Source organism: Mangifera indica, chromosome 5 (genome assembly GCF_011075055.1).
Source record: "Mangifera indica cultivar Alphonso chromosome 5, CATAS_Mindica_2.1, whole genome shotgun sequence".
NCBI lineage: Eukaryota > Viridiplantae > Streptophyta > Magnoliopsida > Sapindales > Anacardiaceae > Mangifera > Mangifera indica.
This window is the reverse complement of record NC_058141.1, coordinates 18,621,661-18,758,823: the sequence shown is the minus strand read 5'-3', so window position 1 is coordinate 18,758,823 and position 137,163 is coordinate 18,621,661. Positions and strand designations below refer to the sequence as shown.

At 33.9% G+C, this 137,163-nt stretch overlaps 22 protein-coding genes, 1 long non-coding RNA gene and 1 pseudogene across 34 annotated transcripts; 9 read left to right on the top strand and 15 right to left on the bottom strand.

Annotated features, from left to right (window-relative positions):
• The first annotated feature begins 3,038 nt into the window (after window positions 1-3,038).
• LOC123216144 lies at window positions 3,039-7,930 on the top strand (annotated as a pseudogene).
• Window positions 7,931-9,473: 1,543 nt separating this feature from the next.
• On the top strand, window positions 9,474-12,056 carry LOC123217121 (protein trichome birefringence-like 25). Its single transcript, XM_044637905.1, is given in 5 exon segments — window positions 9,474-9,732; window positions 9,735-9,942; window positions 10,308-10,585; window positions 11,165-11,828; window positions 11,831-12,056. Coding segments are annotated over 5 exon segments (1,338 nt in total). The 5' UTR covers window positions 9,474-9,663; the 3' UTR covers window positions 11,950-12,056.
• A 119-nt stretch (window positions 12,057-12,175) lies between these two features.
• Window positions 12,176-12,718, bottom strand: LOC123217122. The gene is made up of 2 exons (XR_006502424.1): window positions 12,433-12,718; window positions 12,176-12,330 (listed from the first exon to the last, which is right to left on the bottom strand). It is a non-coding gene; the product is annotated as an uncharacterized LOC123217122 (long non-coding RNA).
• Window positions 12,719-15,451: 2,733 nt separating this feature from the next.
• On the top strand, window positions 15,452-17,255 carry LOC123217120 (hydroquinone glucosyltransferase-like). The gene has a single exon (XM_044637904.1). The coding sequence runs from the start codon at window positions 15,704-15,706 to the stop codon at window positions 17,132-17,134; it is 1,431 nt and encodes a 476-aa protein (XP_044493839.1). The 5' UTR covers window positions 15,452-15,703; the 3' UTR covers window positions 17,135-17,255.
• Window positions 17,256-21,442: 4,187 nt separating this feature from the next.
• On the bottom strand, window positions 21,443-23,301 carry LOC123215963 (probable WRKY transcription factor 53). The gene is made up of 3 exons (XM_044636289.1): window positions 22,786-23,301; window positions 22,572-22,700; window positions 21,443-22,384 (listed from the first exon to the last, which is right to left on the bottom strand). The coding sequence occupies exons 1-3, from the start codon at window positions 23,106-23,108 to the stop codon at window positions 21,757-21,759; spliced, it is 1,080 nt and encodes a 359-aa protein (XP_044492224.1). The 5' UTR covers window positions 23,109-23,301; the 3' UTR covers window positions 21,443-21,756.
• Window positions 23,302-28,105: 4,804 nt separating this feature from the next.
• Window positions 28,106-29,567, bottom strand: LOC123217447 (transcription factor CPC-like). Its single transcript, XM_044638483.1, has 3 exons — window positions 29,303-29,567; window positions 29,098-29,185; window positions 28,106-28,353 (listed from the first exon to the last, which is right to left on the bottom strand). The coding sequence occupies exons 1-3, from the start codon at window positions 29,355-29,357 to the stop codon at window positions 28,230-28,232; spliced, it is 267 nt and encodes an 88-aa protein (XP_044494418.1). The 5' UTR covers window positions 29,358-29,567; the 3' UTR covers window positions 28,106-28,229.
• A 3,033-nt stretch (window positions 29,568-32,600) lies between these two features.
• LOC123216226 (histone H3-like centromeric protein HTR12) lies at window positions 32,601-36,607 on the bottom strand. The gene is made up of 7 exons (XM_044636623.1): window positions 36,440-36,607; window positions 36,264-36,310; window positions 35,670-35,724; window positions 35,419-35,537; window positions 34,174-34,251; window positions 33,911-33,986; window positions 32,601-33,142 (listed from the first exon to the last, which is right to left on the bottom strand). Exons 1-7 carry the CDS (start codon window positions 36,489-36,491, stop codon window positions 33,087-33,089), a joined length of 483 nt encoding a protein of 160 aa, XP_044492558.1. The 5' UTR covers window positions 36,492-36,607; the 3' UTR covers window positions 32,601-33,086.
• Window positions 36,608-37,741: 1,134 nt separating this feature from the next.
• LOC123216512 (rhodanese-like domain-containing protein 4, chloroplastic) lies at window positions 37,742-40,948 on the bottom strand. 2 transcript variants are annotated; one of them, XM_044636940.1, is made up of 8 exons: window positions 40,183-40,948; window positions 39,427-39,529; window positions 39,251-39,337; window positions 39,005-39,079; window positions 38,815-38,889; window positions 38,485-38,565; window positions 38,129-38,358; window positions 37,742-37,979 (listed from the first exon to the last, which is right to left on the bottom strand). In XM_044636940.1, exons 1-8 carry the CDS (start codon window positions 40,791-40,793, stop codon window positions 37,901-37,903), a joined length of 1,341 nt encoding a protein of 446 aa, XP_044492875.1. In that variant the 5' UTR covers window positions 40,794-40,948; the 3' UTR covers window positions 37,742-37,900. The 2 variants fall into 2 exon arrangements, with proteins under 2 accessions (XP_044492875.1, XP_044492876.1); XM_044636941.1 differs by having other exon boundaries at window positions 38,143-38,358; window positions 40,183-40,945.
• A 281-nt stretch (window positions 40,949-41,229) lies between these two features.
• On the bottom strand, window positions 41,230-44,703 carry LOC123216514 (chitinase domain-containing protein 1-like). Its single transcript, XM_044636942.1, has 8 exons — window positions 44,318-44,703; window positions 44,164-44,237; window positions 43,995-44,075; window positions 43,587-43,671; window positions 43,411-43,508; window positions 42,685-42,772; window positions 42,166-42,520; window positions 41,230-41,661 (listed from the first exon to the last, which is right to left on the bottom strand). Exons 1-8 carry the CDS (start codon window positions 44,579-44,581, stop codon window positions 41,408-41,410), a joined length of 1,299 nt encoding a protein of 432 aa, XP_044492877.1. The 5' UTR covers window positions 44,582-44,703; the 3' UTR covers window positions 41,230-41,407.
• A 114-nt stretch (window positions 44,704-44,817) lies between these two features.
• LOC123216511 (protein WHAT'S THIS FACTOR 1 homolog, chloroplastic-like) lies at window positions 44,818-46,854 on the top strand. The gene has a single exon (XM_044636939.1). It carries the CDS (start codon window positions 44,998-45,000, stop codon window positions 46,573-46,575), a length of 1,578 nt encoding a protein of 525 aa, XP_044492874.1. The 5' UTR covers window positions 44,818-44,997; the 3' UTR covers window positions 46,576-46,854.
• A 1,623-nt stretch (window positions 46,855-48,477) lies between these two features.
• LOC123217266 (pentatricopeptide repeat-containing protein At4g01030, mitochondrial-like) lies at window positions 48,478-51,737 on the top strand. Its single transcript, XM_044638174.1, has one exon. The coding sequence runs from the start codon at window positions 48,543-48,545 to the stop codon at window positions 51,393-51,395; it is 2,853 nt and encodes a 950-aa protein (XP_044494109.1). The 5' UTR covers window positions 48,478-48,542; the 3' UTR covers window positions 51,396-51,737.
• On the bottom strand, window positions 51,599-53,554 carry LOC123217267 (abscisic acid receptor PYL9-like). Its single transcript, XM_044638175.1, has 3 exons — window positions 53,248-53,554; window positions 52,516-52,731; window positions 51,599-52,286 (listed from the first exon to the last, which is right to left on the bottom strand). The coding sequence occupies exons 1-3, from the start codon at window positions 53,371-53,373 to the stop codon at window positions 52,068-52,070; spliced, it is 561 nt and encodes a 186-aa protein (XP_044494110.1). The 5' UTR covers window positions 53,374-53,554; the 3' UTR covers window positions 51,599-52,067.
• A 14,772-nt stretch (window positions 53,555-68,326) lies between these two features.
• LOC123216217 (phospholipase A1 PLIP1, chloroplastic-like) lies at window positions 68,327-71,253 on the top strand. Its single transcript, XM_044636614.1, has 5 exons — window positions 68,327-69,180; window positions 69,393-69,902; window positions 70,029-70,088; window positions 70,169-70,585; window positions 70,672-71,253. The coding sequence occupies exons 1-5, from the start codon at window positions 68,503-68,505 to the stop codon at window positions 71,089-71,091; spliced, it is 2,085 nt and encodes a 694-aa protein (XP_044492549.1). The 5' UTR covers window positions 68,327-68,502; the 3' UTR covers window positions 71,092-71,253.
• Window positions 71,254-71,409: 156 nt separating this feature from the next.
• LOC123215733 (zinc finger CCCH domain-containing protein 1-like) lies at window positions 71,410-74,135 on the bottom strand. The gene is made up of 4 exons (XM_044635943.1): window positions 73,744-74,135; window positions 73,331-73,354; window positions 72,403-73,229; window positions 71,410-71,885 (listed from the first exon to the last, which is right to left on the bottom strand). Exons 1-4 carry the CDS (start codon window positions 73,754-73,756, stop codon window positions 71,778-71,780), a joined length of 972 nt encoding a protein of 323 aa, XP_044491878.1. The 5' UTR covers window positions 73,757-74,135; the 3' UTR covers window positions 71,410-71,777.
• A 256-nt stretch (window positions 74,136-74,391) lies between these two features.
• On the top strand, window positions 74,392-82,486 carry LOC123217016. Of its 3 annotated transcripts, XM_044637744.1 has the most exons (10): window positions 74,392-74,857; window positions 75,037-75,313; window positions 75,538-75,723; window positions 76,428-76,520; window positions 76,615-76,797; window positions 76,879-76,981; window positions 77,095-77,277; window positions 77,855-80,337; window positions 81,057-81,646; window positions 82,033-82,486. In XM_044637744.1, exons 2-9 carry the CDS (start codon window positions 75,080-75,082, stop codon window positions 81,606-81,608), a joined length of 4,017 nt encoding a protein of 1,338 aa, XP_044493679.1. In that variant the 5' UTR covers window positions 74,392-74,857; window positions 75,037-75,079; the 3' UTR covers window positions 81,609-81,646; window positions 82,033-82,486. The 3 variants fall into 3 exon arrangements, with proteins under 3 accessions (XP_044493679.1, XP_044493681.1, XP_044493680.1); XM_044637746.1 differs by lacking the exon at window positions 74,392-74,857 and having other exon boundaries at window positions 74,868-75,313; window positions 81,060-81,646; XM_044637745.1 differs by lacking the exon at window positions 74,392-74,857 and having other exon boundaries at window positions 74,870-75,313; window positions 82,054-82,486.
• Window positions 82,487-82,872: 386 nt separating this feature from the next.
• LOC123215855 (DEAD-box ATP-dependent RNA helicase 31-like) lies at window positions 82,873-88,055 on the bottom strand. 3 transcript variants are annotated; one of them, XM_044636118.1, is made up of 10 exons: window positions 86,986-88,055; window positions 86,675-86,781; window positions 86,028-86,083; window positions 85,314-85,538; window positions 84,740-84,946; window positions 84,574-84,651; window positions 84,398-84,493; window positions 83,938-84,153; window positions 83,536-83,718; window positions 82,873-83,351 (listed from the first exon to the last, which is right to left on the bottom strand). In XM_044636118.1, the coding sequence occupies exons 1-10, from the start codon at window positions 87,930-87,932 to the stop codon at window positions 83,124-83,126; spliced, it is 2,343 nt and encodes a 780-aa protein (XP_044492053.1). In that variant the 5' UTR covers window positions 87,933-88,055; the 3' UTR covers window positions 82,873-83,123. The 3 variants fall into 3 exon arrangements, with proteins under 3 accessions (XP_044492053.1, XP_044492051.1, XP_044492054.1); XM_044636116.1 differs by having other exon boundaries at window positions 84,574-84,660; window positions 86,986-88,054; XM_044636119.1 differs by lacking the exon at window positions 83,938-84,153 and having other exon boundaries at window positions 84,574-84,660.
• Window positions 88,056-88,995: 940 nt separating this feature from the next.
• On the bottom strand, window positions 88,996-91,870 carry LOC123217093 (probable trehalose-phosphate phosphatase 6). Its single transcript, XM_044637862.1, has 10 exons — window positions 91,788-91,870; window positions 90,737-90,856; window positions 90,491-90,631; window positions 90,350-90,421; window positions 90,112-90,237; window positions 89,974-90,030; window positions 89,774-89,875; window positions 89,621-89,698; window positions 89,402-89,542; window positions 88,996-89,306 (listed from the first exon to the last, which is right to left on the bottom strand). Exons 2-10 carry the CDS (start codon window positions 90,842-90,844, stop codon window positions 89,154-89,156), a joined length of 978 nt encoding a protein of 325 aa, XP_044493797.1. The 5' UTR covers window positions 90,845-90,856; window positions 91,788-91,870; the 3' UTR covers window positions 88,996-89,153.
• Window positions 91,871-100,605: 8,735 nt separating this feature from the next.
• On the top strand, window positions 100,606-105,712 carry LOC123217091. Of its 3 annotated transcripts, none has more exons than XM_044637858.1 (11): window positions 100,606-100,757; window positions 100,983-101,013; window positions 101,123-101,185; window positions 101,713-101,863; window positions 102,223-102,378; window positions 102,511-102,616; window positions 103,262-103,444; window positions 104,118-104,283; window positions 104,707-105,032; window positions 105,221-105,310; window positions 105,414-105,712. In XM_044637858.1, exons 4-11 carry the CDS (start codon window positions 101,849-101,851, stop codon window positions 105,479-105,481), a joined length of 1,110 nt encoding a protein of 369 aa, XP_044493793.1. In that variant the 5' UTR covers window positions 100,606-100,757; window positions 100,983-101,013; window positions 101,123-101,185; window positions 101,713-101,848; the 3' UTR covers window positions 105,482-105,712. The 3 variants fall into 3 exon arrangements, with proteins under 3 accessions (XP_044493793.1, XP_044493792.1, XP_044493794.1); XM_044637857.1 differs by having other exon boundaries at window positions 100,889-101,013; XM_044637859.1 differs by lacking the exons at window positions 100,606-100,757; window positions 100,983-101,013; window positions 101,123-101,185 and adding an exon at window positions 101,308-101,330.
• A 1,894-nt stretch (window positions 105,713-107,606) lies between these two features.
• On the bottom strand, window positions 107,607-108,243 carry LOC123217095 (non-specific lipid-transfer protein-like). The gene is made up of 2 exons (XM_044637864.1): window positions 107,862-108,243; window positions 107,607-107,778 (listed from the first exon to the last, which is right to left on the bottom strand). Exons 1-2 carry the CDS (start codon window positions 108,194-108,196, stop codon window positions 107,754-107,756), a joined length of 360 nt encoding a protein of 119 aa, XP_044493799.1. The 5' UTR covers window positions 108,197-108,243; the 3' UTR covers window positions 107,607-107,753.
• A 288-nt stretch (window positions 108,244-108,531) lies between these two features.
• LOC123217089 (beclin-1-like protein) lies at window positions 108,532-113,504 on the bottom strand. 2 transcript variants are annotated; one of them, XM_044637853.1, is made up of 10 exons: window positions 113,229-113,504; window positions 111,972-112,312; window positions 111,673-111,843; window positions 111,197-111,321; window positions 110,946-110,994; window positions 110,389-110,547; window positions 109,991-110,076; window positions 109,488-109,586; window positions 109,001-109,150; window positions 108,532-108,897 (listed from the first exon to the last, which is right to left on the bottom strand). In XM_044637853.1, exons 1-10 carry the CDS (start codon window positions 113,380-113,382, stop codon window positions 108,648-108,650), a joined length of 1,584 nt encoding a protein of 527 aa, XP_044493788.1. In that variant the 5' UTR covers window positions 113,383-113,504; the 3' UTR covers window positions 108,532-108,647. The 2 variants fall into 2 exon arrangements, with proteins under 2 accessions (XP_044493788.1, XP_044493789.1); XM_044637854.1 differs by having other exon boundaries at window positions 109,488-109,556.
• Window positions 113,505-113,613: 109 nt separating this feature from the next.
• LOC123217090 (replication stress response regulator SDE2-like) lies at window positions 113,614-116,167 on the top strand. Its single transcript, XM_044637855.1, has 3 exons — window positions 113,614-114,350; window positions 114,697-115,303; window positions 115,903-116,167. The coding sequence occupies exons 1-3, from the start codon at window positions 113,725-113,727 to the stop codon at window positions 116,047-116,049; spliced, it is 1,380 nt and encodes a 459-aa protein (XP_044493790.1). The 5' UTR covers window positions 113,614-113,724; the 3' UTR covers window positions 116,050-116,167.
• A 12-nt stretch (window positions 116,168-116,179) lies between these two features.
• LOC123217092 (putative RING-H2 finger protein ATL21A) lies at window positions 116,180-118,280 on the bottom strand. The gene is made up of 2 exons (XM_044637860.1): window positions 117,353-118,280; window positions 116,180-116,671 (listed from the first exon to the last, which is right to left on the bottom strand). The coding sequence occupies exons 1-2, from the start codon at window positions 118,011-118,013 to the stop codon at window positions 116,232-116,234; spliced, it is 1,101 nt and encodes a 366-aa protein (XP_044493795.1). The 5' UTR covers window positions 118,014-118,280; the 3' UTR covers window positions 116,180-116,231.
• A 96-nt stretch (window positions 118,281-118,376) lies between these two features.
• Window positions 118,377-122,080, bottom strand: LOC123217094 (probable F-box protein At3g61730). The gene is made up of 8 exons (XM_044637863.1): window positions 121,955-122,080; window positions 120,921-121,120; window positions 120,794-120,838; window positions 119,997-120,161; window positions 119,843-119,890; window positions 119,372-119,542; window positions 118,798-118,905; window positions 118,377-118,662 (listed from the first exon to the last, which is right to left on the bottom strand). Exons 1-8 carry the CDS (start codon window positions 122,044-122,046, stop codon window positions 118,580-118,582), a joined length of 912 nt encoding a protein of 303 aa, XP_044493798.1. The 5' UTR covers window positions 122,047-122,080; the 3' UTR covers window positions 118,377-118,579.
• A 3,542-nt stretch (window positions 122,081-125,622) lies between these two features.
• LOC123217087 (histone-lysine N-methyltransferase ATX3-like) lies at window positions 125,623-134,918 on the bottom strand. 4 transcript variants are annotated; one of them, XM_044637850.1, is made up of 24 exons: window positions 134,772-134,912; window positions 133,630-134,544; window positions 133,461-133,516; window positions 133,184-133,379; window positions 132,393-132,512; window positions 132,193-132,261; window positions 132,037-132,105; window positions 131,843-131,931; window positions 131,608-131,700; window positions 131,061-131,196; window positions 130,471-130,543; window positions 130,235-130,334; window positions 129,977-130,101; window positions 129,092-129,237; window positions 128,674-128,778; window positions 128,420-128,484; window positions 128,054-128,267; window positions 127,731-127,817; window positions 127,423-127,482; window positions 127,255-127,344; window positions 127,078-127,164; window positions 126,677-126,751; window positions 126,041-126,141; window positions 125,623-125,911 (listed from the first exon to the last, which is right to left on the bottom strand). In XM_044637850.1, exons 2-24 carry the CDS (start codon window positions 134,515-134,517, stop codon window positions 125,821-125,823), a joined length of 3,135 nt encoding a protein of 1,044 aa, XP_044493785.1. In that variant the 5' UTR covers window positions 134,518-134,544; window positions 134,772-134,912; the 3' UTR covers window positions 125,623-125,820. The 4 variants fall into 4 exon arrangements, with proteins under 4 accessions (XP_044493785.1, XP_044493786.1, XP_044493784.1 ...); XM_044637851.1 differs by having other exon boundaries at window positions 134,815-134,901; XM_044637849.1 differs by having other exon boundaries at window positions 133,630-134,918.
• Between the last annotated feature and the right edge of the window lie 2,245 nt (window positions 134,919-137,163).

Below are 137,163 nucleotides of genomic sequence, written 5' to 3'. Positions count from 1 at the left end.
GCTAAGCTAACCTCCCTGAACCAGAGAAAATCCATTCGGGGAACTTCAATTAATGGGGGATTAGAATGAAAAGAGTTTTCTCTTAATACAATTTTGCCTTTAAATGCCAAAAAAAACATCAAAATTAATCGAACGAGTATTCAAAACACAAATAATAATGTTTTAGAGGTACAACTAAATGTTAATAAGATACTAATACTGTAAACTAATATTTTAAGAACAGATCTGTCATTTTCTTGGCCAAACTTCGCTGGACAATTATTTGTCCTCTGTCAGTAAGGCAGTGTTCTCCCCTACACTCACATACTATCCTTTGGCCAATCTGGGAATTTCATGTATATACCTTCTGGCAAATCTGTAACTTCGTTGTTAGATGGCCAGCTTATTATTACTTTTAAGAAACATTTAACTTTGCCATGACGAGAATCTGTATAATTGGACATTATAGAAATGTTTGTTGGCCCCGTGAATTGTTAACTTATTAAGCCAATCTTGACAAAGCAACAGAAGAGAAAATTCTGAAAACCCAGATGAAAGAAAACAGAAAAAATATTGAATCTGCAGAGGAAGCATCAGTAGCTATATGGGATTGCGGTAGCCCCCTGTATGATTCATATGAATTGGTCTTGCTAAGTCATGTAATTGAACGACATCTAATGGTATTGCCATCTCTCGATGGATCAAAGAGGCTCACCACGACGCACAATAGAGCTCCCTCTTCTTCTGCAATCAGTTTGTTGAGTAACTGTGAGGGCAGAAAGCTGTTGAAGATGAGGGTTGGAGTTGGAGAACCGATAGATAAGCGCAAGAGGCTGAAAAGACTTGGTGGCATCTATAAAGCATTTGGATTTTGGAAGAAATGGAAATACAACAGGTCATAGTGTGATGGAGGAAATCAATAATGTTGACATTTTTCTTTAGTTTTACATTCTGGCTGTTCACATTCTTCATAATAAGTTGTTATTGATTGATAATATTTCAAACTCAGATATGATATTGCATTCATATGGCGATCTAAATCCTGGAATCAATTAACGTTATCTATTTGTTATTTACCATTTTATTATAACAACTTTCATATCAGTAGATAGCAAATTAGTGGAGTGATAATTGATGATGAACCAGAACTGATTGCAATTCAGATACAAGAATATATTTTTCGGTCTGGAAAATTTGAAACAGATGTGTCAATAGTCAGGCCATGTTAACATGACTGGAAATCACATTGAAAGCAGTGTAGTTTTCAGCTTGATTAGTAATAATATTAATAGACAGCCCTCAAATAGTAGGTAATGTTTGTGCGTCGTGTAAAATTCTTACTTTTAGTGTATTATTAATGTGGAAAACACCAGTCCAAGAAGTGGACTGGAAACCGAATAGGGCTCATTTCAAACCCCTGTTTCACGTTAATCTGATTTTTCCTGCCTGTGTTGTGTGTGGACCTGTGGAGCTCACTAGTCACCATACTAAACTTCAGCTTCAATTGAACAGTAGAAACCTTCTTTCTGGGCATGGGAAGCTCTTGACAATGAAATATTTGTCTTCCGCCAGAATCCAGATCAAATTTTGATGCCCAAAACAGCACAGTAATTACACCTGAGCAGTTAGTTTACATGATTTGAGGCCTTTTCTTCTTTACCATTTAGTTGGGCTATGCCCTAGAAATGCACCATAGACAGTCAACCCAATTACTGGTATCTTCAATCGGACACAGCCTTTTCCAGCTCACGCTTCTGTAATTTACTCTTTTAAGACTGCCAAAGTAGGTTCCAACTACATTTTTAAAAAGCTTGAGAAGGCCAAAGGCCAAGTTTAATGCATTTTCAAAAGTTGATAACAATTTTCCAGTTATCAATATGCCAGCAAACTAGATTCAAATGCTTAAAATTTGAAATTACCCAACTTCTAGTTGTCACCCCTTTGGCCTGTACCTCCAGAATATATGGCCTGTGGAGACCTTTAAATATTTTAATTGTGGACCTTAATTAGTACTGTTGATACTGCAGTTTTTGAAGATGATATGATAAAAAATGTATTTCCATTGAAAAGTATCCACAGGTTACTTTGAAACATCACTAAATGAAAATTTTTTTAATATATATTTTTATTGTTGGAAAAAAATTCTCCTTGAACAAATTTTATCACTTCTTATTATTATTTTAATTTCTGATAATAAAGTTTTTATATTCAACATATTGATAATGGATGAACCATAAAAGTGCTTGAAATCTTTTGACTATAAATGTCTAGTTAATTGGTGTGGGATTAATCATGTGTCCGGTTGTTGGAAAAATAATGAGCAGTTCTCCTAACATGAACATGTTAGTTGTAGAAATCCAGACCTTTTTAAGTAATGTCCAAGAAACAAACATGAAAGCTGAAAAGTGAGTCGCCAATAAACATTGTGAAAATGATGTATCAAATTGTGGCATTTATGATCCCAACGAAGGAATTACAACTTTACTCATTATTACAAAATCATAACACCCAACACAACTAAGGCCCCTTTGCCCTGTTCAAAATGAAAACAAGAAATATTACAATGTCTCAAAATCCACCAACTCATATAGTTGTAATTAATTTTCAATGTGAGGTGGTGAGTTAGATAGGGCATTAAAATACCCAGTTCTGAACAGAAAAATTCTCTGCAACGCCCATATTCAAGACGGAGATGAGTGGGGTTTTGTACTGAAAATGTTTGGTCTTTGATGTGACTGAGAATTGAGTAAATTGGGATGAGGTAAGAGAAAGAGTAGGGGCCACTGGAGAAATTACGAATCAAAAAGATCGAGAGGCTTGTCAGTAAACTGAGAATTGTCAGACAGAGAGCAGTGAGAGAAAGAGAGTCTGAGATTTTCTTTCTGACTTAGCTGCTTCTTTCACTACTTTTCACAACGGCCAAAACAATGTTTTCTCTCACTAGTCGCAAGCAAGAAACCTGTAAAGCATAAACATGGATCCACTAAAGATAAAATAAAAGCAGTTTATTAAAAGAAAAAAAAAAAAAACCGCCTCCTTGCCAAATTTCCACCAAATCTCTTTATTTTCTTACAAAATATGGATTGCTGGCTGGTAGTATTTGTGCATGAACTAAAGTCTCCAAATTCACTTTACCTTTTTTTATTTTCTTCCAGTTCAGACAGTCGTCGATTCCCAACAAGACTTTTACTTTGTATGGCTTTTGTTTGAAACGATTTCTTCTTTCAAACGGTGTCGTTTCCTTGGATTTTCTAAAGACTTTCTCCTGGCAATGTCATTCATATCAAGTACCAGAACATTGGAAAACGGAACTAGCCAACTCAACTGAGTATAAACTCATATTTTCCCAGGGTAAAAACCATTCTCGAATGGAATTTCAGTTCAGTTTTTTAACCAAATTCTAGGTTCTTGTCTTTCTGTTCTGGATTATTCTCTTCTCTTCTCTTCTCTTCATCAGTCAATCTTATTTTCCTCTTTGGTCGGTGAGAAAATGAAGAAAAAAGTTTGACCTTTTTCTTCTACCCTTGCCCATATTTTCTCATTTCCTACCAACCGCATTATTCAGCTACTTTGAAAGGAAAAAAAGACTGAAGCATTGAAATACCACCGAATTGATCTCAGTAACTCGTCATTCTCTTTGAAAGCAGTTTATTTTGCTATTATCTTATTAATTTTAAGTACGAAAGGGACGGGTCTTTTTATTTTCTTGGATTTGTTTGTTAAGGATATATCTGGTTTTGTAGTTGACTGGGTTGTCGCTTACTTTAATGTACTTATTGAATGATAGGACGATGGCCGAGTCAGCCAAAGTTAGGGTGGTTCGGTGTCCAAAGTGTGAAAATCTCCTTCCAGAACTTGAAGACTATCCTGTGTATCAATGTGGTGGCTGTGGTGCTGTTCTTCGAGGTAAGTTTTCTTGTTTTTTTCCGTTATTGCAGCTTCAGCTTGATTCATTTATAAAGTTGTATTAGACGTTGTTGAAAAAGGTTGTTTTATTTTGTGTTCATGAACATGGGAAGAAACCGTGCTAACTAGTTTCTATGTTTAAACTCAAAACCTCAGAAATAATAGATTTAGAAGAACAATAGGTTGAGATTTTTAAATTTACGAGATCAAAATAAATAAGAAGATTAAGGGTTTGGTGCTTTAATTTTGTTTTTTTTATTGTGCTACTTTGTTATAAATGATTCTTCCCCACAGTTTTTGAGAGTAGATGTTTATGTTTATGCATTTTACAGCGAAAGTTAAAAATCCGGAGGCTGACACTTTATCTGTGAAGTCAGAAGAAGAAAAGATTGGAGAAGTTTCCTCAAAATCGCCCAATTCCTCTGAAAAGGGAATAGCGGTCTTGAGTGATGCTTCTGATACAGATAAGTCGAATTCTGGTTCTTTGAGCTGTGATCAAAGGTTGGTCTCAGAGAAGAATGATCTTGAACTTGCTGACAGATGCGCAAATCAATATAAGGTTACTAATGCCAATTGGTGTGTTGAGCGCAGCCTTGATGTGAACACTAGGAAAGATGAAACAGATAATGCAACTGGGATAAGATGTAAGAAGCTGAATTCCCTAAGTGGTTATACATTTGGTTCTCAAGGATCAGGACGGATGTCAGATTGGCAAACTGGAGAGCGAAGTGAGGTGGAAGGATCTCACAGAACCACCAGAACTTATGTTGGAGGTTCAAGGTTTCCAACTTCAAGTTATCCTGATGAGGGCCCATCAAATTGCCATCCAGATTCTTCTTATAGTTACAGGGAGCCATTAAGGAATCGTATTGGTTCTGATGGGGCTAGTAGAGTACTGTACCTTGAACAAGATCGAGCTGAGCTTTTGAGGAAGCTAGATGAGCTTAATAAACAGCTTAGTCGGTCTTGTGATGTGGCAGATAAACCAAAGGAGAAAGTTCCTGTTGATGGGAGGATACTTCCTTCAGATCCTTATGGTGGTTCTGATTCCTGGCTTCCAAATGGTTCTTTGAGATCAGAGAGGTCTTCAATGCCTTTTTTGGGGCCCAATAAACGTGTTGCGGGGCCTTCTTATTTCAATCACACTCATGATCCATTTCCTTCAAACGGCCATGAAATGCCTTTGCATAGTTTACATCCTTCAATTCATAACCCAAATCATGTTCCTGGCTACGGGGATCCTTTTGGATCCCAAATGCTCAGGCGAGCTTCCAACCAGTTGCCCAGTCAATACCAACAGCCACCATCTCATCCATACTTTCCAGGACAATATATTGATACAAATCATGATCCCTTCGATTCATACCAACAAAATGCAATCTTTCACCAGCCTTCCTGCTCTTGTTACCATTGCTATGACAAACATCAGCAGGTTTCAGCTCCAGTTCAACCCACTGCTTTTGGCAACAAACCTAATAATTCTATGTTGTACCATCATGAGATTCCAGGGGCATTTACTCCGCATGTTCATAATTTTAGGGCTGCTGTTCCTTCATCAAATTTTCATGGTCCACAAGCTCACACAAGATGGCCAAGTGACCTTAATTCCAAAGAGGGTGGTTTTGTTCGCTGCTGTCCTCGGAAAGTGGTTTTAGCCAATGGTGGCCACCGTTGCCGTCCAAAAGCTGGTGGTGCCCCTTTTTTAACATGCAATAATTGCTTTGAGCTACTGCAACTGCCCAAGAAAGCAAAGCTTATGGTTAAAAATCAGCAAAAATTGCAGTGTGGAACATGTTCTTCAATAATCAAATTTGAAGTCATCAATAAGAAACTTGTTCTTTCTGCTCAAGCCGAAACAAAACAAACTGCAACAGAGGCTGACAATAACTCTAGTGAGGCAGTGAAAGACTATATTTCACATTCCCGTGGCCATTTGGACCGGAGTAGAGCTACTTTCTCATCTGATGATTATGATAATTTTGGTTATGACTTTGAGGCAATGGATAGAGAGCCCGTTCCACTGTCAACAGGCCAAGTTTTGAACTTAGCCAAGCCTCAGGAGATGCAAAGCTTCCATTCTTCATCTCCTAGTACCTCTGGAGATGAAACTAGTCCAGAGGTTTTAATTGCTCGAGAAGAGGTCATAAACTGTATTCAGCAGCCTGTTAAAGCCACCCTGTCTTCGCCACCTGCTGGTTTGTCACTTCAAGAGCATTTTATTTTTTCTTCTCATAATCATGCTGTTAAACAATTTGGAACGGGAAAAAGAAGTATTCGCACTGGTCAAGAGAAATTGATACCAAACAGGTTACCACTAGACAAAATTCATTAAAAGAGGAATCATTGGCTACTGAGATGGAGGTATCATTAAATGAGTACTCTAATACTGTGATATCTCAAGATTCAGGGGATGCAATCAGAGAAGATGATATGCCCAGAAATAACAAAGAGGGTGAATCATTTTTTGCAAATATATTCAAGAAGAGTTTCAAAACAGAAGAGCGTTGCAAAAGTAATGTTTCGGTGAATGGGCATATCATACCGGGCCGTAAGATTAAGAAGGCTGAAAAGTTGGCTGGACCAATTCATCCTGGACATTATTGGTAAATACGCCCATACATTGACCTGTTCATTTAAATGATCTTCCAACTTGGCATGCTAATATCGGGTTATCTGTGTGATGGACATATATACATCAATCCCACGCACAGAAGTGGGGAAGTGACTAGTTTAATTTCTTTGATATATATATAACATTATAGATTGCTAAATAATTCTTTTAAGTGGAAATTAAACATAAAATTCACTAGTTTGCTAGTGTGCTCAAATATGGAGCAGTATACTACTTCTCATGTATCAGTTCCGCTAACTGGTTTCTTGTTTCTTGTGTCTGAACCAGGTATGACATTCGAGGTGGATTTTGGGGTATCATGGGTGGGCCTTGTCAAGGAATAATTCTTGTAAGATTGATTAATTCTGGCACAAATATTAGTGCATGTTGTTTGGTTATTTTTTCTTACATAATCTGCGACAAAAAAAAAATTGTCATTCTCTTGCAGCCATACATTGAAGAACTCAACTATCCCATGCCAGCAAACTGTGCTGGTGGAAATACTGGAGTTTTTGTCAATGGAAGAGAACTTCACCAAGAAGATTTGGATTTGCTTGCCGTAGAGGACTTCCAACTGACAGGGATAGGTCTTACATCATTGAGATTTCTGGGAGAGTTGTGGATGTGGACACTGGAGAAGAACTTGACAGTCTTGGCAAACTGGCTCCAACGTAAGAATCTTTTATACATTAAATAATAAAATATGGCTCTCAGTTACTTTTTCACAAACCTTCTATATCTATCCACTGTACCATTTTATTATGGCTTCCAGCTCCGATTTTGTGGCAACATAGATTTAGCCTATTGATCTGGGAGCCATATGGAGGAGGATCATTTCTGACTATCATTCTGTTGACCTAAGTGCATGATGAACTTATACATTTTCCTTTATGAATACTTTGTTGTTTAACAATATTTCAAAGCATGTTACTAACGTGACATGTTGAACAGAGTTGAGAATGCACATCATGGATTTGGCATGAAACCTCCTCGAGCTGCTGCACAGTGAAACTTTAAAGATCATAAAGTTGCAATGATGATTCAGAGCTGTTGAAGATATCAAGCCATTTGGTGTAGAGTCTCCCAGAAAATTCATTGAGAGGAGTCACAATGTTTTATAGGGATTCTGGGATGATACATTATTTGCGTGGTTGGTAAACCCTGGTACATAAAAGCTACTTGTTTGAAGTCTCCTGTTTACTTCATTTGAGGTTTTCTGGTGGTTAATGTTGCACTATCAAAAGTGCCCTTTGGCTAAATTTTGCATTTGTATATGTAAACCTTGTTAATTTTCCCACAAATTTTCGTTGTCACTAAATTTTTAAAAGGTTTTTCTATGTTATGTTACCTACCTTTGCTTAAATATTTGTGAGTAATCTCTGGGCAGACGATATTAGAAATAAAAAATGGGATTCGATGGCTGATGCAAACAAACTTGGATTTAGGTCTTGCATCAAATTTATTTTTACTTCATTTTATAATTACCCTTCTCCTTTTCTTACTACACTCTTAGAAGCTCTTTCTAAGATATACTCACTGATAGAAACAAATATTCTGAGAAGCATGTTGTGAAGAACAGAAAGAAACTTATGTATGTGATTGATAAGGAAAGAAATTTTACTTTAGGCCAAAGGAATTATTCCACCCAAAAGTATGTTGTTTTCTCAAGTTTCTCTCTTTTAACTTTGAAAATCTCAAATATCTATCCATGACTAGTTAAAATTAACAGTAATAAAGATAAAATTGTTATTTTATCTGTACTATTAAAAATAAATTAAAATATAATATTTTTTCTTTTCCTAAATTTTAAAATCTAAAAGTTTCCTTTAACCTAAGTTTTAAAAAATGACAATTTTCTCTTAAGGTTTAGTTTCTAGATCTCTAGTGTCATTGCTAGCGGTCTCTCTCTTCTAAAGTTTTCTCTCCCTCTAACAGTCTCTCTCTACCTATTTGGACACTCGATCTGCATCGAATGAGGCTTGGGAGACAATGGGAGACGAAGCTCTTCTTCTTTCCAGACATCTTCTTCTCGTCTTCGTCTAGAAAGACAAAACCCTTCATCTCCGTCGTCTCCCAAGCCTCATTCGACGCCGATTGGACGTCCAAATGGGTAGAGAGAAACTGCCGGAGAGAAATGAAGCTTTGGGAGGAAGAGGCTGTCAAAGATCTGGAAACCCTAGGGGGAAACTGTCATTTTTTAAAACTCGATTGGGGGAAACTTTTAGTTTTTAAAGTTTAGGGGGAAAAAAGAGATAAAATTTTAAGGGATTAGGGTTCCGTTAATTTTAACTGCTCATGGTAAGTATTTGAGACTTTTAAAGTTAAAAGGGTAAACTTGAAAAAACAACAAACTTTAGGTGGGAAATAGTCCTTTGGCATTTACTTTAATGCTTCAGGTTACTTTGGCGGAAATGATCATGTTTGTTTATATGTTCCAATCCAACCAACCAAAGCTTGTTCAAATCATAATAGTATATTCGAAGTTCCTTCTCCTCACGTAATTGAACACAAATGTCTTTGCCTTACTACACTGACATAGACTCTGTAACTCAAAACAAATATATAAACATTAATTGTAAAAAATATTTAAAAAAATTCAAACTTCAAAAGAAGAAATGGCTGATGTGATGCGACAAATATTCAAAGCAAAAACAGGGTTGAGAGATTCCAGAATTGACGCATCTCTGAATTTGATAGTGCCAGTTCTAAGGTCTGAAGATCAACTTCTAAATAACCTTAACTTACATCCAAAGAAGACAATATAACTTGTAATTCTAATCTCTCATTTTCTTTCCAATAATTCATTTTTTTTCCTTTATTTTAATGATCTCTAACCACAAAACCTTTAAGCTGTACTTGGAACTTACAGAGTGATTTGGGGTAGCCAATAATTTTCAGTGGAATAATCTTCTGTAAAAGTAATTTAAGCTCTGTATAAAAACAGGGTTGTTGTACTAAATTTATATATCCCAAAGACAAAACTTTTGTTCCTGATTACGCCAGAAACCCACCACACACACAGTGTGATTAGTGTGCAGACACGACAAGTCCTTTGTGATAAACAGGTTAAGCATTTTTAAGATAATCACAGTTTTCATATCCCTTCACTTCACTTCTTTTCTCTCTTGCTAATTTTGGAGACATTTTCTGTGTCCTGCGTAAACCAAATGGTGAAGGAAATGAGGTTGGATTTGAACCCATTGCCACACTATAGAAACAATCACAATCATGTCATCTAAAGTTTGTCGTCTCGTTTGTGCTATTAGGCCTTGCTTTTCGTTTCCTTGTTTCTGATTCCGTAGGATTTTCATCCGTGGTTGAGACTCAAGGGACTCAGACACCTGTAGAAGAGAGTAACACAGAGTCTCCTGAGACGTCTTTGCCTGCTCAACAACCAGATTCTGCTGATTATCATCCAAATAATGAAACTCAATTATCGAATAATAGTAAGATTATATCGTTATTTTTTCTATTTTCTCTCGCAATTTTGAATGTTGGTGTTGCTATGGATTTATTTGGATGAGTCAAAAGCTTTGCATGGAAAGGGAGTCGATGCTTTCAGAACCAATTGCTGGGTTCACTTGTCTGGTTTAGATTGACATCCAAATCTGCCATCTTCAGTCTTCATTGAATATAGTATAGCATTTGTGTTTGTAGGCACGCTTACAAATTTCGTAACTTGTATTTTAGATCAGACATATATATATATATTTATATTTATATTTATGTGTATGCGACTTCTCAGAACTTTGCATAATATGTAGTACCTCAATTGAAAGATTCTCGTTCTATTTACATAATGTGGTTGCAGCAAAATGTGATCTTTTTATCGGAGACTGGGTACCGGACCCATCTGGTCCATTTTACAGTAACGTCACCTGCCGTGCAATTGAAAGTCATCAGAATTGTATGACGAATGGGAGACCTGATACTGGCTACCTTCACTGGAGGTGGAATCCACGAGATTGTGAATTACCCAAGTTCAATCCTGAGAAATTTCTTGATTTAATGAGGAATAAATCTTGGGCCTTCATTGGTGATTCCATTTCTCGTAACCATGTGCAGTCATTGTTTTGCATTCTTACTCAGGTATGTTTTAAATTTCAAAGAGTAAAATGTGAGCTTTTGTACTATTGTTTACATTTGTTTCCACTGCTGCATTTTCTTCTTCATTGCAAGGAACCACTGTCATTGTTCAGGGTCCATGCATTTTTATTTGACTCTAAATCAGTGAAAACTAAGCCTAACTTAGAAGGAAAGTAAAAGCTGAAGCTCAAGTGTCGTTTCAATGTAATCCACTTCCTTCCTGTGACAGTTGAAATGATGTAGAAAATTACCTTAAAAATTTTATACTTTAAAACGAAGGAATTCCACAATGATGTTATCTGACTGAAATTTTTTTGCGGCTCAAGACTGGTCTCTAGAGCACCAAAGTTCTGTTATTTTTTCTATCATTGCTGAGTTAATTGTTGGTACAAAAGTTAATGGCTTGTCAATAATGAGTTCTATTATTAGAGGTTGTTAACTTTACTCATCAATCAATTTCATTACGGTTACTTAGTCTTTTCTGAGCTGGTTTACCTACCAGCTCTGTGAAGTATTGTTATAGTGGCTTCAATTTCTAACTTTTCTAGAACACTGATGGGTGATCGATACATAGTCCCACAGGTGGAGCAAGCTGACGAGGTTTACCATGATGAGGAATATAAATCTAAAAGATGGTACTTTCCTTCGCACAACTTCACCCTTTCAGTAATTTGGACGCCATTTCTGTTGAGAGCTGATATTTTTGAAGACAGCAATGGAGTTTCCTCGTCGGAAATCCAGCTCCATCTTGATCAACTTGACAAAAAATGGACGGAACAATACAAAAACTTCGATTACATGATGACTTCTGGTGGGAAATGGTTTCTCAAAACTGCTATATACTATGAAAACAACACTGTACAAGGCTGCAATAACTGCCCTGGAAAAAATTTAACGCAGTTAGGATCCAACCATGCATATCGTAAAGCCCTCCAGCTAGTTCTCAGTTTTCTCACAAGATCTGATCACAAGGCGTATGTTTTCTTTAGAACCACAACGCCCGACCATTTTGAGAATGGAGAATGGTTCAGTGGAGGGACTTGTAATAGAACCCTGCCCTTCAAAGAAAGTGAGGTGGATATGAGAGATGTTGACAGTGTAATGCGAAATATTGAGTTGGAGGAAGTTGAGAAAGCTGCAAGCATAGGAGCTGGAAATGGGATGGTTTTTAAGTTATTGGATACAACTCGGCTTTCATTATTAAGACCTGATGGGCACCCGGGGCCATTTAGACAATTTCAGCCATTTGCAAGGATAAGAATGCCAAAGTTCAGAATGACTGTCTGCATTGGTGCTTGCCTGGCCCAATTGACTCTTGGAATGATTTAGTAATGGAGATGATGGTGAATGATGGAATCTACAGATGATCAATGTCAGGCTTATTAGAAGTTTAATTGCAGATGCTTAATTTCATTTACCTCTGTTGGTGACCCACTTTGCTTGATTCTGGATTCCTGGTCAACTTTCATACAAATAAAAATAAGGTGAACAATCCCCGCAGAAAAGGATCTTGGCACCCAGTTCACAATTAAATGATAATTCAAGTAACTAAGTAGCAGAATTTACAGGGTGTATAACTCCAAACAAAAATGCTGTAATGTCAAATCCAGGGAGCGATTGAAAATATATTACTAGAATTTAGACTCGTGATGTATAATACAGAGCAAGTAAACTTCTGTCACTGTTTCAAACATAAATTTATCTTGACAACCATTCTTGAAAGTCTAGTGGAAACATTTCATTGGTTTCTGCACACATCAGGAAAAGGCAAATCAATGCACACACCAAAGGGCTATTTTAAGCAATAAAACCATATGAACCAGTGAATAATAAGGCAGGGAAAAACTCACATTTAACATAGGTCTCCTTAGTTATGTATTGGAGGCATGTAGCTTCTATTATGAGATTCAATATCAATAGCCTTGCACTTTGGAAATTAAAAAATTCAGGTCATTATCTCAGCATTATTAAACTCATACTTCATGTCTAACCAGAAGCTTAAAAAAAATTCATGACAAATAGAGACATAAAAAAAACTTGAACCACATTAAACATCCGACCATTCACTCTCCCTTCATTCTACTCGGTTGATGAGGCCGCATCTGGCTTCTTTTGCTCATGTTTAAGGACAGGGTCCTGCAAATTATAGAAAATATTGGCAATATATTAGACACGCATAAAAACCAAAATAAATGAGCAGCTCTACACATATACTGTATAACAGAAGACCCCATCTTTCCAAAAGCTTCAAATTTATCAGAGCTAAGTAATGTTAGAATAATTTCCCATTAAGTTCGGTTGTTATTTTATTTTATGCTTGGTATACCATTCCCTGCTCAAATCAAGAATCGAACACTCGGTTCCAAGCCCTAACTTTATCAACATGCTTTATCATCAATCAGAACAAATGTCACAAAATATTAGAAGAATCAAAATGGCCTAGAAATAACAATCATAATAATAATAATAATATAACAGATAGATATGAAAGCTTATGCTTTTAAATAACGGAGAGAAATAGGAATTATTTGATCAACGTAGATAAAGTTGGCGACGACAACGGAGGCGACGATTCCACCCAGAATGGCGAGTGGGCCAGTTAGCAAACTCCACCTACGATATATCATTACGCTTCTCCTCCTCCTAGGCAGCGCTCAGAAACTCAAGTCTCTGCTCAATTGCTTAATTCTTCGGTAAGCTTGGGCGACTGATTGTTGAAGTACCAATCCAAATACTCTTTTAGATGGGCTGAAATTCGAAGCCTGGCCCATTTGGTTTACATGTTGGGAGTAATTCACTTGTAATTTGTAAATCAACATAAATCTAATCTAATGTATTACTTTCTAGGATAGCTTAAGTGATCAAAAACTTGGGGTTTGAGACTCGTCGACAACATATCTTGATCTTTTTAACGAACAGCAAAGCTAGGCCACTATGGACGGCCTAGTGTTTCGATAAATTTTGGTCCGAAAAATGGCCCAACCCATATTTTCCTGCAAACAAAGGGTGGATTACACTAATCGAGCCTATCAATGGCAATCAAATTTCAAGATCCTCTCATAATTTAATTACGAACACTAATAATTGATGAATAAAATTAGAAAAAACAGGAATTGTAACAAACATGACTGTTATCATCACAGCAACGTCATTACTCCTTATTGTCTTGTTACGTTGCGTGCCCTAACTTTCTTTCTGATATTTAATTAATCTTCAATTCAGAATAATGTTTTTATTTCCATTAATTCTTATTTAAATTAAGACTCTTAGTCATTTTTTATTTGAATTTCTTCGGAAATTCCAAAGATTATTCACATCATTTGTATTGTAGGGCCACGACAGAGTGCTTTTACTTTGAAACATTGACATTAGTGTTTTTATCTGACAAATTTTATTTTATTATATACTTTTCAATGAAAGAAAAAGTTAAATAAACGTTGATGAGGCACGATGATACATTGGCCAAAATAAGCACAACTGAACTGACCAATTGACCCTGCCCTTATGACACCTTAAAAGGCGCGGCACGTGCGGATAATAGAGAAAGAAGATATTAATAAAAGTCTCGAAAATTTGCATCATTGCAAATGTCCCTTCTGCTTTTCCAAATTAATCCCCCATAACTATTGGAATTTATATCTATATATTTGATAGAATAATGGAGTAATATTATATATATATAGAAGTATTTAATTAAATAATTAAATAACAAAATTAATATTAAATCTATTAATTATTATTTTAGAGTAATATTATCTTGCAAAATCTATGGACAGGATCAATTAAAAGTATTGAAGTATCATAATTATCATAATAGGGACCGAACTCTTTTTTCTTTTTTTAATTGAATAGACTAATTTTCTAAATTTTTTATTAAAATGACTAATTTTTTATTAAATTTTGATCACTTTACTTTTAATCAAACAAAACACATAATTTTAACTATATTTATTTACAATACATTTAATAGAAAATATCAACGGTTGTTTATTTTATTAAAAAAATTAAAAATTCAATTTACTCAAAAGAAAACAAGAGAGTTTGATTCTTTCAAAAGAAAAATACGAAAGTTTAATTTTTTAAATAAAAAACAAAATTTGGTCATTTTAATGAGAAAAAAATATATATATATGGTCGAATACCCAGCCATTGTTATCTCCAAAATCTATATATGTATATAATTCTTGAGATTTGTTTCCATTTATGTTTTTTATTCATTAATTACCGAATATATATTGTTAAGGTATAAAATTTAATTTGAAGAAAGAGAATATGATATATTTGATGGCAACTTTATTAATTCTTATATGAATATTATTATTATTATTATTATAATTATGTATGGATGATAATATATCATTAATTAATTTTAAATTAAACACAATGCAATGAGGTGATGCAAAACTATATATAAAATATCGAGAGTGACATGAATTATTCATTGATTGAGATATCATTTATTCATTTGAGGTGATGCAAAATATATATATATATATATATATATATATATATATATATATATATATATATATATTTTTTGTCAATGATAAACTTTTATTCGAGAGGATTCTCTCTTTAAAAGTTGAATTCTAAATCTAATAACTAATCTTACAATTATTATTAACGAATTTCAAACTCAGCCGCTCTTGAGTGACATTTGTGATTCATTTGTGAATGTTACACCTTTTTGATGCAAAAGTTATGATATTTGATTAAATCATATCTTAAAAAACAGGGAGCAATAATTGAGAGAGTGCAAGAGTTGATAACATAAGCCTTACGTTAGAAGTGACATCACACACCCACATGTAATTTATCGCCACTTTTATATATATAATTCGCAGCCTCAAAAAATTCAAGAATGACAACCACTTAGCAACCCACCAGTCTTTCTTACTGTCTTGAAACATCAAATTTTACCACAGACACTGTAATTCAGCTACCTTTTTATATGGTGCAAGTCGACCAACGCATACGCCCAGTACCCAATTCAATTTTCTCCTGCATTTAAAATTCACCCCCATCTTCTATATAAGCCACCCAGATCCTCCCATCTTTGTCCACACTTGATAAAAGAAAACCCCATAACCAGAAGCAGGTTCTGAATTACGCTCACCAACCATGGGACAAACACAAGCGAAAAAACCCCATATAGCCGTTGTTCCTACTCCAGGGATGGGTCATCTCATCCCACTAATTGAGTTCGCCAAACGACTCGTTCAGCAACATCCATTCACAGTCACTTTTATCATTCCTAACACCGGGGGGACTTCTACTGAAGCCCAAAAATCCACTCTTGCTTCTCTTCCTTCTTCCATCGACCTTTTTTTTCTCCCTCCGGTTACATTAAACGACGTCCCTGAAGATTCAAAAATTGAAACCAGAATTTCTCTCACTTTGGTTCGCTCTCTTCCTTCTCTTCGCGATGTGTTGAAGTCGCTAGTAGCTAAAACCTCGCTCGTCAGCTTGGTGGTCGATCTTTTTGGCACTGACGCCTTTGATGTTGCTAAAGAATTTAATTTGTCACCCTTCATTTTCTTCCCATCCACGGCCATGGTTTTGTCGTTGTTTCTGTATTTGCCCTCGCTTGACGAGTCTGTCTCATGTGAGTATAGAGACCTCCCTGAACCAGTGAATATACCCGGATGCATACCCATTCACGGTAAATATTTGCTCGACCCGGCTCAAGACAGAAAAAATGAAGCTTATGAATGGCTACTCTACCATACAAAAAGGTATAGAATGGCTGAGGGTATTATGGTTAATAGCTTCATGGAATTGGAAGGAGGAGCTATTCAGGCTCTGCAAGAGGCTGAACCCGGTAAACCACCAGTTTACCCGGTTGGACCACTTGTGAAAATGGGTTCAAGTTCAAGCACAAGAATTCACGATGATGAATCCTTAAAGTGGCTTGATAATCAGCCACTAGGATCTGTATTATTCGTCTCATTTGGTAGCGGCGGGACCCTGTCTTCCCGTCAGTTAAAGGAGTTGGCTTTGGGGTTAGAGATGAGTGAGCAGAGATTTTTATGGGTAGTAAGAAGTCCAAACGACGAGGTTGCTAATGCAACATATTTCGAAGTCCATGGCCAGAGTGAATTTATGAGATTTCTACCAGAAGGGTTCTTAGAAAGGACGAAGGAGCGAGGTCTGGTGGTGCCATCATGGGCGCCACAGGCACAAGTGTTGAGCCATGGCTCCACAGGGGGATTCCTGAGCCATTGTGGATGGAATTCTGTTCTGGAGAGTGTTGTAAATGGTGTACCATTAATAGCCTGGCCACTTTATGCGGAACAGAAAATGAACGCTGTAACGCTGACCGAGCATATTCAAGTGGCATTGAGACCAAAAGCTAATGAAAATGGCCTTATTGAGAAAGAAGAAATTGCTAGAGTCGTTAAGGGTTTAATGGAAGGTGAAGAAGGTAAAAGTGCTCGCTATAGAATGAAGGACTTAAAAGATGCGGCCGCAGCTGTGCTCAGTGAAAATGGCTCCTCTACAAAAGCTCTGGCTGAAGTTGCTCTCAAATGGAAGAACAAAATTTCCAATTAACCTTTTCTTTTATGCTTTATTTATTCAAATAGTTGTATTTTATAGACCGTGTGATTGTATGATGATTGTAGTCTTTCCCTGGATGTGAATATGTTAAATAAAATAATAAATTTGTGGAGAAGACATATCTTTTCATGGTTACAAAATCAAGCGCAGTAGGTGGAACAGGTGAAGCCAGTGGCAACATAGCATCGAATTGGGCAGAAAGGAGTGGATAGCTGCGATTTAGTCCGCCGTAGTAATCCCGCCGACACACAGTGAAAGTGTAGCACGTGCTTCACGGAGGCCAATCATAAGGTACCATTCCAACTTTTCAGATCTCAAAATATAAGAAGGTCAATTGTATTTCATAAATTGTACGTATAATATACGTTTTCATATTACATATTTTATACGGTTATGTCGGTTCAACGCGTATTAATAATATTGATGTTAAACATAAAGTTGACTAATAAAAATACGTGGTATAAATCTTATTATTAATGTCAATTTTTTAAGAAATGTGACACGGCATATCTGATGTAAATAAATAAAATTCAAAGACTGTCTAACGGAAATACTAATTAATTGTCACACTCTTGACAATTTTTTTTTTTTTTTTATAATAAAGACGTCTACTGACCACCCATGTGTACTTGGTTGAAGAGAGAATAATATTCATGTGAAATATAAATAAACTGCAAGGTTATGATTTCACGTGCAAATGCTTAAACAAGTTATATATACATACAACCTTATTAGAAAATGGATAATAATGGAGTAGGGTCTTTCACCGAGAAAAAAAATTTCGGATAAAAATAGAAAAGGAGATTATAATAAAATAAAAAATATTTCTATAATCAAAGATGAGATATATATATATTTTTTGCTCTATCCTCATCTTCGTTCTATCATTATCTCTATCTCTTTTATATTAATATATTTATTTAAAATATTAATATATCTTTATAATTTTAGATTATTTATATTTTTTAAATTTATTTATATTTTTGTTGCATATATTACGCTAGTTAATATATAAAATTTTTGACACTAAAAATAGTAAAATAGTTTTAATTTTTGTTAATTTAATTATTTAATATATTTATATTATATTTAAAAAATACATAAAAAAAAATTTTTTCGATAGAGATAGAGAGAATTGAAAAATAGTTTTTTTTTCATAAATGGGATATGGAGAATCATTATAATCCTCATAATAAAAATTAATATATCTTATAAAAACAAAATTGAAGATTAAGATCTCTTTGCCATCCATCCCCATTATAGTCCCCACACGGGAGCTTTTTTTTAATAAAAGAAGAAAAAAATTGAAAAAAAAAAAAAAGCTGACGATAAGCCTCATCAGCTTCCAATAATAATAATAATAATATTAGAAATAGCCTTGTGGTGAGATGATAAAAGTTTGACAAGTGTAAGAGGTTAGAATGTTCTTTCCACCAGATGCTTAGCTAAGCTTAGCATCACTATGCTTCAGATAATTTGGACCCACCTTGTATATTTTATAAATAAACCAATTTATTAATTTAAATAATCGTCTTCAATTATTTTATAATTAATCATATATTTTATTAACAAATTTATTAAACAGATGAAAAAAAATAATAATTTTTCAAACTTTAAAAAAGGCAAATTTACATCATTTGGGAAAAAAGGTAATCACTTGAGAATATTGATTACCTAGTCTCTAAATTCTAGACAACTATGATTATTCAGCAATTTCCTATATAGACTCTACATATTATAAAGTCTTGACATAGTATCTTATTGTGACTTATTACCTAACCAATTGTGGTGATATCAGCTGGGTTTTTTTAATAATTTTTTTAAAATTAAATTCCCAATTTGTCAGTCATTTCTGTTGATCATGTGAAATACAAATTTCATACCTTGATTTTTATAAATTTTACATTTTTTAATATGGAAATAACGTCTTACCTTACTATCTACCAAAGCCTATAAAAAATGAGAATTAGTAGGTTTAATTCAATTATTCTTTGAGGAATTGTCAAGGAGAATATAATTTCAATTTACTTATCATCATCATTTCATCTCTATGAGATATTCATGCACCACCTTTTTTACCTTTTTTTTTTTTAAATTTTATTATTATAATTACTTTATTATTTTGTTCTTTTCGGTAATCAAAAGTACATCATTTCAACTATCTCATGGGTCAAAAGTTGTTCATAATTATTGTACCTTTCCAATACTATCCACAGTCACTCCTTTTTTTCTCTCCAATTCTAATCCCTGTCCCCTAAACCCTTTCTTCATGGATCACGTGCTTGACAGGGTACACATATGGCGACCTTTTTAGTATTTTAATCTTCGCTTTTTAGACAAATTAACAGTATTTTCAAAAAAAATTAAACCTGGATTTGGGCTTTTTTTTTTTCTCTGAACTGGGCTTGACAATAAACAAGAGTTTATTATAAATATTTTGCCCATTTAATCACTAATTAACCAATGCTAAAAAGCCTAAAATTAACTCTTCTTTATTATTTAAGGATAAAAGTTGCTTTCCATTATGCCTTTTGTTTAATTATTAAAAAAATATGTAGTGGGTAGTTGATCAAAAGTTTAAAAAAACAAGATGGAGCATTAGTATTATGAAAATTGAAGCAATATTGATGGTTTTAAGTCTTCTTTTGCGTCTCTTTTTGCGAAAGGAAAAGTGGGAAAGGTGTTAAACCACTGGTAGACTTTACATACATCACAAGAATAACTGTAAAAATAGGTGTTACTGGAGCTTCGGGCTAATTACGTTGGCTATGGCCTTGTCCAGATACTGTCAAAAGGATATGCGTTGCAGTAACTTTTTAATAAACTTCTGAGGTCCATCGTCGGTTTTTCCTTTTTTTTTTTTTTTTCTTGTTTTAGTCAAGAATCGTTACCCAGATGTGCAGCATTTCTAGCTTGCTACTAGTATTCACATTTGAAGGAAATGAAAATATGAATTTGTAAAATGTGAATTCTGGTGTAGCTTGTTCTATGATAATCTGTGATGCTATTCTTCAGGGACTAGCTGGCAGATTCAAAGACACTAACAGAAAAAGAAATATTGAGACATAGCAATATAGATGGTGATGTATATATCCCTGCTGACTAACAATGAAGCTATATGTATACCAAGGACTGAGATTTGCTGAAGAGTTGCTCGGAAAACTTCCCCTTGTACACATTGAGGATGTCTGTGAAGCATACATCTTCTGCATGGAGAATCCTTCAATGTTCAATCAATGGAAGGTTCCTGTGCTGACCCTTTTGCTGTTGGTTCGAAAATTCCATATCTGCCAATAATTTTTTTATTTTCCAAATAAGTTGAATTTTAAGTCTTCAAAAGGGCCGTTACATTGGGTTCAGGAATTTGGATGGGCCGAATACAGAAATTAAGTGGGGCGGCACAAAACTTGAGAGTCCCCCATGGATTCAATTCTGTAGCAGCTGTTCCAACTCAAATTGTACCAGCCTAAACAGAATTGAGTTAGAACTCAAATTATAACTGCCTAAACAGAATTGAGTTAGACCTAGATTAAGTTTATAGTCAAGTTATTTTCAAACTGAATTCGAGTCTCGATTTATTTAACTCATCTATCTTGAATCAATTCTTTATCAATTCAAATAAATGGATCTCAGAGTAACCGTTATTCAGAATATACTGGAAAGAATCCAGCCCTAATGGCTAATTGCTTGTTACAACAAAGACGATTAACTTTGACCAGGCGTAGCTCCCAGGAATAGAAGGGACAAAAGCAATCCCCATTTTGCAGCAGAGGTCTTGTTAGTTTAGTTTTCTTGCGGACTTTTATTTCAGAATATACTGGATGGAATCTAGCCCTAATTGCTTTTTGAAACAAAAGACGATTACCTTTGATCAGGCTTATCTCCCAGGAATGGAATGGACAAGGCTATCTTCAGTGACGCTCATCTTATGATATTCGCAAGTTACCACTTAATTACTTGTTCTTACAAAACAATCCCCATTTTGCAGCGGAGGCCTTGTTGGTTTTGTTTTCTTGCGGACTTTTATTTCAACTTGAGTCATATAATTTTACAGTTTTTTTTTTTTTTAAAGAAGAGTTTAAATTCATTATAAAATAATTAATAACTATAAATATTTTTGTTACAAAAAAGAAATTATCATTTCCAAATGTTGTCTTTCTTCAGCCTAGTGGATGTCTTCATCGTAATTTTCGTTTCTCTTATGTTTGAAAGTGCTCTGTTCTCAGTACCTAAAAATTTTATTCAACGGTAATTTCGCTGTTCGACTTGACTGGATACAACTAAAGACAATCGTTTTTCTGCTTATGCTAAAGAATATTATTTTTGTTATTAAAAATATATATCACTACATCAAAAATAAGAAAATCTTACATAGTACAAGATTGCAATTTCTTGCCTAGATTTCTGGAACCTGCAAATAAAATCCATGTCGATCAACAAAAATTACAATGGATAGTGAAGGAAAGATGGAAAAAAAAAAAAAAAATCAACTCCCAAGTAAAAGAAAATTCTCTTGCGCAGCAAATCTTTCCAACGCTGGCTAGGATCAGTTGCAAGTCTCGTTCTCACTTTTAACTGGCCGGGATGAACCCAAAAAAAAAAAAAAAGATAACGCATTATGAGAAGTAGTCTAGGTTGTCCATGGGGAAATTTGGGTCCAAATCCACCTTAACAAGTGAGAAATCAAAATCCCCAATTGGTGAATTTGGGGTTGAAACTCCAGATTCTGGAGTATGCACAGTTTGTTCTAATCCAACGCTGTTGTTCATATGGCATGGTGACACTGAGAAATACTTGGATTCAGAATCTGTGGGCAATAAAAAAGATGGAGAAAAACTACGCATGAAATTGATTTCCATTTCCATCGTGGACTCTGTGAAAATATTGTGCTCCATATTGTCATCTTCAGTGATTGATGTTTGTGGAAATGAGAATGAAGGAAATATTTCCTCCTTGTTGTCCAAGTCCTCAGTCTTCCCTTCGAGCTCTGAAGTTCCAAAACTGATGATCAATTCTTGTGACTCTTTTACTTCAGGTTCCTGTCGGTCATGATGACGACTCTGTTTATACTTGGCCCCTTCCTTTGTTGATGAAGCAGAGGCCTTAACAAAATGGGTGTTTTGGCTGCAGGTATGCCTTCCTCGATAGGTCACCTCAAAGATGGTAGGGTCTTCGTCTGATCTTTGAACTAATTTTGTGGCCAAGCAACCTTGTGCATGTCGATGAGTGCATCTATAATACCCTCTGCAAATTTTGACAAAATGTTATCAGATAATTGTAAAAGAGAAACAAACAAAACTGGAAGTTTGCCCGGTGCTCAGGCTTCAGAGGGATGCGACTTAGTCGACTTTCGCAGCCTAAATTGATGAGCTTTAGCTCATGGTAAATGGGCTCTGGTTAAGACTAAGTACAATATCAGAAGTCTTCTCACCTGGGATAAATAGCACCAAGAATTTCCTTCTGTCCGTATTTTCTCCAGCTGAAACCATCATCAAGAGGCCCTTCGAATCCTGCCTCGGAGCAAACCTTTACTTGTTCAGTCCACTGGGACATTGTCTTTCTGCAATACAATAATTCAAAATTAGTTCAAATTCAATTATAAGTTACAGAGATGTCATTAAAGATAGCAAATGGCTTAAATTTACCTCTTCTTATAGACATCTTTGCTGTGGCATTGATCTTTGCAATCTTGATCAACAGCCTCACTTGTCGGGCTACAGTTGGGAAAGGAACATGGCGATTCTGAAATTGTAACGTTATTGTTGAGCTTAAGCTCAACTGGAGAAGCACCAGAGTTTAACACTGAAAGCGCTTTCTCATAGGTGGAGATAATTTTCTGGATTAAAAGTTGTCGAGTTTTGGGAGAGGAAGAAAGGTTAAGATGGTTTCTGAGCTGCTTGGTTAGCTCCTTTCCTTGGATCAGTTCACTGATGAGATTCTTTAGCTCTCTATCCATGGTCTTTTCCATACAGAAAACTCAGCAGAAGCAGTATACAGAGGCAGAGATGAAATGAAACAGGGTGAAGTTTATGGGAGCAAAATGTGAGAGAAGAAGTGAAACCAATACGAGACACCAGTCTTGGTAATGATCAAAGAGTGAGGGAGAGACAAATTTAACGAGAAGAAAGAGAGTTTGTTAGTAAAGCAAATGTGAATGTAAAGAGACGAAATTTTCGTAATGACGAAGGTGTGGAGAAGAGTAGAGGATATAAGCAAGAAATTATGTGGAAAAAGAGGACCCTTGACTATGGGAGGAGAGAGAAAGGGAGTTGCAATTATTATTATTACGCTTTATCTAAAGAAAAACATTTCTGATATTCCTGTATCATGGAGAGTAGGAGATGGGGACAACAAGGATTACTTGGTCTCAAAGTTGATTCAACTACAGGAATATAACTCAATTTTGTTTATACGAGTTCGAATAGAGTTTGAGCTAAAATTTTTTATTTGATTGAAAACTAAGTTAAGTTTAAGTTAAAAATACGTTTAATTTAGTCCAGTTCGTAAGCAAACTGTTTAGTTTGGATTGATTTTAAATTATAATTAAATTTGAATTGAATTATATAATTAAAAAAATTATAATATTTAAATATTTATTAAAATAATATTATTTTAATTATTATTAAAATGATATTATTTTAAATTTATTTTTAAATTAATAAAATATATTATTTTAATACTAATTCATAAACTCAAGCAAGATACAAGTATTGGGTTTTTTCTCTCAAATCAAACTCAATCTTCTTTTAAAAATAATTGAACAAACTTGAATTGAAGTCACTTTTTAATCCATTGAAATGAAATTCAAATCAACCCATTTTCAGATTGGGGTCCATAATCCACCATAATTTGAACTCATTGAACACTTCAGATTGAAGGGTAGTACTAATAGTAATATCAATGAAAATAGAGAAAAAGAGAAGAAAGTGAGTGATGCGTCAGCAAGAATCTTCAAAGCTTCTTCCGCGTAATCACTTAATAGATACAAGATGATGTGAAGAAGATTGACTGCGTCAAATGTAACCCATCGTGAACGTCGATGTTGATTCGTTGCCCGTGTGAGCCACAACACACGTCTACACTTTTCCAAATAAAAGTATCTAATGAGTATCTTTTATAAACTAATTCTTTTATTTTTTTTTCCTTAAAAAACATAATAAATATCTTTTATATAATTAATTAATAATAAAAACGTATAAAATACTCTAAATTTTATGGGTGAACTGTCCATTTAAATATATCATTTGTCATTTTAATATATATATATATATGTATCTAAAATAAATAAATAAATACATATTTAATATATATTATTATGTGATTAAATAATTTTTAATTAAAAATAAAATAAAATTCAATCAAGTGATAATATATATTATATAAAATTAAAATAGATATACATAATATTACTTTTGTCGTATACCCAAATTTCTTTATTTAATAATAATTACATTCAAAATTTTGTTTATTATTTTTATGCGAATTTTGATTAACCCCTCAATTATAAGATGATTAGGTGTATCAAGCGAGTTCTTTATCCATAATTGTAATTCTTTAATCGAAACAACTTTTATTTTTTTTTGCCTTTTAAGGTTGAATAATTTATATTATATGAGTTAGAATATGTCCTTGTTTGACAGTATTCAATTTATTGGGAAGTAAAAGGTATATATAATTTAATTCAATTGTAAAATCAAATCAGATTTGATTAAAAATTATGTGTTGATTTGGTGTTAATCATGTATAACAACAAGCACAGTCATAATAATAGATTGATAAGAAGGCTGCAATATAGACAAAATGGCAATTTTCAAACGTGGGTGTCGACTTGAGAGAGAGCTGAACCAATACATGGGACCGGCAGTGCTTCCAAGAAATTGCCAACTTATGGTGCAGAAATTGAGAGTAGATGGCCCCAGGTTTTTGTTTGTGCAGAAACCGTGTTTAACAGATGAAAGAATAGAAATGAACTATATATAGTCTTGTATGTTTGTTTAAAGGAAGGCAATTAAGTGGAACACGTCTAAATGCGGCTAAAGAATTTCCCATTTCATTCCAACATTGCAGGCCTTAAGTTTAAGACCCCATCAGGAATTCAACTTGTTGGATTCTATTTTATTTTATATATTTGAATTGTCAAATCCTCTCATCCATCCACCAATCAGTTTTAAAAACGGATTCTACTTCTTGCAGCTGCCTCAAAAATCAAAAGGGATGCTTGCGTTCACATTTGTTGACCTTGACCTGATGAAACAACGTAGAGTCCGGTTCCTCTATACCCCTCCAGTCATATTTCTATTTTGATCAGTTTGATTCTTCATTATACTACTCAACAAGTAAACGTCTACAATCAATCAATATGACAAACCCCACACTAAGTTACGGGTGAATTTAACATGAATTAGTCTGGATTAAATTTATAGTTCAATTCAAATAAGTCAATTTTAAAATAGAGTTTTTGCTTATCATCTCATTTCATGATCTATAAGTTTGTTTATTTAGTGATATTGTATACAACATGAAAAATACTGTTTATCTCAACAAAGAAAACCCTCTACTCCCTGGACTGCCCTTCTGTGACATTGTGCTCCGAATCGAATCGAACCAAACCCAGAATCCACCCCTAAACTCGGTCTCAACACAACTCATTAATTTTATGGTGCGTGGTATTCAGCTTCACAATTAGACCCGTATCTTGCAGATCATAGGCCCCTGTAATGTGATTCTGTTTACTTCGATCTATTTCCTTAATGAGCCGGGCTTGTAACTCATTATTGTAATAAGTAGGCCCCTGTATCCTGGATTAGGCATGCCCAGTTAATCCCAATTATTATGAGGCCAAACGACTATGTCCCACCCAAGGTTTAGCGTTTTCTCAAATGTCCCCCCTTTAACTATGGAAACATCAAACACCCACCCATGACCTGTTAGATTTAACAGAACCCTAACGCCTAAAAATTTTATCTCTTTTTGCCCCCTAAACTTTAAAAACTAACATTTTTCCTCAGCCTAAGTTTTAAAAAACCGCAGTTTCACCCTAGGGTTTGGTTTTGAAATCTCCGGCTCCGTTGCCGACGGCCTCTCCCTCCCGAAATAACCTCTCCTTCTGATGATCTCTTTCCTCCCATTTGAAGGTCCGATCGGCGCTCGGAGACGCCGTGAGAGACGAAGAACTTCGTCGGGAAAGCCCATTTCTCATTATTGTAATAAGTAGGCCCCTGTATCCTGGATTAGGCATGCCCAGTTAATCCTAATTATTATGAAAGGAAATACTAATCAATCGAATAAAAGCTTTAGGAAGTTGCTAATCAAGAGACCAGGCAATTCAAGACGTAAAACGTCTGATATGACATAATATATATAATAGAAAATTAATTAGATTGACAACAAATCCACAATTAACTTAACCTAAACATGACTAGCAATTTTTTAGTGTTAAAGGCCAACACTTTACATTTACATGAAAATACTCCTACATAAACGTATATGACCAGTGGACTGGCGGATTGTTGAAGTGCAACAAAACCATGTGGGCATATTCAACCTACTTTCTCATTCCAAATTTGCTAGCTGAAGAATCATAGGGCCCAACTTCAAAGTTGATAATGTTTCAGCATGTTAACGTTTCACTTTATGGGAAGTTTTCACTTTGGGCTACTCGGTTGAGTTGAGTCTTCAATGTACACTATACCCAGCAGGTTCTTATTTTGGGAAGACTCTTTGTGATTTACGACAACTTTTCAAGGCTTGTAAAGGAAAGAGAGACCAGACGTTCCAAATAACCAGTTAAGTTTTAATTTGAAAGAAGTTGGTCCTAACCTGGGAGTGTCAACTAGACCGAAAAGACTAGAGAACAACCAATGCTATTATGATTTACATGCACCCAGCCAAACCTGATTTTATATATAAAAAAAAAAATTACATTAAAAAGGTAAAAGAATAATTTTACTATCAATAAATTTGAAAAAAACCTATAATTTAATTCATACCCTTTAAGTTCGGAAATCTTAACCACTACTATAAACAACGGAGGTGATGACACGGTGGTGACAATGTCATGAAGGCATAAACTTGAGGGCTTGATCAAATTGATCCCCCGACAATAAGTGGCTTCTTCAAAGGGTGCATATGTTGATTTTTGCCTCATTGTCCACCATTGTCTGTCTCAATTCCAGCGGTGAGGGCCGGTCAAGCATTCCCAATGGTGAGCTAAGATAGCACCAGGAAAAAGAGGGGGAAAGTAAAAAAGGAGTATGGTAATTTAACTCTCTGCACTTTAACGTTAAAAATGTGATGGCTGGAAAAAGTGTTTTGACGCCAAACCTTAGGTGGGAAAAATATTAATCACACCCCTACAAAAATACTGACAAGATATCTCAACTGCCAGACCAACAAATTTTTAAAATGGCAAAGCCCAGCAACTATTTCGGATTGAAATTGATTGACATAAAACCTTTAAGTAAAATCATACCCCCATCTATCATTTCAAACAAACTTCAACCATATTTCCTTCATTTTCTGCTAGATGATGACACACACACACACACATATATATATACAGAGACAGTTTTTAAGAATTCTACCCTTCCTCCCAGTTCAGAATTTTGAAGTCTTCAATGGAACTAAAGCTAGGGCGTGCGTGCAGTGGGGTGCAATGACGAGGAAACAGCTACATGGAATAATGATGTGGCCCAAGATTCGACATTCGACTCGTGCGCTGAGGTGATAGAGTCAGAGACCAATCACCCCTCCCAAAAGAAAGAATAAAAAGTTCAAGAGGACCAGTTAATTTGCTAAAAAAATATTATCAAATACAAAGTAACTCAATCGCCAGGACTATTATAATTATTTATTTATATATTATTTATCAATTTTATATGAATGTGCATCCTTTCTTGGTCCTCGTAGTTTGCAAGTGCAACTGGAAAACAGAGAATTATAATCCTCAGCACTTCAACAAGGTAGTTTAATGACAATACTTGCAACTAATTTCATCTCACCATCACCGGCTTGTACAAAAAGGAAGTCTTGAAAAAGAACAAAGAAAATGAAATTCCCTAACAATCTGCAATTAGCCAAACTAATATGATTAGGAATTACATCTCTTAAGCTCTCTTCGTCTACTGGCAAACACTTCTCCGTGTCTCATAATCCAAAACCTCTCTATTTCCTCTGCTTTTCGGCCTGGAATCCGTCCAGCTATCAGTGCCCACCTAAAAATTTTATGTTCTATCAGCAATGAGATAAAGGAAATTAAGTAACTTGGACATTCATCAAGAATAGACGTATCATAAAAGATTTAACTTTTTTATACACTATAAATGAAGTCAAAATAGTGGATTCTGCTACTTATTAGAACAAGTAGAGAATGAAATTCATCACATTAGCAGGAAGGGAGTGTATATCAATATTTGATTACTGTGTAAATCATTTCACAGTATGTAGTGAAAGTTGCCTCAGCCCTATATTTAAGCAATAGAAAAGATAACATCCAAAACATGATATGGCCTCAACCTAGAATTCTAGCCTCAGCCTCAAAACCTTACTTTGTACCATCACCAATGGATTTCAACAATGGCCAACCATTCGAGCACAATTTGGTGCAGACAAGGGAAAGATTGTTTAGATTCTGAAATTGAGAGATGGCAAACAGATTTTTGAAAAAAGAACTTTCTTTGACCAGAGTAACAAGGGGTGGTGCTCAAGTCTGAAACAATAACAGTGAAGCCACAGAGGAATTATTGTCTCTAAAATCTTGATAACTACCTGAATTCAATGAGGATAATATAGTCATTCGAAAAACTTAATTTTAGAAGGCCGTACAAGTAGAAGCTGAAATAAATGTTGGATAGCGAAAACATAGTATACAGCTTCACTCTGAAGAAAATTAAATAACCCAGAAAAAACAATTCATGAACGTGCAACAATGAAAAGCGTAAGGAAGTAATAGCTGTTACCTTTCTCCAACGAGTTTATACATTCTATAGATGAGATCTTCTTCTTGCTCAGACATGTTTATGAATTCCCATTCAATACTGCTCACCTCTGCCAAATAATATCAATAATGCTAATAATAATAAAGAATCACAACCAAAAGAAGAAGAAGAAGAAAGAGTTAAAATCCAATCCAACAGCTGAGAAGAAGAAGAAGCAAGAGCTGACCTTCAGAGCAACTAGTAGTACTAGTTTTGGGTTGCTTCCGGCGACGCTTATCCATGGTTGTTAAGGAGTTTCCCGAAAAGGGGAATTAAAAGAGGTAGGAGAGAAACCCAAGTAGAATTTGTGAGTGTTTAAAGGGTCAAGAATTGACAATTAATAGTTTAGTTTCCTTAAAAGGGAAATCCAGAATTACAAAAGTGGTTATTCTACATTTCAATGTGCTGTGTTTTTAAATGGGCAGAGAGAGTAGCTTCAATTGAAACCCTTCAGAACAAAGCAAGCAAGAACGACAGGTCCTACCAAACATACAAATTAAAATTCGTTGACTTGTCGTTGTCCCGGTTTTCGGTTTTAAATGCTTTTCATTCGGCGATAGATCACTTTTTAGTCATTTAATTTTTCTTTTTTTTTTTTTTTTAACTGGAGATGACAATTCATCAGTCAAATTAAATTTTCGCTCCATTTTTTATAGATAAAGAGAAAACTTTTTGATAAAAATGGAGATAAAAGATGATAGTACTAGAACTAGAATCCCTACAATCATGAACATTAATAGAGGGAGAAAATTGTTTTTTTTTAATATATTTTTTAAATTATTATATATATATAATTATATTGTTTTTTGAATGGAAATAAAGAGAAGATAGGAAGAAAATCGGGAAAAATTTCTATTATAAAAATGAAAATAAAGATTAAGGTTTTAACATGTTTTGACCCCATCACAATCCTCCCTATTCCAAAATTTTCAGATGATTGAATAATAAAATTACATACACCATTAATTGTATATATATTTTGAATTATTACTCATTATTTAACTATAATTAGACTACGTAATGTCACATGATAAGACATTAATTCCTAGACTACGTGATGTCACATGATAAGAAATTATTTAATTATTACTCATTTTTAATTAATGTTGACTCATGTCATGAAGCTAAGAATAATATTTAATCCATTGTGTACGACAGTATTATTTTAATATTAAATTGGATTGGAATGCGGCTTGCTTTACATTTAAAATGACTGTAGGCAGAGAAAGGAGAAGTTGAATGACTAGACAGGAGATAAGTAAAACTGAGGCAATTACGAAAGTTGAAAAGAAAAAATATGCTATGGAAAATTGAAAAGGACATGAGGTTGAAGAAGGAAGCTGAGGAGAGAATACTGAGAGAAAAAACCCACTAAAATGTACTATCGATGGCACGCATATTGTTGGCTCCAAATATGGAAGGATTGGGACCCTGAAAGCTTATCCAAGCCAAAGCAGATAAAGATTTATTTTTTATTTTAAAACTTAAGCTTATTGGTCTTCAGTCATCTGCAACAACAATATTCAGCACGGTGCCTACCTACTACCATACCAGTCTAAATGGTTCGCTTTTCCCCGGCCAACATGTTTAAAACAAGACAGTCACTTGTCACTATCTTTCATACTACATTTTTGTTTTGTATTCCAACGAAGTCGTTTGCTTTAAGCTCACTATACTTTCCTTTCATGTCAATTTTTACACTATCTCTATAAAACTTTTAACTCACTGTAATTTTCATCAAATTCCGAGTTAATCTTAGTCAAGATCCTCATTACAGTTTGATTTGAATTTTCATGACAGTGATTTCTACTGCTTCTATCCTGTCCTTGACTTGAATTTGACTTAACACCAGAGCTTTCATTAGATTCAAATGTACGACCTCCTCCTTAATTGTAAATGAAGTGAAGAATAGAAAACAGAGAAGGTTGGTGTGTGTGTATTTACAGAAAAGAGTAGAAGAAAGTTAGAATGGCCAAACTCATTTGGGTATTTAAAAAGTTCTTCTATGTGGGATTTTAGTTTACAGTTTTTATTTTCTGAAACAAAATGGAATAGGAGAAAAATTAAAAAAAAAACAATTATTGGAGATAGTGGTGGCAAGCCAAGAAGATAAATGGTTTCAGTTCAATCCTTGCCTTTTTGAAAAATATACTTTTTCCTTTTTGGGGAGGAAAGATAATCAACTGCCATACAAAATCTTATTCTCACAGGAGCAAGCAACTGGACAGGTACTGACTGTTTCCATTTTGGCTGGAATAACTTTATTGAAAAATGGTTCCCATTTTTGCTCTCATCTCATCTCAATTGTTTTTTCAAAGATTTAAATGAACCCATAACAATTCTCCTCTGTGCAACCAAGTGCTCCAATGGATAATATGTTTTAATTATTCAAAGGATGGATGAATGTTTGGTAAGAAATCTTACACTGGCCCTGGAGCCTATTAAAAAGAACAGAAAAATATTCTGTTTGTTGAAGACAAACATTGTGTGTGTTTTAGATGAAGCAACAACAACCTATTTAGTTGGCTCAAACACTCCAATTTCCAATACACTTACACAGCTTTAACAAAGATATATTTATGTTAAAAAATATATAAGCATGAGGTTGAAGATTGCACTTCACATATTTTCTACTGTCTCATGGCACTCTATTCAAATTCCAACCTGGCTGAACTGACATCCTCTGTCTTCTTCTGCTCAGTAGATTTAGTGTCATAATTATAACCAAGAAGAAAAACAAAGATATTTTATTATATGGCACATTTAGTAATAATATCTGTTTTGTTGCCTCTAGTGTCTCCTTTCAATACTAGAAAAGGAAATATTGATCAATTAGTGAAAGCTTGCAAATCACAAGCATATTTTCAGGTTTCATGTGTGTGTTATGGTGAAAAGCAAGAGGGAAAGGTAGAAAAACTGTGGATGGATTTCGAGAATCTGTTTGCAGAGTCAAGTCTAATAATGACAGTGACGTTTGTTGTTCAGTTTTCAGGAAGCTGAAGAAAGGAGCTCAGTTTGATTCCTGAACCTAGAACACATTGGACATGGTTTCTTTAGCATTTGAAAGAACAATATTTAAGAGAGAAGATGAATGAGAAATTTGCGGATGCCCGTGTAGCCCAGTTTGAATTGGGATACAGAAAATCTCTGATTTCTCTGGGACCATGCAGTACTGATACTAGTTTGTGGTTCCACCAAACACTTAAAAAAAAAATTGTTTGAATTTCTCCCCTAATTATATTTCTGACGTCTTGCTATTGGTAGTTTTTACTTCTAGCTGTTGGTCCATAATTTGTTCATAGAATATGATTATCCATAGTGCGGTAGCTGTTTGTTGCTTGAATTTTGACTCTCAATAGAGTCTCTGTAAATGATATTTACAAGTGTGTGTTAATTGACAATCTTTGTCATGAACAAGATGCAGTGAAGTTTTGAGCCAAAACGTTAAAACTGTGTACTGGAATTGTTTCTGGGAAGATGCCATATGCTCCAAATCATCAAATTAGAAACACTGCTTCGTTTACAGTTATGCTTAGCTACAAGTTTAGATAATAGCAGGATGAGCATCTTGCTGATCTCTGGCAGACTTCATCCCGTACTTTTTTATCCAAAGCTATGAATTTACAGATATAACCCTAAGTCCAACCCCACCTGTAAGATTTGTTGACAGCATAAATCAGAGACTGCCAGGCCATATCAACCCACATGAATGACTGCTACCAGAGCTTCTGATTGGGGATTCAGCTTCACCAGTAGATTAATTAACAGATAGCAAACTTCTTCAAGCTAGATGTGTACTCCTTGGAGCTACAACACTTATGGTACAATGAGGTTAAATATTGTTTCCTAGTTCCTACTTTGTAATCTCCAAATTCAGTTAGATGCTTACTGCTGTCAAAGAATAGCTACAAACTCCATTTTCCTCGACAGTACAAATCAGTGATGATGGTGCCGGTAAATGGTGCATTATTTCACCAAGGTTGCCCCTTACCCCCAAGCCGGCGGGCCAATTCAAAATCCTTTTTCACTAGACACAGAAAAGCAAGCAAACTACTTTGTTATTGATATATTCCTGGAGCCTCTTAAGCAATCATGAAAAACTTTGAAATAGACAAAACATTTGAGACATTCCAAACGAATGACATAATTGATGCATACACTATATAACTAAATGATTGGTCAGCACAATTTGTCCATGTAGAAAATCATCAATGGATCATTAAGCATTATTTGATAATTCATGCCTAAGAAGATTTAGAACTTGTTCTACTCAGAGAAGCAACAGCCTAGAATTGCCATCTAACTAATATCCTATACTTAATTGTTTTACAATGATTGTTTTAGGCCTTTTCAATCTTGAACTGAATAGGGCAAGTCTGCATTAGTCTATTAGATTAATAAAAATATGTATCAGGCTATAAATCCCCAGAGGCAGGGCCAAGTTTAGGGCAGAATTTAAGAAATAAGTAGCCGTTATCCCTGTTCAAAGAGGGTACATCAAGTTGGCCAGTCAGTATCACAAATTTAAGCAGCCAGACAATCAATTCTATGCAAAAATATATACATAACATATAATTTGACACACATGAATATCATTAATGCCCTTTTTGATCCACTGAGAACCCCTGGAGAAAATGAAGTCATACACAAAATATATAGAAGATAAAAACTATTTTCATCTTAATGGCCAAACATGTATATTACTTGGGCATTCATTCATGACAATCAATAGAAAAGATTAAAAATAAACGATGGTTTAAAGAGTTATTAGGAGAACAAATGTCAACTAACTTACTCAGCGTAACACGCTTTGCATGGAATGCACAGAGCATTGCATCTTCAAACAAATGAACCAGAAAATCTTCTGCTGCCTACGAATGTAGAAACAATTATTTATAGCTGAGCACACTAAAAACAATTGTAACAGACACAGCAATTGAATTATCCATTACTTCAACAAAAATTAAAATGTGGAAACTGATATTATGAACTATCAGTGATTGCAAAAATTTTACAACTGAGCAAACTTAATTTTTTCTTTTTACTTTATCATAGTACCTCCTGAATTGCAATTAAAGCTTCAGGTGTCCAACGATTGACATCTGGGGGGGCAATACGGTAAGTGATAGCTCTTACCTAGCACAAATGACAAGAATTGTTAGCATGATTTGATTCAAACCTCAACAGAGGAGCATCACCATATCAGTAAATAATCAATACCTAAAACAGAGGAACATTGAGATAAACAGCTTTCAAAATGTGTAATTCAAAAGTTGCTTATGTGTGAATTTTCTAAATCAGTGTGCACAGACAGGGTAATTAGGTCAAAGGTACTACTCTACAGGAGATGATGATGGTTAAAATTAGAAATGTCCCTTCATCAATGCCAACTTACTTTACTGCTTTGTCCTAATCGAGAAAGTTATGCAGTAATGAAAAAATGATTTCAGTGGTTAAAAAGAGTTAGAAAAAAAAAGTTCATTTATTCCATCAGTGAAACAAATCTTTTTCCTTGAATAAACAATCCAATGCAAATCCTCTAAGAATAGCAACCTGACATTCTCCTATTCAAAAGTGCATTTCTATATGAATGTAAACACCACACAAAATTTTCAAACAAGAAAAGAAAGATGCTATCCTTGTGATATGAAAGTTGATTAGGATTAGACTGTAGGTCATAAGGTTGAGAAAAATATAATGTGAATGTGTAGAAATAAGGGGGATGGAGAACTAACTTCAGGAAACAATTATGGATTAAGTGCCAGGAAAGAAATCAGAACCATTGGAAACTTAAATTGCACTGCTACAATATCCTAAACCTCATCAGATAAATAAATGATAAACAAGTTAATGGTTTTATTAAGTTTTATGAGAACCAGTAAATCAGTGTGATAACAGAGAAAACAAGGTACAGAACTTCAAGGTGAATGTTAAAAGATAAAGCCTTACAAACATTTTCAGATGATTATAAAACTTATACAGAAGCCAATTATGAATCCTTCTAATGAGGACATTAGTTGCACATCCATCAAACTACAGTCACTGTTTCAAACTAATATTATATTAGAAGTCAAATTAGCACAACCTTCCAACAGGGAACATTTGAATTTCAAATGTGTGATTTGAGCCAGAGAAGACATCCAATTTCAATGAATCACTGGACTAATAATTGCAACTTTTCACATATGCCGCAGAATCCAGCAACAAATTCATTGAGCACCACATCAGTGATACACTCTAAACCAATTCTCAGAAAAGAGAGACAAACATAGATATATTCATACAGAGAGAGAGAGAGCTCACTTCTCTTATGAAGCTAGCCGCTGGAATAAGAAGTTTTGTAGACTTCTGAAACATCCTAATCTCACGGAGAGCCTTTGCTCCTGGCCTGTAGCGATGAGCCTTCCTTGTTGTAGCTTGACCTTTATATATATATATATATATATATATATATATATATATAGTTTTATCAAAAGAAACTTCACGTCATTATCATCATAGACACGAATTCAGTTCACGATGTATGGAAATTAGTTTAATTGGGAGACACTCACTTTGTGGAGCATCTGTTTTCCTTCTGCTTGTGCTTGCACCTGATGACTTCATTTTCTAACCAAAAACAAAAACAAAATACAAATGGCAACAATGTATTACAGGAGATTCCATCACGTAATATATTATTGCAAAGAAAAAACCAGAAAGGAAAAAAAAACATTAAAGGTCTATAATTACAATGTACTTCTATATAATCCTCATCCTATAACTTTAAGTTAATTAGTTGGGTAATTTTACTTTTATGGAAATAACTTTTCCTTCATTTTCTCAGTATCCAAATCAACACAAAAGGATCAAACTACAAAGCTGAAAAGAAAACAGAAAATTTTATACTATGCAGCAGAGAACAGTAGGAAAAGCAATTAGAACATAATTGGAGTAAAGAAAAAAAATCTGGTTTCCTAGGGCAACAAAGTTAGGCATGACCTTTCAGCTTACTAAATTGAAGTTTACAATTAAAGAAAAGAGAAAGAGGGAAGCCAAAAGGAGGAAAAGCCAACAATATGAGGTTTGAAAAATATCATTAAATTTCATTTCCAACATTTAATCGGCAACCAAACAGAACAAACGAATACAACGAGAGAGAATATTACCGAAGGGGTAGAGGGTGAAGCAGAAGCCGGTGAAGTCACTTTAGCACCTATAATATTAGAATGATAAAGTTAGGGTTTACTAAAAGAATGAAAATCAATTCCCTAATATATATGATTATCAATGTAAATTATCTTTGTATACTAAGGAATGAGTGATTTAGAGGAAGATATCTGACCAGATTGTCTTCGATTTCTGCTCTTAGCAGCCGCGTGTTTGGTTCTCGCCATCGATCGAACAACTATTGGAGACGAGACGAGAGCAAGTTTGATTGAGTGAAGAGAAACCAAATCGATTAAGAAGCAAAAGTTAAAATTGTTTCCCGCTTCGGTTTTAATTTGAATCGGGCTTCCGTTTTTAGTATATGTAGCGATGCAGGCCGGGAATTGACTGAAAACGGCTAGTACAGTGGGTCACTGACTCGCTGTTACATTATTTTTAGAGCAATAAAACTATATGTATCTATTTTTTATACATAATTTATATATACAGATTAGGTGTTATTATGTGACACATGTTTTAAAATCACCTAATTACATGATGACACGTCATTATATACATGAATTATGTACCAAAAATGAATATACATAATATTACTCTTTTTAGACAGGGGTACGTTTTTTTCTTTTTTATTTTTATTTTTTTATTTTTAAGTAATCGAATTTTGATTTTTTTTAAATATATTTCTGATATTTTAACCAAAAAAGAGCTAATTTTATTGCCCATAAAAATTATATGGTAAATTTCTTTGTATTAATTAAAGAATGGCAATAGGGATAATTTTTCATTTAAGCGAATAATTTTTAGTTGATCAAACTTTATTGTTTATTAAACACGTTGAAAACGGGTTTAATTTCTAAATATACATTAAGCCTTTCATGTTTGGAATTATTTTAATTAAATTGATGCATATTGATGTTAAGCCTTACTTTTTTTCATTTTTTAAATGTGTTTTTCATTTTAATTTTTTAATTAGAATAATAATATTATTGAAATTCAAAGTTCTTTTTTTTTTTTTTTATTTGGCCACCGTCCTTGCTTAGTCCAAATAACAAAGGAATTGCAAGATTTAAACTTAAGAAAGCTCTACAATAAAAAATAAAACAAAGAATTTATTTTGGGGTTTGTTTATTCTAGATATAATTTGTTTAGGATTGTTTTGTGGAAATAAATTAGGGGCACAGTATAATTTGGAGATTTTGTGAGTTAATAAACATCTACATCAATATATAAATTATTCATATTATTTACTTAATTAAATATACATTATCGTATGACCATCTAAATGTTTAATTGAGTAATTAAAATTAAATTATATAACATTGTTATTGTTTAATATATCAATAAAATTATGTATGCGTATAGAGCTTTAGAGCTGTCTCGGAGACTTGAGAGACAGTTTATTATGAAGGGCATCTACATGAATCCGATAATTATGAAAATGAAATGAAGTAGCAGAAGAAACACAACAGGAGAAGACTGTCTGCAAACTATGAATCATCCATTTCATGACATTATCATATTTCTTCCTTCCAAGTCATCATGTAAGCCTAAATATTTCGTGTGACAATAGAAAAGACTGCACAACTCACACCATAGTTTTAATACTCCCGTCTGAAACAGTTTCCTGTTGTAGAAATTACTTGGAGACTCTGTATACAGTTTGCACTCTAGGGCTGTGATGGGGTAGGAGATGTTGGAGGCTTGAAATCTGGATACTGCACAAAGAAAATGATCATACAGTAGATAAGCATTTCTTGAGTGGAAGGAGTAAAAGAATTAAATCAGTCTGGTGAAAGCAAGTCATGGCCTTTAAAATCTAAAGCACATAGACCAACACACACAAGGAAAAAGATCAAGAGTAAACTAAGTAGGTATTACTGATGGATATGGAGAAAGTGGTCTTGGAACTCCGAGAAGTGATTCCGCTTTAACCTCTGTTTTCGGTACTGAATTTATTTGGGGACCTGGTTCAACAGCTGCTTCTGCTTTCTGTTCGTTACTTTCTACAGAAGCAGGTGCCGAGTTTGCCTCAGCTGGTGCAGGAAGAGCCTTGCTGCCACTCACTGGTGTTGGTAGAAGTGCTCTCCCAATTTCCTAATTTTCCCGAGTAATAGTTTAGTGTTTATTGGAAGAAAATCAGTAGCTTTGGCTTAAGACAATAGTTTTGGCTTAAGAGATTTGTAAAAGGAAAATCAATTACAAATATTTTACACAAAATACCTTTATCTCATCGACAAGCTCTTTAGGAGCAACCTTGGTGTTCAGAAATTCATCGACTTGTTTTAGTGTTTCTTTCCGATCCTGACATGAAATCCAATGCAAGATAAATTAACTCAAACCTCAATATTTGGTATGTAAAAAGAGCTAGAATTTCTAAGTAATTTTCTAGGAAATGCAGTACTGAATAGACAAGTATCCCACTATAGCCAGGTCAAGTGACTTGTTGCTGTTGGCAGCCAATATGATGATTATTTTCATTCATGGCCACATAAATAAGTTGTGTCTAAAAGTTGCAAGAGAAATTAAAATAGAAAGGTATGTATGGCCTACTTCTGCAAACAGGAGTTTTTTGCCAACAAATTGAACAATAGCAGCTGAGCCTAACAGTTGAAGTATTGTTTCTACCTGGGGAATAAACAGCAGAATCCAATGTTATTCCCACATCAAAACTGATCTTCACTGAAACAAAAACAAGAAAGAAGACAGAAAAAATGATAGGAAAAGGGCTCAAAAACCAAACCTCTGTAAATGCTAATAAACCTAATCCAGTTGCTGCTGCAATCCCGAGGGTGACAGGCAAACCATCAGAAGCCTCCTGGACATCAAGCGTAACAGTTTGAAGTTTAAAAGATTATAAATTAGCTTTTAGCATTGAAGAAATGAAAGAAAACTTTAAAAGGGTTGCATGGAAAAGATAGTTTTCTACACTGTTTTACAAGAACTAAAATATCAGTGGGTAATTAGGTAGATGAGCTTCAATACATACTCCAAAGATACCATCAATAGACTCTGTCAAACTGCTGAGATCAAGACTCAATGCTTTCCTTGCTGGCATCCAAGGAAGACCACTATTCTGCAAAATGTGAAAACATCTCAGAGCTTCTAATCAAGGCTTTTACTGCCATGACTAAACAAAAATAGCAGTGCATGAACAGCACATACCATCCATCCTCGCGGTCCTTCTGCTCCATCCTTTATGGCATATGCAGCTTTGAATCCATTTACAGTGACTAACTCTGCAACCAGTCCGGAGTTCCCATCAAATCTGGCTTCCATCACAAATTTTACAACATTAACTTCATGTATGTTCATTTTCACAATGCATAAAATGAAGAGATGTATAAAAGATAATGTGTGCACCAAATACAAGCCATTCAATGCAGAGGACAATAATATCCTTTGCTACTCAATTAAATCCTGTCACCTCATACTGCCACCAGATGAATACGACTCTTTTTCTAACCAAAGGAGTGCATAACATTAAGTCTAGACTAGATTAAACATCTATCATAGTTCCCAACAATGTGATGCAGCCCCTAAAAAGTTACTTCAAGCTTATATTGTTCGAGAAAAATAGTTTAAGGGTCACCAAAAGTTGTTTAGTAGTCTTTAAGCCGCAGGATAGCTCATAATTTCTAAATACACTCTACCACAAGAACAGATTGTGGAGTAGTGTTTTCGTTAGTCTCATGAATCGGGGCTTTGCATATTGATCGATCCAACTTGCACAAATTCTTTATACAATAGGTTTCGACTTTATTAAGTGATTATCTCATCCTTTGTTTTTACCTTTCCAACTTATTTTAAATTTGTATGGTTTTATACCAGTTTATATGTATGCAATCATATATGCAGTACAACTCAACCATTTAAGTATGCATTATCTGAAGTTTAAGGAGATAAACATCGTCCACTTACTTGTCTAGAATAAACAATGTAGTATTTTCTGGTTCCTTGAACTTCAAAGACAGCTTCTTCAAGAACCCTGGCTTATCTTCACCTTTGTAAGCAATTGACACAGGCTTCTTACCCAAACCTCGGACATCAGGACTACCCACTTGCCTAAAATCCACTGGAGGTCTTATATCCAGCAACTGGGCACTCCCATCTTCACCTAACTTTGCATAAGCATTTTTGGCAGATTCAACACCCCATGGTTTAGGCTTGTTTAGAACCAGAGACAAAATCAATGGAACTGCCAAAATGGTAACGCCACCAGCTACAATTGCAGGATTCTCAGTTCCAAAACTAATAACAGTATCAAGAATTCCACTTACATCACCATCAGATGTGGAAGAACTTGTTGACTGCTGCAGTGCTCCTTCATATGTTAAAGCTTTAGCTAAACCAGTACCAATAACTGAAGATACTAGCACTAAACCACCATGAACGCTCCTTTTTAAAGACTCTCGAGAAGTTGAGAGTCTGGATAAAGAAGTTGTGGATAGAGACTGGATTTTCCTGGGCTCTGTTCTTCTTTCACAAAGAACTGAAATAGGGGTCAAGCTTGCAGCATTGAGGGCCTCCATGGCATAACTTAGTGAGACAGATTCTTCCTGGCTCTTAAAGAATCGATGGACAAGCTTGAACAACCATGTTATACAGAAGGAATTTGTGTTTATTTCAGAATGACAAGCCTTGGCTTCAAAGGGTGCAATTTGGCCGGCTTACTTTGAGTGGGGAGAGGCGCTGATCTGGCATGAGATATGAGATTTTTGCCACTCAAGAAATGACACGTGGCAATTGAGATGATCATGTTTTTAGATAGTTTGGTGACTTTTGATAGTTCCATGTGATTGTGTGGCTAAGAAACGTCTGAAGAAAATTTTAGAAACTCTTAGTACATGTACTGAACAGTAGTATAAACATAACAAGGGTTAAGATTTTCTAGTTAAAAAAATAAGTTGAAATTACCTTTAAATTTATTAGAAAATTTTGAAGAAATTAGAGGCGAGTTTTGGCTTGTGAAGATAAATGCCAGTGCTGAGACTGTCTAGAAGAAATAGCATTTTGAGGGAAGGTTGCTTGCAACGGCAAGATCTTTACATGTTCAGTAAGGATCTGCCAACGAAGATTAACAAACAGTCCCTAGAACCAAATTATGTTACATTGTAGAAAGAAATAGTAAAAATTTTAGTGTTGACTACAGAATATCAAAAAAGTAATCCAAACCCTGCCCTATTTCCCAGATGGAGAGGCCAGTTCCCCATAAATGAGCTTCCTCTAGCCGCATAGATATTGACATCAATGATGGGTAGAACACTGCATGCTTTTCATTGTTCTCATCAGAGTAGAGGAAGAAGTGCTCCCCGATGTTTTTTTCCCACTGCATAACAGGCCTGTACTTTTCCAATAAATGGAGGTACTCCCTTCCAGTGATAGCTCCACCACCTGATCCTGCAATTTGGTTTTATGAATCAAAGCCCATTTAAAAAAAAAAACTAATAATCAAAAAGCTTAATCAGGTACTGGTGTTACAGTTCCAGACCAGATCCATTAAAAAAATTTGTGACACATAATGACAAGAAGGGAAATTTTGCTTATAAAAAGCCTCTCAGTGGTTTGTGTCAACTTTTTGTTGCCAAGTTTCAAATCCTCCCAGCTATTGGTCATATATTGGATCATTGACTAGGTGAAAATGTCAAACACACCCCGAGGACACATAATAATTAGGTGAAAATGTCACAAGAAATAGAGCAACAAGTTGCATCCCTGTTCATGCTCCTCCAGACTGATTGACTTTGGCCCATAAGGACTTGAATCTGCAGCATATCACTCTACTGGGAGTTGGACTAGGGAGAGATGAATCATCAATAAGATACACAATCTATTTGCCTACTCTAATAACAATAACCAACAATCGGATTATAGTTACACAATGGGAATAAAAGGAAGAAATACCTCCTGTAAGGGTGAAATCATTTCCATAGAAATTGATACCAAGAAATATCTTCCGAGCTAAGCTCTGCACACCATTCCTAGGGCTACCAAGGAGTAACTGCAGGACGGAACGTATCCACTTTAGTGGTGCATTGGGACCGGGATTATGAGGACTTGAGAAGTCATAAGTCATTAGTGAGAAACCATCTACAGCATCACTCAAGCTTTGAAGATCTTCTGGGCCAAAATCGTGTGCTTGAAGCTTCTCTGAATGTGGTGGACCTATGACATATACCAACTGCAAATGTTGCTCACTGTTCCTCTCCGTGTTCATTGAGTGCAATGCATGTCCAAGTTGTTTTATAAAGTCCAAAGCCTAAGTTTTCAAAGAAAGAAGAAGTCAGTTACACAGATCAGCAAGAACCAGGCTAGGTTGATGGAATTCTCCAGCTAACCACTTGTTAAAAATAAATTCATCCAAACCCTACAAGTTTTTAAACAAGGAAGCATTATAAAGTTGTTATTAAAGTAATTATTTACCATATTCCGCATATCTGGATCGTGCAAGATACCATAAGCTGCCCACCTGGACCAAGACTCTAGTACAATACCATCATATTCCATTTCCCTGTTTCATCAAGGAAAGAAACAACACAAAATTCAGGGCGGAAAACAGCAAAACTCATTCTGTCAACCCAGTCAAAAGATAAGACTAATGAGATCGTTTATTCTACAGGATCCCCACATGCAGATGAGCTAATTCTGTCCATCCATGATTGTTGAAATACTAGGTCTTATACATGCTACTATAAGAATGCTATTGCCAGTTGAACAGGTTAGATTTATATTAGAATTAACACAAGTATCACTTTTCACTCAATAGTAATTCGGATATTTTTTTGAATTCCTGACACATTTTTAAAAGAAATATAAATCGGGACAGTGTAAAATGGATAATTTAATATAACCTAAATTAGGATGTATCGACATAATGGCAACGCATAATGAATTGTGGGTTCCATCATATCTGCAGTACAAGCTTCTTCAGATGCTTCATGAAAAATTATTCAATTGGATTAACATCACTTCTAATATTGTAAAACTACATACGATAACTGAACAATGATGAGAGTTGAAGAACAAAAGATGAGCTATTGCTAAAAGCCAGGTATATCATTCTGAAATCTAATCAACAAATCAATTCTCTTATAAAGATCACTAGAATTAAAGAGGAAGAATATAGAAGTATAAGAACCGGGATCTTACTTGCACTCTGCCAATATAAGCTCAATTGCTTTATCCCTCAGTTTCTTCTTCATAATCAAGTCCCTGGGAAACGCTTCCAGAACAACTCTGGGCAACACCTATTATCAAAAAAATTATTCCCCACCAAGTTACCCAAAAAAAAAAAAAAAGAAAAGAACAATTAGCCCTTTAATTACCAGAGCATGTCCTTTCATTCTTAGCTCTGAGATCCATCCTTTATCAGCATTATGTCTCCCTTCAATGATCAAGGTGGTCCCCTGGCTGGCAGCAACAGAAGGAAGGAAAATCATTAAACAAGCTGATGGACTAAAAAATTTCTTCATTCCTTACTTTATGACAGCACAAATATCTCCACCAAACATTTAAGCTGAAGCTCAACAACTGTGAAAAATATGTTTGAGTGAACTCTCCACTCAATTCATCCCTTCTAAATTATTATTCAGGATTAATGTTATTTAACTGACAATTCAAACATCAAAAGCCAGTACACTGCTACATAGTATAATACTATAAAATGGCGCCAGGTCTTCAAAAGAAATGCTCTCGATACCATGTCAATGATAATAATCAGGCAATGGACATACCTCTTTATATCATACCAGACTGGTGATAAGTGTGTAAATTTAGAATTGAACTTCTTTGCAATTTCATAGCCCTTGGAGTTCCTGCCAAGTTTAGCATTTAAGTACGATACAAATCATCCTTCAATAATAAAAAAATACATACAACATAATTTAACGACAGTGAACAGACCATGGAGTAATGTAGGCCAATACAGGATAAGTGTAGTGGCGATAAGATACATTCTCTGATACCTTTGAATTATCCTGAAATACAAGTAAATATTCAATTAACAAACTGATTACATATGAGATTGTATGTTAAGTAAGAAATGTACAGTTCTTACAGTGAGGATTTCTTGGTAGTTGACATCAGTTTTGATGAGTCCTCGTTGGTGTACATGAGAAATGGCTGGTTTCGAGAGCGGAGCGTACTTGAAATAATATAAGGAGATGGAAACGGCGGGAATCAAGATGAAGAAGACAACGAAAATGGTGATGAGCTTGCCATCAGTAGCTGAGTCGAATTGGTCTAATCGATTTGACGATTCCACTCGGCTCTTACGGCGATCCGAACTCTGTGCGACTCGGCGTTCTCGCCTCTTCGCCATTTTGTGTTGTCCCTGAGTCACGGTCGAGTCAAAATGACCTGCAACTGCATCTCAGATTCTCAGTTTGATGAATGAAGTAGATATCATCTCTTTAGCTATCTTCGAAATGACAGGTCGTTTCCATCCAGAACGACACAGTTTGAGTAATCTTATTCATAAAGACAGATATGCCCTCAATAACCTTCACAATTACATTCAAGTGCCACAAGAATAAAGATAATTATATCCGCTGAGAAATATCTCTATCTGCAAAGGGTTTTTGTAGATAAACCCTAAAACCCTGGCTAAGATTATCATTCAATCTATTCAGCTTCTAAAGGACTAAAATTGAGACCGTGACCAATCAATCAGGTAATTTTTCCTCTTTTATCTTTGTTCTCTAATTTTTGTACACCCATTAGTTTATGTAAACTGAAATGGAGCCCAAGCTTTTTCTTTCTTCTACTAAAGCCTCTGCATATACATCTTTACCCTTTTTCGTCTCCTACAAATCTTCTTTTCTTGAAAAGCCTCAACTTGGATGTAAATCCCATGTCTCACTTGCAACAGTAAAGGCTGAAAAGTCTGAGTTTCTTGGCAAACGTTTGGTCTTGCCTGATAAAATTGGTTATTTAAGTAATTTTAGAAAAGTCCATGTCCCTGTTGAACCAGTAAGAGCTGCTGTGAAGAGAAGGAAAGAGCTTCCCTTTGATAATGTAATTCAGAGGGACAAGAAGCTCAAATTGGTGTTAAAAATTAGGAAGATTCTAGTGAGTCAGCCAGATCGAATTATGTCACTGAAGCAATTGGGTAAGTTCAGAAGAGATTTGGGTCTCACAAAAAAACGTAGATTTATTGCTTTATTGAGGAAGTTCCCAGCAGTATTTGAAATTGTAGAAGAAGGAGTATTTTCGTTAAGATTCAAATTGGCGCCGGAAGCTGAAAGGCTCTACTTGGAGGAATTAAAGGTTAGGAATGAAATGGAAGATTTGTTGGTCACGAAATTAAGGAAATTGTTGATGATGTCCCAAGACAAGCGGATTTTGTTGGAGAAAATTGCTCATTTAAGAACTGATTTTGGGTTACCTTTTGAATTTCGTGACACTCTTTGTCATAGATACCCACAATATTTTCATGTTGTTGCAACTGGAAGAGGGCCTGCATTGGAATTAACTCATTGGGACCCTGATCTCGCTGTATCTGCAGCTGAGTTAGCTGAGGAGGAAAATCGAGTTAGGGAGTTGAAAGAAAAAAATTTAATTATTGATAGACCACTTAAGTTCAATAGAGTTAAACTTCCAAAGGGTCTTAATCTTTCTAAGGGTGAAATGCGAAAGATTTGTCAATTTAGAGATATGCCTTATATTTCCCCTTATTCAGATTTTTCAGAATTGAAATCAGGTACACCAGCGAAGGAAAAGCATGCTTGTGGGGTTGTGCATGAGATTTTGAGCTTGACTGTTGAAAAGAGAACTCTCGTGGATCACCTCACTCATTTTCGAGAGGAGTTTAGATTTTCTCAGCAGCTGAGGGGGATGCTGATAAGGCATCCTGATTTGTTTTATGTGTCCTTGAAAGGTGATAGGGACTCAGTTTTCCTCAGGGAAGCATATCATGATTCTCAATTGATAGATAAAGATCGACTGTTGGTAATCAAAGAGAAATTCCGTGCACTTGTCTCTGTTCCCAGATTCCCACAGAGAAATGTTCCGAGTAAAGATGATGATAGTGCTGATGAGCCAGAAGATCAAAGCTACGAGGATGGAGAGGGATTGTCGGATATTGATGATTATTTGACTGATGGGCAGTTTGATGATGATGACAAAGATGAAGAAGATGATGAGAATGGGGATGATTGGAGCGATGAAGATGATGATCAACCCCCAGATTTCAGTGAAGATGATGGAGCTTTGAAGATTGGAGTGAGCAAATCAGTTAAACAGGTAGACCGCACAATGAAGAATGAAGAGAAGGTGCTAGTCCTTCCAGATGGTAGGCCAAGAGAGCGCTGGTAAAAGGATGCAAATTTCTTCATGCAGTGTAGGTCTTAATCTTAGAGGCATTGGCCCAAATTTCATCATTTGCTTCAAAATGCATAGCCTGAAATTTATTCTACTAGTTATAGGATCCGGCCATCAGGGGGTAACATCTTGCCAATGGGAAAGGATAAACCTTGTATCATGTTTCTGATTTATAACGGTTGATGCCTTTCGATAAGATAATGACGTATCAAAATTTTTGTGTATTTTCAGAGCTCTATGGCTGAATATTTCGTGTGAGATGTTTCTATTGAACTTTTGTCTGGGAAAACTATTCATTTATTCTACACATTGAACTCACGTCAAGATTTTAATAATTTATGGTGAATCAGTTAATCGTGCTGATGAATCCAGGTCCAAGTGTCCAGAGAAGCTTCACACATGATCTAGTTGTTGAATTTAGATATAGGAATAGCTTACTTCAGGATTGAATTGATTTTTCTATTCGAGGGCAGGGCTTATAATAATTTGTAATTATTGGAGTGCATGCGTTTGCACACGGAAGTAGAGTCACTCCAGGAAGTTTGTCTTTTGCAAATTCTACAGAACCATATGAATCAACACTCGGTAAAGTTTCATGATGTATGTTGCCGTTCTAATTTCTCTTGCTGTGATCCTTTCAGTGTTATAAAATATATTCATCTCCATAACCAAGAGATTGAAAACCAGTATTTTAACTAGAACTTTGACAATTTTAGTCATGCCTCCTGGAGGGTATGTGAATTCGGCAGCAGCATGAGTGACCTTTTCTTCTACTAAAACATTGGATATAATTTTTAGTACTGTCTAATTAGTTGAGTGACAAAGAAAGAGACCAACCAAAGCGATGCTCACTGACCTTTTACATTTTGAAAATCTAGAAAGATTCATATATTCATTGAAGAAATCAGAGTTAATGGGAATTAGATATATGAGAATCTTGGTTGACATATTGTGGTGGAAATTCGGTGATTCGATGCAATGAATCACTTGTTTCAACTTGTGTTTTATGTTCTCTTGGGTATGAAGATTTTAGGAATTGTTCTTGCGTGGACTTAATGAGATTATGGATATGGTTGAACTTGAGATGCCCACAGTTGCTTTATTCTTCCTCACATGGACCTTCTTGTTAAAATCAACAGGCAGAAGCAGAATTTTTTTAGGCCTATAAAAAGGTGATTGTCTGGCTGAAATTTTTGTATAGCCTGGAGATGAGTTGAGGCAGGCAGAGTGATGTGAGACTTCAAGTAACTGGTTGTCTACTCCCCCTCAAGGGCTTCCACTTTGCCATCTCCGGTGAGACAGCACCACCAAATAATGGCAGCTGGAGGCCTTTGAGAAGGGTGTAAACAAGCTGTTCCCTGCTTACCAAGACTGCTTTCACTGCTTTAACAAGGGTGAGAGGGAAAATATTCACTCTCTTCTTTTAAAAATTTCTATTTTCAATCACTCATGCTTCTGTTTATATAATTTTATTTCCATATTCTCGCCCGACCCACAATAAGAAAACTCTGCAATTTTTTGTATATATGTGGTGAAATGAAATCATTCAATTTTTTCTTTGTAGGCATTTGGTGAAAATTTTCAACCATGCAACAACAGCATAAAGAATGCATTAATAAATCGAGAATTTTATGTTTTTTTTTTTAACAAGAAAGATCTTGAAGTCTCAACAAAGTTTGTCCTATAACTTATTTCGAATCTTCACTGAGTCCTGCTTTAAAAGACCTTTTTGAGGACATCAAATTCAGATATTCAGTATAGAGGCATACGGTGCGTTTAGATGAAAGTGTAGGCTAATATCAAAACGACCCGTTTTAGGACACGAGGATTCAGGATAAACCTTATCCAGAAAAAATGAAATGTGAAAAAATGGAACTATGCCTCCATTGGCAGCACAAAGCTTTTTAGCATTTTCTATTTAACTGCTAATTCTTCACGATCTTACCCGCCAAAAGACCGCCATGGCCAAGTTGTGTCCGATCCAACGCCTCCACCTATTCAATTCTGACACAACCCTCCATCAAAATACACCCCCCTACCACCAAAAACAAGTAATTCATTCACCGACTTTTCTTGCTCTTGCTATCACTGACGCCTCTCTCCGAACCACGTCACTCCCAACTTCTTCTCTCCAACCCTTTCCATCTACACCAGATTTTCGCTTCTTAAATGAAACAAATGAATTCGGAAGTTTGGGCTCGGTTAGATTAAAGCATGCCCAGATGATAAAAATAAGCAAGAATGGGAATTCAGACACAATGGCTAAAAATTTGATCTTGTATTACTTGGAGTTTGGTGATTTTGAATCGGCTGCCAAGGTTTTCTTTGTCGGTTATTCGAAGAATTATACAGAATGGAGTTCTTTTTGGAAAGAATATGAGAGTTTCGGGGGGACAGTACAGCAAGTTCTTGAGGTGTTCGGTGAGTTGCATAGTAAAGGGTTAATGTATGATAGCAGAGTTCTTACAATGGTTTTGAAGATTTGCACTAGAGCAATGGCATTTTGGGAAGGTGTGGCGGTTCATGCTAGTTTGATCAAAAGAGGCCTAGACTTCGATATGCATGTGACGTGTGCGTTGATGAACTTTTATGGAAAATGTTGGGGTGCAGAAAGTGCTAATAAAGTATTTGACGAAGTTTCGATTCGAGAAGACTTGTTGTGGAACGAGGCAGTCCTGGTAAACTTGAGGAATGAACAATCGACAAAGGCCATTGAATTGTTTCGAGAATTGCAGTTTTGTTTTGCAAGAGCGTATAGCAGAACAATTGTGATGTTGCTGCTAGCATGTGGAAAAATGGGAGCTCTCAATAAAGGAAAGCAAATACATGGGTATGTTCTAAAATTTGCTATGGACTCAAATTTGCCAATATCTAATTCCTTGATTAGCATGTACTCTAGAAATAACAAGCTTCAACTAGCTAGGACAGTTTTTGATTTGATGACAGATCGTGATTTATCTTCATGGAACTCAATGATTTCAAGTTATGCTGCCGTTGGTTGTGTAAAAAATGCTTGGGATCTTTTCAATAAAATGAATTCATCCAATGTAAAACCTGATATAATAACCTGGAACTGCCTTTTGTCAGGCAATTTTCTTCATGGTTCATATACAGAAACCCTGGCCGTTTTGCATAAAATGCAGAGTTTGGGTTTCAGGCCAAATCCAAGCTCTGTCTCTATTGTTCTTCAAGTTGTTACCAAATTGGAGCACTTGAAATATGGGGAAGAACTCCATGGCTACGTTATAAGAAATGGACTTGAGTATGATGTATATGTAGCAACTTCGCTGATAGACATGTATGTGAAGAATGATTACTTAGATAGTGCTAGAAAATTTTTCGATAAAATGAAGAATAGGAATATTTTTGCTTGGAATTCATTGATATCAGGTTATAGCTTCAAAGGTTTGTTTGATGATGCTAAGAAGTTATTGAATCAGATGAAAGAGGAAGGAATTCAAACTGATTTAGTAACATGGAATAGTCTGGTCGCGGGATATTCAATTTGGGGTCAGAATAAGGAAGCTTTGGCAGCCATTAATCAAATGAAAGATTCAGGATTGGATCCTAATGTGGTTTCATGGACTTCTTTAATATCAGGTAGCTCACAAAACAGAAATTATCTGGATTCCTTTAAATATTTCATCCAAATGCAGCAAGAGGGAATCAAGCCGAACTCTGCCACGATGTCCAGCTTGCTTCAAACTTGTGGAGGCCTAGGTCTGTTGCCAAAGGGTAAAGAGATACACTGCTTCTCCCTAAAAAATTATTACACTGAAGATGTATATATAGTGACAGCACTAATTGACATGTACAGCAAGTCTGGCCATTTAAAAAGTGCAGAAGTGGTGTTCAGGAAGAGTGCAAATAAACAATTAGCTTCTTGGAATTGCATGATTATGGGTTTTGCAATTTATGGCCATGGGAAAGTAGCAATTTCACTTTTTGATGAGATGTGTGGAGCAGATATCCAACCAGATGAAATAACCTTCACAGCTCTCCTTTCTGCTTGCAAGCACTCCGGTTTAGTTGATGAAGGATGGAAATACTTTGATAGATTGAGCACAGAATATGGTATAACGCCCACAATAGAGCATTACTCATGCATGGTGGATCTTCTTGGTAAAGCTGGTTATATTGATGAAGCTTGGGACTTTATTCAAACAATGCCGGTAAAACCAGATGCTACTATTTGGGGTGCTCTTCTTGGATCCTGTCGGGTCCATGGAAACCTGAAGTTAGCAAAGATTGCAGCAAAGAAACTTTTTAAGTTGGAACCATATAATTCTGCTAATTATGTTTTGCTGATGAATTTGTATGCTATGTCAAACAGGTGGGAGGATGTTGAACGCATTAAAGATTTGATGAATGATGCAGGGGTGAAAATTGGGCAGGTATGGAGTTGGATTCAAATTGATCAGCTTGTTCATGTGTTCTCTGCCGAAGGGAAACCTCATCCAGATATAGCTGAAATATATTTCGAGCTGTATCAGTTGGTTTCTGAAATGAAGAAACTTGGGTATGAGCCGGACCTCAATTGTGTACGTCAGAACATTGTTGAAGCAGAGAAGGAGAAGGTATTGTTGAGTCATACTGAGAAATTGGCCATCACTTACGGACTGATGAAGATGAAAGGCAAGGCTCCCATCAAGGTAATTAAGAATACAAGAGTGTGTTCTGATTGTCATGCTGCTGTAAAATACATGTCTTTGGTTCGAGGCCGAGAGATTTTGCTGAGGGACGGGATTCGGTTTCACCATTTTAGAGAAGGCAGGTGTTCCTGCAATGACTGCTTGCAACAGGCGAGTTGTTAGCATTCTGTGATTATATTTTTTCAGAATTTTATTTATTAGATATTTAGAAACCAATCCTTTCTCTTGTTCAGGAGGGTGGTGACACCTCATTTGTCAGCTAAACTTAGATGTTTGAGTTTTTCTCTAAAATGAACAACAGCCTAAAAGCACAGCATGCTGGAAAACAAAGGCAGGCAATAATTTACTCAGAAAGCCACTGCATATACCAAAAAACAAGCAACCAAATTGTACTGCTACTGAAGAGGTTCTCTACTGAATCTTCCTGCACATAGACGGTGAAACTACAACATGCAAACCAGTATCGCAAAGGCAACTAGTATTTGTTACATAAATATTTACAGATACGACCATAGTAGCATGCCACCACGCAAAAACCCAGTAAAACAAAGAAGTGACTTTAACTCAACCTTTTCCATTCAGGGAAACTCGCCAAAAGAACCTATACTTTTGGTACTAAAGCAGGGCCAGGGTAAAGTGTTGAGATAGAAAAACAAATACATGTAAAAGCAAGCAGTAAGAGTAGAAGAGGTGATGGAAAAGGAAAGCCAAAGGCAAAGCCACCACTGTGTTCAAAACTTCTGAGAAGAAGGTTGGGCAACTCCTACCAATCTCTAAAGACCTTTTGGAAGCTAGAACCATAAATTTATACACCACTTTAATCAACATGCTTCATCAGAATCGGTTTTGTTGGTTCATTGGGTCCTGCACAGCCATCCTCTCTGAGACATCGGCCAGTGATTTGAGATTACACCTGATCAAAGCCTGAACGAAATAACATGTCTCATCCCTGGTGTTTCCCTCTGGCACGTCCACGAGAAATGACTCGATCACCAGTGTTCCAGGTCTCCCATCAATAATCTCCGGATGGACAGTCATGATTGAAGAATAATTCTACAAATTTAATAAACAAGAAGAAAACCCATCAAGAAAACAATTAACTCATAGCTATATATTATATGGCATGGCAATTTTCAACCTCCCTTAAAGCCACAACGTTTAATCCAGAGCCCAAAATTATTTATTTATAAACGATTTACTCATAAATCAAACTGGTTCAACTCACAAGAAGGTACTCTGTGAAACGTTACAGAGAAATAGCAGAAAGGAATAGTAAGTATACCCTCAGCCTGTGATCACCACCAACAATCTTGATTTGAAGAATGTGCTCTTCATCATCAAGAAGTTCCAGCCTTTCAGTGCTGGTTGTAGCAGGAAGCCCGGACCTAACGTTAACTTCTCTAACGCTTCCGATACCAAGGTCCCCATTCACAACACATCTACTAACAAATGGCTTGTACCTCTGCGGCTGATCAAATCGCCTAACTAAAGACCACACCTGCTCAATTCATCATATGTTACTTACCAAAATTGCTTTATCATTAATCAACTAATTCAACAACATTAACTCCATTTTTTTGGGGCTTTAAATAGGAAAAAAGTAGAAGGAAAACAGCAAAGAGGACGAAAAAATTATAACAAAAATAGCCAAGCAATATAGACCAGAACCAAACAACAACAGATACTATAATGGAAATTTTAAGGTTAAAAGTTTTCTCCCTTTCTGTACTTTCGCAGCAACCAAACAGAAAAAAGAAAAGAAAACTTCAGTCAACCACCAAAAAGAACCGAAGAAAAAAATGATTAAACACAGAACTCCATAATTTCACGTGAAACAACCAATAACCAGAATAATTAAGTAAATTAAACGAAAATTAGAAAGAACTTAAAATATTTTTCAGATCCACGAAAACAAAGTCAAACATGCAAGAAAACGAAAGAAATCAAAGCTTGAGTTATTCGAAGAAAATTAAAAACAAGATTAAAAAAGATCTAATGGTAGGAAAGTAGTTACAAGATTAACAGGAGCTCTGATATGCTTAACAAGAGCTGAAGTGCACTGATTCTCTGTCGGCTCATGCCTATGATGCCTCCGTATGTAATTCGCCTCCACAAGACCGTAAGCATCAGCACCGTTCATTTTGATCAGACACAGAGAGACAGTCTCGCTTAAAAACTGGAAATTATGAGAGTAAATTTCTAAATAAAGGAAAACAGAGATAAGCTTTCTAGCAGTTACAGAGGACTTGGTTCAAAGTAGTTCTTTCTACAACTAGCTTTGGTTTGGGTTAGGCAGGCTATCAAAAATCATAAATTACCGACAATATAATTTTTTTAAATATATTTTTTATAAATAAAAATATATTCTCCTCATCTCAAAGCGTGAACCTCGTGGGCCCCCACCCTTAAAAATACACGTTACTTATCCTTTCCTTTTGATCCGTTTTGAAATAAATATTTCCATTATTTTGTACGAATAAGAAGACAATTATTTTGTTACAATGACAAAAATGTCCTTACAAGTATCAAGTAGTTTTAATATTAAATGAGGATTAAAAAAATATTATACAACTGCTTTCATGTTCTTGTGTGCCGTGCTTGTCAGACTTTCAGGTGGTGCTCTTCAGCCATATCCAATTCAACCCCTCCACTCCACTCCAATTTTATTGCTTGAAGAAACAGGTTTTAATATTTAATTCAAGTTGACGTAAACGGTAATTAGAGTTCCAGGTGTCACCTTCTTGATATCCCTTGAATTTCTTGATTGTAATTGGACCACGTTAGCTCAAATCAAATCATCGCCACATTTTCAATCATTTAATTTCCATCACCCGTCCACTCACCCGTTTTTGTCATCTTTCCACCATTTCCCTTGGTTGAATTTTTTATTTTAATAATTCAAAAGGCCAAAGCACTTATTCTCCCCCGAAGCATGGTGATTTCACAGTTTTCTTTTATTAATTTTAAAAATTTTATTTACTTATTTATAAATAATTAAAATTAATTGTGTTTATTAATTATATTATTTTCTCTCTTTAAACTTAAAAAACTAATAATTTTTTTCTAATTTAAATTTTCAAAAATAGCATTTTTCTTATAAGATTTTTAAACTTTTAAATTAAACTTTTCGATGACGATCAACGATTTCTAGACAACGTTATCAATGACAAAACTAAGGAAGACAAAAAGAAACACGATTGAAAAAAAGAGATGTCAGAGAAGAAGAAACATCGTCTAGAAATCGTCAGTTTTCATCAAAAAATTTAATTAAAAGTTTGAAAACCCGAAGAGAAAATATTGTTTTTGAAAACTTGAATTAGGAAAAATTATTAATTTTTAGGATTTAGGGAAAAAATAAAATCAAATTTAAATATATTTTTAATATTACAGATAAAATAATAATTTTACTCTTAAAACTTTAATTTTAACCGTTTGTGAATGGGTAAATAAAATTTTTAAAATTAATAGCAAAAAACTTGAAAAATCAGCATATTTTAAGTGAAAAATAGTCCTTTGGCCAACTCAAAATAATAAAAAGGGAAATTGAAATTTTTAGCACTATTTTATTCCGTGTATACAAAATTACCACTTATCCTAAAGCTTTCACAAATATACCACAACAGTACTCACCTTTCCCAAAATACCCCTCTTCAATTTTTCATACACAAATTCTCTCTCTTCTTCTCTGCAACTTTTTTCTCTCTTCTTCCTCTTCTTCCAAAGTGATAAAAGAATCACTCTCTCTTCTTCCTCATCTTCAAAAACAAAAGCAGTAAATCACTTTGAAGAATTCTTCAGATTAAGAATTCTTCAAAGTAAAGATTTAAAAAAGAAAAGATCAACCCACAAAAAAATCAGCTACATCAATTTTATATCCTAGAAGAAATGACCATCAAAAAAGATTATTTAGTAAGATTTAACTGAAAAAAAAAAATTAATATTTAAGGATTAAAACTGAAAAAAAAAATTGAGATTAACCGAAAAAAAAACAAACGTAGACGTGAAATTCTGGAAATTATTCTTATGTTGTACATATAAGGAATATATTATAATATAATATAATATATATTATTATAATATTCTAATAATATTAAAATATATTATATTATTAATAATTATATATTTTATATATATATAAAATGGTTGGCGGAATCGCCAACCATTTATACTAATATATTATATATATTATTATATTAATATATTAATTTTTTATATTATTATATAATATATTATAATATTATTATATTATAATATATATAAAGGGTTGGTGACCGCCAACCCTTTATATTAATATATATAATATATTATATTATAATATTATATATTATATAAATAATATATTATATATATTATTATATTAATTTTATATATTATTATAATATATTATATAATATTATAATATAATTATAATTTATATTAATATATAATATATTATATTATACATAATATATTATAATATAATTATAATATTCTAATTAAAAATATAATATATTATATAATTATATATTATAATATATTATATATATATATATAATTATATATATATATATATATATATATATATATATATATATATATATATATATATAATTAAATAATTATATATATATATATATAAATAATGGGTTGGCGGAATCGCCAACCCCTGGCAACAATATATAATATTATATATATTACTATATTAATATATATAATATTATATATTATAATATATAATTATTAATATTATAATAATATAATATATTATTTTATTATAACATTAATATAATGTTATAATATAATATATAATTATAATAATATAAATAATATATAATATTATAATATAATTATAATATTCTAATTAAAAATATAATATAAATAATATATTATATTATATAAATAATATATTAATATAATAATATACATAATATATTATAATATATAAAATATATTATATATAATATTAATATTATAATATATAATTTTGTTACCAAAGGTTGGCGGCATGGCGATGTCGCCAACCCTTGGTTTATATATTATATATATATATTATATTATAATATAATACTGTAACATTTTTATTGTTATGAATCTCATCTCTTTATAAAAGATAAAATGTAAGCTCTGACATACGCACCCTTTTATGAAATAAAATAAAATATATCATATATTATATAAAATGACAAATAATATATACATATATTATATTATATAATATTATATATTATAATATATAATAATATAATATAATTATAATATTCTAATTAAAAATATAATATATTATATATAATACAATATATAATTATAATTATATATTATAATATAATTATAATTATATATTATTAAATAATTATATAATATATTACATAATATATAATATTATAACATATAATTATATAATAAAATATATATAATATATTAACGGAAAAAAAAAAAAAAAGCAAACTGGAAATTCTGGGAGTTATTGCGCCAACCTTTCCCACACCACTTGCTTTGCTTTATAAAGGGTGAGCCCACCCTACATTAATGCTACAGACCAATTTCCCTTATCGCCAACTCAAACTCATTTTATATATATATATATATATATATGTATGAATACATATATATTTTTTTATATTATTATAATATATATATAAATATATTATAATATGTATTCATATATATATATATATAATTATTTAATTATATATATATAATTATATTATATATTAATATATTATATTATATTTAATATAATATAATATTATATAATATATTATTTATATAATATATAATATTATAATATAATATATTATATATATTATTATAAAGGGTTGACGGTCACCAACCCTTTATATATATTATAATATAATAATATTATAATATATTATATAATAATATAAAAAATTAATATATTAATATAATAATATATATAATATATTAGTATAAATGGTTGGCGGAATCGCCAACCCTTGCGATTTCGCCAACCATTTTATATATATATAAAATATATAATTATTAATAATATAATATATTTTAATATTATTATAATATTATAATAAAATATTATATTATATATATTATTATATATAATAATATAATATATATTATTATAATATTATATTATATTATATAATATTATAATATATTCCTTATATGTACAACACAGGAATAATTTCCAGAATTTCACGCCTACGTTTGTTTTTTTTTCGGTTAATCTCAAATTTTTTTTTTAAGTTTTAATCTTTAAATGTTATTTTTTTTTTCCAGTTAAATTCTACTAAATGATCTTTTTTTATGGTCATTTCTTCCAGGATATAAAATTGATGTAGTTGATTTTTTTGTGGGTTTATCTTTTCTTTTTTAAATCTTTACTTTGAAGAATTCTTAATCTGAAGAATTCTTCAAAGTGATTTATTGCTTTTGTTTTTGAAGATGAGGAAGAAGAGAGAGTGATTCTTTTATCACTTTTGAAGAAGAGGAAGAAGAGAGAAAAAAGTTGCAGAGAAGAAGAGAGAGAATTTGTGTATGAAAAATTGAAGAAGGTTATTTTGGGGAAGATGAGTACTGTTGTGGTATATTTATGAAAGCTTTAGGATATGTGACAATTTTGTATACACAGAATAAAATAGTGCTAAAAATTTCAATTTCCCTAATAAAAATGATCCAAAAAATATAATATGTTATAAGAATTTCCAAATGATCATATCATATCCAATGTAGGGCAATTGTGACCGTATATGTTTGTGAGAATACAGAAGGCCAAAGGACACCCCCCCCCCCCCCCCCCCACCCCCCCACAGTCTTAGTACCTTTTTAAAATTATATTCATAAGATTTGAAAAATCAAAAATTTTACTCATAAACTAACTAATTTAAAAAAAAAGGGATAAAATCGTTATTTTATTAATAATATTAAAAAATATAAAATTTATTATGTTTTCCCCCCACAGTTTTAAAAACTAACAACTTTACTTTTGTCTAAAGTTTTCTAACTTTTAAAAATAACATTTTTTCCCTCTAAAACTTAAGGTTTATTTTTTAGAGGTTCTCCAACTACCCGAGAAAACTTTTTAACCTATCATCTCACTAGCCACCTTTCATCTCTTCGAAGATTCCAAATGATACAACGAAGACAAGTCTTCATCGACTCCTTCGATTCATCTAAAATTGGTAAAGACTTTGTCAATTCAGACGAATCGAAATGTCTTCGTCGCTTCTTCTTACACCAGAGAGTGAAGATATGGTGGCCAAAGATGTTGGGTTGAAGCGTTGTCGCCAATGACTGGAGAGTATCTAAAAAATAATCCTTAGGTTTTAGAAAGAAAAATATTACTTTAAAAAGTTAGAAAACTTTAGACATAGATAAAGTTGTTAGTTTTTTAAAATGTGAGAGAGAAAACATAATGAATTTTATATCATCATTTTATATTTAATATTAAAAATAAATTTAAAATTTATTTTATTTTTCCCCCTAAACCCTAACAACTAATATTTTTTTTCAAACCCAAGTTTTTAAAAACTGTATTTTTCCTATAAGATTTCTAAACTTTTAGATCTAATTTTTTTGGTGACGATCAGCGATCTTTAAACATCGTTTCTTTCTCTCCAACGTATCCTCCTTTCGATTGTACTCCTTCTGACACTGTGAGGTGTCATCGTCGACAAAGATGCATTCTTCATTAACGAAGACACATCTTCGTCTCTAAAGAAGACAAGTCGTCTTCATCGACAACGACGGCTTATGACATCGAAAGGAGGACAGGTCAAAAAGGAAGAGACAGTGCCTAGAGATCTTTGATCATCATCAAAAAAATTAAATTTGAAAGTTTAAAAACTCTAAGAAAAAAATATAGTTTTTGAAAACTTAGGTTAAAAAAATATTAGTTTTTAGGGTTTAAAAGAAAAAATGATATAACTAATAGACTCAATTAATTTTAACTATAAAATTTTTAAAATTAACAAAAAAAAATTAAATCAGCATACTCTTGGGGAGGGGGGAGGGGTGGAATAAGTTGTTTGGCCTTTTTTAAACCACACCTACTTGACTTTGAAAATGTGGCGTGGGGGTTTCGGGGAATTGTCCTTTGGCCAATAGAGAATCACTTTTTATACGCTTTATTTTGGCAGCACCTTCTTTGGGAATGACTTGGGTTAGGTAAGCTCCAAATTATGGGGCGTCTTGAGAAAAGTCTGCGAGGTCTTAAAGTTCAAAGTAAAGAATAAGAGAAGCAATGGCATCATGTTCCTGTGAATTTTATAAAAGACAAATTCTGTACAGTACACGAGTTTGTCTTTTCCTGCCTCATTCAATGTTCTGATGCACTTGCACTATTGAGCTGGACCGAGTCGAGATAAGTTTGTACAGTCAAAGTATTATTTATTTGTTTATGGTTGGTGGACTATTTTTTATGCAAATTTAGGTACATTTTCAAAATTATGTCATAGGATTTAAAAAATATAAAATTTTATTTATAATATAATTATAATTAGAATTATTTATTAAAAATACAAATAAAATTATTATTTTACTAATAATATTAAAAAGTATAAAATTTATTATATATTTTTTTAAATTTTAAAAACTAATAACTTTACTCTTATTTAAAGATTTTTTATTTTAAAAAATCATATTTTTTTTAAATTTTTTCTTCATCTCTCCAGCCACCATCTTTGACACCGATAATCTCTCATCTCGATTCTAAATCGTTAGTCGACACATAGAAAGCAACCTTAAACAGATTTTTTCATTGGAGATGAAGAGATCCATTCTATGTTATTTCTGATGCATCGGCTAAAGATTTAGAATAGAGAGAAAAAGTTGTCAACATCAAAGATGGTGGTCAGAGAGAAAGAATAAAAAAATCTAAAGTTTGAAAGAAAATATTATTTTTTGAAGTTAGAAAGTTTTATATAGGAGTGAAATGTTATTTTTAAAACTTAGGAGATAAAATATAATGAATTTTATATTTTTTTAATATTATTAATAAAATAACAATTTTATTTTTATTTTTAATAAAAATTGTAATTAATAAATAAGACTTTAAATTTTTTTTAAGTTTATGGATATAACTTAAAAACATAACTAAATTTAGACGGAAAATACTGCTCTGGCCTTTATTTAACGTGGTTTCTTGTTATTATTATTATTATTATTATTATTATTATTATTATTATTATTATTATTATATTGTTCAAGTGTGAAGGCATTTCTAGATCTTTCCCTGGAATATCAAGGTTGTCACTTGCTACTCGGTTATTTTCATATATACCAATTTCATGATATTATCTTGTATTAAAATAAAATGAAGTCAAAATGAGGTTCGAGGAATTTGTTTAAGTTGATCGTGTCAGTTTTAATAGTCAAATGCTATTTTATTTAAATATTAAAATAGATATATAATTAATAATTATTTTGTTTTTAAAGTTTAAATTATTATAATAATATATTTGTAAAACTAAATTATAAAAATATGATAAGATATAAATGTTATTTTCAAAAATTTATTATGAGCAAATGAATTTTATAAATTATTATCAATAAAATTATATATATTTATTTTGAATATAAAATAAAATAATATTTAATTATATAAAAATTCATATAAATGTGTATATATACACTTAAGATAAATATACATAATATTTTTCAATTATTATAACCATCTCATATATTTTAAAAAAATTATTATAATTTTAATAAATAGTAATATGGTATTTTCACTCTTAAGTTATTACATTTGTCATAAGTGTAATTATTATTTTTAAAATTATCAATAAATATAAAAATGCTAAAACTTTTCAAAACACTCACAAACTGTATTGGTTTAAACCCCTTAATTCTTTCTTTAACACCCTGGTAATTTCAAAATTTACAATTTACCGTTGAACATACCATTATGCCATTGACACATCTATCAATATTTATACCAATAAATTATTTTTTTTAGTTTTAATTGAAAGTAATAAGGTAATTTCATAAAAAAATAATAGATTTTATTAATAAATTTAATAAATATAAATGGGTGACAAATCCATTTTTTCAAACTTAAATAAGGACATCGTCATTTATAAAACATTGAGTGGCTCTAGAATTTCCGTCAATTATAGCATTAATTGAAGGCCAAATACCTATGTCCCACCCAAAGTTAGATGTAAACTCAATTTTTCACTTGTTAATTACCGAAAATCTAAATATTTACTCATCTGTTAAATTACATTGTTACTATTAAGAGTAAAATTATTATTTACTAAAATTGTTATAAACTAAAAATCTATCACATTTTTCCTCTAAATTTAAAAACTAACAAATTTTTCTCTAACCAAAATTTGAAAAATTAACAGTTTTTCTTAAAATTTTTGTTCTACTTCTCTGCAACAATTCCACCAGCTGACAATGTCATGGCTTTGTAGTGCGACGAAACACCATCACTCAAGATCCGAACGAACTATTATAGCTCGACAACCTAGAGAATTGAAACGTTATCTCTCATGAGCACGACAAATATTTGTTTTCAGACAGAGACACTGATCCTGAGCGTCTCCAAATCTTCATCGTTGTCATGCTTTGTGGGTCATCATGTTGCACTTTGATTTGCCTATAATCATCAGTTGTCAATTAGAGAAGATAATGGGTGAAAAGCTCGACTGTCGATTGACAAAGTTGTCACTGGAGAAGGGAACAAAAATCCTAAGGAAAAATATTTATTTTTTAAACTTTGAGTGGAAATAAATTTATTAGATTTTTAAACTTAAGTGAGAAATGTGATAAATTTTTAATTTTTTAAATATTTTAATAAATAATAATTTTATCATCAATAATAATAATAAAATTTAATAAGAGGGTGATTATTTAAATTTTTGATAATTAATAGATAAAGAAAGGTTGCATTAAACTTAGGGTGGAAAATAGTTATTTGGCCTTAATTGAAATGAATCGAATATATCTAGAAGTAATATAATATAAAAAAATCTTATATTTGATGCGAAGTGTGCGTTAGGTGTAGTGCCGTCATTTCAGACTTTGATTTTAGTTCAAATCCTGGCAGGTGTCCAATAAAATGAAAAAGAAAAAGCAAATATAAAGTTCAATCAGATTCAGATGCTCAAGTATTGGAAGTCCACTCAAATCATCTCACTTGGCTTGGACCAAGAGAGATTCGGTAACTAACATGGCCACCAATGCTATGCCAAAGGAAGACATAAATGGAGCAATAAAAATCCACATGAAAATAATGTTATTGGGTGATTTTATTTAGGCCAAAACTCTTGTTCCTGTCTAAAATGTAGTATAATTTTAAAATTTTATTTTTTAATTTTTAAAAATTTAAATATCTATTTATAAATAATTTTTTGTTAAAATTTTTAAGTAAAGTTAAAGGTATGATAGTCATTTAATAAAAAAAATTAAAAAAACTCAACTTTTATTATATTTTCTTTTTTTAATTTAAAAATCTCATAATTTTTCTTCTAAATTTAAAAAATAGCTAATTCCACCCTATGTTTTTTCTTTTTCGGTTACTCACTCTTTTTGGTCGTCGGTTGACCTTACCAGTCATCTCTCTTTGCTCTGATTTTACCTTCGTCAGAGATGAAGACTATCATCTCTATGTCTGATGAATAATGGAAAGAGACAACCAATTGAGAGAGAGAAAAATAAGAGAATGTTAGCTGATAACTTGAAAGAAATCACCGTCAGAGAAGAAAAATCTAAGGGAGAAATAATCACTTTTCAAACTTTGAAGAAATTTTTTTTGAGAGAAAAATTATGAGATTTTTAAATTGAGGATAAACATGTGATAAATGTTTAATTTTTTAATTATTTATTAAATGATGGTTTTCCCTTAAGTCTAACTAAAATTTTTAATAAAAAATTATTTATGAATGAATGTTTAAATTTTTAAAAATTGAAAAATAAAACCTTCAGATTTTATTTTGATGGAACAAGTCTTTCGGCATTTTATTTATTTATGTTAAATTCCCCCGAGCAAAGAATCAGCCTTTTCATAATTAAGCAAGTTTTCTCATTTTCATACCCTTTTCTGTGCATAAGCGAGCAGCCCCTGAACCATCACAATCTTCCTTTTATGGGAGTATTTTACGTTTAAGACATTCATTATAAAATCGTAAAATTGATGGTTTAAAGAAAATTTTGATGAAAAATAATATACGTAGACGTGTCAATTGGGCCGAGTTAGCTCAAAACTTGAAAAAAGAGTCTGACACAAAATGACTCCGATCTATTATTGTGGCAATCAAGGTGGACCTTTTAATGGTGATGATTTAAAAAAAAATTTAAAAAAATACATTTTAAGGAAAATTATCGGACCAAACCATGGGTCTTATATTTTTATCGTATCAGCCCGATTAAGTATTAAGTCTGCCCGATTCATAGGGCTAGTAGGCCGTGCTGGCACTGGCCCTCCTGCCGCCCCTACATGCGCTGATGGATAACGATTATCCAAAACTTGTGGAGTTGGACTTTTCTCGAAGCAAGCCGAAAATTTTCTATTATTGTCTGAACATATAATTTTTTCACTCAACTCACAGATTTTGCTTTGGTAAAATCAGAGCTTATCTTTATATCCGAACGTTGTCGTATTAATTCCGCAACCAACAACTAAAGTTACATCAAGAGATTCGTGTCACTTGATAAGTCGATAATGGTAAGGCCTCATAATTTGAAAAGAAACTTTGTGGAGTTACTAAAGTTTGTTACATGTGACAAAGCCAAATTAAATTAAAATGTTTATTATATATTACGATGTGACTGAATTATTTAATAAATATTATATTAATAAAATAATATAGAATTACTAAAACAAGATGATGGGGTTTTGAATTTTGAATAGTAAATTTGATCTGGCATAAAATATTGAATATAATAATATTATATATATATATATATATATATATTATTTTAAACATATAAATATGTATATTAAATATTTTTTTATTTTTAATTTAAAATTATTAAATTATTTGATAAAATATATTAAATATATATAATTTTATTATATCAAAAATTACAAACACAATTTGAACAAAGTAATATATATCTATAGATAGAGTGGAATTTGAATTGAGTTTGTTTGTTAGTTTGGTTCAAACAAGTTCAAATAAGTTTAAATTTAATATTTTTTACTATCGAATTCGATCTTAAGTTTAAAGGGTGTTTGACTCACTAGGCTCATGAGTCTTAAAATATTTAATTAAAATAAACTAAAATAACGTTATTTTAATTAATACATATAAAAATATATTTTTTAATTAGTTTTTTTGTTCAATTATAATATCAAACTAAATTCAATTTGAGTTTGACTTGACACTATAGAAAAGCTCAAATTAAACTCTAGCTCGACTCCTTTCATACTAAGTCAAATTTGTACTAGCTTGGAGAGAATTTATTAAACTCGAACCTACGATCAAATTCAAATTATTAAAACAGAATTGATATTGAGCTATTCTAAACTCAAACTCAAACTCTAATTAAATTCAATACCTACCTTACCCACAAATGATGTTCCCGATTTGCTTACCTCAGAATGCATAACCATGAGTTTATAATATAAAATTAATGCGGAATTCATACCTAACATATTGTTTTAAATTTTTTAATCTTGCTAAGGATCATATTTAAAGTCGCTTTGGTATCATTCATAATGTGAATTCTTTTAAGAAATTCCATCTAAACCCTACTCATATTGGACAATCAATTATGATAGGCATTTTTTATAGCCCAATAAACGTTCCATTCAACCCAAAAAAATTATTGGGCCAAAACAGTGCACGTATGCCCAGTCCATTACAAAAGACGAGGAAGCAAAGCATTGAGACATGAGAAACACGTGTGAAGTAATATCCAGGCTGGTGACGGAAGAATGACATGGCACGCGTTCAATAAAGAGATTTCGATGAAGGCGAGGGAGGGTGGAATCTTCTTCCAGAAAACGTGGCAAGTGTTTAAAACGGGAAAAGATGCATGAGGTGGGCGTAGGTTCCATTTGTATCGTATTTCGTAACGCCAATGGAATTGGCGGGAAAGCAAAACAAAAGGTATTATATATATAAATAATATTATGTATAAAATTTTATATATAAATAATGATATATTATAATATAATTAAATAATTAAAAATTAAAGATAAAATAATATTTAATTATATAATAATATATTATTATTTATACATAAAAATTATATACCTAATATTACTATTGTACACATACGCCACCAAGCGTGCAAAATGTGTAAGCCTAACGGCTCTCACTCCATGCAACCACACATTTGGCCACTCACCACCTTCTTAAAAATCCCATAATTGTATAAAGATATTTTTTACTCGTCTTTTAACTTTTCTTAAATTTTTCCACAAACTTTATATAATCACCGTTAGTTCATTGTTAATATATATTTTTTGAAGGGAAAAATAAATTTTCAAATTTTAACATGAAGATATTTATTTTTAATAACTTAAAAAATAAAAAAGGAATCGATTAAAATAAAAGAACAACTATTAAACTGATATTAAGATAAAAATAAATTTATAAAACATTAGGGGCATTTACGTCAAAGAAAAACATGTATAAAGGTTGGTAATGCTTATAAAACATCCACGTGATTAGACTCTTTAGTACGTGGACACTTTCTCAGTGATTCTTTGAATCGATTTCTTCCTCTTGTATATATCAGCGTTATTCAGATCTCACCAAAGAGAGAAAGAAATTGTTCTCAATTTTTAAACCTTAGCTGTAACATTTACAACCAATTGCACTACACATACAAACAACGCCTTACAAAATTGTTCTCTCTACACCTCTTCTTCCACATTCTAATTGTCGCCTGGCCTGGTATGTAGCTTCATTGTTAATTTTTTGAAATGTCGAGGCACTGTTTTTTGGTGGATTTCGTTGATCGGATAATTGAGTGAGTTATAATTTAACTTTCCCTTTGAATGCCTGGAAGGAATAACAGCAAGAATGCTTGAATATTCAAGGTACTCTTTGATTCTCTGCAAAGTTCTTTCGGTTTTTTAGAGTTAGAATTACTAATTAAGCTCAACAGTAGTACTTTTTGTTTAATTATCAAAATTAGGGGCTACAATTAATCAGGTAGGATTTCCAATTGGTCCAGATGCAAATGGAAACAGGCCCGGGCCCAATCTCACGTTGTTCCTCTCCCGTTCTGTCACTGGGTTTAGCTGAGTGCTACGACACATTAATATTTTTAAAAGGGTTATCAATATTTACGGAGCTTTTTATATAAACAACATCGATCCCAAGCTTTTCACATTTTCGATAATTTCAAGAGACGAAATGATCAAATTTAATAAATGTAATTATGTGACCACGACCACATGCCTTTCGACGGTCACACCTTCTTGTCTTTATTAAATCTTCGGTACACTCGTGGGGTTTGTATAATAATCTAATTTTTGTAATTTGTGACAAATATGGTTGAGGACGGACATTTTAAAGAACGGGGAGATACTTAGATTCGGAACTCTAACTTGCAAGGTAAAAGCCTCGAACCTCCCATCAAGATCAACCGCATCAAAATTTTGAAAGCTTTAAGACAAATTTCGTTACAAAACTTTTTAACCGTTTGGACCGACCATGTCTGCATTTGTCCTTTTGTGAAGGCCAAAGGACTTGCTCTTATCCCGGGTATAATAAAATCCCAAAATGATTTTTTCTAATAAAATTTTATTAAAAACTCAAGCTAAAGTTTAAGATAAAATTATTATTTAATAAAAATTTAAAAGACATAAAATTTATTATATTTTTATTTTAAATTTTAAAAATTGATAACTTTATTTTGCTTAAAATTTTTAAACTTTTAAAAATAGCATTTTATCCCTACCTTATCTAAAACTTAGAGTTTTATTCTTTCTCACTCTTATGCAAGCAATGGTTTGTCTTTTTTTCTCTTGGCAATGTCTCTCGGTCCAAAATATTAGCCATCGTTTGTCAGAAATGATGATCAGAGTAAAGAGAAAAAAAAACTCTAAATTTAGAGATGAAATACTATTTTTTAAAATTTGAAAATTTCAGACAAAGTAAAATTATTAGTTCTTAAAACTAAAAAAAAAAAAAATTATATTTTTAAAATTTTATATTTGAATTAAGTTTTTTAATAAATTTTACTTATAAGTATGTATTTACATTTTTTTAAGTTAAGGGAGATCACTCATTGAATTTTCACTGTCCTTAGCTGGGAACCGGTTTTTTGGCCTTTTGTGAACCATATTAAGCAACCCGGTTTCTAGGACATTCAGTGTGCATACCATTTAGTCAAAGATTAGTTCAAGCAATATATGGCTATATAATAATTTAAATTTTATTATTGAAACTATTTTATTTGATTTATCGATATTAAAAAATTATGAGAATTGACACCATGAATAATTAATCATCTCATTATTTTATCTATTTTATACATTAAAAAATAATCAAATTAATTTTAATAATATTACAATTTTATTTTTATTTTAAACAAAAATACTTATATCTCCGGTTAAAATTATAAATAATAATAAAATGATAACATAAAAAAAAATTTAATTAGTTAATTTAATAACTTGATAATATAAAAAAATTCAAATATATTATTAATATGTATAATATTTTAAAAGCAAATGTTTTAAAGTATATTAGTTTAACAAATCATAATACCAATTTGTACTTATTAATCTTTTACATGATTTAAATAAAATAATATCACATTATTATTTTATTACTACTAATTAAATAAAATAATTTTACGTATTAATTTTATTAAATATAATAATAATCGATATTTTGTAAGTTTTCAAATAATTTATTTTTAAAATAATATTTTTTACCGTAGCTAAACAAATCCTCAATTTAACCAAAGTTTAACTGTAGTACTAGATTAACACCACAGTCTAATTACGGTAGGTGATGGAAACATGATCTTGGACAAAATCTATGTATCTGTATTTGTCTTGATCACTTGTATAACCTTAGTTTTGTTGGTGTCTTATGTAGCTAATGGCCGCAATAAATTCTGACTTGACCAAATACAAAAGCATTGTGGCATCTTGATCTTCTTGTTGTTATCGAGGCTGTTCTTGGTTCCCCCCAAGGTGTCTTTATAAGGCTTTTCCCCATTACTAGTTTGTTTTCAGTAACTCCGCCAAAATCTCTAATTTTTAGCGTCAGTACTCATTAGATAAATATTTCTCTACATTGTTCGTTAAGGTTGGTTATTTTTCAGGCCTAGCCAAGAGGTGGAAACTGTTAATTGTCAGTAGTTCGGCTACCATTTGTGGAGCAAAACTCTGATACAAATGATGGCATATACAACAGTGGGCATTTCTACCTCCCCGGTTGGTACAAAAACTATAGACAGGTTCAAAGAAAATGGTCTTCGCAGATCACGGTCAGGGAAAGATCTTTGTAAACAAACAGTTATTCGAAGGTCTTATTCTGATAACAGCCTTTGTTACTATGTAAATCGTCCACATGCCGCATCAACACAACCAAAACCGAAGAGCTGCCCTTCAGCTGGATTCTTCCCATTTCAGATAACAAGCTCTATAATCCCAAATTCAGTAAGATCCTTTTTATTTGACCCTGAAACGAGTAAAGATATGAATATGGTAGAGAAGGATATGAGTGTTGTTGATGAAGCTGAGGTGAGCAGTGAAGAAGAAAATAAGATAAAAAGGGCAAATTGGGTGGAGAGGCTTATGCAAATCAGAAAAGAATGGGTGAGTAGACAGCAACAAGAGAATATAGATGGAGATGCTGCTCGTGGAGAGGATGAAAATAGTGTTGGTTATTGTGATGCAGATGATGGTGGTTGTGAAGTTGAATATGGTTCTGAAGGCGAAGAAGAAGGTGAAGTTAGATATGACCGGGAATCCTTCTCAAGATTATTGGTTAGAGTTCCATTGTCTGATACCAAGCTATTTTCTCAACTGGCTTTCTTGTGTAATATGGCTTATGTGATACCTGAAATTAAGGTATGCGTTTTTCTTTTCTTGCACATCATGTTTTGTCCATCACCCAATTAGACCATTTCTTAATTAGAACAACCAATAGAATGGCTAGTCTGAAACTGCTCAAAGATTTGCAATTTTAGCTTTGGATTGTAGAAACAATTAAAAAGACAAAATGATTAGTTTTTATTTTATCTTGATAGACAAAGAAATAAATTCATCCTTGTGATATGCAGCCGAAGGATTTGAGAAGGTACTATGGCATTCAGTTTGTAACATCTTCCCTAGAAAAGAAAGCAGAGGCAGCTGCTATAAAAGATGAACTCAATCAAGACTCTATTCGTTTACCTAACCCAAGAGCTGCTGAATCTTATTCAGAAAGCACTGCTGAGCAGATGCGTCCAACTCAACCATCTGTTGCTTCTAAGATTGCAGCATCAGCTGCATCTTATGTTCAATCCCGTGCTAAGGACATTTTGTCTCTCAGCTCTGATTCACACGAGGATGATTGTACAGATTTTTGTGACAATAGAGTCCAACCACAAGAAGTTGAAGGAAATTATCCTCGAGTATATAAATCAGAGGTGGCTGCTTATGTAGCAGCCTCAACAATGACTGCAGTTGTTGCGGCAGGGGAGAAGGAAAAGCAAGAGGCTGCAAAGAATCTTCAGTCCCTTCATTCTTCACCTTGTGAATGGTTTCTTTGTGATGATCCAAGTACATACACTCGCTGCTTTGTGATTCAGGAAGATTCATTTTGCCTCCTCCATCTTACTTTATATCCATAGTTTTTCAACAACCAACTTCTTTTTCACTATATGTTCACAGTAGTATTACTAAATGCCTGACATGCTAGTATTCTTTCTGTGCAGGGATCGGACTCCCTGGCATCTTGGCAAGCTAATCTTTTCTTCGAGCCCACTAAATTTGAGGTGAGCTGAAAGAGCACCTTTATATTAGAATAAAAGAAAAAGAAAACTGACACCTTAAAATCTTATTGTCTTTCTCACAGGGAACAGATGCGCTTGTTCATAGGGGAATTTATGAAGCTGCAAAAGGAATTTACGAGCAGTTCATGCCAGAGATCATGGACCATCTAAATAGATATGGTGATCGTGCTAAGCTTCAATTTACTGGTCATTCGCTTGGTGGTAGTCTTTCTCTTCTAGTAAATTTAATGCTACTAACAAGGAATGTTGTCAAGCCCTCTGCTCTTCGACCAGTCGTCACCTTTGGTTCACCGTTTGTGTTCTGTGGAGGCCAAAAGATACTCGATTATTTGGGATTAGACGACAGCCATGTTCATTGTGTGATGATGCATAGAGATATTGTACCTAGAGCCTTCTCCTGCAAGTATCCCAACCATGTGGCCTTAGTCCTCAAGCGTCTGAATGGTCCCTTAAGATCACACCCTTGTTTAAATAAAAATGAAAGTATCTCATTCATGATACAAACATGGCAAGATCTTTCTTCATTCTACTTAGTTTCTTGACTATCTTCTGGTTGTTTATGCAGAAAGTTTTATACTCTCCATTTGGCAAAATTTTTATTCTCCAACCGGATGAGAAGTCGTCTCCTTCACATCCGCTGCTTCCTCCAGAGAATGCTCTATATGCCCTCGACAAGACCCAGTGTGGCTACACCGCAAGCGCATTAAATTCATTCCTAAACTGCCCCCACCCTTTAGATACTCTAAGTGATCCTACTGCATATGGCTCAGAAGGCACAATACTAAGAGACCATGACTCAAGCAATTACTTAAAAGCTGTAAATGGAGTTTTAAGACAACATACAAGGATGGTGTTTCGTAAAGCCAGAAAACAGAGGCATCTATTATGGCCTTTGCTTACTTCACCTTCTCCACACTCCTGGAGCCATGAAAATAACTTGCAGTGTGACAAGTTGTTGACGAAGGAGGTTATGACTAGTGTTTGAAGCCATTCATGGGGTGATCCATTAATACATTAAATTGGGGGTTCTCTCTGTGTGTGTCTCTTTCATGTACGGCTGCTTTACATAATTTCTCACCTCATAAGAACGCATTAATCATCTTCGACTAACACTGTTAATAAAATAAATGCTTAATACTTTTGTGTACATTATGGCATGCTTTCTTTTGCATATTAGCTGAATTCTCCACTAGTTGAAACACGGAATTTATACCATTAATAACATCAGGAAGAATAAAATTAGAAGAATGCAGAGCATCTTAAGGGCAGAAAAATATGTTACTCTCAAATAATACATGTATGCAATATAATGGTGATAAGAACCATTCAATATCAGATCAATTAAGCAAGAAATTACAAAGAAAATTGCTAAAGTACAGTAGACTTCAGAGGATAGGCATATTACTCCGAATCTGAAGTTCAAATCATGTTAAAACCTTGGGCAAAATACTACAAAATGACAATACCCAATGTAGACAATATAGGACCGTCGTCAACTACTATTATTCATCCACCAAGAGGGAAAAGAAAGTATCAAGCATGGGCAAGAAAACGAGAAAAGGGATTGCACATCTGCCCAACCCAGTAATTCCACATCTGCCCAAAGGTAGTTAAAATCATTGACCTTGAAATTGCAATCCACAGGACCAGAAGGCAAAGAAGTTTATGAGCTTATTTTCTACCCTCTTCAGCAATCTTTTTGCGTATCTCATGAGCTGTGTTGAAAAGGCCAAGTGTAGGTTGGTTGCATACAAAGCACTTCTTGTTCTTTGCATGATGCTGGGGACAGAAAAGCACAAAAAGAGGGACTTCAGTTAGATCGTGACTAAACAAGAAAAGATTATGATTTAATGAGAAAATATGCATAAACTCGGTATTAGACATGGAAGTCAAAATAAAATTGAATTTATGACTTAAAAAAGGGATGCTCAAGTACAAAATAAACAGAAAGCACACCCGTGAAAATGTTAAACATTTACTATGTTAAATAGAAATAAACATTTCTCTAAATCAAAGAAGACTAAGAATTCTGGTTCCATTATCAAGCTTTTTAAGCTTACTTAAATCTGCAAACTCACCAAAGACATTTCTTGGACAAAGTATAACAAGTTGTCATCTTGTGTGAATAAGTTGTAAATAGCTCTAATTTTCGTCTAGTAAAAAACTTGCATAACCATTTGGCGAAAGATACAAAATCAACCAATTCGCACATGAATATATATACAATAAAATTAAGAACAAACATGAGATAGACTATGCCTCATTAGACATTATGATAAATAGGGACATATTATACCTTTAAGGCACAATGCTCACAGAAGTAGTGCTTGCATTTAGTCATAACAGGATCCACAAAAGGCTGTCTACAAATGAAACAAGCAAAGGGCAATGTGTCATCATCATCTTCTTCACTTGGAACGTCATCACCTTCGTCCACATCATTCCCTCCCATAGCCAAATTTCTCTTCCTTGCCTTCTCTGCTTCCTCCCACTCCTTTTCCATCTGCCACCCAGACTTGTAATCCCCTCGATCATGCATAAACTTACATGAATCACCATACCCACAGTAACCAGTCTCTTTGTAATCTTTGCATATGTCTGGCTGATAATCAAACCTTGCAGATACCCTTATATGAGCAGAAGCTCTAAGAGGCCCATGTGAACCCCCAGCTTTCTCACTTGAAATAGTATGCTCTCTTCGGAACCCAGCCTTATGGTCAACATATCCTTGAATCCCTTTATACAATTTCTCATCACCTGAAACTTTTCCCTTCAAAGCCTCTTCTGATCGCTTAAGGACTTTCTCACGAAGAGCGCGTGCGTCTCTTGAGAACTCAGTCTCAGTTTCAAGAGTTGCTGTTGCTTTGCTGTCGTGATGTACTTGAATTTCCTTTGAAGACTCATACTGAAAAATTGCCTTATCAGTTTCTGCAACATTTGATTCGGTGGACCTAACGCTCTTGGAGGACCCAGTTGAAAAATATAGCTTCCCATCAGACTTGGGTGCCTTTTTGAGGTTCTGTAACACTGAACTCTCCGTCTTAGAATCTTCCTCTTCCTCTTCATCTATAGTTCTTTTTCTAATGTTCTTATTCTTTGATGGCTTTCTAAAGAAATTGCAAACTGAAAATGTAAAAGCTTTAGAATTAACATTAAATGACAACGGCTAACATAAACCAAAGAAATGATAATTAAAAAACACGAAAAAGAAGAAAAATACAAACCTTGTTCGGACGGTTGAGCTTCGCCTGAATCGGCCATTTTAAAAGTAAAAACGCAAAGCTTCAGAAACCTGTGACCACTAAATATCAGATTACAACTAAGGGAACCTATAAATACGGCAATTACAGTACCGAAATGGTAAAATAGTTAAAAATCATTTGCTTTAACATTCAAAACACAAAAACACCCAAAAAACAAACACAGATGATCTGAATGCATAAACCCTAATTGGACGAACACAAAGAAACTAAAACTCGAACGCATGACCAATCAAAGTTCCGGAATGGAGATAGAACGAGTATAAATATCAATTAACAGGTGTGTATTTTCCGGGTTGAATTGCTCAGCAAGAATTAGGGCTTTTAACAAACAGCTCTTTCAATTCTGAATTGCTTGTCTAAGAATTTGGCTTCGCCTGAATCGGCCATTTTAAAAGTAAAAACGCAAAGCTTCAGAAACCTGTGACCACTAAATATCAGATTACAACTAAGGGAACCTATAAATACGGCAATTACAGTACCGAAATGGTAAAATAGTTAAAAATCATTTGCTTTAACATTCAAAACACAAAAACACCCAAAAAACAAACACAGATGATCTGAATGCATAAACCCTAATTGGACGAACACAAAGAAACTAAAACTCGAACGCATGACCAATCAAAGTTCCAGAATGGAGATAGAACGAGTATAAATATCAATTAACAGGTGTGTATTTTCCGGGTTGAATTGCTCAGCAAGAATTAGGGTTTTTAACAAACAGCTCTTTCAATTCTGAATTGCTTGTCTAAGAATTTGAAATCCAACGCGGTTCAGATAATGAACCGGTACCCTTCTTTAAAACCGAATGTAGACGGTTTTGATGTCTAAACCGCTTTATCAGAAACCAACTCTAACCGTGCGTTTCAATGAACGAAACGGCGCAAATTTGAAAACCATAAAAGATACGTTTTTATGATTTGGGCCGGAGCTTCTCATTGAGCTTAGCCTATCAGAATGAGCAAATATTAATTAAAAAAAAAAAGGAAAAAGAAAAGAACGTTGCTAATAATATTTTTTTATTGTGCTTCCCTTCTTTCTCTCTCTCTCTCTGTTTCCTTCCCCAGATTCTATCATCTTCTTTCTCAATATATCTGTAACATCAAAAATTAAAAACCCTCGAATGTGCAAATTTCTTCGTCGTCCCACAACTCCTTATTCTTGTGACCAAACACGCCGTCTCTCTTTCTCTCAGAAAAAAAACCTAATACTGATCCACGCCCCTCATATTTCCGCCATTATATCTAATACCTCAATCTTGGCCTCTCTTTGGTCCCTCTTCGTCCGAACAACTATCCATATACTTCTGATTTGCCGACACATCAATACTTAACGTTTCAAAACTTTCTTCTTAGGTTTTCAAATTTTAAGCCAATCCCGATTTTAATTACTGATTTTCTTCTTCTTGTTTTTTAATCGTCTAGGGTTCTACCGTACTCTACTCCGTCAGTCTTGATTTGTGAAAATTTACAATTGTGTATTTTTCTTTAGGTAATACTATACCTCAATGTTTGGAAGTATTACTTTAGGACAATTTTAAAGAAACTCAACTACTGTAATTATTTGAATACGAATAACTTTGTTTAATCCAGTAAAATATAATCGGGTAGTTATTGTGTAACCTGTTGTGGTTTTAAATTTGTTTGTCTTGTTGTTGCGAGTGGTGGCAGCATTTGGGGCTAAGTTTGGCGGAGGGAAAATCATAGGGTTTGCATGGGAGATCATGAAGGGTGGACGGAGCCACCAAGTGGGCTATTATTAAATGGTTTATTGCCCAATGAGGCCGCTTCAGTCATCCGAGTTCTTGACTCCGAACGATGGTTGAAGGCGGAGGAGAGAACTGCAGAACTTATTGCCTGCATTAAGCCCAACTCTTTTTCTGAAGAGCGCCGGAGTGCCGTTGCAGACTATGTGCAGCGCCTTATAGTCAAATGTTTCCCTTGTGAGGTCGATCTTTTCTACTACCTACCTGCTTATATATGTATATAGGGGTTTCTTTTCAGTATATTGTTAGGGGAATTTGTTGTTGTTTCTATTTAATAAGTTAATGTAAAGATACACAATAAATGGGTGGAGACTAGGGTTAATTTATGGCGGGTAGATTTACATGAATACTCATCTCATCATCTTTTGTTACGTTGGTATTTACTTGTGTCCACTCTAATCGACAGGTTTTTCCTTTTGGGTCTGTTCCCCTCAAGACGTATTTGCCTGATGGGGACATTGACTTAACAGCTTTCAGTGTTCAAAATTTAAAGGATACATGGGCACATCAGGTGCGTGATAAGTTGGAGAAGGAGGAGAAAAATGAGCATGCTGAATTCCATGTGAAGGAAGTCCAGTACATTCAGGCAGAAGTAGGTTTCAATGGTTTCATTAACATTTTTATGTCTTCTACAGAGTCTATAACATGGTCTTGAATTCAGTCTTGGTGTCTTCTTTCTAGTCCAGTTGTGACTGTATTTAAAAAAAGTCATGCCATATATATCTCAGTAGATGGCTTTGAATTAGGGAAGTTGCATTAGTTGATCTGCAAACTTTTAACTACTAGGTAGAGCTCTAAAAAAAATCTTACAATACAAAATTCCTCAACTGCAATCAAAGGTCAGATATACTCTGATTAGTGATAAGAAGGGATAGCCCCAATACAAATAGCTGATTATTTTGTGCACAAGTGCATATTGTTGATTATTAAAGACTCACATCTTGTGTCATGAACATATAAGCCTTTTTCTGTCCCTCTTCTTTGTCCTTTATTTTTAAATTTATTTTCAAGTATTAAGGATCTCTTAGTTGTAATTTATCACATTTTCCTCCCTGCAAATTTTAGCATAGGTCTTGCAATGCAGTTAGTTGTGACTGTATTCATAATATTGATATTTATTATAGAAGATGCATATTTGTTCACTTATTTTTTATTATTATCTTGAGTTCACTATTATATTTATCTTGGATAATGTCTGCATTAACTTTCGTATAACCTAGTTAAGCACTTCTTGCCTTATGGATCCTTCTCTTGGTAGTAAGCTTAACTCTTCTATTTTCCTTTATTTAATTTCAGGTAAAAATAATAAAGTGTCTGGTGGAAAATATTGTGGTAGACATATCGTTTAGCCAGCTTGGAGGGTTATGCACCCTTTGTTTCCTTGAAGAGGTGAATGTCCATCCAAGAAATCTCCTATTGAATCTTTCTTTATAATGCTTATATGTCTTTTTTAAATGTTTTTCTTATTCTTTCTCTTCCATAGGTTGATCGTTTGATAAATCACAATCATCTATTCAAGCGTAGCATTATATTGATTAAAGCTTGGTGTTACTATGAGAGCCGTATATTGGGTGCTCACCATGGACTCATATCAACTTATGCACTGGAGACCTTGGTTCTTTACATATTTCATGTTTTCAACAATTCTTTTTCTGGACCACTTGAGGTAGCTGTGTGACCAGATTATGTCAATCTTCTTATATTTGCTTATTTATGCTTCTGAATATTTGTTTTTTGGCACTTGCAGGTCCTTTACCGTTTTCTAGAATTCTTTAGTAAGTTTGACTGGGACAACTTTTGTCTTAGCCTCTGGGGTCCTGTACCCATCAGTTCACTTCCTGATGTAACTGGTATAAATATTTTCTTAAAGATTCTAATCAATGTTTTGATAATTTATCATATAGTTTGCGAATGTTTGGCCACATGCTAGGATTAACGTTCCTTATATTGTCATGTTTTACAGCAGAACCACCTCGAAAAGATGGCAGAGTGTTAGTGCTTAGCAAATTATTTCTTGATGCGTGTACCAGATTTGGTGTTTATCCTGTTGGGCAAGAAAATCCAAGTCAACCTTTTGTTTCAAAACATTTTAATGTGATTGATCCTTTGCGTGTAAACAATAACCTTGGACGCAGTGTTAGTAAAGGTGCACTTTTGATTAAAATACATTTTCAGTATCTAGATTTGTCTTTGGTCATCATGCTCATTTACTTGTATGGGCTCTAAAATATTTGGCTAAAGATGCTGCTTTCTTATTTTGGATTTAATCAGCTAAGATGTTTGAGAATTAGTTGAATGATTTTTAATTTGAAATCTTAATGATCTTATCTTTACCGTAACGTGTTCCCTGCAGTTCTTTGTCTGTGCCTGCATGAGGTTCACCAACATGCATTTGTAGATGATATGCAGTTTTTGTAACTATTTCTCTTATATATTCAAAAATTATTTTGGATCTGTTGGCAAATATATTAATACTGATATACCTGCATCTCAAAATTGCTGACAGTGTGAGGTCAGAGACTTCTGTTTAAATGGAAGAGAAGGGTGATGGAATTATTCATATTATCAATTTATGTTCTTATGCTCCTAAGTGTTTATATAGACATACCATTTTCTGTGAAATTTTAATGCTCTTGGTGTAACATCTTGACCTGCTTTTGTATTATCTGTTTGAATGTTTAGTAATTTGTTTTTTCTGTACATATATTTTTCAATTTATGCAGGTAACTTCTTTAGGATACGTAGTGCATTTGCATTTGGGGCTAAAAGGTTGGCAAGATTACTTGATTGCCCCAAAGAGGATTTACTTTATGGGGTAAATCAATTTTTTATGAATACTTGGGACAGACATGGTAGTGGCCATCGCCCTGATGCACCAAGGAATGACTTGTGGCGCTTGAGGTTATCAAATCCAGACCATCAAGTTGATTCTGAGAATCTTCATGCCAATCCAAATTCCAGCGGTAAAAGAAATGAGGTTTCCTCTGGCCATGAGACTCAAGTGGACAGGTCACAAGAATCTTTTGGTGCTTCCTCTCAGCTTGGTAATCATCCTTCTGAAAGCACTTCTAAAAGCAGTCATGTCTCTACAGCTTCTCATACCCAGATCCAAAGGAGTTATAGCCACTTGAACAGCACCAGGACCTCTGATCAGATCAGGCGGGAAAGCAATTCCAACCAGAAATTGCAGAATGGTAAAGGTCTCAGAAGTTTTAAGCCTGATAACTTGGCTAGTGACTCAAAAGGTAGGTATCTTTTTGCAAGGACGCGCTCTAGCCCTGAGCTTACGGACACATATGGTGAAGTTTCTAATCAAGGAAGACATAGCAAAGCCTCTGAAAGTGGAAAAAGCCAACTTGCTTCGTTAAGGCTGGACAATAGTCAGAGAAAGAACTTGGAATCTGATATTTTGGTGAGTCATGACATCAGATCTTCAACTGATGATCCATCATCTGCTAGTCACACTTCATCCCATCAAAGTCTTGATGTGCCTGCTGATTCAAACAGTGTGTTGAATAGTTACACTGATGATTTAGTGATGGGTGCCATGGGCGAAGAGTTTTCTTCGGGTGTGGACACAGGAGGGATGCAACAGGAAGAGCAAGATCTTGTGAACATGATGGCAAACACTGCTAATAATTTTAATGGACAGGTCCATTTTCCACTGAATATGGGTTCTAGTAACCTAACTCTTCCATTCCCTCCTGTTCTAGCTCCAATGGGATATTATCAGAGAAATTTAAGTGGAATGTTCCCCAATCTTCCCTTGATTGAGACTCAATCAGGTGCAAATATGCAATATCCCCAAAGTTTGGTCCCTTCACACATGACCCATTATTTTCCTGGCTTTGGATTGGCCTCAAATCCAGAAGATTCACATGAACTTGGTAATGAAAGCTTTGGTCCATCAGATTTGAACCTTGGGGAAGCTGAGCAGGATCATTGGCATCAGCAGGATCGGGGTTCCCCTGGTGGATTCGATCTCGATAATGGAAACTTTGAGATTCTTCAGTCAGATGATAAGCAACAATCAACTTCTGCTGGTTATAACTTTTTCCCTTCATCTCGAATAGGTGGCTCTGGCAATTCTAGAAGAACTTCACCTAAATCCACTAAGGACACTCGAGGGTCAACAAGGGAAGATCATGTTGATTCGTTCCATTATCAAGATAATAGAGGTAATGAGGTTCACTTTGATGATAAATCTGCAAGTTCAAGGTCTATGCCTGCTTCACATACAAGTTCTCTAAGAAGCAAAACCAATTCTGAGAGTTCTTGGGAAGGATCATCAGTAAAGGTTTCAAAATTAGTTAAAGAAAAATGGGGTCGGAAAACAGCTCCTACTGTTGCTTATGGAAAAGGTAAGACTGTGTCTGAATCTTCATCTGTTCAGGCTGATGAAGATAGCAGAGATTGGAGTCGTCCACCAACCATGGGCACTGAAATGGCAGATAGAACCACAGGACCTCAATCTGCTGGTCCTTTGCATGTTTCAAGGCATCAAATAGAAGGATTGGAAGAAGCTCAAACAAGTGGATCAGATTCTATTATTCCCATTGGTCCAATGCTCTCTGGTCCAGATTCTCAGCATAGAGCTATGGACAATTCGGGGGTGGTTCCTCCCTACACATTCTATCCCACTGGGCCACCAGTTCCCCTTTTTTTTACAATGCTTCCAGTTCCATTTTGCAACTACCAAACTGAGACCGGAACTGCTGATGCATCAACGAGTCATTTTAGTGGGGATGAGGGACTGGGTAATAGTGATTCTGGTCAAAACTTTGATTTGTCTGAGGGAATTGACCAGTCTGAGGTGTCAAGTACTTCTAACTCTATGAGTAGGTCTGATTCTGTTGAGCCATCAGAGCACAAGTCTGACATTCTTAACAGTGACTTTCTTAGCCATTGGCAAAATTTACAATATGGTCGGTTTTGCCAAAATCCTCAGCTATCTCCACCTCTCATTTATTCTTCACCTTTTATGGTGCCACCTGCCTATTTACAAGGCAGAGTGCCATGGGATGGTCCTGGGAGACCCCTTTCAGCCAACATGAATCTTTTAACTCAGCTTATGGGTTTTGGGTCTCGCCTTGTTCCTGTTGCTCCTGTTCATTCTTCTTCTAATAGGCCTGCTGGTGTATACCAAAGTTATATGGATGAAATGCCAAGATATCGTGCTGGGACTGGGACCTACCTGCCAAATCCTGTAAGATTAATTTTCAACAGACATTCTTTTCTCATGACAGTCTGATTTCTATTTACCCACTTTTTTATATTTGTTCTGCATTGGCACAATTTTATTTTGTTTCACAATCATGAATCATGTTCACAGTTTGCTAGACTGGCAATTTTTTATTAAAATGTAGTATCATGGGTTGCTCTTCCATTTGCCCAGGTTTACCATGCTTTTATTGCATGTATGTTAGTTAATTGGGTTGACCAGTATTATTGTAAACAGAATTCCCAGCATGCTATTTTTAAGGATAGTATTTTCCATGTAATGTTCTCATGTACATCCTCCTGCTTCAGGTTGGAGTGATCTTTTTGAAGAATAAAATGTGCATGGTTGCAAGGGCAACCTCTTAATTTTCTGCCTTGTGTAATCTGAAAGTGTGTATCAGAATATAATTTCATATGATTGCGAAGTAATGGTTTAGGATCATTGGCTTTTATTGCTGGTTTTTTACACTATTCACGCGCTCCAAAGTACAGATACTGTGGGCATGCACCAGTCCACTGCCCAAAATACATTACTCTTCTATTTTTCAAGAAAATATACTTAGGAATATAATGCTCTAGAAGGCTGTGAATTTTTTCAGTGTTATTTGGGGAGTTTCAGGGATGAAGCATGCTGACTCACTCAAATATTCAATGTTCAACTTCGGTTGTCTTTGTGCATGTGTTAATTTCTTTGTTGTATTTCAGAAGGTTTCTCCAAGAGACCGGCATTCCTCGAGTACCAGAAGGGGGAATTATAGCCATGACCGAGGTGACCACCATGGTGAAAGAGAAGGAAACTGGAATGCCAATTCCAAGTCACGAGCTTCTGGGCGTGGCCATAATCGTAGCCAAGCTGATAAACCAAGCTCAAGGCCAGACCAGTTATCTACAAGTGAGAGTCGAGCTGACAGGCCTTGGGGTTCACATAGACATGATAACTTCCATTCATACCACTCTCAGAATGGTCCATTTCGCCCAAATTCTGCACAGGGTAGCTCTGTCAATGTTGCATATGGCATGTATCCACTCTCAGCCATGAACCCCAATGGGGGGTCACTGAATGGACCTACCATTCCGCCTGTTGTCATGCTGTATCCTTATGATCATAATGCTGCATATGGTTCTGCTGAACAGCTTGAGTTTGGGTCTCTTGGACCTGTGGGTCTCTCAAGTCCTGATCAAGTATCACAGACTAGTGAGGGAAGTAGATCAAGTGGGATTTATGAAGAACAGAGGTTTCATGGAACCTCAGGTTAACGGTCTTCACCCAATCAGCCTTCTCCCCACATTCAGAGGTAATGATTTTGTTTTTGCAGGATAGTTTTAGTTGCATGATTAGTGAAATGCAGGTAGCTTAAAATGCATAATTCTCTTGTATAATGTTCAACTACGGATAGCCATGGCACAATAATTCACAAGCCATGGCCCTATATCTTTAATTTAGCTATGTAAACTGTGGTGGCTGCTGTTTTGCTTGTTTGGCGGTTATATTATTATGAAGATGATGATATCTAGACAATAGGAAAAAGATAGTAGCTATAATACTTGTTATATATGTTTTATAGTTTTATTAAAATATGAGTTCAGTGCGGAATTGATTGTCTTCCAGTTTTATATTTTTATCAGTCGACTCTTTTTCCGGGATTGTATTGTGACGGTTGTTAATTTATCATCTCAACAGGGGGCTTCGATTTTTTGCCAGATCAGTGGCCCAGATGAATTATCAATTGAAACATGACGATTTTCGTCCTCTTGCATTTCTGGACCAGGGAGAGAATGATGGTAAGGAAAAATATAATGGGAAATCCTCCCATTGCAAAGATTTTGTGCTCTCTCCTCAGTCCTCACTCATAAAAAGGAGATTTTAGTTATGATTTGGTTTTATCTAACGATTCTCCTGGAACATTCTCTGCCTTTTGGCTTGTTTTGTACACTCGGGAGCTCAATTTCTAACCTACTCTGGCATTGAAATGGTGGGACGCAAGGACTGGGTAATTAGGCGTTCACTGTAGGATTTCACACATTGTAATGTAACTCTGCTCAAGTATAGAATTTTAGGGTTTGATCATAATGTTATAAAATTTATTCGGTCATGATTTCTTTCAGAGAATGTTACCGGTAGCTTGATTCATAAAGCCCCCAGCGTACAAGCTTTCTCTTGGTTTATTAGACTCAAATGACTTGTATCAATTGTTCACAGCTAGAATAGAATGGTTACGTGGGTTTGTTGTTAATGATACCGTGTACGTAGGTTTCTCTTTTGGAGTAAATGTAAACTTAGAAATTTGGATTCCCAATTTTAGATGTGATTAATAATATTCATCTCATCCGTTTAAATATTTTTTATTATTAAAAGAATAACATTATGTATATAAATAATATATCATTATATAATTAATTAAAAATTAAAAATAAAATAATATTTTTTTATTATTTATATATAAAATTATACACATAATAATATTACTGATATCAAAACGGCTACATGTCATAAAGTAACATGCGAGGATTCAGTTGTATAGAATAAGCCCAGTTGAACCCAATTGGATTTCTGCAATCAGCTTTGGCGTTTCAAAAGAAAGATGACGAAGTTTTTACAAAGTGATACAAAGCTTAGCCAGTCAAGACTTAAAGGCTGACATCATATTCAGCATTACAAAGTTTATTAATTAATATTACAAAAAATGGTGGGCCGGGAGGGGGTGGGGGTTTGTGTGTTGTGATACGTGAGGTGTGGTGGGGGACAATTAAAAGAATTTTGTTTCCACGAGACTATTGAGTACGCAACCCAGGTATATGCCTAAGACCCATCTTGGCAAGGACTTGCTTGGGAATCGCTGGCGGGTTATCGAGTCCCATGCTTCCACTGTATTCATTTGCAAGCTCTGCAAGTCTATATTTGTCCCTACCCACTTTCTTTGTGGAATTATAATAACCAAGCCATGCCTGGTATGCTGCTGCTTTGTTCTGCTTCTCCACATGAGAAAGTGCACGCTGTACCTGTTTAACAAAGGTCAATATTTTCACATATTTATTCACTAGTCAATGCATAAGAATTTCCTATCAAAAACAGTTTTACTATTCTAATTCGATTCACTATAGCTTGACAGAAGAAAAAATCAGAAAGTAGTGTTACAATACAACAAACAAGATGCAAAAGTTTGATAAAAATATTCAAACTCGCCTGTTTCTGTGTGTCTGGATCAAGTGAAGGCACAGGAGCTTTTGTTATTGGCAAATCCCTGATAGTAGATAAAAAGAATTCCTCCCAAGGAGCAAGTAACAATATGCCTTGCCCTTCTTTACCTTTGCGTCCAGTTCGTCCAAGCCTATGTATATACTGTTCTCTATCAGCAGGCAAACCCACCTACGATCACAAAGAATCATTTGGTAATATATCATCCAAAACGGCAAATAAAATGCTAGAGTACTTAGTTTTTACATCCATGAGGCTTGGACATCAAAGAAAGTATCCTATTAGAGTGGAAACAATGAAAAACGTGTTCCTTTTTTTTTTTTTTTTTTCAAAATGTTTAAACTCCTGTAAGATGAATTGAACTAATGCTTTTTGATCATGTCCTATTACCTGAATGACAAGGGTAACATCAGGATAGTCAACCCCACGAGCAGATACATCTGAAGTCACAAGAACGAGACCTTTTGATTTCCAAAATTCATCAGAAACCCTGGTTCTATAACCCTGTGGCTTTCTAGAGTGTATCTCTCTAACATTCAGCTTTAGCTCACCCAGAAGATCAGCGACCAATCTGGTTACCATGGCAGTGGTACAAAATACAAGAACCTGAACAAGTTAGCGGACATTTTGCCCAAAAGAGGACAAATTAAAGATGGCAATTTCGGTGACATGAACAAAAATTCATAATAAATACTGGCCAAAGAAATTCTAGATGCTCAATATCTCCTTTACAACAACTCCCATAAATATTAAATCATACTACAAGAAAAACTGGAAAGTGGAGATTGAACTTTTACAGAAAATCTAACAAAGAAAGTTTGAATGACCGACTTATGGACCACGTCTATACCTTATAGTCAATGTTATCTGCAACATGCTCTTTCAGAAGAACATACAGGAGGGGAAAGTGTCTGCCTAGTGGAGCAACTAAATGCATCTGTTTGACCTGAAATGATGCAACATTTTAAGAACTTGAATAACAAGAAAAAAAAATTAGTTACCGGGAAGGGTCATCAGAAAGCCAACCTGTGAGTGTGTCTCCTCACTTCCTTCTTCAACAGTATTGATGAATTCATGATCTCTTTTCAAAGCAATATGACAAATCTGATGAACCTTCACAGCATATAGCAACTTTATTATTATTTTTCAATCTAAAAAGTATGCTAAAACAAACCCAAGGTCAGAAGTAAACCTCTTCAGGAACTGTGGCAGAAAACAAGAGTGTTTGTCGTTCTTTTGGAACAGCAGCAATTATTTTGTCAATGCTTTTTCGAAATCCCATGTCCAATAACTGATCGGCTTCATCAAGTACAAGAACTTTCACGCCCATTAACCGTGATGCAAATCCTGCAGTATTCTCAATATGGTCTCTGAGCCTTCCAGGAGTTGCAACAAGAATCTGGGAGTTTTGAATGAGTGTAAATTCAACCATATCCCTACTTTTCCATGATGGATTTGACTACAAGGTGTCACTAATTGGACATTATTATCAAAAGCCATGCAATATCATATGCATTGCATACTCTAAGGATCCTGTTTTAATTGGTTGATAGCTAAGAATCTCCTAATTAAACACAATCATTCTACCAAGACAATCTAATCTGCTCACTTTGTGCCCAATGCACATCAACGGTCGAAAAAAGTTTCAAACAATTGGAGATTAGACAGATCCATGTTTGGCCTATCAAATTTCCTATAAGGCTCCAACACATGACAGGCACTGAATTAAATATGATGCATGCCCAATGATGTGATAAGAAGCTGACCTGGCAAGGGTTTACTTGCATCCGTTTTTGCTCCATTTTAAGTCTTGTACCACCTATGACAACTTGAACTCCAATAGATGGATGATACTTCAGTAGTGTGTTAGATTCTGCAGCAGCTTGAGTTGCAAGCTCTCGAGTAGGGCATACTACCAGCACAAGAATTGGGGGCCGCTTTTGATCACGACCAACAGGAGGAGATTTTATGACAACTTCAATAGAAGGGAGCTGAAAAATATAAAAGTTCTCAAGTAAACAAAATGAATGATTCATTTCCTAACTCTCTCCCTAGGAGCAGCAAACAAACAGAACTTTTGCTTCCTACGGATTCTTGAATGACATCAAATTGGTATTCATAAACTGAAAATATTCTTATTTCTGGTCTGAATTATGAATCTCTAACAAGATCACAGTAAAAACTTAACGTCAAAATGAAATACCAAACTATAATTAGATCCCTACACTACTATTATTGCTATTTTCTGGAAGTTATGCATGGTTTTTCATAAATTTTCAAAGTGAAACTGTGATCAGTATTTAAGACTATATGTAAATCTTAAGATAGGAGACCCAAACATTTGATGATTTAGATGGAACTAAGATAATTAGAGAAACTGTAAAAATCACAAAAGGGCACTAATTATTCTCATGATTCAGGAAAACATCTTGTCTTGGTTTACAAACTAACATAAGATGATTAAAAAAAAGAAGTCTTACCAAAAATGCTACTGTTTTTCCAGTGCCTGCTTTAGCCTTAGCCAGAACATCCTTACCTGGGAAACAGTATCAATCAGAATAAGTGAAGTAAATGGAAGAGGTATCAAACAATATAAAAAGAACCATATATAAGAAGATGAAAGCTACTTTAGTGAAGTCTAATCAGTTCAAAACCCACACCAGTGGTCACTGGGCTTTCAGTAGCTTAAAAACAGTCAAAGTTCAAAACAAGAGAACATCAAACTAACATAATACCAAACTCATCATCAATCTCATTACCTTTCTTAATCAGGAGTTTTCACTAGTTATCAATCAATGATAACTTTCCTAGGAAAGATCTGCCGTTTCACAGTATCCCTTCTGGCAGAGGAGATAAGAAACGTGTCCATGATTCAGGTTTTTACATTCTTTTGATTTCAAATATTATGCTACAAAAATCTCTCTCATTAAGAAGTTTCTGAATGTGAATTTCTGTATGATAGTATAGTCTTAAACAATAGGTGACAAAACATAGCAAAAAGTGACCTGAAAGATGGCAATTTACAAGAATGGAATTTAAAATGTGGACAAGCAATCCACACAAAGAATCATAGAAAAGGTAAAAATATTTAAAGAAAGAAAACTGGATACAAAAGAAAGATCTTAACCTTTGAGTAATACAGGAAGAGATGCCTCCTGTACTATAGTCATCTTCTCATATCCAGCATCCTTGATTCCCTTCAGTGACAAGGGGGAGAGTAAACATTGATCGAATCTGCAGGAATCCAAAAATTCGGGTGCTTAAATGAAAAGAATAGTCAAGTAAGTCTAGAGCTAAATAACATTGGCCACTAAAATTATTTAACATTAGTTTTCAAGGTTGTAACCCAATATGAGAGTCAGAATCTCTAATGGTTATCTTTCAGTAGAAGCGAAGTGTGAATAATAGGTGAAAGTCAAACAATATCCCGCGACATACCTGCTCTCACTCAAATAAGAATCATATTTCCCAGGTGAACTTTTTGTCTTACCACCCCCATCATCTAATCCAATTGAAGTCTTGGCATTCTTCCTGAAAGTACAATCGTCTTCATCATCATAATCATCAACATCACTAACATCACTATCACTAACTATCTCATTAAGTAAATTCCCTATACCACCCACAATTCTCTCTATCCCCTCATTCACATCATCACCAATATCATCATCGGAAAAACGAGTTTCTCTCCTAAATTTTTTCCCTTCTTGCTTGAAGCTCCCTCGGTCCTTCCTCGCACTTCTCTTCTGTGAACAAGACTCAGCATTTCCTCTCTCAAACCTGCCATTCTTTGTCCGCGAAAAAGGCTCCCCATTACCATTCTCAAAATCCCCATCAAACCTAGAATTATTACTCCTTGATAATGCGTTAGCTGAGTTACGATTCACTCCCCTATTAGACTCGTCCAACCCATCCGTGTCATTTTCTCTTCTCCTCTTCGTCAAGAAAGAATCTCTATCTCCACCACAAGACTTCCTGAAATCTGATTCCTCCTCTTCTCCGTTAATGCGTTTAGCACGGAATGAGTCCGACCCTAACTCACCAACCCAATCACTAAGTTCAGCATCGTCCTCAATTAAACTCTTGGAAGCGCGAATTTCTTCTCGACCTCTCTCACGATCACGAGAGGCCTCAGACCCCGAGACAGACCCAGCCCTGGTTCGGAACGAGCGAGTCGAAAATTTCCGCACGCCAAGCTGAAGGTGTTGGTCGTTATGGCGGGTGATGGCGAAACCTAGGTATTTGAGTTTACAAGGGAAGGCCCGACGCAAAGTGGGTATGGCTCCAGAAGTGTAAACGGAGGGTTTAAGATTCATCAAAGGGGAATAGGTGACTGGACGAGAAGGACTGAGGAAGCGGAGATGCCGTAATAGCTTAATGGGCATAGCACAACCCGAAATGACCGGTTGCCGGTTCCAAAAGCCAATGCCTCGTGTTTAGCGGATGTTATCGTGAAATGGCCAGATTCCACCAGAACATAAGGCGGGCAAGAGTAAAAACGAGGACAGCGGTTTTCAGGGTTTAAGATATGATTTTGAGAAGTGAGAATTTGACCAGGGTTGGATTCCAACTACACTAGTTTCAGTTTGAGTTTGAGTCCGATTTAAATAAGTTTGAAATGAATTAATTTCAAGTAAATTTGAGCTTGAGTCTATAATTTTAATATTTTTAAGTTTGAGCTTCTGAGTGTTTAATTCGTTTTAATATATATTAATCAAAACGATATCGTTTTAATAATAAATTAATTAAAAGTTCAAATTTGAATAGAACTCAAAATCGAACTCAAACTTAAATTGAGTCAAGTTTGAATTTATTTAAAACAAGCTCAAGTTCTATCACATGTAAATCAAGTTAAATTTGAATTTAACTCAATTCAAATCTAACCCTACAAATGACCCATTTTATTTAAGTGTAAATTAGGGTATTAATTATCTTACCCATTTTTTCAATATTGTATACATCTAGTCAATTTTTTATTTAATATATATTTATGTTTAATTTTTGCTAAATAAACATGGTTGGATAAGAGGTTTAATCATATGCATGCTTGGCCAGTCAACTATTTTTTTGTCAAAACAGTTGTAAAAATGTGATTAGTGTTAAATACCCTATCAAACACCTAACTAAACAATTTCTATTTTTTAAAAAATTTTCTTTTATTAGTGGACCAGTCGACCAGCCAAGCACTACGGTAAGATTGGACACTTAGTTAAATAATTTTTATTTTTAAAAAGAAATTTTTAATAAAAAATAGTTCATTCACCAAGTAATTTTTATTTTTAATAAAAAATTAAATATAAATATGATTATAAATGTATATAAAATAAAAAAATAACTAAATATGTATAGATAACTAAAAAAGTGACCAAAATAATTAATACCTCATAAATTTGATTCAATATTCAATTTTACATTGGATATTTAGAATGAAATAGATATTTGCCAGATAATATGTACACATTACAAAGGATGTGGGCCATTAACTACGATTCCAAGAAACAAAATTAACCTAATATCAACTCATTATGCTAATTTGCCAATAAAAAAAATAAGCAAATTAACTTTGAGTGGGTAACCTTAAATTAAATATATACATTTATATTTAACTAATTTATGTAATTTGCGGTCTTGTTCCATTTTACAAGTCGAGTCAAAAACGACATAACTTCACCCGGATCACGTAGGGAGTGAGAAGCCTTTGTTTCTCTGGGAATACTAGAAACAACAATAGCATAACCACAGCCAATTCGCTGAATAACCTGCAATTATTCAACTTGGAATATTATATTTATAGCTTAGCCTATTATCTATATATTATATAAATAAATATATAAAAAGTTTAGTTGTTTGGTACCTTAAAAGCATCTTCATCAGTTGTATCATCTCCTATGTACAGAGGAAGGAAATCGCTGCAACTGTTGAACCCAAAAGTGTCAAGCAAATACTCCAATGCTCGACCTTTATCCCAGTTGATACAAGGCCGTATCTCTATTACCTGATTAATGAACGAATTAACTTTACACTACTGATCATATTCATGTACAAATATATTTAAAACCACTTGAAAGAGTACCTTTTTGCCACTGGAAATCTGAAAATTTGGGTAAGCTTCCAATGTAAGTTTTACCATTTCTTTGAGGGAATCCAGATCCTGAAGTTCAAAAAGCAGATTTATTAATTGTGTGAAGGTTGTTTAGTGCTAGGATTATTGTTGTTGTTTGATTACCTTATCCTGTACACGACGAAAGTGCACAGAAATGCAGAATTTGTTGTCTTCTACCATTGCACCTTTAACTGTCTTGACTCTTTCTTCCAGCACCTGAAGTATCTACAACAAGAGATTAAGAACATTGAGGAGAAGAGAAAGATAAAATTTCCATTTTAAATGAAGAAAGTTTTAATAATTCACCAAATCAAGTATACTACCTCTTGGATTGTAAGCAAGAATTCTTTTGCAGGTTGAAAGTGAACTACTTCTTTACCCTATAAAGCAAAACCACTGTTAAAAGAAGGAGAAGAAGAAAGACAGAATTACTATGTTATATTAAGAACATAGCAAGGAACCTGTTCATCAACACTTCTAGATTCATGTGTGTGGTTTTCATGGTTCAAAGAGCCAGACGGAGTTGATATGTCCATACCATGGCTTCCAGCATAAACAACATTCTTCAGTTGTACAAATTCAATCACCTATACACCATAGCAAATACATACATACATACAATGAATAAACAAATGTTGCCATTAGCATTAGTTAATGTAATTTATAGGGTATCTGAAAGAAACCATTAGCCGAATTTACCTTATCAAGACACCTTCCACTAATAATTGCGGTAGGAAAAAACTTTGCAACTTCGTTTACAGCAGAACGCATCTGCAGTAATTTGACATGATATATTTGAATTTACAATATCAACATGAATGTGATAGAGAAGAAGATTACCTTATCGGACATGAAAGCTTTGTTTGGATCTTGAACAATGGGTGACAAGGTTCCATCATAATCCAGAAATACAACTATCTTTTTTCCATGTGCTGCTGCAATCATCTGCTCGAATGAGTCCAGTGCAGAGGGATGCTTGACCTGGAATCCACCAGAATCATAATATATAATAAGTGCGTAAAGCATAAGCAAAATGCTGACAAATCAAGATATGTAGGCAATTAAAAGAAACTACGTGAAGCTTACCAACCAGGCACTGTAAGAATCCAACATAGCTTCTCCTTTCTCATGGAATCTATTTGACAGCAAGATCGATTCAAAATTTGAAGGGTGTGACGGTGACAATGCTCCCATTTCCTGATAGTCCTATCACAATTTTATACATTGTATTAGTTATAACGAGTACATAATTATATGCTTCTCACAGGAGGTTCTTGCTAAGTAATTTAAATTCATAAAATAAGGAAAGCATGAAGCATTGATGGAAATGTTCGTGAAAAAGAGTTGGAAATATGATTAATGTCGATTTAAACAAAAAAAAAAAAAAATTTGGGGATATTTTTCATATATAAAATAATGCGTTAATTAATTCAAACTAATTAAAGCTTGAAGATTTATTACTAAAACTAATGAGAAACATACCCTCTAAAGTTATAAATTTTGTATAAATATGGAAGCATAATCAGTAAATACTGCATGCATAATAAGGAACTTTTCTACCTCATTACTGCATTGTTACCGTCTCTACCGTACCGTTCTCTCTTTCTTTCTTTTTTTCGGCCATCACTTCTTAATAGTTAAGAAAACATCATGTTCTTCATGCATTAACTATAATATAAACTTTTTTTTTTTTTACTTGTTGACTAAGAATTACCTGTTGAATATTAATGTTTTACAAGTAAAATTAATTAACTTTCCGTATAATAACAAAATACTAGTTCCAGCCGGAATGGCAAATACAGAAAAGATAGCGTAATTAAGTTTGCCGGAAAACCAGACAAAGCATACATAAAAGATTTTTAAATCAAAATCAAGGCGAAAGTATCTGAATTCTGACCATAAATGGCTTCAGCATATAAATATTTTTTTTTTTCTCTTTGAATGAATGTTTTGATAAAAAATTACTTTATACGCATATCGTAAACTCAGACTGCATCTTTTAGAATGTATGATTCCGTATAAAAATCAAATCCTTTCCTTCCAGGCGACAGCAGCAAATAAACAGTACGGCGGAGAGAATAAGAATTTGATTATGCTTCTGTTATGAGTAAAAACAAACGAAGAAACTGGAGCGTACCTTGACTTGAATCGTTGCTGCAGTTTATGAAAGCGTTGTTCAAATATATGAAAGCTAGAAAATGCCGGAGTATGGCAACGAGGGCTGTTATTTATAGACGTGGATCAAGAATAAGAGTTGCTTCGCATGCTCACGGGACTCCTGTTTTAATTTTTTTTATTTCATATATTTTTAGACAATAAATCCACTCTTGTTTTCATTTTTTATTTATTTTTAAAACATAAATGCCCACTTCTAAATTAGGAAATTATTATCCTTTAATTACCGAATAATTAGTAATAATATATGCATGATTATAGTATAATTCGAAATTAGCGAGGACCGAAAAGGAAATGAAATCTGCAAAAATTAGAAGACTGCCCAAAATAAAGGCAAACAAATAATATTTCTTGATTTTTATTATGGATTTTTTCTTATTAGCCTTTTAACACAGTCTTCCGTGTACGTAAACTCAAATTAAAAAATTGGACAGAAGCAACCTCTAAAAATTACCTGATTTCCTCTAAAAAAGAATTAGGTAATTTTGTCTTAGTACAAGCTACATAAAAAAGCATATTTTAAAATAAAAATATAGTTATGGACTTCATAAAGACATTGAGATACCCCATGTGTATAAATCATATATATCTTAAGATGTCAATTTAATTTATATTTCTTGGAAAATAAGCTTTTATTTTTAGTTTGGTGAAGTATGATAATAGCTTGAAAATAAGAAGACAAGGCTCGTTTAGGTAGTTAACATGTGGACATCCAACGAAACATTTTATTTTAAGTAACTTTAAATAAGTAAATAACATGTGACATTATTATTCAAAATATGATCCCTTTGTTTTAAGGTTTCGTTATAATTATGTAAGCCAAAAAACTATTTTCTACTCATGTTTTCACTCAATTTTAAAAATACATTCGCATGAAAAGCTCAGACATCTATTCATAAACTAACTTCCATTAGAAATTTTTATTAAGTGTAAGAGTAAAATCATTATATTATTAATAATATTAAAAAAATATAAAATTCACTATGTTTCCCCTAGGTTTTAAAAACTAACAGCTTCACCCCTTCCTACAATTTTCTAACTTTAAAAAGTAACATTTCCTCCCAAACTTAGGGTTTATTTTCTTCCCCTCTTCAACCACTGACAATGACGCATATTCTCATCTCTCAACTCTCTTTGATGTGATTCTTCTGGAATCAACACATCTTTGTCGATTTTAGACGAATCAATAAAGACATATTGATTCTAAAAGAATCTTGTCAAAGAGAGCCAGAAGATGAGAATATGTATTGTTGCTTGTGGCCAAAGAGGGGAAAAAATAAACCCTAAGTTTGGAGGAAAAAATATTATTTGTCAAACTTTAAGAATTGGGTAAAATGTTAATTTTTAAAATCTAGAGGAGAATGATAAAATTTTTAGGATTTTAGTAATAAAATAATAATTTTACTTTTATCTGTAACTGAAATTTTTAATAAAAGTTATTCTATAAATAAATATTTAACTTTTTTAGTTGTCACAAATGTATTTTTAAAATTATACTAAAACTTAAGTGGAAAATAGTCTTTTGGCATAATTATGTATTATTGTTGGAATTGGTAATGAGCCGCGGATTAGCTTTAATTTCCTTATCCACCGTCGGCCACTTAGACGGTAGATGGCCCCACTTTTAAAAAATAAAACCAGATTACCAGAATCAGTCAGTTCATCTTATATTAAGACAATATTGGTAACCTTTTTGCAAAGTCTTGTTAATACAATGAAAGTATGAAACCTCACTTGGTATTACACTTTATTTGCTTGCAGCCTAATGGCCAGCATGAATTTATTGTAAAATAAAGAAATTTCGCTTTCAGGGATAAGATTTGCCTGACTACCCATAATAAACTGAACACATTTATCAGGATTAGCATAAACTGCCCCTTTTTTCCACACTGGTGATTTGATGTACTTTAAATAAAACTATAGTTTCCAGAAAACGATATAAATTTATAAAACATATTATTTAATTATATAATAATATATTATATATATCCAAATATTTATATATAATTTTATTATTATTATAATTATTATATTTTAACACACACACACACACACACACACACACACACACACATATATATATATATATATATATATATATATATATATAAATTGAGTTATTCTATTATCTAATCAAATAATATTCTAGTTGTTAAGAGTGGTATTTTCTGTTTGTTTTAGTCTTTTCACGTCTTTAGAAGTTGTTAGACGTGGGTTGTTTATTTCTTGGTCAAACTGTTATGTAAGGTTGATTAAGAGTCAATGTTTTTCTCATTTTTGAATAAGACGAAATCTCCAGTATCAATATTCTTTTCGTAAGTTTTTCTTTTGTTATTAACAAAATATATATATATATATATATATATATATATATATATGGGGTCGAATATTAATATATAAAACATTATTTATGCTACCTTATTTGTGTTATATTGGATCTCAACATGACAACCGACTTTACTATTTTAGATTAGCTAAGTGAAGTTTATTTTCAGACTTCACTAAAAAATAATTAGTGGGCCAAATTCCAAATTACAATAAGCATAACATGCAAGTTTAATAACCGACCATCGCTATTGGGGAAATATAAGTGGCCAATAGGGGTTTTTCCATATCATCAAATGGAAACCATTTAGTGCTAAAGGTGTTATGTTATGTGCCAATAATTCAATTTTTCAATTGAACTTTGACACATAACATGACAAGTTTCTTGGTACATACACTGTTATTGTTATTAATATGCATATTATTGAACACATGATGCATAGGAAGTTGACAGTCCCCACAACCTTAATAATAACAATATTACAATAGTAAAATAATAATTTTATCATTAAAAAAAGTAAAAAAAAAAATCCCCTTATAAATTTCACTTTAATATTTAAATTATAAGAGTTTGACATTTTATAAGTTTGAAGATTTTAATTATCAGTTTTTTATTTAAATTTCACCTCCATGGTCAATTGAAAGACATTCATTACCTATAATTTCATCGTCTCCTCCTCCACCTTATAGGAAGTCTTTGATGGCCTCTGTGAATGCCACCACCACCTTAACAATGTTGATTGTAACCAATGTGTCACCTACAATGATAACAATCCATTTGTGCCATGCATCATCTTTATGGGTGAAAGACAAGACAATTGTGGTGCAGAAATGTGAGTCATCGTTTACATATAACTTGGATGATGAGCAAGAAAGGGGCAACAATGGTTGGTCAAGGTAGTGGAGGCCATTGAATGGGTGGGTTGGGCAAAGTTGCATGTGAGAAAGAGGTGAGAGATGGTAGTTATCGGGTTAGAAGTGTTAGATGACTTGTTAGGGTAAAAGATAATGACGATAATAGTGGCAGGGGTTGAGTAGGCATGCGATAGAGTGGTGAGAAATGGTGGGTGTGCGGTAAAGATGTCTTCCGAGGGAGGGAGTGTGGAGTACTGGCTTGCAAGGGTAAGGAGTGGCTGCGATAGCAATGGTGGGAGTTAACCAAACTATCTATGAAGAAGAGGGTGAAGGGGAAAGGGAATGGGGAAGAAGTCTGATTTATTTAGACAGTAGGTGGAAAGTGTTTTGAGACCTTAGAGTGGAAAACGTTAATCACTCTTCTTCTTTTTTTCATCCTTATTTGATAATGATTTCAACAGTGGAATGAAAGGTGACTGAGAATATATAATATCTACATATATTTTTTTCAGGAATAAACTAATAATTGATAGTTGAGTTGTACGTATGAAAAAGCGTTACATCATTGCTCGCTATCTTACACTGATACGTATTGATTTGCGGTGGAACTCCACCACCATCCCTTAGTAATGGAATCGTAGGAGATGGACTGGACAGGACTATTTCTCATTCAGATCTACACATTTACAGTCTTGAAAGTGTCAATTCCAAGCAGCCTGTTCAGAAATTACTTATTAAACATCATAAAAGCAAATCATTTCTATTTCCTGGTTCTGAAAACTATAACAGCTTTAATTTTTAATCAAATATTAAACAGGTTGATATTTTATTTTAAGCAGATTGGTGTATGGAAATCAATCGCCCAAACTAATCATTGTGTCACATCTTTCCAACTAATTAATCCCAATATCAAATTGGTTTGGAAGTAGTGAGGGCCAAAAGATCCATGACATGAGTGGCCGGCGCTGTCCCTTGGTTGGACACAAACATTTTACTTAGTGGCTCAGAAAGACTCGACTCTTAAAAGTGTGTGTGGACATGGACAACATGTATGTGACGAAGAAACTTTATGAAGGTGATACAAAGTGGTCCTTCCAATAATTCCCATAATAAGTTGAAACCAAGAATTGGTCCCTCAAATGGTTGCACATCAATTCATCAATAAGGCGTCATAAGGGTTCGGACTTGGACACTTGATACTATTAAAACTCAACTTTCCAGCCTCTTAATTTTGTTCATATTCGGAAAAACAAGAGTCCTACATGAAATGGACTTGGTATATAATCTGTTTTCTCTCTTAACAAATTCTTCTCACCAGATTATTTCGCGTTAATGAAGTAATGAAGGAGATGAAAAGAGCATACGTAAATATAAGATCTTTAATTGGGAAGATTCATCAAAATAACTACAAAACAGATGGTCAGTTTATATTCTCCGTATCTCTCTTAGTTTTTCCGATGAATCATTTTCTCTTTGTTGAGGATATTTTCACATATTGCTAGTGAGAAATATACTAGCAATAAAATCATTGCATGTGGCCCGCTCGTCACAAGAATATTGAACTTCAAAACTATATTGAATAACTCACATTATACGGATGGATGATACCCATTTTATGGCTGTGTTTTAATTTTAAAGGTCATAATAGAAAATTTAAAACTCATAAAAATAAAAAGTTGAGATTTTTTCTTTTCTGGGCGAATAAAAGGATGAGCAGGACAGATGGTGAAGCCCACGTGTCACCATCATACGCCAAAATGCTAAGGTTAAGAGGGTTGTGTTTCGGTGGTAAATTGGTAATTAAGAGATAAAAAGTGACCTAATTTCACTTGCTCAAATAAAATTTTGTCAGTAGAAAAAATAAATAAATAAACACAACCCATAAACCCATAGAATTAGAAAGGTGAGGAGGTAGGTTGCAGTATCCATCACAAGAGACAAGTACAAAATTTGTGGTGATAAGTTTTGCGTCGTTGTCTTGCTCGGCGTCACCATTGACGTTTTTCAATTTAATTTTTTCAAGCGTATAAATAAACAAAAAATAATAATTGGAGAAAACAACTATAAATCAGAAAATACAACATGATTGATTGGCAAGAGAATTTCTGCCTCTACCTTCAATAAAAAGGCGCCAATTTGTCAACACGACAACCATAGCGGGAATTTTGAAAATTCTTACAGCTTTTCCCAATATTGACCCGAAATCACAAGGCAATAAAAGGCCACACGAATGCCACGCTCCGCCTCCACTTTTATGCCACGTGCATGTCGGACCGACGAACCTGAATGGTCACCGTTCTGACAACACTGTCAAGATGTAATGTGATTAATCTCATTGATTGGTGTGTATAAGCAAACAAAAGCTGTCACATGTATCATTTTTTTATTGGTCACTTTCTCATTCTTTTCTTCTGACGCTAATTACGTGTTCTGCTAATTAATTTGACTTTCCTTATAGCATTTCAATTATGTCCTTTAAATTAATCACGTGCATTGCATGCTTGGCTCGTGATGGCTCACGAGATGACTCAGCTCCACGAATTATTTACCCTAAAGCCACTGAAATGTCCTCGGCTCTCGTGTTAGAAAATTTTAATTAAAATTTCAGATTATTTTTTAATTTTGAGTGATTTACATTTTCCAACTTAAATCACGCTTTTTTATTTAAAAAATCAATATTATAAATGATGAATACCTATTTAAAAACTTTGAAATAAATTATAAAGAATGATTTCTCTTTTTGGTAAATTACATTTTAATGTATTAAATACGAAAATTTAATTTATTTACAAATTTAGAAACCTAAATTTCAGTTTTTATAATTCAAGCTTTGAAACTTTAGTTATTAGAATTGCCATCCGTTCAAGGCCAAACCTACCAAAACATCCAAGCTCAAGTCTACTAAAATTATCGTTCATTCAAATTCAAATCCACCAAATTGTCAAACTTCTTTACAAATCAAAAACTTATATTTTACTTTTTCAATTTAAGGTTAGAAATAAAAAATGGAATAAGGTGGGGTCAAGGGGGATTAGTTAACTCCCTTGACTTTTAAAAAATCTTAATTTGATATATACACAATTTTTTTACCCCCCTTACCCTCCCCCCCCTAAATTTCAAAAAATTATTAGTTTTGCATATATAAAATATTAATATAATTATTAAAATTTTACATTAAATCTTTTAAATTTTCTTTTTTTATTCATTAATATATATATTTTATTTAATATTAACTATTTTTAATTTTACTTTTAAGTTTACCATTAAACCATTACAACCATCACTTATTCGAAGTCAAACCTACTAAAAGCTCTCCTTACAAAGTCCAACCCTATTGAAACGATAACTTACCCAAACTCAAACTCATCATAATAATTTGTAAGGAATAAGAGATTGAAAATGAATATAGAAAAAAGTGTTGATGATATATTTGTTACATAAAAAGAGAGTGCTGATGATATATTTATTACATAAAAAGTTATTTTAAAATTTTATTTAACTTAGGTTGATACGAGAATTTTGAAAAAGTAAATTGTTAAAGACGATATAAAAATTTAACTATATCATGTTAAGTCTTTTTTTATTAGAGTTTGATCATGGGTAAAAAAATATAATTTCCGCACTAACAAGTGAAAAAGTATTTGAAGACCAAACCTTGGTTTTGATTTAAACGTTAATAAATAGTGAAAACATATAATATAAGGTAGATTATTGCAAAATGGGGATAAGGTCCAATAATCTCAAACCTAATGCATTTATCATGTCATCTCATTTTATTGAGTGTGTAACGATAGTCTAAATCAGACCGTGACGGTGAGGTGAGGGTGGTGGTCCATGGACCATACTAGTGTTGTAAGGCAAAGAATATATATAGATATATATCAGTAAGATCTCACTCAAAATCAAAGGATCGAGTTGATGGGGGAGAAGATTTTAGAGCCTGGACCATACTTAGCGGGCCCCCCAACATTAAAAAGAAAAAATTGTGAAGCATGTTATGTAGGTCCGGAATTGTATGTAAAACAACAATCAACAACTTGGATTGCATTACCTTTCCCCTTTTCCCTTTGTCATTTATGTTATGTTATGTCCCCAAAATTCAAATAATTAACATCATAATTATCAATATTTTATTTTACATGATATATATTTTATAATATGATGTAATATAAATAAAAAAATAATATATATAATAAGTTTATTATAATTAATACGATACAATAAACGTATTAGATAATATGATATATATTATTGATACAGATCAATACATTTTTTAGAGAAAATGATAATTTAATAAGAATATAAATGAAAATTTTTAAATTTTTAAAAGTGTTTATGATATTTTTTAAAATAATGATATATTAATTATATGTTTTTATTATTTTATTTATTAAATATTATATTATACAATACGATATTTAATATATAATATATAAAATTAGTTTTTTAATATACGATATGAGATATAATCTAACTATCATGATTTATACTTTATATTTTTCTTTTTTTTTATTTCATTTGAATATATTTACGTATTAAATAATTTATTACTTATTTGAGAGGCCTAATGCTGACGATTTTTCATCTTAAATTTGAAAAAATTATTATTTTATAATACATTTATTTTTATTATAGCTAAATAATAGTTATTCTACAAAAATATATATGATTTTTTTTTTCTACTAGAAAATGCAACTGTTTCTTTATCGTTGCCCCCAACCTAACGGTCAACCATCCGGAATTAAATGCACCGAAGTTTTTTTTTTTAAAAGAAATCATCCACAGTATATCCAAAAAAAAACCATAGATAGAAATTTTGAACAATAGGAATAATGAAAAATAAATAAATTAAATATTTATATTTTACAAAACAAGATAAAATAATATGTAGATGAATAGAAATTTAAAGTTTCCGCTTTAATATTTGTCATCTCCTTTGGATCGGTCTTTTAATTCAAATCGAATTAATATTAAAATCTCTTACAAAAATCTAATTAAACACAAAACGAAGATAATATAATATAATTCGGTAAATTATCAATCCTATATTAAACAACACTTTATCTTATTGTTATTCTAACAATTTTCAAATAAATAAGTTCATAAATATATACTGTCATTTCTTTTTCTTTTTGAGAATACAATGTAAATACCATTCCATATATATTACGTGAATTGAGAAATCTCAAATTTCATTTTATTAATTAATTTATTTCATTAATAAAATATATATTATGATTCAAATTTAGAAAGATTAAGGAATCTAAAAATAAAAAAAGAAATCCATCCATCAATAACTCGTTTTTACTGTTATGACATTTGACAGACACCCATGAATTTTGAATTTTCTTTTTAACGTAGACCGTTTGATGTAATAATCCCTCCAGAACCGTGATTACAGAGATCCTACGGTTGGCAGTTTGCGCCGTTAAAACCGAAGCCGTCCTTCAACCGTTTGAGCCGTGTAAGGAATATTTTATTTTAAAATATGGGAAAGAATATACTCCTCTTTTATTTTTTTATATTAATAAAAATAGAAAAAAATTAAAAAAGTGAATCGCGAGTTCGGTGAATTTTTTTTTTTTCCTCCTTTTCCCTCTGTTTCTCTTCTGAGTCTCCACTTTTGCCTCCAGCAATGTCTTCCCACCAAACCCTATAAAACGCTTCAAGTCTCAACAAACATGTCACTTATTTACCATTTCATACGCTTGTGAACTTCAAAATTTCTCAATTACTCCTCTTTTGTTTTCATGTAAATATCGCTTAACCTTCATAGCAATTCAATATCTTCATATCTCAGTGCATTCTGAGCTCTTAATTGAGTTTGTTCATACACTCTCCTGATTTTTCTGTTCACATACCCATTTTTTTTTTCCTTTTCAGTTTATTTATATAATTCCGGCACGAATCTTGAGTTTTTAAGACCATGAAGATCTTTTAATTTGTCGTAATAAAGTTGGATTTATTTATGTTTTAGGTGTTTTGGAAATACTGAATCTTTATTAAAGGTAAAATTTTGTCAGAAATTTTCTACTTAAGGTTGTTAGTTTGAATTTTATGGCCCTCTCCCTTTTTTCATTTACTTTCTTTTAGCTAACAACAAATTTATTTTGGCAGCACTGCCTTTGCTATATGATACTTTGCCAAACAGTCGCAACTTTTGCTTCCCGAAATAGAAGGGTAAGTGATTCAAAATTATATACGATACTGTTTTCAAATTGTTAGGTAGTTGTGGAAATTTCTGTAGAGCAAGATTTACTTGCTAGATTGAGATCTGAATTATTTAATTTAGAATTTATTGTTGAACTTGAATTATACTTACATGGTAAAATATTTTGCCGCTTTATGTTATATAGCTGCGTGTTTTGGTTTCAAACTACAAAGATTTTTTTCCATTCTGTCTATTACTAGGAAATGCTTTTTATGGAGGATTATTGTTACTTATCTCTGCTGGTAATAGAATTAGGCTTGTCAATCTGCACTTTTTGTCACTTTGTTCTCAGTGAATTGCTGCAGTGTAGTACCGGGAGTTGTATTTATTGAAGAGAATGACTTATTGGAGAAATGGGTTATTGTGTATATTGTTAATTGAAGCTCTTTGACGGATTTATGGATCTATTATTAACCCCTCGATCACTTTGATAATATATGCCTATTTTATTTGACTTCTTCACCTAATGATTTATCATTATTTTCCCTCTTCCCAGGTGAAAATTGGTTCAATTTATGAAGTGTCATAATTTATACACCAACAAATTTGTGTTGGTCAATTATAAATCTTAACTGCAGTTGGAAAGTATATATGCTGAGCAAGGAAATGCTGTCAGCTTGCATTCAGCTGGAATGAAGAACTCACAGGTTCTGTGAATTTTTTTTTATTATTACTGGTTTAATGTACAATTTCTGCCTCATAATTTTTGGTTTCTCATTGTTGCTTGAAGTGGCTTCTTTTTTTTTAATTTTCATCTCGAGGATTCGCCATTATTTTCCGTGTAATGCTGGGACCTAAACTTTTCTGCACGCCTTTCTTACTCATTGTTCACCCACTTTTAAGTGTTATTGATTCTTTATACTGCTGATTTATATTTTTCTCAAAATTCATGTTCATAAGATTGCTATGATTATGTCCAACATTCTTATTTGGTTATCTGTGAATGCCAATTGCAATGACTGAAGACTTGTTACTTGTAACTGAGTTTGAAGTGACTTATTTGCAGACTACACAAGAAATACAATCCTCAACCCAAGTTTCGCATGAATCCCAAAATGATCAACAAAACAACCAAACAACAGAGGCTCCGTTGGCAGACTCCGGTTCAATATCTGCATCAAGCAATGATGGAAGAAAAGTTTCACGCCAAGATATCGAACTTGTAAGAAGAACCTTTTTTTTTTTTCCAGTAGATTTTTTATGGTATTTGACTAATAGAGGTGTTTCACTGTGTTGTTATTATTATTATTATTATTTTTTGAGATGATACTTATTGTGAAATTTATTGTTTTAGGTCCAGAACTTAATAGAAAGGTGTCTACAGTTGTATATGAATAGAGATGAAGTTGTTAAAACCCTCTTGACTCGTGCAAGGATAGATCCTGGATTTACAACTTTGGGTAGGGTCCTCAAACTTTTTGTTTCCATTCTTCTTAGCGAGTGTACGTGGCCTATCATTTTATTGATTGTAATGTGTTCTAATGAAATTAATGTTGGTTTATATTTCTTTTTGTTGAATTTCATTAAAAGTAAAAATGACATTTACAGTTGGATTCTAACAAAACTTGCCTCAAAGTTGTTTGAGCTTGGGGAGTCGAGCTCAAGTTTGGACTCAACTTAGTACTTTAGTTGAGCATAAAATGACCAAAATGATGTTTTAATACGTATTGATCAAAACAACGTCGTTTAAGTTGATTCGTATCAAAATTTTCTAGACTCGCGAGCTTGATGAATCGAACACCCTAAAACGCTAAAAAATATATAACTCTTAGGCTCGAGCTCGAGTTCACCTGAGCCAAGCCCGTTTTAGGCTTATTCGAGCTGAGCTCGTTTTTGAGCTTGAACAAGCTTAATTCTAATCCAACCCTAATGACATTGAAACTGCCAAGATAATAATTTTCTTGTTTAACAAAATATATTCTTGGTTTTGTTTGAAAGAGTTGTTGTTTGAAGTCAATATTTATAATTGATTTATATTTAATTTTTGAAACTGAAGGAAGAGTTCTAGTCTGACATAGTTTTTCTTATCATTCTTATTAATTTAGTGTGGCAGAAGTTGGAAGAAGAAAATGCTGATTTCTTTAGGGCTTATTATATTAGGCTGAAGCTGAAGAAGCAAATTGTTTTATTCAATCATTTGCTTGAGCATCAATATCATCTAATGAAGTATCCAGTACCTCCAAAGCTTCCTTTGGCTCCCATACAAAATGGGATTCATCCCATGCCTGGTAAGATCTTTATAATATGTAATCATTGCGAAATGCACACATGTTAGGATAAATGTACAACTCCATATATTCTATATGCATGACTTTATAAGAATGTGAAGTTATATTCATTTTAGTATACATGTCAGACATAAATACAACTCAATAAAATTTATAGATACTTTTTAAGTCTTCATTTGCTATATCCTAAGAATTACTGATACTTTTAAACACTTTTGCCTGGAAGGCTAATATAAGTTAAATATTGGAGGGTGTGCATAGTAAGTGTTCATTTATGCCAAAAAAAAAAAATCATGAGTTTGTCTTTGCTGACAACCCATGCAAGACCATGGCATATGTCAAAACTATTACAGGTGGACAATTACAAGTGCTGGTTCACAGGTTAGGGTGGTAAGACTCTTTTAAAACATGTCAATTATCATTTATTACAATTAGATATTGTAGGTGTTGAAGATCCCCCAAACATTTTGTTTGTCTCAATCCTATTCCATAAAAATGTGGTTCTTGGATTATTTTGTGTGACGTAACATTTTGTGTTGTAAATTCTATGCTTGAGTGAGAGCTTGAAGTTAGTGGTGCCCGCTATATCATTTGCCTGTCTAGTTATTGCTATTACTGTTCATTATTATATTGTTACTTTTAAGGTATTCAACTCCTCTCGTTTTCAGTGCAGTTAACAACTTACCTATGGGGTATCCAGTGCTTCAGCAACCTCCAATGCCAGCAGCTGGTCAACCTCACCTTGACTCCTTGGGGTGTGGAATCTCAAGTTGTCATGTGGTCAATGGAGTACCAGCACCAGGCAATTTTCATCCCATGCAAATGAATTCGGGGAATGAGTGAGAATCTTACTATCTGCCCTAGAATTTCTGATATTTTGCATTTGGTTCATGTATATGAATTGGTCACATGATGATTTATCCAATGTGTGTTGGCTTTTCTCTTACAAGTTTATCACATCTGTACTGAAAGTAGTTACTTATATAATAGAATTCTGACTTAGTTCATGCCCATATTTGGAAGTCATGTCCATGATCATCTTGTGGTTAGGGCATTGAACAAAATTTCAGTAGAAAATTTTCTACTTTGATGTGAGCATACAATGTTCTATTCAGTTTGTTTTTGTGTTTGAACTATATGTTGTCTATAGTATAATCAAGTTTTGAATGGTCAAAATGTTAGCAGTTTAATGAAATCCTTATCATCATCATTCCTTTTATTTTTTTGGAAGTTTAGCTTTGTATCTACTGTTCTTGTTGCAGCATGGTTATGGACAGCAGTGCAGCAGAAGTAACTCCAGTTATTCCTCCAAACAGTGGCATGTCATCCATGTCAGAGATGGCTGTGAGTCCTCCATCAGTGGCATCTAGTGGCCATTTCCCCTTCACTACATCAGACATGTCAGGAATGGGTGTAGACACATGTACACTTGATACAACATATACATCAGATGTTGCTTGTTCAGTGGGGTTGCAGCTTGGACCGGATGGTGGAGCTGGAAACTCTAGGGACTGCCTCAGATCACTGGATCAAATTCACTGGAATTTTAGCCTCTCAGATCTAACAGCGGATTTGTCAAACTTGGGGGGTATGTTCTGGATCCAATACAGTCCATTGATAGACATGGTCAAGGCTGAAATTCTGGTGTTGCTACATAAACACATTTGTTCCCAAACCCACAGCAGAAAATGTTTTGTCTTATGCTTTTTTATTTATTGTAGTCATCTGTAATTTAGATGAAATGTTTCACCTTATGATTGTTTGGCGCTTTTGCAGATTTAGGAGCTCTGGGAAACTATCCTGGTTCCCCTTTTCTGCCCTCTGATTCAGAACTGTTGCTTGATTCCCCAGATAAAGAGGATATAGGTAATGCGGATTGTTGTTGTTGTTGTTTTTTTTTTTTTTGGGCTTTATGATAGAAGATTTAATGTATCATTGGTAGCAAACTAATGGTCCCACCTTGTTTCAGTGGAGGACTTCTTTGTTGATTCAGTCCCAGGACCGCCATGCTCTCAGTCGGATGAAGAGAAATCCTAAATAAAGGTGCAGCTATTTTCTGTTGGAAAATGTTAGGCACGGCAAAGTTAGACCGATAAAACATCATTCTGCTTTTTTTATTACTTACAAATCGTGATCTTTTGAGCCGTGTAGTAATCTAGACTAATTGAAATTAGCACGCAATAGGAAAAAGTAGCCATTTTCTTCTTGTAATGTTCTTTTCTTTCAGACTGAGGACAAACTTTAATGAATGGGAAAGTTAGAGGACCATACCATTTTCCATCCCTAATAATGTATTATTCGTCAGGACCATCTAAAACCTCCCTGATTATATGACCTCACTGATAGGTTTTAAATCACACAAATAATATTTTATAGAAATAAATGCTGTCTTTCAAATGTAAGTTGCAGTGCTCCCAATCTTTTTCCCCCTTCTGCAATGTTCATTCTCTACATACGGTACGGGCGTTACTTTGGATTCTTCTGTGCGCTATTTTCATCGGAAAATAATTTAGTTATTGTAATCGAATTTACCCACTGAAAATTTAATAATTTTAGACATATGATAGGGTGTTGACTGCCTTGAAAACTTCAGAAAATCAAAGAGTTGTATAAAATTTTTTTACGTTTATTAATTTGTGCTGATTCTCTTCCAATTAGAGAAATCTGGTCGTACAAGCTTAACCAGACTTCCAAAATCCAAGTTGACCACGAGATTTGATGGTTGGAACATTCAGTCATCCTCTTCTGTGTTGCTTACTATTGAATACTCTGACAGGTTATTCCATGTAACGATGAAACTTGGCTCATGCAGTTTTCTCTCTATCTATTCTTTTTTCCAAGTTTGAAGATTGGATTCAGAAAAATCTGATTTAGAGAGGCAATTATTCTTTAAAAATGGGTTATATTCAAGAAGGATTTAGCCAATTATTCAACAGAGGCTTGGAAATGAGTTCTGAAAGAATTAAAAGTTTTTAAGAAGCCGTTAAGATCAAATTCTCCTGTTAATCGGGCAGCACTGGAAAGATATTTGACCTCCTACTTCATTGTTAACGTTCTGGCAATTCTTCCTCTACTGCAGGTCTGCGTTCTTAGTCTGTCGCGCTTCCATTGGAATTATTTAGAGAGGAAATATTAAGTCTCACTTTTATTTTGTAGAAATTGTTTTGAGGATTCTATCTCAGTCAGTTTTGCCATTTAACAAAGCTTTCTTTCTGAGGTGGTAGTTTTAGTAATATTCCCCGGCCCCTATCAAAGCCCTGGTTTCATTAATCACAACACAATGGAGATGTTGAGAGCTGTTATTTTATGCCAACATGTTTCAGAATTTCTGGCATACTCACTGAAAACAGCAGAGGCTGGACCTGGACCTGCTCTAAACCTCTTTCTTTATAAGCTAGCCAGGTCATATAAGTTTAATTTGAACTTTGCTTTTAATCTTTAGCACCAATTGTAAGGGATCATATTGAATTTCTAATCTTTGAAAAATGTGACATTGTCAGATAATTGAAGCCCTTTGGTACTAGCATTCAATTGAACGATAAAAGATCAGACTAAATGTATACTTGATCTTTTGTACTGCGTTTCTAATGTTCGAGAAGATGAATGAGCAATTATTGGATTGAAGAACTGGGTTCTTTAATGCTGTATTGCTTATCTCAAGGCCACTGGCTTCAACAAGAAGCTTGCCAAATCCTTACCTGAAACAGAAGACAGACATCAAGACGCTCTGGCGACAGAAACGGGCTCTACAAGCCTTGGTGTGCAACGCTCTATGCAACAGATTTTGCGGCCAATCTACGACGACCATTGCGGCAGAATGGTGGACGAACCACCAGATTGCTCCAGAGGTTACCACCCAAAGCCTGCTCAGCCCGTAATTAAGTGTTTAATAGTTCCAGAAAATTTTCTTTATCACATAAAGTTACAATATAAACAAGTCTCTGTATAAAATAATATCAGGTTTGCAGCAAACCTCTATCTTTCACCGTTTGCCTTTCTGCCTCTGCCAGGCGCATTGATTTTTGAAAATAAAATTTTCAATACGAAATTTACTTACCTTTTAATTTATATGCATTTTCCTTGTTTAATGGGAAGGCAACATATTCTTAAATTAGATAATTTTCGAAGAGAAAAAGTAAAATTGTAACAGCACAGCACATAATTACTGTCAATTAGTTCGTTAAATTTGTTATTGATTATTTTGCATTATGGATTGGCTTGTGTATCCCAGCCCAGGACAATTTATTTGCTACATCTATATATTGCGTGGCCGTATAATTTCTGCTAGCAGGGAAACGTTCCCAGATGATTAGAAGACATATTCAGTAATAGCCCTGCATCAGAAAAAATACGACATCAGAATGTTTCCAGTTTCATAAAAACACAAAACAGAGAAAAAAAAGGAGGGAAAGATTACCTGGAACAATCAGTTGAAGAATCAATTGGAGGGAGAGAAATGGGTACACCACAAGTTTTGGGAATTTGAGGGATGCGGTTTTTATCATAAGTTCCAGCCACCGCCAGTATGTTCTTAAGGCATTCGCAAATAGCTTGACGATCACCTTGAGTTTTGGTCTGATCGCCAATCTCCTTGGTGCCGGAACAACAAGAATCTGAGGGCCGATCTGTGATATCTTTAATGAAACCAAGGCAGGGAACTAGTTGTTGCTTAACAGTAGAGCATGAAGGCGCAGTCAAGGCTGGCCTTGTAAGAAACGCGAGGATGGTTAGGAGTCCAATTAAGCGATTCATAATTGCACTGCCTTAATTATTTTACTTGCTGGTTGATAATTTGTGAGGAGAATTTATAGATGGCTACATATGCTTGGTCTGATCGGTAAAGTCTCTATGTTGGTGACATGCAAGTCTCATGAGTTAAGATTTCAAACGTATGCTACTAGTAGTAGTATTACGTTGCTTCCTGGTTATTGGTTGCCATGAAAATGCACACTGCATTAGGGTGGTAGAAGGGGTTTCATCGTGCAGGGATTGAATTTGCCATCATTCATCTTGTATGGGCTTATTTTTATCACAGCATTTGCTTCTAATAAAATAACCAAAATTCGGAATTAACTTAAAAATTGATATCAGGAAAAATTGTAAAATATAAGGAATCATGCTATTTGCTGGACAAGACTGAGCATATTCAACAGTTTCTATTTACATATTTGAATAATTTATTAACATTAATCACAAATCTATATCATGGCTTTGAAGAGTTGCGAGCTGTGGATTTGATGTCAGCACCTCGCTTTGGGTACACAGAGCCTGCACCTGGTGCTTCAGTAGGTGAAGGCACTGTAGCACTAAGGGGTTGAAAGTTAGTATTCCCAACAAACCAGTAGAGAGCCCACTTCAAATTGCAGAGAGTGTATTTGAGAGCTTTGGTCCAATTTTCTTGCTTATTGAAGCTCTGTGTGATGGAGTAGTTTTCAACTTTGTCATTTTCGATCCTGCACGATTCATCAATAATAAGAGGAAACATGTAGAAATATGAAAGAAGGAAACAACTAACCACACATCAGTAATGTATTTTCTAGAGGAAAGAGAGCTTACTTGTAAGGCAGTTTGAAACATTTATCTGGTGGAATGTTATTTTCTAGGTCTTTAGAATGTGCAAACTCAGCGAAGTCCTTTAGACATGTCAAGAACAATGTCATTGCTCTGTCATAGCGAGTGCTCCAAAACAAATTCACCGGACCAAACCTAGGATATTAATTAACATCCGACGATAAGAAGAATATGAAAAACTGATGAATGAAACAGAGGCATGGTCTAAACATCCAAAATCTAAGGACATCTCCCTGGATCTCTGCTATGTCACAGATATTTGCATCATATAATATGAGTATTGAAAGCAATAATTTCTATTCAAGCCAAAGAAATTAGCTTTTGAGCGTCAGTCAAGTATTTTTATATCAATCTGCACTTTATACACCATGTAATAAATTAAAACAAGCACCACATTCAACTGTAACAGATGTAACATTTCCTTCAACTTAAATAAACCCAGACCAACACCAATGGAGTAGTTAGTACTTACAGTTCATAAGTACTGTTGCTGTCCATTATCCTTGGGTAGCTCCCCATAGGAAGTATTTTTATCTGATAGCTGAAAGTTACTGTAAGGATATCACGTATCCTTTTATAGCACAAATTAGATGGAACAACTTAAAATTCATGACTGGTTACAGAATGTCTTAGAAAAATAGAGGTTCTCCTGTAAATGGACAATTAAGTGAATTAACACTGACGCTAACTAGACACTGAATGTGTCAATTTCATCCTGTGTAAAAAATTTGAAAATCTTGACTTGATAGCTTGTGCTACAAAAACAATAAATTCATATTAAGGAGTATAAGTTGCTAAAAAAGGCACGACCGTCTATATAGATGGGTATACACTTGAATATATTTGTTTTACCATCTATATAAATGGGTATACACTTGAATGTATTTGTTTTCTGCATTAAAATCATCAATCAAACAAGTATACCACAAGTAAACAGAAAGCAGAAATCAGTAGATGCATCACTGAAAAGGATACTGAAACTTTGGACGGAAATACTGACACATTGTGTGGAGGAGAAGGCAAGCTTGGCCCCAGGCAGCATTAATCTCATCCCATTCAACCTAAATGTTTCCACAGCATTTTGAAAGCATAATTTAAGTTTTAAACCCAATATATGTGAAAACATCTTACAGGAAAATAAGAATTGTGGACCATACTACAAAGAGCAAATGAAAGGCATGAAGCAATCCCCACTTTACCTAGTCAGTAGTTGTATAAAGACATATGCAGGACCATTTATTTCCATTTTTACAAAATATAAACCCAACATATAAATGTTTGTAACTGTGGTATGGCAACTAAAGGGCAAAATTTCCATTATCCAGCATATGAAAATTTTCAAAAGATTCAAAAGAAATGATCACTTCTCTTACAGGAATTTTAGGAAGTCGTCCAAGACGAAAATTATTGATTGTTCCAAATTCTCCATCATGAAAGATAGGGAAAGCATCATTCAATACATTGGTTTTCTTCAGCAACTCTAAATGTGCTTGTGAAACTTCAATTTTAGCTGAGATTGCATCTCTCTCTTCCTGTTAATAGAAAACGATTTAATCACAGAATATGACAGTAAAAGCAAAATTGAACCCACAGAAGATGAGTTATGGTTCTAGTGCAAAAACTTATGTAAATTTTATATTAAGATGATAACAGAAGTGTGTATTCTCCAACTATAGAAGACCAGCATAGCAAATTACCTATAAGAAAACAATCAACTATATTTAACAAATCAATCTATTATGAATTAAATGGTTGAACAAATGTTCTCATACAACTATTAAGGATAATTTGGAAGCCCGATTAGGGAAAGAAACAATGAAATAATTATTGTAATGATCGAAGCCCAAGGAACTTCTGGAGTCAAGTTAAACTAATTCACTGGATGACAGCTGCCAGAGGACAAAAATGACAGGAATGATGATCAACTCACCTGGTAAGCAATCAATTGAAATTGAAAATTATTGAACTCCTGCCAATACCTGTTAACATGTAGTTTGAGAGTCATGAAAAAGGAACAACTACCGACCACAAGGGTCTATCAACACAAAGTGCATGTCAAATACAAGAAGAATTAACTTAAAGAGTAATTTGAAAAAAAAGGTAGAGAACATCATGGTTAAACACAAAGCGGGGGATGTAAATGGTTTGATTATCTGAAGAGTATCTGCTAAAGAAACACACCGCTCCTCCAGTTCCTTAAAACGTTTAGATTTTAACTCCAGTTCCTTCAGTTCAGCATGTACTTCTGCATTCTGCTTCTCTGTTTCTTTTATTGCTGCTTCAAGTTTTCTTTCTTCCTCCTCGATCTAAAATGCATCAAGAGAAGAAAACAATTTTCTGATGAAAAAATTCCAAAACCTATTTGTGCTGATATAAGTTAAACAAAATATTCATAAATTAGGATACTACAATGTAATTGAAATTTAGAGATTTAGCCTTTAATTGCATTCATCATTTTGTCCAGCTCCTTGAACAATATACAGTAAACTGGAATGTACTTTGAAATGATGAAACAACCATGTCTTTTCCCAAATACTACTTGCATTTTTTCTAGTATATTATTCAATACAACAACCTTATGCATTGTTCTAATGATTAATATACTTATGTACAAAAGCAGGATGAATCATATACATCAACAGTTTCCAAGTAAGCACCTTTAATTTTTCCTTGAGAAAATCAGCCTCACTAAGGACATCCTGTGACTCCACCTTCAAGCGTTGAAGGCAGGCTTCATATGCTTCGATGTCCCTGGTTACATCTTCAACCTCCTTATCAAGTTTATCAGACAACACCCTCATGCATTCAAGACACAAAGGTTGCTCAACCTAGAAAGGAGACACAAAAGATTGAAATCAAAATACTTCAAAACATCAACATCAAACATGAACAACAAGCTCACACATTAAAAGAAAAGGAGCGAAAACCAGTTAAAACGCCTTAACATTGTGGGTACCTTTGTTTGGGTCGTGGCAATCTCAAAAGCACGTTTAAGGACAGTTATAGTTGAATGGAAGCCAGAGTTGTTTGGCTGTAAAGGACCATTTACTCTTCCATCTGGTGATGGCAATTGGGTCCCACTTCCATCAGTTGGAGACTCAGACTTGTACACAACCACAAAAGATTCATCCATTGATTTTCCAGACTGGCCCACATCAGGTTGGCTAGCTGCACTACGAGGACGCAGAGGTACCCCTTGTGACTGAAGCCTTTGTTTTGGCAACACAACAAAAGAATTATCCATCCTTGTTGAACCTAGCTCACTGTTGGCCACATGAATTGAAGAGCCCTGCATTCCTGCATATGTCAAACCAAACTCTTTGTCATTAGAACCAATTTAATTCCCCCAAAAAAAAAAAAATTATTTAAAGATATAAGCCTAAGTACTTCTGAATGATAACCCCATTAGATTGCACTCAATTGAAATCTGTTTAAGTATTTGAAGACATTGCAAATGGCTTACATTTAACGCAGAAGGTTTCTCAGTCGTGTATAGGTCATGCTATGGAAAAAAAATCTGGACAAAATCCACAAAACGCACCATTTTGGCTGATGGGAAATATGTTTAAAAAAACAAATAGCAAATGACATCGTTTTTTCTTTATGTGATGTAAAGGCAAAAGAGTCAAACATTCTCAACTCATTTTATTTGTTCAGATGTTTTTCATCGCTCTATAGCTCTGTCTCTCTCTCTCTCTCTCTCTCTCTCTCTCTCTCAATGGAGATGAAAAGTGTGAGTCTACCAATGATCAGGAGAATGTTCAACAGCTAGTTCAGAAAGACTGGACGGTGAGTATTTAGTTTTACAGCTGTATTCTGTTTTGTAAGTTTAGATTTCTGTATACATAGAGCTGTTTTGTAAGTTTTTCAATCAATGAGAAGAGGTATTTTTCAAAAGCCTATTCCAGTATAGATTTGCAGTTTTCTTTCAATTTTCTTTAAACCTTTCAGGTCTAAAATTAAGAAAAGTTAAATCTAAACACTAAAAGCTCAATCGCCATTGTGACAATATGCGGAACTTAAAAATACAGATATAAGCTAAAATTCACATAAAAGACAAGGAAAACAAGGAATTCATATTAACTATAAATTAAAAAAATAATTCGGCTTAAAATAAGTCAACATTCAACAACTGATTAATAAAAACAACAAATATAACTGATTGATGATGGATACTGTTATAAATTAATGGCAGGAAAGAAAGAACCCTAACCGGAGCGAGTAGAGTCGTTTAAGTATTTCTCGGCGTAAGAATCGGCACCGACGATAGAAAGGTAGTTGCGACAGTTCTGGCACATCCATCGCGGTACATTAGGATCCACCGACAAGGTCCGACCCTTTTCCGGAAGGTCTTCCTTCTTCATCATATCATAGCTTTATTCCTTGCTGAGATCGACGAAATTAAAGTCTGGTCACTCGAGTTGAAGGCTGTATAGAATTTTTCACCACGCGAGGTGGGTGTTTCTGAAATTTTCCATTTTAAGGGTTTTTTGGTATTTTTTATTTTGGCTGGGTTTTCTAAAATAATTTCCCTAATAATTATTTTTTAAAAATTAGTTCCATCACATATAAATTTTATAACCGACCACAGAATAGAAAGGAGCAATTAGGGCTTTTCATACTATTTAACACAGCGGCCCCAAATCAAAGGTCAGTGGTCTTCATCCTCTCATAATTCACAAATCGATTATCTTCTTTACAATTAAGGAATGGAAGATCTCGGCAACAGTTTGAAGCCATTACGGCTCTTTGTGAAGCTTCTGAACGGTAAAACAGCAACCTTAAATTTCTGTACTCCACGCGTGTATGGCCGCGAGATTAAGAATCGCATCTACGAAGCCACTAAAATACCCACCCACCTTCAGCGACTCATCTACTCTGGTCTTCAATTGAAAGACGGATCCGTAATATCCGATGACAACGCCACCTTCCACCTCGTGCTTCCTCTTTTGGGAGGAAAAGGTGGGTTCGGATCTTTACTCCGTGGCGCTGCTACAAAGGCTGGTCAAAAGAAGACAAACAACTTTGACGCATGTCGCGATATGAGTGGACGGAGGTTGAGGCATGTGAATGCGGAGAAGAAGTTGGAGGAGTGGAAGGCGGAGGAACAGGAGAGGAGGCTGGAGAGAATTGCGGAGGAATTTATTAAGAAGGCGGCGAAGAAAGGGAAAAAAGGAGTCGGTGATGGAGTGGCCGAGAAGTACGTGGCTAGGTATAGAGAGGAGTCGGCCGAGTGTGTGGCTAAGGTTGAGGAATCGGTGAGAGAAGTGTGTGGCAATGGTAAACGAAAGGCTGTTGGACCAGCAGCAGCGGAGGCCAAAAGGTTGAAGATTTGGTAAGGGCTCATTTTTAACTATATTTATATAATTTAATAGTCTCAATTGTTCAATTGCTGTAAATTGGAATGGATTTAGGGTTTCTTGTTTTCTGTCCGCACAAGTTTCTTTTTATCATTATCTGATTCAACTGAATCCAGAAGTTTTCACTTTTAATGTGATTAAATCTGTTTGGATTTTTGAGAAATTTAGGGAGAAACAATGCAAAGTTTAATGTAATATGTGTTTGGATGTAGAAAATATTTCATTTTATATGCTATCGAATTGATCATTATTGATATTATCAAAATCATGAGAATTCTGTTTTATTTTGGTTTTAACGGTTATTTTTATTTGTTTTGATAGGATGGGGAAGAGAATATTGGGTGAAAGTGAAGATGAAGATAGTGGAGATGATGAGGAAGAAAATGAGAAGTCTATTGTTTTGAATAATGGGAATCAAACAGATTCAAATCAGGAAACTGAGGGGAGTACAGGTTCAGTTACCGGTGGGAAACCAGAAGGAGAACTCTCTGGTGGCGGTTCATCTGAGAATGATTCTGAAGAAGTGAAGCAGAATCTTGTTCAGCAGAACTTTGAATCCAGTGGATGCACTGGTGAAGATATGCACCCTCAGGAGAATGGTGTGGTTGAATATGAGATTTATGAAGAAAAGGTGCAGATTACTGGAGCCTCTAGTGTGGAGAGGAATTTGGTTTCTGCAACTGAAGCTGAGCACAAGTCCAGTGGTGGACCTGCATCTGTAAATGCAGAGGAAGTTGTTGGTCAATCCCCAAATGTTTTGAGTTCAGGAAATGAGGAAGGTCACAACAGACACATGAATGCTGAAGCTAATGGTGCCTTTGAATGTAAATCCAGAGTTCCCGAAGAAGCAGTTGTTACCTGTTCAAATGTTGGAGAATTGGAGAAGCCCTTAGATTTTAATAGATTCAGTTCAGCAGTGGAAATGGAGGTATGATTGCTATTTCTTTAATTTTCCTTTTCCACCTTTTCTGTGTTTGACTTGATTGGTTGGTCTTTTAGTTGTTCCAATACGATTCTGATAGTGGTATTGCATAATTTTTTTCAAGCAAAGGACAATAAGATGTTAATGCAAGTGTTTCAAGGGCTTACAGAATAGCATTGTGTGCATAATAATGTTAGATTAAAGAGATTTTTGTACCCTCTTTTAGAAGACAGAAAATTAAATAATTTCTTGTTGTCTATATTTGTATATCATCATTCGGTCTATTTTCATGTTTCCTTAAGGCTTTGACTGCATTCTATTTTATTGTCATCTTTAGTTCTTGATCAATGAAATATAGATTATCCTCATGATAATAAGATTGATCGGTTAGTTTTACACATTCCACTAGAAACTCCCATTTCTAATTTCATTCAATCTCTTCCTGAATGATTGACATATGAGAATTTTTTAAGTAAATTTCATAACATTCTATGAATTGAAATGCCACTATCATACTTCTTGAGCAATGCTGTCTTACTTTCTGACTGTGTTGCTACGGTCAGTCACTATTTCATTGTAACTTTATCCTTTTGTTGTGCTGATAGGCCCTTGGCATGGAAAGATTAAAGTCTGAACTCCAAGCACGTGGGCTAAAATGTGGGGGCACCTTGCAGGAGCGTGCTGCCAGGCTTTTCCTGCTGAAATCAACTCCGGTGGAGAAGCTTCCGAAGAAGTTGCTTGCAAAAAAGTGACAGTTTTGTATGACTTTGTACTGTTGTCGATGAATTATTGGTTGTAAACAACTGAGGCCAACTTGTATCATAAGTTGACTTTTAATAAATAAAATATAAACTTATGTTATAATGAAAAGAAAAGCGTGTTACAACCTCAAATCTTGTACATGATAGATTGAAAGGTTGAGGGAAATTAAGAACTAGGTAATTTGTGAAGTGGCATGGGAAGGAGAGGGAGAGTTTCGGCAAACTGGACACGTACCCTTCATCCTGAGCCATTCATCGATGCAATCAGCGTGGAAGCAGTGTTTGCAGTGGGGCATACATCTGATTGCATCTTTGCAGCGATACTCCGACAAGCAAATGGGACAAGTGGTATCATTAGGCCCCGGTACTCGCTTGCTTTCCCCAAGAATTAGCTTGTCATATGATTCAATGGTACACTCATCAAGGCCCGTCATTAGGATGGTGGATTGTGGTTGTGGTGACACTGTCGCTGTGGTGGAGTTACGCCCCCGGCGGCGGCCTCTCCAGTTCATGACGCGTAGATATATCGCGATTCCAGTCGCACATGAAACAGCTGGTAGTGCAGTGGACAGACAAACGATCCTGAATACTCGGAAAGCCTTGTTTGATTGCCCTGCAAATTCAAACAAACATTAATATGCATTTTGGGGGGAAAAATAATCTACTCTGCAAAAATAAAGTAGCAAGGATTCGTGAAAAGGAAAACACATGTATAAAAACAAACTTTACCAATTGGTTGGTGACGGGTTCATGCATCTTAAACCGCTAAAAATCAGTTGGAAAGTATAATTAAAAATAGATTTAGCAAGACCTGGAGCTCGGGTGGAAAACTAAAGAAGAATTTGTTGACTTTTTGACTTTCGGCCCCAATGAAAAGTGGGTATTGTCATTTTCTGTTCACCACTTAGCTTGGGTAGGCAATATTATATAAGATTTTTTTTTTTTTTTAAAGTAATCATTCGCATATGCTCACGATGTTATGTAGTTTGACATTGTTTTTTAGTTAGTCAATTCTATTTAATCTACGCCTAAAGCTATCTTAATTAATAAACTAAACTAAATCCCTAGTCAATTGTGTTTAAAGAAAAGGTAATATGTATGCATTATGCAACCCACAATCAAGGTGGCCAATACAAAAAACCATTTATTCCTTTCAACAAAAATCTTTCGTCAACTATCGTAACTCCCCACCCCAGTCGGTGCTGAATGAGATTTTTCTAATAATCAAAGTTAAGCCATGGTTAATCATGTGGGATTAGCATATGCAAAATGAAGATTAAGAAACGATAACTACCTGGTTTAGTATTACTGAAACAATGTATTTCTTGACTACTTCTGCTCTCAAACCCACATATCCCTCCCCCTGCTTCACAAACACCACAATCAGGTTTATCCCATGTCAATTGAAGATCATTGTTAAGATCAGTTGAAAACCCTTCGTCAAACTCGACTGGCCACGAAACTGGAACTTGCAACGTCCTGATTTTCTGGCAAGATTCCATCATCGAATTCGCAAGGCTAATAGAAGAAGTAGCTAAAACAGAGTTTGTGGAATTGCTGAGGCAATCAATGACAGCCGCACGGGACTTTGTGACCTGAGCTGGGCAGCTTAAGAAGATGTAATTACGATAAGTAGCAGCAAAAGGAGAACTTGTGAGATTAAAGCTTAGGAACCGTCTGGGTAGGCATTTAGCCGGGTCATAGAGATATATCTGTTGTGCCAAATAATCAATATCACGCACAAAAAAATCTCCAGAATAAGGAAGCTTTAGAATTGTTTTGCCCTCACTATTGCAATCGAGGTTGAAACCAGGATAACTGCAGTATTTTGGTTGCTTGTCTTCTAGTTGAAAGGGAAACCGAATTGAGATGTTAATGCCACACAAAGAAGATTGGCAATGTTCTCCATATACAGAGGGGAAGAACAGAAGAAAGAGGAGAATTAAGGTATACATGATGTTGGAGGGAATGATTCCAAGGATGGCAAACCTTGTGGATGAGTTTTTTGTAAGACTTAATTTTAATTACACTACTGAATTAAATATATAACCTAGAAGTCAAAAGGCTATTTAAATCTGCTCTCGCGTAAATTTTGCTACAGGCTAAAACTTCAGTCCAGTAATTGGTTGGGCGCCTGTGAATGCCATTTCTGACGCCACAAGTAATTTTATAGTGTTTTCTTTTTCATTAGTCAGAAGGTAGAAATCCCTAGTTATTGTGGGCATAAATAATAGTATACATATATAAGCATAGGCATGTCGAGGGAAAATGAAAAACTAATTGTATCAGAATCAAACTTCACTACAGCCTTCCACAACAGTACACAAATGTGTCATCTCTAATAGAGAAGAATTTGCGCAGGAGAGACCAATCCCTGCAATACTTCTATCGTTTTCTACTAAAAAATCAAATTGTTTAGTGAAGGACGTGTTTCTTTTAAAACTTTGAAATAACATTTCAATTGTCTCCAAGAGAAAAATATCTGATATTTGCCAAAAAATATATATGTAAGAAAAGAGAACTACAGGAGCTGTTGAGAGATTCTAATAGAAACAATATCTCCATTAGCCCCGGCTCTCATGATGTAGTACTTCACAAGAATCCCTGCTCCCAGAAGGGGGGAAAAATAGGTAATCATAAAAAGGCAAATGAATGAGCAATATGCCAAAGATATTAACAGTTTTTATTGGACGCTGGAGGGAAAAGCTGCTAAGATAATGCAAACTGAAAATCACATACCGTCATTTTTCTGCAAATTGGTGTTGACAGCAACTGCATGGAAAGCGATTATAGCCTTTGGTTGCATGTCATTGCTTTTTCCTACCCATTTATTTAGATTAAAGATCCCTGCCAAACATGTGAAAAGTGGATTAAATTTGTTTGTTGTTATCAGCGAACTAGCTCAAACAGTTTATATGTTGTAATCGATAAATAGGATGAGATAACTTAATATTGGAACTATGCAATTGTGATAATAAGTGACTTATAACTGCAGTTCAGCAAAATAGTCTGTCAAAATGTACTTTTTCAACCATGAAAGCTTGAAAATTCAGAGCAACCTCTTCCCAAGCCCCGGTAATTTCTTTATGGAAAGCTGTTTACTATTTGTAAATCACAACAGGCACAACCATTGATTTAAATCTGTTTTTGCTAGCTTGTTTGAGAATATATTACTCTTTTGACCTAAATGTTTCACCTCAAAAGGTTATTGATGCTTTACAGTTTTGTCTATTGATGACGAGGTCAATTAATGTCTCTAGGTGACAACAACATGACACAATGAGTTAGACTGGCATGGGGTATGGAGATTTACCTGCTGATTGAGAATCCTTGAGATGTTTAACATCAAATATGGCTGCAGAAGCTCCTTGTACATTCTTTTCAATTTTATGAGATCCAATAAGCTCGAACTCCCAGGTTCCATCCTGGAATTCCTCGCTCAAAAACAGCTCTATATGCCTAGCATCCAACATTTGCATTGTTCCTACATAGAGAAAGCAAATTTGCTTACTTCGAAAAACTTTACATATCTTTCTATGTACCAAAAAACCTTCAAAGTCTTTGAAAACTCTAATAATAAAACATTTTGCATTGGTAAATTCGCAATTTGTATAAGACTTCATTTCAAGAATTTTGATCATACATATAGGTCCATTTGTTAAAATATTGTTGAGTGTCTTGAATCATATTCTACAACAACAAATCTTATCTAGCGATCCTATATGAACATAGAAAAAGTTCAATTTCCTACTCTTATTAGCAGTTTGATAAATTTTATGCTCACCTTCACATGTATTGAGATTACATGCCGGGCATCGAACAAGCTGCAAATCTGAAAGAATTATCCAGGTGTAAACAATTAATTGGATTATGAACTTGACATCCCAAGATCAATGCACCCCTAAGAGAAAATGTCAGGGTACTTTAGTCGACTTTACCAGCAATCCAGATTCCGGTTCTAATGTTTTTTAACAAGCATGATCCACAGGCCTCCAACATCTTCTCTATGGTTTTTTCTTTGACAATCTTCACGGGTAAGTTGAACTTATCAGTCAAGAGAGCTTCTTGCGAATGGAAAAGGAATGCACCAATTCGCATCCAATCTGATTTTCCCATAGCAAAAACAAAAACAATAAAGAGAGTCATCAGATTGTACGAGCCTTTACAAATATATTTTTGCTTATTGAATCTTCTTCGTATAAGACAATGCTTAGCTGAGGAAGACCCTACTTGACTGTCTGGGAAGGAGTAAAGCCATTAAAAAATGTCTTTTGTCAAATTGCAAACATAAACAATAGTACCCATTCATATTTGAAAATGTCACTTTGCTAGACTGTAACATAGGTAAGCAAAGAGCAGACAGGAAATTCCTAACTGCAGGGAATTTGGCTTGCCATTTTACAATGCTCTACAGTTATAGTGTGCTACTTAGACACTCAGATAATCAGCTGATGATATTATAAATTGATAAATATTAGGTGCTGCCTATTCGTTTAACCAATCTTGATACATCAACAACAATGCCCTTGCTTCTTCCACCTGTCTCATAGAATCAATCAAACAGTGAGGAGCTCACAAAAATTTTGAGCTTATTAGTTGGATACAACCTACTTTCCACTGTCAGTATGCACATCACTTAACGTAATAAAATTACATAATGCCAGTAAAAAACAAGGCTCTGGTCTCAGAGTGAGAAACAACCAAAAGCTAAAGAAAGGCAAGAAGAAATAATTACCTAGATGCTTGTCCTGCTGGCGGAACAAGAAAGAGTGGCTCCCATCTGCAGATCAATTCATCAATTAGACTTTGATCATATAGTGATTGCAGCGAAATGAAGTGACAATTAATGCAACTGTCATTACCAAAGGCCGAAGCGTAGAGCTTAACCCAACTGCAGGACACGTGGTATGGATCGGGGACCTGAAGATCACGCAAGCACGCAAACTTCCACACACTTTCGTGCATAATGACGCCGTGGAACCATTTGTTAGTCAATGCCAACTTGGCCAGAGATTTTCCGTCTAAAAACTTCGCTATATATGTCCATATATCCTCTTGCTTCCTTTTTTGTTAGATATAAAAATAAAAACACTTATAAATAGAAACTACATCAACTACAAATGTGATTTAAAACTTAACTCAGATTATCAGCTTGAGAATTAGAGTGATAACTCTGTAAATATCTGGATAGAAATTCTTATAAACCAAATATTAGAAATAAAAAAATGAAATGAACAGGCTGATTTACGCATGAATTCAACATAATTATTCTGTTTGGTGACAGTGAAAATAAAAGGAAAACCATAGCAATTGTGGCTTAAAACGGACCGACTTCCTCAATAATTAAAATGTTCCAAATGAATTATCGGTCGAAATAGCTGAAGACATGAGATCTAGTATCTTGTTAAATTGTATTCTTTTTCAGGTATTAAAGAGTATTCAAGGAATCCAAATGAAGTACTTCAGTTTTCATGAAACTGATTCAACCGTGCTTCAAAATTGAAGCAAAGTTCTTGTTTCGGCGGGAACTGATTAGGATTTCCAAACTTCTAGAATTGATGAACGCTATAACTTATTTTAAACTTCATTTTATCAGAGAAACGCTAGAAAAAAAAAAATCATCTAAGAAACAAAACTGACTTTCATATTAACCAACCGATGATCTAGTGCTAGTTCGTTTCATATTCAAATTGTAGAGGAATTTCAAGCTTAAATATAGCTGAAATCGACTGAATTTAAATAAACAGCTCAAAATTGTACACAGAAGATCCAAAAAAAGTAATAGTGAAATCTGATAGACATAAGCATACAGTTGTCTAAGAAATCTGAACTGAATTCCAGATATGGTTCGAATTCATATTATATATTTCTCAGGGAAATTAGAAATAGAGAGTACCAAATGAAATCCGAACAAAGATCGTGATAAGTGCAGCGAGGAGAACTGCAACTGCTAAGTCCCTTGGTACTTTTCTTTAATCTCTGCCTCATCTCTTTCTCTCGTATCTTAATGAATTCAAAATTTTGAGATGAGGCGCAACTTTTAGCCTGAGGCCTTTATATAGGCGCGCGAATTGCACTGATTTAAAATAAAAGTGAAACAAGCAGGAAAAAACTTTCTACGCAACAAAGTCATTTTAATGTTTAACAAAACAAAAAATTGAATTATAACTTGTAAATTTTCGAGTGATTCACATTTTCCCATCAAGGCTTTCCCTATAACACTTTTCCAAACCTTGAAGCATTTTTCCATGTATTGATTATATCCCTTACTCTGTTTACATTAAAAAAATATCTTGACATGGTTTCAAAAAACGTTAAATTAATTATTTTATTTCTCAAAATTAACAAAATTTTAAAATATCATTTTAAATGTTAAATTTAAGTCAATATACTCTCTTAGTACGACCAAGCATGGATTTAAAAATCAGACCGGATCGATTGGTTTAACTGATCGGGCCGTGAACCAGAACTGTAAACAGATACTGTAGAAGACAGAACCGTTTTAAATTTGAAATCAGATTGGACCGCGGTCGAACCGCCGGTTTGAACTTGAACCACAGTCCAACCCGGTTTGCTAGGTTTCCGGTTCAAGGTTTCATACAAAATAAATCTTTAATGTTTTTTCTTCTTCCTTGCTCCAAACATAGAGGGAGAGTTGCTGCAGGCAACAATTTACTTTGCTGCTCAGAAATTTGAAGTCCACTCACTGATCTTTTGCCGACGACGATGACGACGCTGAGGGTGTCGGTTTCAATCGCAGGCTCACAATTCGCATCAAGAATAAACCCAATTCACAGTGAAAAGAAAAGGCATACAGACAGAGAGAGAGAGAACACCTTCTGTGAAAATTTTGAAATCGAATTACATGGCGTCAGAGAAGAAGTTTATTTGGTAGCAAGTCTTAGAGTGGAAGTGATGGTCTGAGCACATTAATTTTGATAGAATTCTCAGAACCCTAACTTTACCGGTTTAACCTTTTAAATTAACAACAATTACAACAATAACCATAGATTGAAAACCTAATTATATAATATAATAAACATATACATATTTATTTGAATAACATAAAATTTAGTATGTAAAATACATGTAATTAGACATAATTTTTTTTAGATTATTACATAAAACTAGAATTCCGATCGAATCAATTGATCCAAATGGTCTGACCGATCCAACCAGAACCAGTACTTAAAACAGTTTTTATTCCGATCCGATTTTAAAAACCTTGCGACCAAATACAATAGTGAATAAGTTTGAAATGGTTTCCAATAGCATAATATACGTTGAATTAGCAATAGTGATCTTATTACGACCAAGGTTCCGAAATTTGAATCATAAAAACCAAATCATAAATTTTCAAACCTGTTTGATCTATAAAAATTTATTCTTTTTATTTTTTAATTGTTATAATAAAATTATTATTTTGCCATAATAACATTAGTTTTTGGGAAATTAATTAAAATAAGCAAAAATCTGTCTGTTTATATATTTTTAGGTCAATATAAAAAAGTTTCACCAAATTAAGCAAACACTAATTTTTTTTTATCTATTTTACTCTTATGTTGAAAAACCAAGTAAAATCCAAAGTAAAACACTTTGAAAGTTGCTTTTGCCGAAAACGAAAAAGAAAACACAAAAATTTGAAATCTGAAAATACAGAGCAAGAATCACCGGCAAATATCTTAAAAGTAGTAAAAGCAGCAAAATATATAGAAGCGATAATATATCAACAATGACTTCACAGGTTAGTTAACATTTGTATTTATTTGTTTAATTTATGTGATCTTTATCGATCAGGTGTAAATACTCTATTGTGGGTATGGTTTAATGTTGGGATGTTATTGATTGGATGGAAAAAATATTTTTTTTGAGAATGTGTATCGGTTTAGGGTGGTTACGATGGTGGTTAAAGATTTTACAGTGAAACCCTAACTCTGCCGAATTATGTATATGAATGTTTTTAAATGTTTCGAATGGTATAAAATGATGTAGTTTCAATGTTAATGGATGTTTGAAAGTGTAGCGTTGAGAGACAAAAGTGCGCAAATTTACAGCGTCGCGCAAACTGTGCAAATCGCTCTAACTGCACAAATACTGTTCAAATCACGCAAACTGCACAAATCGCGTAAACATTGTTCACCATGCGCAAACACTATTCAAATCACGCAAACTGCGCAAATCGCTCTAACTGCGCTAACACTGTTCAACTTGCGCAAACATTGTTCAAATCGCGCAAACCACTCGCAAAGTCACGCAAAATCCTATTCACAGACTGTGATATTTGCTTTGCAACTGTTTAAATTTAAACTTTGTTGAATGAAACTCATAACATTTCATTTTAAACGTGTTTTCTCAGAAATTTCCAATTAATAATCAAGTGAAAGAGAGACAATTTCATGATGCGCATGATTTTAGAGTTACCATTAATATTCGTAGTCACAAGTATACGGTAAAATATATAAGAGCAAAATTAAGTTCAGAGCAGAAAATATTGTTTAGACAAACATGTTTGAACTTTATTTTTTTATTAATCCATCAAAATTTATTTTTTTACTAATTGATACAAATGTTTGAACTCCACCAACGTATTTTAAACTATTATCACCTCCGTTAACCCAATGTCCACCATATCCAAGCAAATATATTAGTTTATCCATATTTTTTGCACAAAAAAGAAATGTAAAAGAGATAAGTAACCACGCAAACACACAAAACACATAACGTAAACACGCAAAACGCAAAACGCAAACACGCAACGCAAACCACGCAATTTACCAGAAATGTACTGTGATTTTCGTTTTTTCTTAGATCTGGGTAACAAAACTATTGAATGCATAAATGTAAATATTTATAAAAAGATTTAAGCATTCAAAGGTGTTGATTACAATTTTTAATTTTTTATCTCTAGAAAAGTTATTAGCTTTACAGTTTTCTGAATACAGATTGCTAATTATATAAAGGAAACGCAAAAGAAACTTGACATATAATGATGATTAATGACAAAGAGCACAGATAAAATATATTGTCGTTGGAGTGTTGATAGAATAAGAACGTTGAGAGAAGAGATGATGATGAAATAAGATGAAAATTACGTAAGTAGATTAGTTATGTGAAATGAAAATGAGGTATTATTAGAATTAAAATATTGGTTTACTTATAAAAGTAAAAATTACTATAATTAACTTAAAAACGTATAAACGGACAGATTTTTAAAATATTTTAATTAATTTTCCTTAGTTTTTTTTCAAAGGAAAAGAAAGTAAGCCAACAGCTTCACCCTCAATCCTTCCGATGGACCTCATTTAACTGCTTTATTAAAGAAAATACGAGTTATTATCGAATTTTAAACTTCAATTCAGTGAAATGTAAAGAGCCACACAGCTCAAATCACATTTTATGTGGAGCTTCGACTCCATACTCTGATTTGGGAAAAAATGATTATTTGAACTTGGACAACTAAATACCAGTTCTACAACGGACAACGGTCCTTTCTCTCTTCTGCCGTTCCACTCTTCATTGTTTCTCTGCAACACTTTCAAAAACTAAAATCCAAACATCATAAGCTAGCTAACATATATTTTACTGAAGCCACCTACCAAACTACTAAAATTTACATTTTATAGAATCTATCGAAATTACAAAAAAGAACCAAAAAAAATATATATATATACAAGCTCACTTGAAAATATGTGAGATTCCCAATGGAATTAAAGGCGAGCCCATGTTGTCTGCAGAATTACAATGGGATACAAAAAAGGTAACCTAATTCATAAACATCCGGCAGTTGGGAGATTTGCATAAGCAAGGGACTTTCAATTCATCATGCTCATCCGGATCAAATAAGTAATCATACCTGTTAAGCAAATTAAAATTTTATTTTATTCCTCAACCAAAAACCCAGAGTTACTAAGTGGATTGATAAGTATGAATCTAGACCAAATAAATTCATATGCAGAAAACTAAATAGGGAGAGTAATCATACGTTAGCTCCTCTCCCGCTGACAAATTAGTCTTAGCAATCAAAACTATCCGGTTCTGCTGATCACCCACACTCATGATCCTTGCATAACAATTGGGCGTGCACTGCAACAACAGGAATCGATCGTTTAGGACATTTTACACTGTGGAGAACAAATTCATAGATGAAAAAAGAACTAATAAAACCTTAATGACAATACACAATGTGAATGTAATTAGGGCAAGTATCACTTCAACAAGAGGAATATATTCAGGTCATTCAATCAAAATTAAAATTGAGATATTGAATATATAATGTTCTTGAGAACCCAAAAATAAGATTTATTGCCACTATAATCTCACTTTCCTTCTAATAAAAAAATTTCTTAGAAACTTATGATGAATCAAGTAGCCAACAGGAGGCTGAGATGTCAAGAGAACCATAAAAAGAAGCTAATATGGGTAATTATAATTGGACATTGCAAATAGTGCAGGCATAGCTCAGAGTAAACAACTTGAGTTAGACACAGTTTGAGCATGCAATGAGAAACCAGATTAGCTCTAAGTAATAAGCCTAAAGCACATGGAAGCCAGATATGGGAATATTGGAAAACTGTGCTTCTCAATGCTAAAAGTTTTAACAGCAGTAACAAGAACTTACAGAATGGTTGATCAGGCGTGCTATATTCCCCTTGTTTGTGGCATCAATTACCACTTCCTCACTGATCTTGAATAGCTGTCAAAACCATTTAATTCAACTTCTAAGAACACCATAAATACAAGAAAGATAATAATAACAGACAGCATCAATAAAATGTAATATTTTGGAGATTTCTCTCCATTTTAGGTGTTAACTCTGATAACCGAAATCGAATCAGTAAAGCAATAGCACAGCATAGTAACACATTCAATTACTTCATAACATATATGTTACATTTCCAGTCTGCTTAAATGATACAAAAGCTAATTACAGGACAATATCAAGCCCATGCACCTGTTAAAGCAGAACAGGTACGCGCACACAGTCACACAGACACCAAAAAATAAAATAAAAAGACTCACATAGCATTCTTTTCCATCTTTACGATATCGTGCCTCCCTCAGATCAGCAACACTTTGTGTCACCTGTTCACCACGATACTCAACAACCTGGAGACAGAAATGCTCAGCATTAAAATGACATCACTTAGAGAAATAACCAGACAACAGTTGTGTTATTGAAAAGTCACTGAACAAGACCATTTCTCCTTCCTGCATGTTTCTACGTGCAAAGAGGCCCCATCCATGAATGCTAGATTTCCCAAAACAAACCCGATGGGTTTCAGTTCTCTGGAGGCAGAAATAAATTTTATTATAGCTTTACATAGATAAGGGCACAGTTATTATGCATGTAGAGCTATGGTTTACCTGTAAGTGGTAGAGACGTTCCCTAAATGATGAGAAATTCTTAACTTCACTGATTTCCTGCTATAAGACATCATAAGCATGTAACTGTTACAAGATATGCTACAATGACAGAAGAGAACCAAAGGATAGTGTTTCACTGTGAAAGGCAAAATATATACAAAATATACGTTTATGTATCAATAGCATCATATTTTGACACAATTTTTAGACAATTAGATTAATATACTCTCCTCTAGTCCCAACCCATATCCAGATATATCTATATGAAAAGCTTGAACAAAATCCAATGCAAAAGGTAAGAATATTACTTCAAATGTGCTCATGCTGTTTATTGCCTCCAAAGAATGATGACTTGGCCCCATAGGTCGGTGGAATATCGGCACCATTTCCCCACCCTACAAACAAGAATAATGATTAGAATGAGACAGAAAAGAGAGAACAGTAGATCAAAACAATCTCAGCTACAAGCAACCAAAAAAAAACAAAAAAACAGTATCAGACTATGCCATTATGAGGCAAGAAATGCAAGCTTTGCAAGAAGCCTAATTCAATCACAGGAAAGTACAAGCATTACCCCTAAAAAAAAATAAATTATAGAATAGTAATGCATCTTGGTGCCCAAACCCATCACCTTATCCTTAGATCTTCTGAAAACGCGGCACCTTGCAGCAGATAGAGGTTCAAGCTCATCAGCCTCTGGGGTGGAAGCTTCAGGAAACTCTGTTCCCTTAGATGAAACCAACCTAGAACCCCGAAAACAACCCTTCTGGTTCTGAAGCAAGCTTCTTCCAGCAAAAACTCCTGTTGGAGTATGTACAACTACAACAGCATCTGGGTTTGGGGACCTGTGCCAAAACCAGGGTATGAGAAACAAAGACCCAAACTAATAGATGTGAAGCATGAGATTTCACAAAATTTTCTCTATTCTATGAATGAGAGAGTGAAAGAGAGATCAGACAGATTTTCAAGTAAATGAAAAACAGCCAAATTTCACAACCTGTGAATGGCACAGTATATCATCTTCTTTGTTATCTGTCTCCCATTCTTCTCTGAGCATTGTATCTGAAATTTCAGAGAAAAATATAATTAATTTCTTCAATTCCCACATTTCCAATTCAGAACAATTGGAATCTACACATTAGAGGGGAAAAATCATATGAAACCCTATTTTCACCGGTGAATAGATCAATACCATCACAACTTTCAAAACAAGAATATATTTAGAACCAAAACAATAAATTAAAAACTTACTTCCATGCTATATCCTGCCCTTGATGCACATGTTGCATGAAAATAAGTGGCACACTTGCAACACTGAGTACAGGAACCATGAGTTGTTTTACAGATTACGCAATTCTGCAGACACATTTTAAACATATTTTAATTGCAACCTTTCATTACTTTTAATGCTACATAGAAAAACATGCATGAGCATTTTTTTTTCATTTTTTATAGGGACAAAACAGATATTATTAACAGAAAATCTGCAACTCAACCACAGTCCTTTGCGAAAAAAACTCATCTTAAAGCCATGAAAATATTATTTAGGGAAAGATACGAAAGTAACTTCAAGCATGAAAGAGCCTATTATTAGCACTGTCTGAAAATAGATATTTCTATTTACTACCTTAAAAAAAAGGTGTCCAGATGATCATTATGACCAGTGTACCTTTAAAAACGAATTTGTTGGAATCCTAAGGATTCCAGTGGCGGGTTCCATTTTCTCATGATTCAAGAAACCAACTTCAGGCCTGAACCATGCGCATGTAACATGAACCCACAGCAGCTCAATATCAGTTGGCTTCAAAGCACCACCTAGAAAAGCAATTTCAATAGATAAAAGAATTTAGCATTGGAGACTAGAGTCAACTTTGTCCGATAAATTTCGGTAGTATTTTCACATGCCATTCCTCAATATACAAAATAGAAAAAACAGTTTGAGCATACAAACTAGCACTGAGGACTTGGGCTAGTTTGTCAAAAGACAAACAATGCCTTTGGTTTTTTCAGGAAATTCATTTATAAACATATACTTTTACTTGTTAATTTTTGAAAGGAAATGTGATTTGAAAAGGGCAATGTTACTATTTAGGATTTTATTAACATGCTAAAGAAGATTATTTTTTCTCCAGTCTCAGAAATAATAAACCTAACTGCATCTGATACATAGAAAAATGTATCCAACTGATACAATTCTTCACACACTGAAAGAATTTATTTTGTCAAACTTTTGCAAGCAACACTCTTCCTTGAAAATTTCATTATTTTGATAAACATTTAATATATGTACTTCAGTTCCTCCATTTCAAACTTTCTGGAACCACCAGCATTTGTCAAATAATGTCCAAACACATAATTGAAATGCACATAACAACAAAAAAATAATTTGACAAGTTATTGACGGCAATGCAGAAAGGAAAATCAATACTGCTCATTTTCTTTCCTTTTCCAGGATTAGTTAAAAAACTTACATCAGGTAATGAATAGAAAAACTATGCATACAAAATCTCAGAATAGATAAGAACTATTAAGAAATTCAGTTTTAGGAAAATGCCTTGGATGGGACAGAGACAACACTGCCTCTCAGCATCAGGTGTTTCACATGCTCTACAAACCCATGAAGTAAGATCTTGAACATTGGTTGCCCCGTAGCATTCTTGGTGGACAGCGATTTGACATCTGACAAATTACATTTTTGCTCAGATAAATAATTTAGTATATTAATTAAGCTCTAGCCTTTGCATCAGCATTTATCATAATATTTAGTCACCCAAACTACACTTGCTTTAAGAAAAAAGGGAGATATAAATACCTGTTGCAAATGATAATTTTGTTATAATCCCAGTCTTCAACCCATCTACAGATAGCACATCTTTCAGTTGTCCATTTCGCATCAAGAGGCTCATACTTCTCTGTTGCAATTAAATCAAGTCAATTTAGTCTGCTGCTATGAGGATATACAAAGAGATTCTGTTCAGCACCTGTGCTAAATGAAGGAATGGGAAAGAAAAATATCAACATGCACGCATTTCAATTAAATCTAATAACCTTTCAAAAAGGAAAGCAACTTTTGCTTATCCAACTTCACTGGATCCACACCATGAGCATTAAATTCAGTAATCTGCAAGGTCTTCAATGTTAAATACTTCGCATATAAGAAGCATAGATACTAATGAGGAAAGTAATAAACAATTGTCAATATGCAGCTGTAATACAACTATGACATACTCTTCTCATAAAAGCAAGTAAAATAAAGTAGTATCCTTTAGTTTCTAGCATATTACTAACACATACGATACTAGAAATGTTTCAAAAAAGATTTTCAACAAAATACTTTGATAAAATCTTTCCAAAAAGTATGCTCAGGTTACACATAAGCTCCAATTGCTATAGGAGCATCATAATCAATAGTTGGACATAATATATAAGATTTTCTGGAAATTCATCAAAAGTTATAAACAGAAAATGCTATTGGAAACTTAGCGACCATCAAGTCCACTTGCTGATTAAGTTATAATCTGCAATATGTTTAGCTGGTCACTTTAATTAATTCACTTTTTTTCTTTTAAATGAAAATTCTTGACTTAACATGGAGAAGATGGCCAGAAGAAGTGTTTCAAATTGAAAAAGATACAAACCCATCTTTCTAGTGGTAGCGATGTACCCTTGACTTTCACACTATACTTCCATTTTTTGGCTCTGCACCCAGTATGGCGTTCCCATTCACTAAGTGTTCGCTTTTTAGACTCACATGAACCACACCTGCACACAACTCTGAAGCACAAAGGAAACAGAAGCATTTAGCTTAATTTTTCTTCAACATAATAAATTTGGATTAACTAAAAGTTTGATTCACAGAACACCAAATTTGAGCAAATCTAGTAACAAAACAAATCAAATTGATTTAAGAAATCAAAATAAAAGCATTAATAGGAACTCCATGTAAAATAATACATGATATACATATTTGAAAAACACGTGGTAATCACATGAACTGTATTCCCAGAACAGGAAAAGAAAATGGTTGTTAACAAACATAGAAAAGAATATGAATGTAAAGGAAAAGAAGAAGAGAGATATGAACATTTACAGCAATCTTTATTTTAGGTATTTTACTAAAAGGTGCAAAATACTAAGATGCTAATTCAACCTATCATCAATAATGAAAAAGTTATAAGGACTTACAAATGAAGTCTTGGAATATATGCTCCTTCTACGCCATTGCAAACAACTATTATCTTGTCAGGCAGCAAAACTTGTCCATTATTTTCTATAGGCCTGTTCAAGATACATTTGTGACAGAATTAGTTTTAAATTTCACTTCACAAAGATTATAAAGATTCTATAAATATTAAGTTAAACATGAAAATGCCAGTAAACCAAGAGAAGAACAGAATTAGTAGAGATAACAATAACATACTTGACACTTGGCAGCCATTTGCCTATACGTGATTCAGCTTTACGCCCTGCTTTGCAATCTGGGCAAAAGTAATCAATATCCTCCAAACTCTTCACACCACAACCAAGTCAATAAGACCCCAAATTGAATGCATTTCAGTAATATAACATAAAAAAACAAATACATAATATTACAAATTAAGTACAATATCACACCTTAAATACTTTGCTTGATATTTTATCACACTCAGCATGTATCCAAACATTACAACCATCACAGCATACCTGAACCAGAAAATTAATTCTCAGATCATTCAGTTGTTGAACTAAAGAAAGCGTTATAAACCTAACTTCAAGTGTGAATAACCTCACCCAATTCCCACCATCTGAATGATGCCAAATTTTCTTGCATATGCCACAATACTGTTTTGACTTCTGTAGCTGTAGAAATGATTAATGTATATAGATCATTTGGGAACAATATATATATATGTATAAACTTTCACAGTTGAGAAAGCTGGAAGTCATGTCTACATGGAATCAAATTCATGAATATTGATTTTCTTATGAACCTTAGCGCAATGTTTGCAGAAGAACTGGGCTTTAGATTTTGAGCCCCCCATTTTCTTCAATTTGCATGGGCGTATTAAGCCACAACTGTCACAAGTTCTAGCATCCTTGTAACAAGCATTCTGCACAGTTGATTAACTAAATGAATTTTGCAACTCAATTACCAAACTTATTGAAGCATCGTTGACTAAAATATAATAATAGAAAACCCAAAGTTACAACTGAAATTATTCAGCATTTTAGATGATAAGTTTGCTAATTTCAAGGTGGAATTTCGCGTGGAAAACATCCAATAAATACTACAAATGACTGCAATTCAAGAAAGTAGCTAGGAACATGTATGGTTGTCTTCTCTAATAATTAACCAGAAGCAATATCCTGCACATTTCTAGTGCATAAGATGACAAGTAGAAAGTTCCTCGAAGTTGACAAATTTTGAAATTTCAATATGGCTATTACCGGCAGTGTGGTGGTGAACTAAGTTATAGCATTTGTGTGGATGCTTAAAATATGAATGTTGTACAACCAAGTTCTTTGCATATCATATTTTCATTTATAATTACATCAGTTTCAAATAATATAGTGCAATACAAAGAAGAAACCAACCCAATTCATGCTAATCATAAGTATATTAGGTTAATAAGCTTTTTGCAATCTTATCTACAAGAGATTAGGCTAGTGATGATAGCAATGAAACTGACACAACCCATGAGACTTAGATGGCCCATAAAGCACTAAAGTTATGGATCCAAACTTAGAAGAAAGAAGAAAAGTGAATTGTAAAAGTATTTGCCTGATTCTGAAAATAATATTTATCCTGACTTGAGCCAGCAGCTTCTTGGACTCCACAGGAATAACCTTCAGGATAATGAATTTGCCCAAACCCAAGGTTCATGTCCAAAAAACCATTTTCTGCTAAAATTGCCTCCTCCAGTGCCCTCCGAAAATCACTAAGCTTGCTCTTGTACAACTGAGTTGGCTCCCTAAATCTAAACAAACAGAAATAAACCAAAATATTAATAACCTACCGAAATTATTCTAATATCATATAATATAAATTATGAACTCACCTGTCCATGAATTCAGCAAAGGGGAAAATCATTCCTTGTTTCACCCACCCATAATCCTGTCAATCAATTATCAAAATAGCAAACATAAATAAATATGATTGCTATAAATTAAACAATAAAAAACCCAAAAATAAAACCTGACCAAGCAATAGAGAGACAGAAGAATTACCCTCTGTGTTCCGTTCTTTGAATAGCCAAAAAACATGACACAAAGTGCACCAGGAATACAGCATCTCAAAACAGCTTCAGGAGCGTGCACAATGGGATCAATCACAATGGCTGGCCAAGCTGGGTATGTTCTCCCACATTTAGCCCACACTAAATCACCCAAAGCAAAATCATCGGGCTTGTACACATCCTTCTTCTTTTTACCTTTCTGTTTGGTCAATCTGTCTACATTTCTAGAACTAAACTGAGGGATATACTGTTCATTATCTACGAATGGTACAGAATTCAGGTTCTGCACAGGCATTGCAGAGTTACGTGAAACCAGATACTCTCTTGGATCAAAATCATTAAACCCTACATAACCCATCTCTTTTTCTCTTAGTGAGTAGTAATTTGAGCTCCCAAAACCAAACTTGTCTCTCACAGAACTAGTTCCATTGTATTTTCTCCCAAAACCGTCTTTAACTTCCTCGTCATTATCATCATCATCACCAAAGCTAGAATCTGTGTCACCTACCACAAGAACCGAGTCATCGTGTTTAGAAGGAAGCATTTGAGCTCCTCCTCTCAACAATTTTGATGCAGGAGATTGATGCTTCACGGAGCTCCAATTTTTGCCTTTGTTAATATAATTAAAATTCTTTGAATTGGATTCGTATTTAGAACCCCAATAAGAGGCATCATCACTAATCCAAGAACCTGAACCACTGCTAAAATCATCGACTTCAAGATGCATTGAACGATTATCATCGCCGTCTTTTCTTCGTCTTTTCGTCGGATTTGACACGTAGACAACCTCCTCGGCGTCTTCGTCTTCGTAAAATGGGTCTTCAATCTTGCTCCGGTACGAATTCGCTGTTTCGAATTTCGAAGGTCGTTTTATTATCATCTTCTTCTTCTCCCGAAAAGCGAAACCCTAATTTCACATCCAATACAGCAAATTATAGACCTGTAATATCAAAACCGGTAAATTGTGGCTGCATAATTAAATTTCGTTTTCATTTGAAAACACCAATTGAAACCCTAGATTTGATGCGAAACCCTAATTTCAGTCTCCGACACAGAAGACTAGCATAATTCACAAGTTTCGGTTTTTATTGAGAAGCATATTGTAGAGAATTAAAAGGAAAAATCGAGATATACAGTTTCGGAATTCGATAGCGAACAGACTGAAAAATGAGTTTACTTGAAAAATAATAAAATCCGCCGAGTAAGAGCAACCGCGACTCAGCCGATATCAAATTCGAGAAAAAAGACACGGGCACTGTATGTTCAACGGAGAGGTGTTCACAAGGCACAAGTACAGTTCTTTTAAATATTTAATATTTAAATGTTTATAAAATAAAGGATTATATGTGGGGACCACATCAATGCCAACTGGGACGTGATTTGGCTCCAAATATTTGGAGAGGGAGCGTTTGTGTCTTGGAAAGCGCGACACTAAAAAATTAAGGTAGCACGCATTTTATATGCTGCTCTTGCAGGTGTCCGTGATGGTTTGTCTCGGCAGTACTACGGCATTCCATTTCCATAGCTTCAAAAATAACAAATTGAAAAAACCTCTGGAAAAGTAATTGAGACAACAAACTAAAGTATCACCATTGCGCAAGGAGCGAGTTATGTTTCTTTCTCAAAGAACCTCCGATACGTCTTCTTTTAAGCTCACTATAAAATTTTAACATTTTGAAATGTGAAGAAGATTGGAGATGGAGGAGTGGTTTTCAGTGCTGACTGCCAACCGCATCTCAAGTAATCTGCATGAGGTTTTTAAACCTTGTTTAAAGTCTCGATGAGGGTGGGTGGAGTTTAAATACCTTTGGCGTTCTCAAAATTCGGATGGAATAGAATTACGTGTGCGTCTGGGTGTCAAAGCCTAGAGTCCTTCACTGGTAGCCTGTTTCTGTGACTGGAGTGGACTGGACTATAGCCCCAAGCCCCAAACTACAGATTATGGAGAGTTGCACTAGTTTTTGCGATTTTTTGTAAATAACTTGTGCAAGTTAAATCAAGGGAACCACAATTAGAACTTGTAATATAATTTTGTTATTCACTACACCAAAATTGATAAAGAATACGTGTGGATTAAATACAAAAGAGATTTTTTAATGTAGTTTGGCGAGTAATTCATATCTACGATTATGTTATCAGTGATTCTGATAAAGTATTTTAACAGAATATGAATGATATTTACAAGAAAGGTTGTTATAAGAATAATTTAATTTTAAAAAAAAGTCTAAAGAGGATAGCGGAATTACAAGAGTCTTTCCACTTCTCTTATATTATATTAGCTAGTATGTCTAATCATATCATTTTGTTGTTTTTTGTTCCCCTCTCTTCTCCTTCCTTCACATGAGCATATGTGTTTAAGAAGAGTTTTAATTTAGTTTGTATAATTAAATTTAAATTCAAAAAATAATTTAAGATAATATAAGTATGATTTAATAATATAATTGAAAGTTATAATTTTTCAAAGTTAATACAAAATATTAATAAAATAACGAACTTTTCATATCATTTATTATAGAATAAGAGAAATATCTATCTGCATGTTAAGTTAATGTAACAGCACAAACTGATAACACATGAAAATTCAAAATCTTTTTAATAAAACTTGTAAGCAGAGTTTTAATACTATGTGTCGGTTAAGTCACTATGCATTATTCGAAACTTTGAGTGGACATATTTGTATCATGAAATGACTTTATTTAATAATCAAAATTACTTTCATTATGTCTTGATTTGGCTATGAACAAAGGAGATTAATTCTTCTTTTCTTTTTTTTAATCACATCCTAAAAGTTCTTGAGTTTTCGACAATCTGTAAGTTCGGTTAATTGAAGAGCTATTTATGACTCTTGAGACAGTGAGTTATGTAACTCCTGTCTATGTTCAGTGATTGGTCTTCCACGTTATTGATCTTTGATGTCTTTTATCTTTGAAGGTGAAAAAATGAAACAAAGGCTGCACGATATTCATCTATCCACGACAAAAGAGAAAAGTTCAGACTGTGACTCATTTTTTGAATGAAATATTTTTGTGCGCAGGCATCCCACAGACTAGCTCTGAAACAACGGATGGGTGAAAAGCGTCTCCTTAATGCCATGGTGGATAAAGAATGACTTTCCATGAAGCGGCCTAAGAGAACAACTTTATTCGGACTACTCAGTTGTTGAAAAACATCACTTTGCTATTGTTCTTCCTCCTTGCTAGTTTATACGGAAAAGAAGCCCAATAACAATTTGCTTTGAGTAACAAAGCAGCTGTCGTGAAACCCTGATTAGCTTGGCCCAAATAAACAAACCTAATATTTGAATATTTAAGCACTATGTATTATAATTAAATTCTTCATAAACTTAATTATTTTCATTACAAAAATATTTATTTTCTATTCATATTAATATAAGCATGAAAATGTTAACTTAAGGGGGGTTTAATTTGGAGAATATTTTATTATTAAAATTAAAAGATTATCTTAAATATTATTGAGTATAAATTATTATTATTATTATTATTATATTTGATAAATTTGATAAAAA

Excerpts from the sequence above, each read along its gene's own strand:
- LOC123217120 (XM_044637904.1), top strand. The coding sequence starts at position 15,704 with ATGGGACAAACACAAGCGAAAAAACCCCATATAGCCGTTGTTCCTACT.
- LOC123215963 (XM_044636289.1), bottom strand. The coding sequence starts at position 23,108 with ATGGAAAAGACCATGGATAGAGAGCTAAAGAATCTCATCAGTGAACTG. Across the intron at positions 22,701-22,785 it reads AAAGATGTCTATAAGAAGAG|AAAGACAATGTCCCAGTGGA; the intron begins GTAAATTTAAGC and ends ATTGTATTGCAG. Across the intron at positions 22,385-22,571 it reads CTTGGTGCTATTTATCCCAG|AGGGTATTATAGATGCACTC; the intron begins GTGAGAAGACTT and ends CAAAATTTGCAG.
- LOC123217447 (XM_044638483.1), bottom strand. The coding sequence starts at position 29,357 with ATGGATAAGCGTCGCCGGAAGCAACCCAAAACTAGTACTACTAGTTGC. Across the intron at positions 29,186-29,302 it reads TACTACTAGTTGCTCTGAAG|AGGTGAGCAGTATTGAATGG; the intron begins GTCAGCTCTTGC and ends ATTATTTGGCAG. Across the intron at positions 28,354-29,097 it reads TATAAACTCGTTGGAGAAAG|GTGGGCACTGATAGCTGGAC; the intron begins GTAACAGCTATT and ends TAAAATTTTTAG.
- LOC123216226 (XM_044636623.1), bottom strand. The coding sequence starts at position 36,491 with ATGGCGAGAACCAAACACGCGGCTGCTAAGAGCAGAAATCGAAGACAA. Across the intron at positions 35,538-35,669 it reads GAAAACAGATGCTCCACAAA|GTCAAGCTACAACAAGGAAG; the intron begins GTGAGTGTCTCC and ends ATATATATAAAG. Across the intron at positions 33,987-34,173 it reads CTTTAATTGCAATTCAGGAG|GCAGCAGAAGATTTTCTGGT; the intron begins GTACTATGATAA and ends CTACATTCGTAG.
- LOC123216512 (XM_044636940.1), bottom strand. The coding sequence starts at position 40,793 with ATGGAGGCCCTCAATGCTGCAAGCTTGACCCCTATTTCAGTTCTTTGT. Across the intron at positions 39,080-39,250 it reads CTATTGATGGTATCTTTGGA|GAGGCTTCTGATGGTTTGCC; the intron begins GTATGTATTGAA and ends CTTGATGTCCAG. Across the intron at positions 38,890-39,004 it reads GTTTATTAGCATTTACAGAG|GTAGAAACAATACTTCAACT; the intron begins GTTTGGTTTTTG and ends TTTATTCCCCAG.
- LOC123216514 (XM_044636942.1), bottom strand. The coding sequence starts at position 44,581 with ATGGCGAAGAGGCGAGAACGCCGAGTCGCACAGAGTTCGGATCGCCGT. Across the intron at positions 42,773-43,410 it reads CTTATATTGGCAGAGTGCAA|GGAAATGGAATATGATGGTA; the intron begins GTAAGATCCCGG and ends TTGATGAAACAG. Across the intron at positions 41,662-42,165 it reads TGATTTCACCCTTACAGGAG|GATCAGGTGGTGGAGCTATC; the intron begins GTATTTCTTCCT and ends ACCAAATTGCAG.
- LOC123216511 (XM_044636939.1), top strand. The coding sequence starts at position 44,998 with ATGGAGCCCAAGCTTTTTCTTTCTTCTACTAAAGCCTCTGCATATACA.
- LOC123217266 (XM_044638174.1), top strand. The coding sequence starts at position 48,543 with ATGGCCAAGTTGTGTCCGATCCAACGCCTCCACCTATTCAATTCTGAC.
- LOC123217267 (XM_044638175.1), bottom strand. The coding sequence starts at position 53,373 with ATGAACGGTGCTGATGCTTACGGTCTTGTGGAGGCGAATTACATACGG. Across the intron at positions 52,732-53,247 it reads TCAGAGCTCCTGTTAATCTT|GTGTGGTCTTTAGTTAGGCG; the intron begins GTAACTACTTTC and ends TGAATTGAGCAG. Across the intron at positions 52,287-52,515 it reads GTGGTGATCACAGGCTGAGG|AATTATTCTTCAATCATGAC; the intron begins GTATACTTACTA and ends TTAAATTTGTAG.
- LOC123216217 (XM_044636614.1), top strand. The coding sequence starts at position 68,503 with ATGATGGCATATACAACAGTGGGCATTTCTACCTCCCCGGTTGGTACA. Across the intron at positions 69,181-69,392 it reads ATGTGATACCTGAAATTAAG|CCGAAGGATTTGAGAAGGTA; the intron begins GTATGCGTTTTT and ends TGTGATATGCAG. Across the intron at positions 70,586-70,671 it reads ACCCTTGTTTAAATAAAAAT|AAAGTTTTATACTCTCCATT; the intron begins GAAAGTATCTCA and ends TTGTTTATGCAG.
- LOC123215733 (XM_044635943.1), bottom strand. Across the intron at positions 73,230-73,330 it reads AGCTCAACCGTCCGAACAAG|TTTGCAATTTCTTTAGAAAG; the intron begins GTTTGTATTTTT and ends TTACATTTTCAG. Across the intron at positions 71,886-72,402 it reads GTGAGCATTGTGCCTTAAAG|CATCATGCAAAGAACAAGAA; the intron begins GTATAATATGTC and ends TTCTGTCCCCAG.
- LOC123217016 (XM_044637744.1), top strand. The coding sequence starts at position 75,080 with ATGGGAGATCATGAAGGGTGGACGGAGCCACCAAGTGGGCTATTATTA. Across the intron at positions 76,798-76,878 it reads CTTTTTCTGGACCACTTGAG|GTCCTTTACCGTTTTCTAGA; the intron begins GTAGCTGTGTGA and ends TGGCACTTGCAG. Across the intron at positions 76,982-77,094 it reads TTCACTTCCTGATGTAACTG|CAGAACCACCTCGAAAAGAT; the intron begins GTATAAATATTT and ends CATGTTTTACAG.
- LOC123215855 (XM_044636116.1), bottom strand. The coding sequence starts at position 87,932 with ATGCCCATTAAGCTATTACGGCATCTCCGCTTCCTCAGTCCTTCTCGT. Across the intron at positions 85,539-86,027 it reads GAAAAACAGTAGCATTTTTG|CTCCCTTCTATTGAAGTTGT; the intron begins GTAAGACTTCTT and ends TATATTTTTCAG. Across the intron at positions 83,352-83,535 it reads ATCCAGACACACAGAAACAG|GTACAGCGTGCACTTTCTCA; the intron begins GCGAGTTTGAAT and ends TTTGTTAAACAG.
- LOC123217093 (XM_044637862.1), bottom strand. The coding sequence starts at position 90,844 with ATGGGAGCATTGTCACCGTCACACCCTTCAAATTTTGAATCGATCTTG. Across the intron at positions 90,031-90,111 it reads CTAGAAGTGTTGATGAACAG|GGTAAAGAAGTAGTTCACTT; the intron begins GTTCCTTGCTAT and ends TTTGCTTTATAG. Across the intron at positions 89,876-89,973 it reads TCTTGCTTACAATCCAAGAG|ATACTTCAGGTGCTGGAAGA; the intron begins GTAGTATACTTG and ends CTCTTGTTGTAG.
- LOC123217091 (XM_044637858.1), top strand. Across the intron at positions 102,617-103,261 it reads TCCTGGATTTACAACTTTGG|TGTGGCAGAAGTTGGAAGAA; the intron begins GTAGGGTCCTCA and ends TTATTAATTTAG. Across the intron at positions 103,445-104,117 it reads TGGGATTCATCCCATGCCTG|TTAACAACTTACCTATGGGG; the intron begins GTAAGATCTTTA and ends TTTTCAGTGCAG.
- LOC123217095 (XM_044637864.1), bottom strand. The coding sequence starts at position 108,196 with ATGAATCGCTTAATTGGACTCCTAACCATCCTCGCGTTTCTTACAAGG. Across the intron at positions 107,779-107,861 it reads TCTTCAACTGATTGTTCCAG|GGCTATTACTGAATATGTCT; the intron begins GTAATCTTTCCC and ends TTTCTGATGCAG.
- LOC123217089 (XM_044637853.1), bottom strand. The coding sequence starts at position 113,382 with ATGATGAAGAAGGAAGACCTTCCGGAAAAGGGTCGGACCTTGTCGGTG. Across the intron at positions 110,995-111,196 it reads TTTAAGGAACTGGAGGAGCG|GTATTGGCAGGAGTTCAATA; the intron begins GTGTGTTTCTTT and ends ACATGTTAACAG. Across the intron at positions 109,587-109,990 it reads TATTTCCGTCCAAAGTTTCA|GATACGTGATATCCTTACAG; the intron begins GTATCCTTTTCA and ends GTGCTATAAAAG.
- LOC123217090 (XM_044637855.1), top strand. The coding sequence starts at position 113,725 with ATGGAAGATCTCGGCAACAGTTTGAAGCCATTACGGCTCTTTGTGAAG. Across the intron at positions 114,351-114,696 it reads GCCAAAAGGTTGAAGATTTG|GATGGGGAAGAGAATATTGG; the intron begins GTAAGGGCTCAT and ends TTGTTTTGATAG. Across the intron at positions 115,304-115,902 it reads GTTCAGCAGTGGAAATGGAG|GCCCTTGGCATGGAAAGATT; the intron begins GTATGATTGCTA and ends TTGTGCTGATAG.
- LOC123217092 (XM_044637860.1), bottom strand. The coding sequence starts at position 118,013 with ATGTATACCTTAATTCTCCTCTTTCTTCTGTTCTTCCCCTCTGTATAT. Across the intron at positions 116,672-117,352 it reads TTTCAGTAATACTAAACCAG|GGCAATCAAACAAGGCTTTC; the intron begins GTAGTTATCGTT and ends TTGAATTTGCAG.
- LOC123217094 (XM_044637863.1), bottom strand. The coding sequence starts at position 122,046 with ATGAGGCAGAGATTAAAGAAAAGTACCAAGGGACTTAGCAGTTGCAGT. Across the intron at positions 119,543-119,842 it reads TAATCTCAATACATGTGAAG|GAACAATGCAAATGTTGGAT; the intron begins GTGAGCATAAAA and ends TTCTCTATGTAG. Across the intron at positions 118,906-119,371 it reads CAAGGATTCTCAATCAGCAG|GGATCTTTAATCTAAATAAA; the intron begins GTAAATCTCCAT and ends CATGTTTGGCAG.
- LOC123217087 (XM_044637849.1), bottom strand. The coding sequence starts at position 134,517 with ATGATAATAAAACGACCTTCGAAATTCGAAACAGCGAATTCGTACCGG. Across the intron at positions 131,701-131,842 it reads AAATGGCTGCCAAGTGTCAA|GCCTATAGAAAATAATGGAC; the intron begins GTATGTTATTGT and ends TATCTTGAACAG. Across the intron at positions 128,485-128,673 it reads GGGCAGGATATAGCATGGAA|ATACAATGCTCAGAGAAGAA; the intron begins GTAAGTTTTTAA and ends CTGAAATTTCAG.